Source organism: Harmonia axyridis, chromosome X, assembly GCF_914767665.1.
Source record: "Harmonia axyridis chromosome X, icHarAxyr1.1, whole genome shotgun sequence".
NCBI classification, from domain to species: Eukaryota; Metazoa; Arthropoda; class Insecta; order Coleoptera; family Coccinellidae; genus Harmonia; species Harmonia axyridis.
Window position 1 is genome coordinate 6,944,321 of NC_059508.1, and position 125,195 is coordinate 7,069,515.

Genomic DNA, 125,195 nt, shown 5'->3' on the forward strand with positions numbered 1-125,195 from the left:
TAAACCTGAATTTATGTCGAGATGTGACAATAGATGAACCATGGCTTCATCATTTCAGTTCAGCGTTCATTAAATAGCGTAATTGAATCGTTTAAAGGATAAAGTCGTTAAAAAACGGCCCCATTCGAAGAAAAAAAGGTGTTGTTTCATCGAGATAATGCGCCTTGTCACAAATCAATGAAAACAATGGCAACATTGCATGAATTAGTCTTCGAATTGCTTCTGGATCCTTCGTATTCACCAGATCTGCCCCCCAGCGAATTTTCCTATTCTTAGACCTCGAAAGAATGCTCGCTGAAAAGAAATTTGGCGACAATAAAGAAGTAATGGCCGAAACTGAGGCCTATTTTGAAGTGAAATACAAATCGTACTACAAAAATGGTATCGAAAAGTTGGAAGATTGCTATAATCGCTGTATAGGCAACTATGTTGAATAATAAATTCGAATTTTGCCCAAAAAATGTGTTTCACTATGGTATACCAGGGACTTTTCAATTGACCTGTTAATTTATGCCACGCAGCATAGATTAATCTTTTAATAATTATTTTTTTCCAGATTCCACAAATCAGTTATGCTTCAACAAGCACTGAATTGTCAGATAAAACCAGATTCGAGTACTTCAGCAGAGTTGTGCCTCCAGACAATTTCCAGGCACAAGCTATGGTTGAAATTGTAAAGGAACTTGGCTGGAAGTACGTGTCCACAGTAGCAGTGGAAGGAGACTATGGTGAACGTGTAAGTATATCTTTGACTTATCCTTTGCGATGAAATATTTCAAATTCCACAAGACTATACAGCTGTATCATAACATGAACAAACACTAATTCTGAAAGATATAGAAATTTTTTTCATTAGTTTTCAAGGTCATATTCACAAATATGACGACGCATAAGGGATTAATCAATATGTTTCATCCATTCAGCATTTTTTTAATAATTTTCTTGGTCAAGGTCACTTTCACACTAAAGGCAACGCATGAAGGGATAATCAATATGCTGTATTCATTCAGCATTTTTTTTTATCAATTTTCAAGGTCAAGTTCATTATCACAACTATGGCGACCCATAAAGGAATAATCAATATGCTATATCCATTCACCCTTTTTTTAATTAATTTTCAAGGTCAAGTTCATTATCACAAATATGGCGACGCATGAAGGAATAATCAATATGCTGTTTACATTCCACATTTTTTCTTATCAATTTTCAAGGTCAAGTTCATTATCAAAAGTATATCGACGCATAAAGGGAAAATCAATATGCTCTCTCCACTCAACATTTTCTTGATTAATTTTCAAGGTCAGGTCAAGTTCATTAACAAGTATAGCGATGCATAAAGGTATAATCAATATGCTTTATCCATTCGGCATTTTTTGAATTAATTTTCAAGGTCAAGTTCATTATCACCAGTATGGTGACGCATAAAGGGATAATCAATATGCTTCACCATTTCGCATTTTTTTAATAGTTTTCTTGGTCAAGGTCACTTTCACACTGAAGGCGACGCATGAAGGGATAATCAATATGCTGTATTCATTCAGCATTTTTTTTGACAATTTTCAAGGTCAAGTTCATTATCACAACTATGGCGACCCATGAAGGAATAATCAATATGCTATATCCATTCACCTTTTTTTGATTGATTTTCAAGGTCAAGTTCAATATCACAAGTATGGTGACGCATGAAAGGAAAATCAATATGCTGTATCCATTCAGCATTTTTTTAATTAATTTTCAAGGTCAAGTTCATTATCTCAAGTATGTCGACGTATAAAGGGATAATCAATTTGCTGTATCCATTCAACATTTTGATAATAAATTTTCAAGGTCAAGTTCATTATCACAAATATGGCGACGCATGAAGGAATAATCAATATGCTATATCCATTCACCTTTTTGTTAATTAATTTTCAAGGTCAAGTTCATTATCACAAATATGGCGACGCATGAAGGAATAATCAATATGCTGTATACATTCCGCATTTTTTTCATCAATTTTCAAGGTCAAGTTCATTATCACAACTATGGCGACCCATAAAGGAATAATCAATACGCTATATCCATTCACCCTTTTTTCAATTAATTTTCAAGGTCAAGTTCATTATCACAAATATGGCGACGCATGAAGGAATAATCAATATACTGTTTACATTCCGCATTTTTTCTTATCAATTTTCAAGGTCAAGTTCATTATCACAAGTATATAGACGCATAAAGGGAAAATCAATATGCTCTCTCCATTCAACATTTTCTTGCTTAATTTTCAAGGTCAGGTCAAGTTCATTGACAAGTATAGCGACGCATAAAGGTTTAATTAATATGCTTTATCCATTCAGCATATTTTGAATTAATTTTCAAGGTCAAGTTCATTATCACCAGTATATGGACGCATAAAGGGATAATCAATATGCTATATCCATTCAGCATTTTTTCGAATAACTTTCACGGTCAAGTTCATTACCACAAGTATGTCGAAACATAAATGGATAATCAATATGCTGTATTCATTCAACATTTTTTTATTAATTTTCAAGGTCAAGTTCATCATAACAAGTATTGCGACGCATAAAGGTGAAATCAATATGCTGTATCTATTCAGCATTTTTTTAATTAATTTTCAAGGTCAAGTTCATTATCACCAGTATGGTGACGCATAAAGGAATAATGAATATGCTGTATCCATTTCGCATTTTTTTAATAGTTTTCTTGGTCAAGGTCACTTTCACACTGAAGGCGACGCATGAAAGGATAATCAATATGCTGTATTCATTCAGCATTTTTTTTATCAATTTTCAAGGTCAAGTTCATTATCACAACTATGGCGACCCATAAAGGAATAATCAATATGCTATATCCATTCACCTTTTCTTGATTAATTTTCAAGGTCAAGTTCATTATCACAAGTATGATGACGCATGAAAGGAAAATCAATATGCTGTATCCATTCAGCATTTTTTTTATTAATTTTCAAGGTCAAGTTCATTATCTCAAGTATGTCGACGTATAAAGGGATAATCAATTTGCTGTATCCATTCAACATTTTGTTAATTAATTTTCAAGGTCAAGTTCATTATCACAAATATGGCGACGCATGAAGGAATAATCAATATGCTATATCCATTCACCTTTTTTTAATTAATTTTCAAGGTCAAGTTCATTATCACAAGTATGGCGACGCATGAAAGGAAAATCAATATGCTGTATTCATTCAGCATTTTTTTTATTAATTTTCAAGGTCAAGTTCATTATCACAATTTTGGCGACGTATGAAGGGATAATCAATATTATGTATCCATTCAACATTTTGTTAATTAATTTTCAAGGTCAAGTTCATTATCACAAATATGGCGACGCATGAAGGAATAATCAATATGCTGTATACATTCCGCATTTTTTTTATCAATTTTCAAGGTCAAGTTCATTATCACAACTATGGCGACCCATGAAGGAATAATCAATATGCTATATCCATTCACCTTTTTTTTCATTAATGTTCAAGGTCAAGTTCATTATCACAAGTATGGTGACGCATGAAAGGAAAATCAATATGCTGTATCCATTCAGCATTTTTTTAATTAATTCTCAAGGTCAAGTTCATTATCTCAAATATGTCGACGTATAAAGGGATAATCAATATGCTGTATCCATTCAACATTTTGTTAATTAATTTTCAAGGTCAAGTTCATTATCACAAATATGGCGACGCATGAAGGAATAATCAATATGCTATATCCATTCACCTTTTTTTTAATCAATTTTCAAGGTCAAGTTCATTATCACAAGTATGGCGACGCATGAAAGGAAAATCAATATGCTGTATTAATTCAGCATTTTTTTATTAATTTTCAAGGTCAAGTACATTATCACAATTTTGGTGACGTATGAAGGGATAATCAATATGCTGTATCCATTCAACATTTTGTTAATTAATTTTCAAGGTCAAGTTTATTATCACAAATATGGCGACGCATGAAGGAATAATCAATATGCTGTATACATTCCGCATTTTTTTTTTTTTTTTTTTTTTTTTTTTTATCAATTTTCAAGGTCATTCGCGTTACAGCTGTGCTAGAGAGTACACGTGTGCATCAACGAGTTCAATTATCTCTCCAACACTCATCTGTTTCAACGTATGTAAACAAATTATTTTTATTCATAAAATTAGGTGAAAAATTATTTCACTGAAATTGTTAAAATACAATAAAGTTGTCCCCCGGACAACTAAAAAATAAAATATGAGCCAATCTCAGCCTACAGCAGGAACGAAAAAAATGGACCATTCTTGGCAAACAGTCAAAAAACGAAAACGTTCATGCATCTCACCAGAGATTATCGAAAATCCGTCAACCAGTACGCAAAATAGATTTCAGTATCTCAACAATGATTCAAATGATATGAATACAGCCGAAACATCTGAAGGAATCTCCAAACCACCACCAATTTTTATACATGGTGTCACAAATTATTATGAAATGAATAAAATACTATCTAGTGCCATAGCCAACGAACAGTACTATTCAAAAACTCTGTCTAACAACATCGTTAAGATAAATGTAAACGTGCCGGAAACATACAGAAGTTTAGTTCGATTTTTAAAAGAGCAAGATATTATATATCACACATACCAAGTCAAGCAGGACAGAGCTTATAGAATTGTTATCCGACATTTACATTCCACCGTACCCACTGATGAAATCAAACAGGAAATTGAAAAAACAGGCCACAAAGTTAGAAATATTATGAATATTAGAGACAGAATATCGAAACTACCGCTTCCCTTATTCTATGTAGATCTAGAGCCCAAAGACAATAACAAAGATATTTACAAATTACAATACATATCAAACATGAAAATAACTATAGAACCACCAAGGAAAAAAAGAGAGATTATACAGTGTACCCGATGCCAAGAATATGGACATTCAAAAAGCTACTGCAATAGGCCATTTATGTGTGTCAAATGTGGCAACCAACATGACTCTAAGACATGTGCAAAACCGAGAACAACTCCAGCTAAATGTGCATTATGTGAAGGTGATCATCCAGCGAATTATAAAGGATGCCAAGTATACAAACTTCTATCTAAACCGAAGAACCAAAATCCCAAGACAACACAACAGTTGAGGAAAGAAACAAATCAAGAATGTAATCACACATACGATCAGCAAACCTACATTCCATATACACAAACGGCAACAGGAAGAACATATTCTCAAGTACTGCAAAAACAAAAAGAACAGCCTATTATGCAGAGCACCGAATCGGAATCCATGAAATCAATGATGGAAAGCTTTCTATCAGACCTCAAATACATGATTTCTCAGATGATGAATCAAAATCAGACCATACTCAATCTTTTAACAACTCTTGTGAACTTAAAAAATGGCTAAGTTAATTAGAATAGCTTCCTGGAACGCAAATGGCCTTCCAAATCATAAATATGAATTACTTACATTCATAAACACATACAATATAGACATAATGTTGATATCAGAAACTCACTTCACCGAAAAGACCGTTTTTCAATTACCTAAGTTTAAAACATACTCAACGGAACACCCTGATGGTCGAGCACATGGAGGCTCAGCAATACTTATTCGGGAAAGTATCAAGCACCATACCCTCAATAACTACGTAACTAAGGAGATACAGGCATCAAACATTAGAGTATTTACAGAAACGTGGAGCTTCGACATATCTGCCATATATTCACCACCTCGACATAACATATCAGAGATTCAATATAAGACATTTTTCCAAAACTTTGAAAACCGGTTTTTAGTTGGAGGAGATTGGAATGCAAAACATTTTCACTGGGGATCAAGACTGATTAATCCAAAAGGACGCAACCTAATAAAAATTATTATGGACAAAAACTATGAAGTAATTTCATCAGGCACACCAACTTACTGGCCAACTGACCCAAACAAAATTCCTGATATATTAGATTTCTTTGTTTCAAATGGTATCAGCAATAATTATATCAATGTAGAACCAACTTCAGACCTATCATCGGATCATTCACCCATCTTGTTAACGATCAGTACATCAGCAAAATTTAAGGACAATAAGCCTACACTCGTAACGGGCAAAACAAATTGGGAAATGTTCAAGTCAATATTAACTAGAGACATCACACTAGATATCAACCTACAACAACCAGAACATTTGGAAGCTGCTTCAAATTATGTAACAGAAATGATCCAGAAAGCGGCCTGGGAAAGTACACCGCCTACGACAAGAAAAAATACTTTCGAAGCAGAAATACCTGCAGAAATCAGAGAATTATTGAAAGAGAAAAGGAGAGCGAGAAAGAGATGGCAAAGATCCCGTAATCCCATCGACAAAACTATATGCAATCAGTACTCTAGAAAACTTCATAAAATACTCCAGGAACATTTTAACTCAAAATTTGAAAATCATCTCCAGCAGATTGATGATAACAACGATTATAACATCTGGAAGGCTACAAAGAAGCTTAAGAGACCCACAATAAGAAAACCGCCTATCAAAACACTGAACGGTGATTGGGCAAAGTCAGATGAGGAAAAAGCGAACACTTTTGCTGCACATCTTCATCAAGTTTTCTCCCCAGATCATCCACAATCGAGCAATATTGAAGAAGAAATAGAAGCATTTTTGGATGTTGCCTGCCAAATGTCTCTTCCCATCAAACCATTTATCTCTAGAGAAGTATGGCAAGAAATAAAAAAACTGAAAAACAAAAAAGCACCAGGATACGATCTTATTACTGCAGAAATTTTGAAAAAACTGCCGAAAGAAGTAATATCTCTCCTTACAAAAATTTTCAACAGAATGATGAGCCTATCATATTTTCCCACTATATGGAAATATGCTGAAATAATTATGATACATAAAGTGAATAAACCCGAAAATGATGTGAAATCTTATAGACCCATAAGTCTGTTACCTGTAATTGGAAAACTATTCGAAAAACTAATACTGAAACGACTGAAAAGTGACATAAACTTGCATGACATAATACCAGACCACCAACTACGATTCAGACAAAACCATTCAACAACACATCAAATTCATCGCATAGTTAACACCATTTCCACTAGTATCGAAGAAAACAAATTCTGCTCAGCTGTATTTTTAGACTCGTCTCAGGCATTCGATAAGGTGTGGCATAAAGGTCTCCTATATAAACTGAAGAAGCTACTTCCACAACCATACTTCGTTATGTTTAAATCCTATTTAACTAATAGACATTTTGCGGTCAAATACGAAGGAGCGATATCACCTACACTTCAAATCAGATCAGGAGTTCCTCAAGGAAGCATACTTGGACCAGTCCTATACCTCATTTACACATCTGACTTACCAACACATCCCAACAGCACGATAGCTACCTATGCAGATGATGTAGCAGTACTGTCAACTCACGAGAATGCTGAAACAGCTTCGGAATATCTTCAGCTACTCCTGAATCAACTAGAAGGTTGGTATCGAAAATGGCGTCTCAAAATAAATGAAACTAAATCAGTACATGTTACATTTACTAACAAAAGAAGCCTATGTCCTCCGGTCAAAATAAACAACAAACAAATTCCAATCAGTACTGAGGCGAAATATCTTGGCATACATCTAGACCAACGTCTGAACTGGAGGAAACATATTCAAGCAAAGAAACAACAGATCAATCTGAAAATCCGCAGCATGTACTGGCTCATAGGTAGGAAGTCAAAATTATCCCTTAAGAATAAATTACTAATATATAAGGCAATAATCAAACCAATTTGGACCTACGGCATTCAATTTTGGGGATGCGCAAAACCATCAAACAAAAACATCATTCAAAGAACTCAATCAAAAATACTTCGCACTTTAACAGACGCACCTTGGTACGTCTCCAATCTCACCATCCACAATGATCTGGGAATACCATTCATCGAAGAAGAAATCAGAAAGCGTTTCAACAAATATCAGCAGAACCTACAGGGCCACGAAAACAACCTAATAAATCAGCTAGTTGAAAGTCCATTCAATATCAGAAGATTGAAGAGAACCTGGCCAGTTGACTTGAATTGAAGAATAATGAAGGAGTATTAATATTTAATATCCTCTACATGTCTATAACATTCATCATGTTTGCTTAATACTTCACAGAAGTAGATTGTAAACCTCAATAAAAAGTGAAAAAAAAAAAAAAAAAAAAAAAAATTTCAAGGTCAAGTTCATTATCACAAGTATATCGACGCATAAAGGGAAAATCAATATGCTCTATCCATTCAATATTTTCTTGATTCATTTTCAAGGTCAGGTCAAGTTCATTAACAAGTATAAGGACGCATAAAGGTATAATCAATATGCTGTATCCATTCTGCATTTTTTTAATTGATTTTCATGGTCAAGTTTATTATCACAAGTATGGCGACGCATAATGGATTAATCAATATGCTATATCCATTCAGCATTTTTTCGAGTAATTTTCACGGTCAAGTTCATTACCACAAGTATGTCGATGCATAAATGGATAATCAATATGGTGTATTCATTCAACATTTTTTCATTAATTTTCAAGGTCAAGTTCATTATCTCAAGTATGTCGACGTATAAAGGGATAATCAATATGCTGTATTCATTCAGCATTTTTTTCATTAATTTTCAGGGTCAAGTTCATTATCACAAATATGGCGACGCATGAAGGAATGATCAATTTGCTGTATACATTCCGCATTTTTTTTATCAATTTTCAAGGTCAAGTTCATTATCACAAGTATATCGACGCATAAAGGGAAAATCAATATGCTCTATCCATTCAACATTTTCTTGATTAATTTTCAAGGTCAGGTCAAGTTCATTACCACAAGTATGTCGACGCATAAATGGATAATCAATATGCTGTATTCATTCAACATTTTTTTTATTAATTTTCAACGTCAAGTTCATTATAACAAGTATGGCGACGCATAAAGGTAAAATCAATATGATGTATCTATTGAGTTTTTTTTAATTAATTTTCACGTTAAGTTCATTATCCCAAGTATGGCGACGCATAAAGGGATAATTAATATGCTGTAATAATTTAGCATTTTTTTTATTAATTTTCAAGGTCAAGTTCATTATCACAACTATGGCGACGCATAAAGGGATAATCAATATGCTGTATCCATTCCGCATTTTTTTTATTAATTTTCAAGGTCAAGTTCATTATCACAAGTATGGCGACGCATAAAGGTAAAATCAATATGCTGTATCTATTCATTATTTTTTTAATTTATTTTCAAGGTCAAGTTCATTATCACCAGTATGTTGACGCATAAAGGGATAATCAATATGCTGTATCCATTTCGCATTTTTTTGATAATTTTCTTGGTCAAAGTCACTTTCACACTAAAGGCGACGCATGAAGGGATAATCAATATGCTGTATTCATTCAGCATTTTTTTTTATCAATTTTCAAGGTCAAGTTCATCATCACAACTATGGCGACCCATAAAGGAATAATCAATATGCTATATCCATTCACCCTTTTTTTAATTAATTTTCAAGGTCAAGTTCATTATCACAAGTATGGCGACGCATGAAAGGAAAATCAATATGTTGTATCCATTCAGCATTTTTTTGATTAATTTTCAAGGTCAAGTTCATTATCTCAAGTATGTCGACGTATAAAGGGATAATCAATATGCTGTATTCATTCAGCATTTTTTTTTATTAATTTTCAGGGTCAAGTTCATTATCACAAGTTTGGCGACGTATGAAGGGATAATTAATATGCTGTATACATTCCGCATTTTTTTTATCAATTTTCAAGGTCAAGTTCATTATCACAAGTATATCGACGCATGAAGGGATAATCAATATGTTGTATCCATTCAACATTTTCTTGATTAATTTTCAAGGTCAGGTCAAGTTCATTAACAAGTATAGCGACGCATAAAGGTATAATCAATATGCTGTATCCATTCAGCATTTTTTTAATTAATTTTCAAGGTCAAGTTCATTATCACAAGTATGGCGACGCATAAAAGGATAATCAATATGCTGTATCCATTCCACATTTTTTTATTGATTTTCAAGGTCAAGTTCATTATCACAAGTATGGCGACGCATAAAAGAATAATCAATATGCAATATCCATTCAGCACTTTTTTCATTGATTGTCAAGGTCAAATTCACGGTTACACTTATGGCGACGCATGAAGGGATAATCAATATGTTGTATCCTTTCAGCGTTTCTTCAATTAGTTTTTAAGGTCAAGTTCAACAAGTCTTTCCAATTAGTTCACTCTTCAATTTAATTTTTGAGGAGCTGAATGTGAGGAAAATTTGTTTTCAGTTTTCAAGGTCACTTATTGTAATTCTTTCAATAATCTAATTGGTCAATTTTTCACTTTTTCGTCCTTGTACTGGGACCAATGACAAATCAATAATTATTTTTCCATTCGCTAATTTAATCTCATGTATTTCTGAATTAATTGCCTATGATATAATAATTCAACCCCATTTATCGTTGAATGCAGGATGTGGTATTCTGAACCCGACAAGTACTTGGAGCTGCTAGTTTTAATTATATCCTATATTTTTGATTTATGGGAAAGGAAGAAGATAATCAGCAAATGGCATTAGAGTTTGAACCTAAGGCTACCCCCTAAAGTAGGAAATAGATTATATTTCCATTTCTGACACCGAGTGTTGGAAAGTGAAGACTTAATTTGATATCAAGTAATAAACTGCATCAATGCAACGTAATAAATCCATTTCTCAAGAAAAGTTCAACAACCTCGTGTGTAGTATGCAAAGAAGATGTCAAGCTATTATTGATCCCCATGGATGCCATACATTGTATTGATATTCTTGAAATGTTTGGATTCTCTGAGAATAAAATATGGTTATTTAACTCGATTTTTCTCAACCACCCTGTATACGCGCAGACCTACAGGATGAAATTAATTTTATTTCCTGCAACTTGAAATCATATTAATAAGAATCTTCATCACAAAAATCTCATTTAAATTATATTTTTTTGCAATTTAAGTCAATATCCCTGACTCATGTGGAGCAGTTTATTAGGAAATGCAGTAAATCCATTCATTCCATCGGATCAAATTTCATTCCATTCAGTTTTGCTGTGATGAAGTCACGATTTACATTGAAGTTGGAATGAATTGCCCCAAGGTTAACTTGGTGGCTTTGTGTGTTTTTCGAGGACGTCAATAAATGAAGAGCTGGATTATTCTTTGTGAGAGACGGCCTAATCTGCTATGAATTTAATAAGATGCATAAAGGAAACTTTGTGAAGAAGCTTCAAGTGTAACCGAAGGAACCAGGTCAAGTCAGTTACGTTGATACTCCATTTCGATTCAAATGTGAAGGATCACGGTCTTGTTTTATTGGATTTTTCCACTTCTGTAAATGTAAATATAATTGCATATATTTTCATGGTTTCCTGGAACAAATGATTGCAGTATGAGTATATCTAATATGTTTTCAGATGAAATATATCCCATTATACTAATGATAGAAATGATATTTTTTCTTATTTTTCCTTTCGTTCCATCATTTTGATAGCTTGATATGAGTTGTGATCGAACAACTAGAGCGAAATTCAAAAAAGGTTGGAATTCTATTCACATCTTCACTGGGTTGTAGTCAACTAGTCTTCAAGCTCGTCATTTGGATGTCTTTCGAAAATCTACTTGGACTTTCCCGTTAGAACATCTGTGAAAGACTCTGGGGACATGTAGGTTTCCTACGAACGACGTCATATATATTTAAGGTCTTAACAGTTTATTTTATTTCCCTTGTATCTTTTTATATGGCGTTTGGCTGCTTAGACCCTTGCTGTCTCTTGCTAATTGGTGTATGACTTCTTAGTTTAGTGTGACGTCATTCTGGTGATATCAGAATCTTGTATTCTTTGTGCTGCTAGGTCTCCTTTCAATTTTTTCCCAAAATAATTATATCTCTCTAAGAATTCTCATCTTCTTTCAGTATCTCCTTGAGAGGACCACACATATTCAATCCTTGAGTATATGTTTCATTGAAAGTATCTCATTACATTTTTGGCATCTTGGTTTGTTCTACGTTTCTTATGGTCTAAGTCTCATATACTCTTGATCTCTTCAATTTTAAATTGCTTCTATTCCACTTTATCTGTCATTCTTGTACTTGTTGTTTTTGAGAAAATTTTCCAAATCATTGTGGTCTATCAGGATTTATCTTGTACCCTTGTGGTCACCTGCTCTGCAGCTTGATCAAAAACCTCATTCTCCGGAATCATCACATTCTTATGAAGTTTCTAGGGTGATTCTGATGTCTTCTCTTCGTGTCGTCGTTCTCGTGCATCTTATATCCTTTACTGACATCGCCTTCGATATTTCCATTCAGTTTAATATCCTTTTGAGGGTAACTAGGCGGATAAACATTACTCGTGGATGAAATGATGAAATTTAACTGAAAGTTAGAAAATTCTTCTGTAGTTTTCAATTAGATATCCATAAACCTCTTGTTGTCATAAGCAATACAGACATACAGTTGTTACTGTTATTTTGACTAAAATCGTAAACCTTTCTGACTGTCATTTCGGGAACACTCCCAGCGTAGTTTTAAGCAAATAACGTTTTGCAAGCTTCAGTTGTGTTTCCAGGATGTACCTGATGGATGCTGTGATGAGCAACCTATTTCACACTGGACTGAACCCACTTTCAGTGAAAGTTGATATCCACTAGTACAAATTAGATTATTATTATTATTATTTGAACTGGGGTCGTTTTGCTTCGGTGAGCCTTCCGGGAACTGCGACCATGCAGATCTTTTGTTCACTACCCTACTCATTCATAGAAACCCAGGGAGGTCGTCAACAACGTTAATAAAATTGACAACCTCCCTAGGGGCCTTGGCCATTACCTCTCTGGTATCCAGGACCGGCTTGCCCATGTGAATGGTTCTTAGGCCAGCCAGCTCTGGACACTTGCATATCAAGTGTTCAGAAGTTTCTACTTCCGATCCACAGAGCCTGCAAATCTCGTCTGCTGACTTACCCATACGGTACAAATGATGTTTGTACCGACAGTGCCCCGTCAGCAGTCCCACCATCACCCGAAGCTCCGCTCGTGACAGCTTCAGGAGTTTTCTGGTGTAAGTAGGTGAAATCTTCACGAATTTCTTTGCCTGAGCAAGTCTAGGAGTGTTAGTCCAGTGGATTGTCCTACTGTTCAACTCCCATAGCTGGACCGCAGCCTTGTATAGTACAAATTAGATTCGAGATGGAATCGCGTTAGATGGAATAGATACAAGCTACGGTATAGCGAAATGCATCACGTGGTAATTTTCGATTAAGTTTGGATCAGCTGCAAAAAATTAAATCGAAAATATCCTTGAAATCTGTTGTTGGTGGAAACTCAATCATTCAAACAAATATGTTGTAACGATATTTTATTATTTCATGAAGAAAAGGGTCACTTTTCATGGTGAGCCTATATTTACCCGCCGAATGTAGTGAGGTGGGTAATTGATGGCGAGTCATCAAAAGTAACTACTCCGAATAAAATATGCTATTTTTTTCAAGTTTTTTGAAATTCATAAAAATAAATGCAACTTTGAATAAGATTTATATTAACGCTCGTTATAATTGGTTGATCAATGAAAAGTTAACCTAGTTGCGGTTGTCATACCATTCTAGGAAAAGTAGAACTTTTAGATGCACTTTTCCGTCGAAATATTACGCTGTTATTGTACGTTTGAAAAGAAAACATGTTCATTTAGTTTATGATAGGCTTACCGAAGAGTTCCTGATACAGAATGAAATGGAAGTATTTCCATTTATGAATATATCCAAAGATAATTAAATGAAACCCGAAAATTATTTTTGGCCATTTTTTTAAACGTAATCTGAATATGTGAATTCACTATGACGCTTCTTACTGAAAGATGATCAACTGTTATTACATTAGTTATTTTTTCCAGGGTATTGCTTCCTTCTTATCACATTCATCAGAAGCCAATATCTGCATAGCTGTTACCGAAAAAATCCAAAGAAACTCTAGTCCAAAAGACTTCGACAGAATCATCGAGAAACTATTACAGAAACAAGCCAGAGCTGTTATACTCTTCGTTGATGAAGACAACACTCGGTATGTTGAAATTTTTGACTTCATAACTTTTTGTTCAGTTCATAATTCGTTATTTCTCACTATATCAAAGAAAAAAATTCAAACATTTTATTCTGGGTTTGACAAAATGATCATGAAGCTGTAAATAAATCTATATGAACAATGTTATAAAATGCGGAAACTTTTCAACTACTCCGACTAGTTGATCATGATGAAAGCTGAGATCTGATTCTGTGCTTTATGATAAACGGCAGTTTTCATATCAAAGTTTTCTTGTTCGCCAAATTCAGAGATGTTAATAAATCCAAAAGTGAGATAAAGTTTGTAAACTTAAGTTAACGTAGCTTTATTCTGAGAGAAGAGAACAGCAGGTGTTGCACAGTGTTATCGTAAGAGGAGAAAGGATAGATTATCTTTGCTGATGTTGGCGGCAAGTAAGGTCTTGAATGTTTGAAAGCTATCGAAGAAAGTTGTAGAACCTTCCATGAACTTTTGATATTACAAATATCAGGTGATATCCTCAACTACTTCGATTGTGTAATCTACCAATTGCTTCAAGGAAAATAAAGAGATTCATTCAAAACGATTATGAAAACTAGATTATCTTCATCTTCATAATAAATATAATTCCATTCAATCAACAATTTCACAATCTTTTCAAGTAATCATTCAATTTAGGGATCATCCATGTAATTAAATTACCTCCCTCCATTCTTATCAGATTGCCATGGAATTAACATTCACAAGAGCATAATAGCACTAGTATGATCAAATTGTCAACATGGTTAATCCCCTCTAAATGAATTCCTTGACAGATACAATCTTTGGTGGTGAGGCTGCATAGAAGCAGGCATTTGAGCTCAAATAATGGTGTTTCGGTCGAATCTGATGTTCATTTCATGAATGAAGTAGATGGCTTAATTGAAAAATTAGGAAAGATTAATTTGAAAATTACCTTCGAGAAGCTAATCTTCCAGCAAAAGGAGATGATTCTTTGACAGGTTTAGATTAAGAATAATTTGAGAGTTGGGGAATCTACATATTTATAGTCTTACTATGTGGACTTCTTCTTTTGCCTACCACTAGATGTTCTATTCAAATTGACATAGCACTCAGTTTTTGAATTATTTTTCAGAATCAAAAAAATCTACAAATTATAGATAATGCCAAGCACATTGCTGGAGGCAAACATCCGCTGTATTCGTTATTGCATCATATACTCAATTAAAATTCAAAATATAATGATTAAACTCTAATGGGAAAAGTTTCAATGTGAAAGTTATTCCATTGATGAATCACACATAATGTGTCCTGTTAATAAATCTGTCATGAATGATTTTTAGCGTAAATATCATACTCAAGCCCTTTTCCGATTTAATTAAAAAAAACAATATTTACTTTTCCCCAATTCCAACCATATCCAATTTATGAATATAAAATGAGAATTATTATCTCTTCAACCGGGAGTGATTATGTTATCCTATTTTCCATTTATTGTTTGGCCTCATGGGACACCAAAATATATAGAAATAGTTTATCGCTTTTAACACTTCTGGAATGCAAGCAAGCTGGGCAAATATCATTTGGTAGTAGTAGGTATATTTCAACCTTCAACATCAATTCAGTTTTTCATCATTTCAAATGAAAATGATTAGAAAACTGTTTGAATTGATTTTGTTGCTCAGGTTTGGGGATGGGATTGTGTTCAGTACAGAGTCGCTCGACAACGTGTGCGCCATCATTAAAAACCTTGGAAGCCTATCCAACATTCTTGAAAGAATTTAAATTCAATTGAATCATCCTCGAGAGCCTGAACCATTCAATCTATCAATATCTGGTGTGTTGACTATAAAAAATGAAGATCCAGCTACTGAACCTTGGGGAACTCCAGAAATAACTTCAGCAGCATAAGACATTAGACCATTAAAGGTTATTAGCAGATTAATATGAGTTGAATGAGATCTTATCGTCGAGGCACTGGCTAATACTTATAAGCGTCTATGATGTCAACGATTACTGATGCATGAACAGTCAATGTGCTAATATTTCACCTGAATGCATAATATATGTAGAAAATTGTACGTTTGACTATATAGAATTTTTGCGAAAATTTTCGAGAATAATGGTAGATTGCTTATAATTCTGACATCAGAAAATTTTTGGACTAAGTTTTCACAAAGCAATAAATAGAAAATTTAGTGGAATTCAAAACCACATACCTATTGATGAGATGGACATTATAGCTCATATTAAAAGGTCTACGGTATTGAATCATCCCCACATCATTTAATCCAGCAGCATTACTCAATATGAAAAATAAAATAATTATTATAATGACATTACCGAAATGTGACGAAAAATATCAACTTGAATTAGGATCAGACATCGAAGGCAAGCTTACAACATTCAAAGTGAAACTTTTGAGACTCCTTATAACCAATTGGTGGTCATATATATCAGAAACATCAGCAGTTCCTACCTTCTGCTGACACAATCGAGAACACTGGATCTTTTTTCTATACGCCTCTAACTTTCACAAAATTGATGACTAACTAAACCCTAATTCATACTTCACCTCCAGTTACTCCTGAAATAATGATCGGCAATAAAATGATTCCCGGAAATGACTAGGGGATTCCCTCTGAAATATGCCTCATTCTAATCCAGAAACAATCTTTTTTCCTTTCCATCATCCATTATGGCAGGACAGAAAAACGACCAGTTATTATGTTGGAAGAATAAGATTGGAACGATATATCACAGGGTAACATCTCCGGCTCATGTTGAAAGAATGTCAGGTATTATATTTCGAGCCATTAGTTAATCGGGTTGTCCCATTTGTGTTTTCTGCAAATCGACCTCACGAGACCAGCGGGTAAGTTATATTGTTGAAGAGCCATTTGGATTGATCTTCAGGGTCGGTTTGGGTTTTCAGAGAGAATTGAAACGTTTGTACATATACTGCTTTTCAAATGATAGGGATCTCTGAATTTTTTGAACATATAAATAGTATTCTGAAATGTGTGTATGTAACTGACTGAGTACATAAAAACACATTGGCAGTTTTCTAACTTTTGAAGAGCAGTATACAGGGTGATTCACCGGGATGGCCTATTAGACGTTTATGGAGAACTAATCATAACTTTGAGCTGAAAATTTGCATATCGGGGTTTGAGAATATGATCTTTCTCCCTGAAATATTTTCAGATCTCTACAACTTCCGGTATTACCGGAAACAGACTTCTACTTCCTTATTTCAAATAGCACACCCAGTATATTATTGCATCATTAGATAGCTTTTTAGATGGCAATTTCAGCAATATGCCATACCTTGGGTAGAAATTCAAAGGTTAATGAGTTATTGGGATTCTTATGAAATAAAAGGTGGCGATGAGGATTCACATTTTTTTGAATATTCCAGCAGAAAAAGCTGTTTTCGAGAAAAAAATTTTTTTTTTCGATTCCGCAAATACGTAGTATTATAAGACTGTTTTCGGCTTGGACCAAAAATGTACAGGGTGTTTATAACAGGATCATGAACTTGGACAACTCAAATTCATCAAAACTCAAGATTTTCAAATTAGAACCTATATTTTTTATTATTTCAGTCGATACTTCGTCCAAAAATAGTGGGGGTTACTTAAGCAAACCCTATACCTAAAATGAATACTTTAAGAGTTATCGAGGAAGAACTTTAAATGAGGAAAAACCGTTATTTATAACTATGTGGAGTAGTCTGCGATATCCGAACAACACAGAAAGAAACTAAAATACTATGTTTTCATAACTAAATTTGACATATCAAGAATTATAATGAATTATTCGTAATTGAAAATTGTATTGGTTTATGGATTTCTCAACAATCCCAACGAAAAATTAATTAAAATTCATAAAATGTAAAATTTAGTTATCCAAACATCGAATTTTAGTTTCTTTCTGTGTTTTCTGGAAGTAACAGACAGTTATTAACACAGTTACAAATAGCAGTTTTTCCTCATTAGCAGTTTTTCCTCATTTGAAGTTCTTCCCCGATAACTCTTGAAGTATTAATTTTAGGTATAGGGTTTGCTCAAGTAACAACCACTATTTTTGTACGTAGAATCGACTGAAATAATAAAAAATATAGGTTCTAATTTGAAAATCTTGAGTTTTGATGAATTTGAGTTGTCCAAGTTCATGATCCTCTTATAAGCACCCTGTACATTTTTGCTCCAAGCCGAAAACAGTCTTATAATACTACGTATTTGCGGAATCGAAAAAGAAAAAATTGTTTTCGAAAAAAGGTTTTTCTGCTGAAATATTAAAAAAATGTGAATCCTCAGCGCCACCCTTTTTTTCATAAGAATCCCAATAACTCATGAACCGTTGAATTGTTACCCAAGGTCTGGCATATTGCTGAAATTGCCATCAAAAAAGCTATCTTATGATGCAATAATATACTGGGTGTGCCATTTGAAATAAGGAAGTAGTAGTCTGTTTCCGGTATAACCGGAAGTTGTAGAGATCTGAAAATATGCCCCCAATATGGAAATTTTCAGCTCAAAATTATGATTAGTTTTCCATAAACGTCTAAAAGGCCATCCCGGTGAATCACCCTGTATATGCAAGGCATATTCAGAGAAGAGACTTAGATGTCTTCGGTCAGGGGCGGCAAATTATGGGAGAGAATGAGAATTTTGACTTTTGCAATAACTTCTTATCGAGCCCACCAGCATTCGAGTCTGAGAGTCATTAGCTACTGATGAGATCAATTTCGAGGATTCTTCTCTTCAATTGCAATACTAAACTGATCTGGAAATGTTTCTCACCAATCAATTTACGTATTCAGCGCTTCTCAGGGGTCCCACATAGCCCTAATCTGGGGCATCTCGCTTCCTTGAAGGTATCAACGATACTCTACATAAATGAAATGGTTAGAATGAAAAGTTTCTCCTTTGTATCAGCTTTGAGTTCAATACCCGAGCCCCATGAAACTAGTAGGCATTAGCTACAAATGGGGTCAACGTAATGATGAGCATTCTATAAGACATAAAGTGCATAAATGCATACATGCAGTGGGTTTCGCTATAATTGCTGTTTTTTATCGGTCAGTTTTTGTGATTTATTGCCTTTGAAATCAACCCCTAGCCTAAAAGCTTTTGGGTCTGAGAGTCATCAGCTACTAATGGAATCAATTTCGAGAATTTTACATTGAAATTGCGTTGCTCAAGCGATCTGAGTATTTTGCTCGCCAATCAGTTTACGTATCCAGCGCTTCTCAGGAGTTCCACATAGCCCTCATCTTGGGCATTTCGTTTCCTTAAAGGTATCAACAATACTCTTCATGAATTACATAGGTAGAATGGAATTTTTCTTTATTTAATTAGCTTTGAATTCAATCCTCATGCCCATAAATCTAAAAGACATTAGCTACAAATGGGTTCAATGTAATCATGAACATTCGATAAGAGATAAAGTGCACAGACACATGCCACATGCATGCAGTAGGTTTTGCTATAATTGCTGTTCTCAATAATTTTTATAGTTCAGTTCTTGTTTTTGATGGGCTTTAAAATCGGCCCTGAGCCTAAAAGCTTTTGAATTTTAGACCCATTAGCTACTAATGGAACCAATTTCGAGGATTCTTCTCTTCAATGGCGTTGCTCAGCTGATCTGAGTATTTTTCTCGCCAATCAGTCCCACATAGCCCTAATCTGGAGCATCTCGCTTCCTTAAAGGTATCAACGATACATAACATAAATTCAATCGTTAGAATGAAGAGTTTCTTTTTTTTATTGAATTTGAAGTGAATCCCCTAGCCTATGAGCCTAAAAGACAAAAGCTATAAATGGGGTCAACGTAATGATAAACATTTGATAGGAGATAATATCCAGTGCGGCGCAGGAATCCCACATAGCCCTAATCTAGGAGTTAAGTTGTATATTGTTGACCCCAATCCTCAAAACCTTCAAGAGTAATAGTGATTTGCAGGGGGACATCAAAATGATATAGGTATGTAACTCTTCCAACATCTTGTATAAGTACAAAAACGAATGCAGAGATTTTTCGTTGTGTTGCTTCACTGATCTGCCAAATTTTCTGACTAATAGGTTTACATATCCATCACGGCTCGGGAGTCCTAGGTGCACGGGTCAATGGAATGGTATACATATACAGGGTGGCCATTTGAAAACGAAACAGACGAGATTACAGACGAAATAAAGTTTTTCGATAGAAATGCTCGGACAGGTCGATTTCTGTTTCGAGGGGGACAACTTAAGATGTAGGTTACGGACGCATAGCGCTTCAACCCTTGCTACTACAACCCTCACCCCCAAATTTTGAATAGGGAAGATGGGGTGAGTGATACCTCATTTGAAAGGTATTTTTATATACTGATTTCAGCACAGTAATTGTTTTTTCATTTTATGCATTAGTTCTCGAAATATTCTTAACTAAGTATTTGAAAATGAAGTGGTGTTTTCATGGCACTTGTAGTGTTTTGTGAAAAATCGACATTTTGAGCTTCAAAACAACCATGACTGTGGCTTCCTTCCTAACTAACTAACGCATGAATATTTCGAGAACTAATGCATAAAATGAAAAAACAATTACTGCGCTGAAATCAGTATAAAAATACCTTTAAATTGAGGTATCACTCACCCCATCTTCCCTATTCAAAAATTGGGGGTGGGGGTTGTAGCAGCAAGGGTTGAAGCGCTATGCGTCCGTAACCTACATCTTAAGTTGTCCCCCTCGAAACAGAAATCGACCTGTCCGAGCATTTCTATCGAAAAACTTAATTTCGTCTGTAATCTCGTCTGTTTCGTTTTCAAATGGCCACCCTGTATAACAAAAGTTTGCTAGAACACAGTTCAATTTCAGTAATTTCCACAAACGCATGCAGCGATTTTTCGTTATAATTGTGTAGCTCAATCAATCTATCTATATCTATCTAGCGCTGCTCAGGATTGCCACATAGCCCTAATCTAGGACGTATTTCCCCAACGATTCTCAACATATTTTTTTTTATTTAATCTTTGGAAGCACCGAGCCCTAAGCCTTCAAGTGCAAGAGTCCATTAGCTACAAATGGAATTAATTGCAGGGGTCAACGAAATTATATACACATGTGATAAAAGTGTTCGCCCATTCACAGTTCCATCACGTACAAGTGCACAAATGCATGCAGCGATTTTTTGTTTTAATTGCGTCGTTCAACCGATCAGCCAATTTTTCTTGTAAATCAGTTTACAGATCCAGGTCTGCCTCGCTTTGCTTCAGTTGACGTCCCCACCGGAATTGTTGATCAAGGGATGAAATGGCCCATCATTACCCTCATAATTGATTTTTCCGATGGTGTTCCAAATGGAATGCAACATTTTCACGTGGAACGAAAGGTAGCAATTCGGTTCGATTTCGGTCCTATACATCGCCAGAATACGTCATAAATCAATAGGATCGTTTTAAGGGTTCTCTACATTGAGGATTTCGCGCCCTACAGAAATTTCGCGATGATGTGAATGCAAGGCAGCGTGATTATCTCCTGAGCGATTTCAAACAGAAGGGCGATAAGAAATTTATTTTTTGATGGCACGGTTTGGCCCCCTTTTTGATGGATTATGTTCGTTACTTTTCTTTTCATAATGGAATAATAGGCCTACCCTTGAAGCTTTTTCAACTTTGCTGTGATAATCAATTCGAACCGGGACTATATTATTGTAGAGAAAAATTCGAGTTTTTTTCATCGAATGGTCAATTTCTCCTTATTGAAATATTTTACAATTCCAAGTGCTCTCATTATATGTATGATTTCATTCAGAAGAATATTGAAAAAGAATACCGAATATTTCCGAGATATCAGTCACTCTTTCCCTACCCGAGAGATGGAGTCCTGGACTACGTAATCTCGGTGAATCGGTACTGCTCGAGATAAAGACCTAACCGTGCTGGGACAAAGTCAGCATGCTTTGCTATGGAGATGGATGGAGTATTTTACATTATTTTCTCATTGATCTCGTGATGAATCACAGCAATTCCTCTAGAGAGGGTTCTCCTTCGAAACTCGATGAAAGTGCCTCGCCTACTATATTTTCTTCGAAAGTTAGGGAACTCTGAATTTTTTGAAAATAAATAATGAATAATAAATAAATAATAAATTTATTCGTTCGAAAACTACAAGTAAACTTAAACAACATCCGTATATAATGTTTTGAATTGTATGTATATATAACTTGGTACACAAAAACATATAGGGAGTTTTTGTGGTTATATTTGTAGGATTTCATATATGCCTACTTATGCGTTTCGTCCCTGGTACACACACCGGACTCATCAATGTGACTTTGGTATATTTGTGTGTGCCGTGTCCCAGACGCTTGGGAAATTTATTATTATCGGGAGCCGCCGGGACTCGAACCCGGCACCTTGTCGCATTTCGGTGAGTGAATCTACACTCTTAACCTCTAGGCCACCGCCACATATTCTTACTTTACTATGCCTCTTAAAACAATTATGTCAAAAGAGTACATAAATATCAATATTTTCTGAAGTTTCTTTCTTCTGAAGAGCAGTATAGAATAAGAAAAAAATTATAATAAAATGGCACTAATGCGTCAATTGCGACTTTGGAGAACACATATAATATATTGAGATTTTTTTAATGAATTTTCATTTATTGATTCTTCGGAACAATATTCTTCAGGAAACGAAAAATTATAAAGAAATAATAACTGCAAGCCAAATCATGAAAGGATGTTTTCCATTCCAAATTTTCAGGTCGATTCGAGCCTTTTATTCGATTTGATATTTTTTTTAGAAATGAATGCTTTGACTTCTTGTCATTCATTCGAAAAATTCTTTACACAAATCCGATTGAAACTCCTAATTCTTGAAACAGAAAAAAAATTGATACGATAATCTCATCATCGACTCAATCACTAGCGGATCAATATTGAAAATAGACCACAGAGGACTAAGATTCACGATAAGCTGGTGACAAAGGAACCTCTAGATCAAAGTGAACTAATATAGGACAAATAATACCGGCTTATTATAATACTCGTATAAATCAGTTACATCTGCCAATTATTCGATGATTATCAAGGAAAACTAACCGCACCTAACCTAATTGAATTCACTTCCTCTCCCTATTTGACTATTACCAAGGGAACCATTAGGATTTCTCAGGCGATTATACTTACACGAATGTGATTGCGCAGCTTGGTTTATGCAAAATACTACATGGCTATATGGCAACATCAATTCACATTGTGATTGATACCATAACTGGCCGAGCCAAGCGAGATTAGTATTGTTTATTGTTATGTAGTCCAGACCTAAGAGTTGTCCTACCAGTTTCGATTTATTAGCTCGCGATTGTGTCAGCCTCAACATGTATGGCTGTATTGATTTCGAATTTTTCCCTTTCAGTAGATAAAATAAAAACCTATACTCATAATGAAGCAGTAGAAACTGGTGTATCTACATATCATGAAATAAGTAAAAATAAGGAGAGCAATTAGGTGAAGCTATCGAGTGTAAAATCTATCCGATTTCGGGGTCACTTCTTTTTCTGATGTATACTAACTGACGAAGAAACTGCAACACCCAGGAGGAGCTGTTCAAATTTTAAATTATTTTTGGTAGAACATAGATAGTATAGCAAAGAATAAATTATTGAAATTTGAAGGAAAAAACGAAGGGTTTACAATTTTTTTTAATACATTTGTTAATAATGTGTTTGTCTACCGCGATTATCTTTACCATAGTGAAGGATAGTAAGCCAGTGTAGTGCTTTCTTCGATTTTGTTGATGTTGAGCGCCATCTAGTTCTACTCACGTTCAACTCGAATTTTACTGTCAAAAATTGGTCCGTAAAGTGGAGCCCTCTGAAAAAATTGGTGTTATTTTGAAGAACTGAAATATTTGAAATAGAGTGGTCAGAAGATTTCTATATTTTGATATTTTTTCTGCTCTGTAATAAGCATTTACGCCAGTGGCGTGTATTTGTGATAACATAATAATAACATAAAAATTGTTGGCAATGTCATGCGACCCCTTTTCAACCACGCCACTGAATGAATTATCGTATTATTTCTGCGCCATCTATAGCTCATGATTCAGTGCCATCTATTATCGAGTTACTTCTCCAAATCCAACTACAGTAGCGACCTCTGGTGACTATTTCCTTGCCGTCAAACGGCGGTTGGCTTACTGTCCTTTCCTTATACTATGTCTTTACCTTCCCCAACACGTCTCGGCATTGATGCAATAAGATGGTCTATTTCTTATCGAGGTATACTATCCCAAGCTTCCTGTACTTCATGTCTCAGAGCCGCCAAAGCCGTAGAAGCTAGGTTAAATTTCCAAGCCTTCTACCCATGATGTTCCAAAATGCTCTATGAGCGAAAGATCGCGGGATATAGGCTGCCATGGCAAAAGATTCACATGGATCGCCTCGAAAAAGTTTACATGAGGTCGGGCATTATCTTGTTGAAATATTGCATTCTCGAGTCGGTTTACGTAAGAGAGAACATATTTCTCACCGACGTCGTCTAACCCTTCTTCAGTCATCATATGCACCCAAGGAGAATCGAGATTCATCAGAAAAGACCACCTGATGTCATTCCACATTTCAATGTTGACGTCTTTGGATTTCCTCGAACAGCTGGTTCATTGAAAAATTTAAAAAACTTGCAAAAGCGACTACAATATTCAAGTAACAAAAATTGTTCACATGAAAAAACCTTCACGATTTTTTTCTCCAAATTCAATCATTTATTCCTTTGCTATACTATCTATGTTTTACCAAAAAAAAATTTAAATTTAAACAGCTCCTTCTGAGTGTTCTTTGTCAGTTAGTATATTTCCGTTTATTTCTTATGAAGGATATCCTCTTCAAATTATTAAGTTTATGTGTGTTCCGTTGAGATAAGACTGATTGGTGGTCGATATTCCGAATATTTCTTATTATGAGTAGAAGGATTGTTCAAAGTGGATTACTCCTTAAATAATTTTGTAGTTTTAGAAACTGACAAACAAACGGGGTTGAGTGTGAACACAGCCTTTGCTAGGTTTTTCTTATATTTTTTCAGCATTGTCAAAGTACATTCAATGAAAAATAAAGTCGATTTATCATTACTTTTATATGTATATAGCTATATGCGGTCCCCAAAGGCGCAATTGGAGGATAACTGAATGAGCAATCGAAAGCTCCCGGCTTCAAAGCAGTTCATTTCTCATTCTTCATCAGTTCTTGTAGGCAAGGTAAAGGTGTTTTCTCATTTCTTATTCCTTGTTCCAGAAAACTCCTTCGAGCTACAATTCGAGCAAACAAAGCTGGCTATTTCCTATGGATAGGAAGCGATTCCTGGGGCGCGAAAGTTCATCCCGTGAGAGATCAAGAATGGGCAGCCGAAGGAGCAATTACGATTCTCCCACATCGCAATGCAATAAAAGGTAAATATCAGCATGATTTATGAATAATGCAAATCCAGGGAAACGCTTCTTGATAAGTGGGTACAGCCACCTTCCGAATAGCCCAGATATTCAGCTCGTCAGATTTGACTGAAAAGGGGACGTCAGTCGGAAACATTGGTCCATATCATGCAGTCTATCCTCTCTGCAAATCGGATATGTGGGCTCAAAGAATGATAGGGCTGCGATCGTGAACGTGTGTAGATCAAAGGGCGGGCATAGATGAAGGGACCATTTTCATACACGTCTTTTCGGTTATGAGAAAAAATGGATTGATCTGCCTAATAATTCTGAGCTTGTTACAATAAGCCGAAAGTTGTTCGTGGCATATACGGGCGATGTAACTGATCCAATTAGATTTTCTTCAGAAACGATCTCCTTTATGCCAGTTCTCGGTAGTTTTTTGAGCCCTTTTTCCCCGTACTGTGCTTTGAGTCATTTCGCCACCATGTCTGTGTTTTTTTGATATTGAGCAGGTCACATGTTGGTTCAAACTATCTTGCTGTAAAGTTTAATAGCAAGTTGCCAGAATATTGGAGATTGCTTCCTTTGGAGCTAAGCTCACTGAATTTTTGAAATCTCATGCGTTGTCTAGCTACGATAAATTTTATGAATTGAATTTCAACTCTCCCTAATTGGTTAGTATAGTTAAATGTGAATTTTTATGTGTTGTTGATGAATTTGACATGTATATGTACAATGGACTAGTTTCCAATTTTTTGTTAAGGATTAAGTCTGAAAATTTAAGTAAAATGAAACAAAAATGTGGAAGAATCATTGAAATATCTCTAGAAATGAAAATGTTATGGGACTTTGAAGTTGCGTTTGGAAGAATAATTTCATAGTCTAGTGTGTGACGTCACGCCACTTACTCGAGGCGACTGGTATTCGCAGAGTGCTTACGAATTCATTGGTGTATAATCACTTGTGCCGTTCGTATCGTGTTTTGTTCATTACACGATGGCTGAAATAAAAAAAAATCCTACAAATATTGTGTTGTGCCTATGTGTGCAAGCACGACAATTATAAACGCCAATAATTTTTTTTTTCATGTACCAAATGGCATGAATCAAAGGAAGAAGTGGTGCAAATTAATGAGGCGTGACTTAATTGGACCTAAAGCTACTTCATACGTGTGTGAAGATCATTTCGATATAAGTACCTATCAGTACTAGCTGTCTATTTCTGATAATAAAAATACTGAGGTGTAAGTTGGTTTGAAATAAGTTATTGAGTAAAAATAACTTTGTCCTTTCACGAAGCCTTCTTCCATTATGGTGACATAAAAACAAAACTCGAGTTAAAACTACACTGTAGAACTACAAACGGCGCGAGAGCCTTGGCGCGGCTTAGTATTTAAACGTAATTTATGGTGTAGCGATCACAGGGAAGTGGCGTGACGTCACAGACGAGTCGGAGACCAAAGACCTTCCGCGCTAAAATACGTAAATTTGAATAATCTATTTCTCAGTCATTTATTGATGGATTTTCAAAATTTTTTCACTGATTTATCAGTTTTGCTCTATATTTTAATTCTATCGTGTCAAATATAGTATTATCGACATCACTAAACTAGTCCATTATGTATTTCTAAACAACAATGAACTTGAACTTGAACTACAAATAATTGTGTCCAAAACTCTATATATGATATTATATTAATTGTACTTAGTGTATATTGTATTTGACCATATTGACTGTACATAAGAAATTATTATTATTTTTTTTTACAATTCAATTATATTCAATTGTAATTTTATGACGTGTCAAGACTCTTGTATTGAGTGATTGATGAATAGATTATCTATCTATCTATGTTCTTAGAATTATGTCTCAGGAGTTGTTCGAATGAAACAAAATTCATTTCTATGTTCAATGTTTTGAATACCAATAAAATTGGAAATTAATAATTTTAGGATAATATTTTATAACCTCGTTCAACTTATTTCAAGTTCTTTAATTCGGAGAAAACATTTTGGACAGATATGCATGTCAAATGATAGGAAAATTAACTATTTAGAATCCATTGAAACTTATAACTTAGAGAACAGAAATAGTTTCAAAATTACGAATGAACAAATAGAACTTTGTTATTCCAAATATTCAACGCGTTCAAATAATACCTGGAATTTATGATTTGTTTATCTATTTCACAGAATAGTAAGGAAGGAGTATATGGCTTCACTCAGTTATCTCAGTCAAATTTGCCAAGGAAGTCTTTCTTTCAGTTAGCCTACTGTGGTCTCAACTTCAAGTTGATGACAAGTCATTAGTTTGTGAACTCAGTGAGTTTTTTCACTATAAGACACTGCCAAATGTATGGTTACAAAATGTAATCCTCAAATTATTAATTTCTTGGGTAGTTGAAATGTAGAATGTATAAAAGTTGATTTATTCATGACAACTATCAATAAAATATAAGCAATATAATATATATCGTCGGCTAAGAGTGAAAATCTGCTATGTCCATAATGAACAATTTTACAGGGCTGTCTGTTCGAAATGTAACCACGTTCTACCTTCCTTTTCCGCGTACTAACGTACTTCGATTTTCGCCTCTGTTCAGAATGTGTCAAGATTTTTGCAATGTTCAGAATATTTTAGACATTTTTTGCTGTACTCATTTTGATATAAAAAGGGCTGTTTTAGAGTCGCAATTTCTTTAAGAAGCTATCTGTATATATACTATTTAGTATTGTTTATTGTTATTTTGTATTTTTCCCCATTCTGTAATTGGCTTAGGCTGTAGATGGGTGTAGTAATTAAATAAATAAATAAATAAATAAATAACATTTCCAAACTCCATCTCAACAATGAAATATTCAAGCAGATTTTCGAAAAACCTAATATTTCAGTGATAGCTATCGGACGCGAATCACGGAAATATTGGAAATTTTTTGTCAATATTTTCCTTGTATTCTCTATGGTCTTTGTGACGCTATCGACGCGAAATTTCTGCCAGTTTTTATCAAAGACTATACGTCCAGTAACATTTCCCTATTGTTACTTCAAAGAGAACGTAGATTGAATCGAATTGAATGATCACATGTCAGGGTTGCTGTGAAGTGTATCAGCTCTCCCACACACATAAACAGTATGAACGACAATTTCTTCTGATGCACCAACAATGTTGTCACCCATACTTCACTGAGCACCAATATTGCAAACGATGTTCGGCATTCTCCAATCTACCAACTTCATATAGATGGATGTTGGTCCTTTGAGGAACTCTTGTTAACAATGATGAGGTTACCATTTTGTATTCCACAGTTGAGGAATTCCAATAGCGTAGCTGTTCCAATTAAGAGAATTTCAGTCGACAAAAAAGCTCTACATTTTTGTTTTGAAATGTGTAGTATCCAAATATCGAAAAAATATCGCTGTATCGAGACCATTCTAGCAGTAGGATATATGCAGGGCCGTTGCCAGGAGCGGCATACCGGACATTTCGCCGGGGTGCCAAATTTTAGGGACGCAGAGTCAGTTAACAAAACAAGACTTTTTGCACCTTTGAGAACTAGGTTTTCTCTTTACTATAGTCTTATAAATAGAGTGTCGTACTTTGAAACAATGCAGGACTATAAATTTGACAAGGTGATTTTAAATTGAAAAATACACTGCGCAAATGAATTAACGCACATTATGGAAATCTCAAATTCATTCTACAACTGAAGGTGTTCTCAATGATAATTATTTTTATCAGAATTATGCATGCATATGTTATCCACTTTCAACGTTTTTCTTCAATGCATATGTTTTCTCCCAGCAGGAATAAAAAAAATGAGAGTATCAGATTTTGAATGTATTGGCTCCATTCTGAAATCAGTTGTTCTCGATCAATTCTAGTGATCAACACCTTCAGTTGTAGAATAAATTTGAGATTTCCATAATGTGCGTTAATTCTTTTGCGCAGTGTACGATTTTATATGAAATTGAAAAGATGTCTGAGGGGAATCACATAGGCTCCTTCGGGGAAAATTCGTATAGATTAGGCAAATTAGTGAAATACTATTTTTCCGGTGCGCTAAAATGTCTGACGGCGGCCCTGGATATGTAAAAATGTATGCATTTTCATCCCAAAACTGATGCTTCTTCTACATTCTGTAGTCTCAGAAGCAAAAAGATCAAGAATCATCCTGACCTGGTTTGGGTTCATCAAGTTTTTACAGTCAGGGTTTGAGAGCATAGATCCTCCTCCAGAATGTTTAGGAGAAAAAAACGAAACTGCGATTTTGCTGAAACATTTCAATTTGTCGCCAGTTTTGTTCATATTTTCCCATGAGATTTTGAAAAGAGGGACAAGAGGACGGGAAAACAATATTGGGAATTTCGCTATAGAAAAGACAAATGCATTCATACATATTCATCCAGTCCTGCAAGTTGAAAATTGAGTAGACATCTGCAGTTGAATATTTAAGTGAACGTGTCCGTTCGGTTATTTATAGTATATTCACCCCCTCAGAGAGTTGAGGCTCATGTCTACCGTAATATCACCTTATATCCATTCAAATCTCCGGATATTTCGATTTTGCCTGTTATTTATTATACGGAAGATGAATGTCCTTGTCTAAATCACTTTTACTATCTTCCAGTTTATCTTCGAACGAGGGCGTAGATCTTTTTTTTCTCGGGGGGTAATCGAAAAAATGTTTTATGATGACATTGTTTACTTATGTCTATAATGTGAGAAAAAGAAGTTTGATAAGGTTTGAAACAAATTACTCTAAATAATTTTTTTAAAGGGTGGTTTTTTAAAGCTATAGAACTTTAAATTGCAATAACACAACGATGGATTATTCGATTGACATGAATTTCATTTATCCACAAGATAATCTTGTGGCATTACATTTTAAATATGATTTCTGGCATATGACCGCCACGGCTGGCTCGGATGTAGTCCAATCTGGACGTCCAATTTTCGATGACTTTTTCCAACATTTGTGGCCGTATATCGACAATAACACGGCGAATGTTGTCTTCCAAATGGTCAAGGGTTTGTGGCTTATCCTCATAGACCAATGGTTTTACATAGCCCCACAGAAAGTAGTCTAGCGGTGTTATCTCACAAGATCTTGGAGGCCAATTCACAGGTCCAAAACGTGAAATTAGGCGGTCACCAAACGTGTCTTTCAATAAATCGATTGTGGCACGAGCTGTGTGACGTATTGCGCCGTCTTGTTGGAACCACAGCTCCTGGACATCATGGTTGTTCAATTCAGGAATGAAAAAGTTAGTAATCATGCCTCTGTACCGATCACCATTGACTGTAACGTTCTGGCCATCATCGTTTTTGAAGAAGTACGGACCAATGATTCCACCAGCCCATAAAGCGCACCAAACAGTCAGTTTTTCTGGATGTTACGGTGTTTCGACATACACTTGAGGATTAGTTTCACTGCAAATGCGGCAGTTTTGTTTGTTGACGTAGCCATTCAACCAGAAGTGCGCTTCATCGCTAAACAAATTAAAATGGACGTAGTGCGCGATAAGTATTCCGCACAGAACCATTATTTTAGAAATAAAATTGCACTATTTGCGAGCGTTGTTCAGGCGTGAGTCTATTCATGATGAATTGCCAAACCAAACTGAGAATAAATCACTTGACAACTGTTGACTCGGTCGCCATTTTGAACAGTAATGCCATTTTAAAGTTATATACCTCGAAAAAAAACACCCTTTATTACCAATTCGACTGTTCTTATCTTTTACTGGGTGTTAGTGAATTGGAGTTACAAAGGAAAATGTGAGATTTCTTGGATATTTTCGCGAATAAAATTGCCCATAACAATGAGCCCGCTAATGCTTTGTTTTTTCCTTGTAGTCCTACTTTTTTGTGATGTTTCTCCGGTTTATCGAATCTTTATTAATCTTCGCTACAGAGTTGGTATATAAGTACCAAAACTTATAATTTATTCATTTATCACAGCTACCTAACTGGACCTTTAATAATAATTTTCCTGAGAATTACTATGGAGAGCTGTTTGAATTTTTTTCTCGAAATCGATTGCAGATACGACAAAACTTTAACTACCTGTACTGAACCAGAGTGTCTTTTCAAATCTTTCTAAACTACCAGTGGTTCACAAAAAAATTATTTTAAAGGAAAGAAGCGGGATCCCTTCCAGAAAAAATTCACCCTGTAGATTTGTATTCAAAATTAGGATATCACATGATGAAAACTTTAAATTGGAATATATATATGCCAATTCAAGTTAAATATCTTGTGAAGGGAAAGTGCCATTAGAGAAAAACTTGAACTTTAACACCTGTATCTCAAAAACAAAGCGTTTGCGGACCATGTTATAAGACTTTTTTTCTTGAATTGATCCTAGAAATCTGTCGTTTTCAATTGTACCTCCAATTTAGGAACACCCTGTAGATATAGTCAATTCAAAATGATGTATTCACAAATAAATTGCTACTTGAATGAAACACAATAAATTGTACAACACAGCGCAGACAAACAATTTTTCGACGCGATTTACTCAGTTCAGTTCTCTGATAACTACAGTATTGAAATTTTGTGACGAGAATGATACAAAAAACCAAAAACAACGGGCACCCCCCCTCTCCATTTCTACGCCCTTATCTTCGAAGTTATTCCTTTTCTTGTGAATAATCACTCAATGTTTTCACCACAGCTGAGAACTATGATAGCATCGGTTAGAATTTTATTAGTTTTGAAACCTGGAAACTAAACATTGTGGGGCTCCTCAGGGGTCTATTATTTAGTTATTTATAAGGATGGAACAAATATCCCAATTTTCCTAGAGGACATTATCTTATGTGTCATTCCAATGACTTTTATAGTTTATAGCCGAAGAAAAACGTGCTAATAAATGTATTTAACGACATATATTAGCTTCCGCAATGAAATTTTAGATTCATAAAAATACATGTGGCCACAAAAAGACGGAAATATTTCTACAAAGAACGCTACATTACGACAACAATAACGCTGTTTTGTGAGGCACCGATAAAGGAATTATTTCAACGGTAACAGTTCAGCTGTACTTTATGAATCATTATATTTTGATGAGACTCAGGAATATACATGCGTTTATCTGGAAAAAAATCTTTCGCAGCATTAGTTTCACTTCGAAATTCCATATACAGGGTCCTGCAACAGTGCCTGTTTTTCTATAGCTGCCAAACCAGACGTTTTAGAAATTTAGTTGAAAAGCATTCCCTTTGTACTTTTAATTCTGCATCTCTGGGAATTATTTTCTGATATACAGGTGTTCCCAAATAAAATTATTCAACAAATGATTGATTTCTTAAATGGAACATCCCTCATATTTTTGCACTTTTTCAATGCTCTTCAAAACCTCTATCATGATGCAAAATATTAGGGATATTTTTTCAACGGTACGGATCTTATTCAGAAAAAATTGCAAAATTTCGATGAAACAGTAGTTCGGTAAAAGCCCTTTACCGATTTCCAGAAGCGATATAAATGTGAATTTGATTAGAATTTCTTTTAACTGAAGAATTTGCCTAGTCATCGTTCGTAAATAATCAACCTCTTTTATACAGGGTGTGCGTTATCAATGTCCAGATATGAAGAATTCCAAATTGTTTTTTCTCGATTTTTTCAAATGTAACACCCTGTATTGTTTTCCATGATGATGTACACAGTTTAAAACCTTACGTTTTTCCAGAAGTAACCTTAGGAGTTTTTTCACTCCTCTGTCCAGCAGACACGAAAAATTACATATCAACCAAAAATTTCAGGAATAATGAACATAATAACTAACGGATATTTTAAATGAGTCACACAATGAAACCAAACCGAATGAACAATTTTTGAAAAACTTCAAAACCCTTCCAAAATCATAATCCTTGAAGTTCAACATGAAAATGATAATATTTCTCCGAATTCCGAATGAGTAACACATACATAGGTATTATTGGTAATTTGTGTATTCTAACGATTTCACACTTTTATCGGCATCCAAAAAAATTATTATTCATTAACTTTTTTCTTTGTCATTTTCAACGCCCGTTTGTTTTTATATCCAATATTTGAATAAAATTTTCCGTTCTGATTTCATTTTCCGTGCCTGCTGTATGCAGGAGTGAAAATAGCCCTTTGGTTACTTCTGAAAAAATGTAAGGTTTGAAAATGTGTTCATCATCATGAAAAAAAATACAGGGTGTTACATTTGAAAAACTCGAGAAAAAACAATTTGAAATTCTTCATATTTGGACATTGATAACGGACACCCTATATAAAAGAGGTTGATCATTTAGGAACGATGACTAGGCAAATTCTTTAATTAAAAGAAATTCGGATCAAATTCATGTTTCTATCGCTTATGAAAATCGGTAGAAGGCTTTTGCCGAACTACTGTTTCGAAATTTTGCAGTTTTTTCTGAATAAGATCCTTACCATTGGAAAAATATCCCTAATATTTTGCATCATGATAGAGGTATTGAAGAGCATTGAAAATATGCAAAAATATAAGAGGTGTTCCATTTAAAAAATTACTCATTTGTTGAATAATTTTATTTGGTAGCACCCTGTATATCAGAAAATAATTTCCAGAGATGCAGAATCGAAAGTACAAAGGGGGTGCTTTTCAACTAAATTTCTAAAACTTCTGGTTTGGCAGCTATGGAAGCCTAAAACACTATTGCAGGACCCTGTATTCTATTAGTAATGGAACAATATTGATTGCAAAAGTTGTCACGATTGTTGACATTGCTAAAAATTCAGAATGAAAAATATTATGCTCGTTTCGTGGAATTACACAGGCACAATACACAATTCTATTAATGCAATTGAAGATGAAATATTCAACTGACAGATTCAATCAAATCATTGAATTAATTTTAGTTCGGCTAATTTCAATTTAACGCATTCTCTATACTGTTTCGATCAATTGATACTTGACAATTTTCCACGAAACAGTTTTATTGGCTCTTTTGAAACTCTGATAAATTGTTTTCCACGAAAACCAATCGAGTTTTCATTCCACACAAAGATTCATTTATTTCCGAATCGGTTTCTTCATTGTATTCGCTAGTACATTTTTTACTTGAATCAAAATGAACAAAATGCCAGCACGACAAAATATGAGCATTCATGGAATAACTGATTGTTTCCTTTTCAATGAACATGGTTGCTATGTTATGCAGTGACGGCTCGTCAGACAGAGACTGGCTTCATCAGTCTGAAATTAAACTGCCCCTCATGAGTTAGGGATATTGACTTAAATTCCAAAAAAATTAAGTTTGAATGAGATTTTTGTGATGAAAATTCATATTAATATGATTTCAAGTTGCAGGAAATAAAATTAATTTTAGCCTGTAGGTCTGCAGCATATACAGGGTGGTTAAGACAAATCGAGTAGAATAAGGAAATTTTATTCTCAGAGAATTCAAGCATTTTAAGACTATCAATACAATGTATGGCCTCCACGGGCATCAATAACAGCTTGACATCTTCTTTGCATACTACACACGACGTTGTAGAACATTTCTTGAGGAATTTGGTTCCATAAACGGGGCAGAAGCTTTCTCAGATCATTTAAGGATTCTAGGGTAGGTTGATGATTTATCTAATCTTCTTTGGACCATATCCCAAGCATGTTCTATGCAATTCAAATCAGGTGAGTGCGGAGGTATCGGTAAATGTGGAATACCAAGCTCCTTGCGCGCATTCTCAACTATGGCTGCACGGTCTAGCGTTATCATCTAGAAATTGAAAAGTTTCACCAATAGCAGCGTGAAAATTTGGCACAACATTGTCAATGACATGCTCCCTATAGTGTAAGGCGGCCATATTCCCAGGACAAATGTGTAGATCTGTGCGCCCGTTGAAACATTTACCGGCCAATACCAAAACACTACCCCCTCGGAATGGATGGACTTCTTGGACATAGCGACGGTTACGGGGTATGCGTGGAATTGTCCCTTATTCTTCGAGAATCTGAAAATCGTCCATATCTGGATTCATCAGTGAAAAGGACACTACGCCAATTATATGTTGCCTTGCCCATTCCAGTCTTTGACGCTTATGGTCACGTGTTAATGGTACACCTCTTAATGGACGTTTAGAACCTAGATTCACCTCTCTCAATCGTCGTCTGATGGTTTCGATGGAAACTTGGTCCCCATCTGCATTTTGAAGAGTATTCCGTAGCATTCTACACATAGATGTAGGGTTTTTTCTAGCCGATACGGTGATGAAACGATCCTGAGAAGGTGTTGTTTTTCGTCGCTCACCAAGCCTTGGTCTTTCCAACACGAAACCTGTCTTCCTGAACCTATTCCAAAGTCGAGATATCAAACTTTGGCTGACTTGAAGCCTTTCCGCTACAATAACCTAAGTTAGGCCACCCTGTAGCATTCCGATTGCCCTATCAGCCTCAGCATTCGTTTATTTACGTCTTGGCATTTTCAGAAAACTCGTTTCAATTCGAAGCCGTTGATAAACTGACTCCATTTCAAAATAAGAACATTCATGAAGCATATGCAAAGAACCAAACTTCAGAAAAAAAGGCGACCAGATTGACGAAATGTCTCATACTGATTTTTATTGGATCGATTCGAGTTGTTATTTAGTTTTAAATGATTTTACAGCGATTTTCTCGAAGATTACATACTTTTCAAAACGATTGAATACGATATCCCTAACTCTTGTGGAGCAGTATATTTTCTCTATAATATTAGGTGTAGTAAAAATAAATCCATTATTTTTTCAACACATGACTTCAGTTAACTATATCTCACGTTGTATAAGCCCGATCAGGTTATACTAGATGACATTAGAAAAATGAGATGTCGTACTAAAAACATTTCTGACAGATTTTTGATTAGTTGGCTCAATTTGGTTTGAGCGCGCGTCAAAAATGGACACTAGCAAAGAGAAAATACGCTACTTTATACAGTTTTTCTTGGAAGAAGGCAAAAATGCAAGCCAGACGGCTGAAAATGTGAATAGTATTTATGGTCCTGATACTGGAACAGCCTTAAAACATTAATTAGAGGAGGAAAATCGCCTTGTAACTGATGCATTGGTTCTAATGCCAACATTCGTCACTATAGCAGTAGCGTAACATATTTTTTTTTTCAAAAATGAAATGATCAATTCATGCTCAAAAATGTGATTTATTCATAAAAATTCTTTCGTGTTTCAAAAGGAGCAATGGTTTTCTCAGTTTAATGATTTAGCTATTGCGAAGTTATGAAAAGATCCTGATAAAGCATTCAACAATCAAATCATGATTCTCCACGCCTATGACTCGCACGCACAATCGGCCAGCTTAATTGTGATTGGTGACACTAAACTTCCATCTTTCTTGAATTCGGGATCGAGCACAAATGTTTACTTTTCCGTTCTTCTATCTATATTCTAACAGCCAATCACGCGCAATTTTGTTTTTGTCAATTAGGTTCCGGTAATTTCGACGTGAAAAGTACACCACTCACTGGAAGACCAATTGTCGATGAAATTATGGCCATTGTCGAGTCCCATCGTTATCTAAGAACTGTTTCTATTACCAAAAAGCTAAAGATTGCACGAAAAAATCCGATGTATGGGTACCATACGAGTTAACGAAACAAACCTCATTGACCGAATTTCTAACAAAATCTATCAATTCTTGAAGCGGTTTGTGTATCACTTACGACAACGTCAAGCGAAAACGGTAGTGGACGAAACGCGGTGAGCCGGCGGAAGCAGTGGCCAAGCTGAGATTGACGGCCAGGAACGTTTTGTTGGATGTCTGAGGGGACTGGCTGAGCTCTTATTACTATGAGTAGTTCTGAGCCCTCCCATCAGACGTATAACTAAACTGTCAACAACTGGACCGTCTGCAGGAAGCAAATGACCAGAAGCGACAAGCTTTGGCAGTTGGAGAGGCCACTCACATCGAAAGTGACTCGCCAGGAGCTCCAGGAGCTCGGTTGGGAGGTTCTTATGTATTCACTTCATATCTGGCACCAAGAGATTACCTTCTGTTCCTGTCCATGGCGAACAATTTTGATGGAGGAAAATTCGCTTGAACAGAGGCTTGTGAAAATCTACTGACCAAATTTTGTTTTGTTTTGTTGTATGTGTGACTGGAATGGTTGGGAACTTATTACTATGAGCAGTTCTAAGCCCTCCCATCATACGTATAACTAAACTGTCAACAACTGGACCGTCTGCAGGAAGCAAATGCCCAGAAGCGACAAGCTTTGGCAGTTGGACGGGCCACTCACATCGAAAGTGACTCGCCAGGAGCTCCAGGAGCTTCGTTGGAAGGTTCTTATGTATCCACCTCATATCTAGCACCAATAGACTACCTTCTGTTCCTGTCCATGGCGAACAATTTCGATGGAGGAAAATTTGCTTGAAGAGAGGCTTGTGAAAATCTACTTTCCCAAATTTTTATGTTTTTTTGTTTGTGTGTCGGGAGAGCCTGAGAACTTATTACTATAAGCAGTTCCAAGCCTTCCCATCAGACTAACAACTAAACTGTCAACAACTGGACCCCCTGAAGGAAGCAAATGCCAAGAAGCGGTCAGCTTTGGCCAGTTTGAGAGGCCTATCACATCGAAAGTGACTCGCGAGAAGCTCCAGGAGCTTGGTTGAGAGGTTCTTATGTATCCACCTCAAATCTGGCACCAAGAGATTACCTTCTGTTCCTGTCCATGGCGAACAATTTCGATGGAGGAAAATTTGCTTGAAGAGAGGCTTGTGAAAATCTACTTTCCCAAATTTTTATGTTTTGTTGTTTGTGTGTTGGGAGAGCCTGAGAACTTATTACTATAAGCAGTTCCAAGCCTTCCCATCAGACTTTCAACTAAACTGTCAACAACTGGACCGCCTGAAGGAAGCAAATGCCAAGAAGCGGTCAGCTTTGGCCAGTTTGAGAGGCCACTTACATCGAAAGTGACTCGCGAGAAGCTCCAGGAGCTTGGTTGAGAGGTTCTTATGTATCCACCTCAAATCTGGCACCAAGAGATCACCTTCTATTCCTGTCCATGGCGAACAATTTTGATGGAGGGAAATTCGCTTGGACAGAGGCTTCTGAAAATCGACTGTCCCAAAATTTTTCCAATAGGACGAGGGATCCTATGAGAGACGCATAATATATTATATTAATTTTAGTTCTTATTAGAAGCCAATTCTTTATATACCATCGTTGGTCGTATTTTAGAGCCTCACTTTCAATTCCCCATCAAGTCTACTTTTACTATTAATTAGGTGGTAATAATATTTTTTCAAGTGAATCCTTACCGACCTGCCCAATATAGAAAAGAAACTCCTATGCATATCACATTTCATCTTAGCAAAAATCAAGTTGCTTCCTGTTGAGATGTTGATAAATTTTCAATTCATCTCTTAAATATAAATTTTCATTTCTGAATATCCGAAATATAGTATTTCACTATAAATTATGATGAATTTTCACGTTAGTCAATGTACGTTTTGTATATTTATAGTCAATATACAGGGTCCTGCAATAGCGCGTTAGGCTTCCATAGCCGCCAAACTAGACGTTTCAGGAATTTAGTTTAGTTGAAAAGCATTCCCTTTGTACTTTCAATTCTGCGTCTCTGGAAATTATTTTCTGATATACAGGGTGTTCTCAAATAAAGTTATTCAACAAATGAATGATTTTTTGAATGGAACACCCGTATATTTTTGCATATTTTTAATGCTCTTCAATTTTGCAATTTTCTCTGGATAAGATCTGCACTGTTGAAAAAATATCCCTAATATTTTGCATCATGATAGAGGTATTGAAGAGCATTAAAAATATGCAAAAATATAAGGGGTGTTCCATTTAATAAATCGCTCATTTGTTGAATAATTTTATTTGGTAACACCCTGTATATCAGAAAATAATTTCCAAAGATGCAGAATCGAAAGTACAAAGGGGATGCTTTACAACTAAATTTCTAAGACGTCTGGTTTGGCAGCTATGGAAGCCTAACACACTATTGCAGGACCCTATATACTATATTTACTGAAATTTAAAATATGTTATTGGTTACAGAATTTGACGACTACTTCCTATCTTTGAGACCCAGAGTGGATTCAGATGTTTTCTGCAACAGCACATCCGAATATAATCTTCAACATAAGCATAATTCCAGCCTTCTCATCAACTGCAGAAATTCTTGGTTCAGGGAGTTTTGGAGTCAACATAATAACTGTAGTTTCGGCAATTCCGGACCTAGAAAATGTACTGGACACGAGAGCCTAGGCGACTATGAACAAGAAGGCTTGGTTCCTTTTGTTGGTGAGTACCTGCATTACGATTTAAAAAAATGTCAGCTTGATCTCAAGCCGTGATATATTTCTCTCTCGTTCAGTCCCTCATTTTCTCCATCGACTTTGGGTTTTTGATAGTTAATCTAGATAGTTAGTGAGGTTGGAAACACCTGTTGGTCCTGTGCCGTTCTGTGAGCTTGGACAAGACCAATATAAAGCAGCGGTCCAACAATGGGAGTGGGACAATAGAAAACCCTCTGGAGAAAGACTCCAGGTCTTGCTCAGGCAAATAAATTTGTAGTGCTTTCACCAACCTATACCAGGAAGCTTCTGAAGCTACCACAAGCTGAACTTCGAGTAATGGTGGGACAGTTGACAGGTTACCGTCGGTGCAAAGTCCTTTTTACCGTATGGGTAAGCCAGCAGATGAGATCTGCAGGCTCTGTGGAAAATAAAGTAAAAACAGCCGAACACATAGTGTGCAAATATCCAGGGTTGACTGGCCTTAAAATCACTCACATGGGAAAGTCAGTTGTGGATACTCATGAAGTTATAGCCAAGGCTCCTAAGGATGTGGTCGGTTTCATTAACCGTATCGACTGCCTCCCTGGGTTTGGATGAATAGATGGGGTTTAGAACAAAAGATCCCGGAAGGCTAACAGAGCCGCAACGATCCTGTTATTCAGTGAATAATAATAATGATAATAAGGTTGGCATTCATCACTTGATTTTGATTGTTCAAGTAATAAATTGCGCCTGTATTGTGCCAGTATTGACTAAGGCCTAGCAAACGAAGTTCTAGTTCGCATATTAAGTGAGTGTTCTTTATATAACACTAGGTACCTAAAGTTGAAATCCTTTTCTGACGTTTTCTGTCCAGCTTCAATAGGATCTGATACAATATTGATGCTTTCAGAAAATATATGGATCAATAGTCTGAATCTCTACCTTGGCTCTTAGTTGGACATGTCCTTATAACTATATGCTTTTCGAAACTCGGGTTGTTGAAGTATACTCCGCATTCTATCAATACCAAAGAAAAAAAGTTGGACTAAGCCTATTCTAAGCAGGAGCTAGAATCAAATCCAAGTTTATTCGATATTTAGTTTCTTGCTGGATCTGCAGTAACAGAAACAAAAATAACTCAGTTAGAGTATATCCCCCGATGAAGACTTTTCAATTTCAGCCCCCATTTCATAGGCGAAATTGGAAAATGTAAATCCCGAAATGGTGTGATTAACCTCTCTCAGCGTGAAGCTGCAATTCCTACGGCTCGTACTGGCAAAACGGCCGAATTTATAGAGGAAGGAAAAACACACGGAAGAGAATGCTCCTGCGCACTCTCAGAGATCATACACGTCTAAAATATAGGCTGGTGACGAAATAGGTGTTACTTTTATATTCTGTCTTTCTCAATTCTACAAGAACCTTTCGATAGAATCGAGTAATTCATACAAATTAATCCTATTTTATTCAATTCAATGAATATAAAGAACGAGGTGATGTTGATAAACTACAATCATAGTTCGTCATATCCAGTACCTAAATATTTCAAAAATTCCTATCGGCTTTGCATTTATCGCAGAAATTGAACTCCATATCGAAAAAGAGAATTTTTTCGCTCGAAAAGAGCTGAATTCACGAGAGTATCTACTCAACTAACAATGCTCAGGTTATTGTACGATTGCCAACTTCCAAGTTACACAAAGAACATACGTATCGCGTTGCAAAATGGTACGCCAAGGAAGATCGTGGCCAGAAATGTAACAGGTTTTATATCTCCGAAAAATGGATTCGAATGGAGCATTGAATGAGAAAAAATATATGAATATTCGTGTACGCCAACAAAACCAACCTGATGTGGTTTTGTTTTTTCTGTCCATCATTCGAATGGAAACGAGGGCGCCAAATTTCAAGGGCGGCATTTCAAGCTCGGTCAACAAATATCACATGTGTAGAAATGGAAAGTACCGAATGAGATTTGATTCGGTCAGCAACAACAGGAAAAATACCGACAAATAATAATCAAAAACCATCAAAGGTGCCGCATTAATAATAATGATAATAATAATAATAATAGTTTATTAAACATAAACATTGATCGCATTATAATCATAAATAACCAGATGTTGCGTTATCCCCTCATAGTGTTGTTTACAAGTTGACGCTAAAAAACCCACGCATTCATCACTTTGTCGGCGTTCGATTTGCTAATAAACATTCCCGAATTTATTGCCATTTGGGGCGGCTTCTGGATTATTTTTGTTTTCAATTCTTCAATAATCAGAATGTTGATTGCACAGAATGGAAAGCAAAATATACGAAAAACGATTTCATTTCACCATTCAAAGCTTCTTCTTCTTAAGAAATATAAGGAGTTTTATTATTTTGTAAAGCATTTCATTGTATTTTGATATTTTTCATTTTTTATATCAAATTAACTAGTGCTGGGCGTGGGCGCATTCGAATTCAAAATGATGGTTCATCCGATTGTTTTGCTCGATAACCTTGAAGAAAAGGAAACAAAATGTTAAAGCTTTTTATGAAGTCGGAACTGAGCAGAAGAACCTGAACTGCAGGGTTTCTAGAGGGACGGCAAATAACGGAGGGCGGCATTATCAACTTTTCTCAAGAAAACTAGAATACTGAAAAAATGAATTAAATAATTTTTTTTTTAATTTCAACGAATATCACAAACGATTTTTTTCGTCAAATTCACTAATCTCAAAAGTTTTTCCATCAAAAATGTCCGCAACATATATTCGAATCAAACATAATGGTTCATTTAATCATATTGAAGAAAAAAATGAATATTCGAGTGTTTTATGAAGTCGCTCAGCAGAAGAATCTGAAACCTGAATTCAATTCATATATTTCATCATTTATTCATAAGAATTCAGTTTTAGCATTCTGTAAAACTTCTGTTAGGGCGACAAATTTTGTCTCTGCCTAGGGCGGCAGTTTGGCTAGCGACGGCCCTGTCAGAGGTCATGACCTAATTGAATCGCAGAGCTGTTTTCCAACTAAACATTTCTATTGAAATACGTGACAGAATAGTGTTTCGATATTACCGAAACACAAATACAAAATTAATTTTTTGAGCACTGCTTTCCTTCATTATAGTGTTTGTTTTGCATTCCAGCCATACAATACTAGGAATGATATTATCCCCCGATTTTAGCCTATTATACGAGTAGGAGAGAAAACTCCCCTCGACGTCGGCTTTCTCACTCTCCGCTAAGAGGAACATTCATTCAATACCAGATAGAGCTCGGTCGTGTCCGATCCTTGGGATCCCTCAGGTCTTCGTCGAGCTTCTGGTCCTCTTCTTCGCGATGCCGCTGATCCTTGAAGCTGTCTGTCGCCTCCTAGGAAGTTTTCTGATATTTTGGACCTCCATTTGACGCATGTTGTTTTTATTTGGTATTGCTACGTCGATGAGTATTGCTGTCTTCTTATGTTTATCAACTAGTAATATATCTGGTCTGTTGTGAGGGACTATTTCAACAGTCAAAACTGTACTATCCCAGTAGAGTTTATAGAGTTCGTTTTCCAGAATGGACTCCGGTCGATTCTTGTAGTGTGGCACTTTTACCAAATGAATTAGTTCTAATCTGATTGCCAATTTTTGATGGACTATCTTTCCTACTGCATCCTGTCTCTCTTTATATTTATTTCCCGCAAACATTTGACAACCACCAGCGATATGTTGGGTTGTCTCATTCATTGGACACCCATATCGACATCGATCGTCAGTAATATATAGTTCGATCCTTTATGATAATTTCTCTAATTCTGTGGTTATTCCGCTCATTCTTCCACATCTTGTAGAACAAAATCGTGCGAGAATATATCAGAAACGCACAGTTTTCATGGTTATATTTTATTATTCTATGTTGGCACTCCGAACTTTCCGCCACGGCTTTATCTGTCAAATTCATCAATCTGCCTTAAAGAAATCAGTTCTGCCAACCAACATTTTTCAATGCAGAAATCACTAAATTATATTCATGGCAATATTTCATTAATTTCAATGAAAATGCAATGAATTAGAGAAAATAATGTATAATACTCGCACAGAAGGCTCATTCTACCACTCGTTCATTCCAAAACTCGCCACTTCGTGGCTCGTTTTTGAATTTTGAACTCGTGAAAGAATATCAATGCCTTCTGCACTTGTATTATAAATAACTATTCTCGTTGAGATCACTCGATCTCGACGTTTCAATGTCGACATGATCTTGGTTCACTTCGTTGAAATGTCGACCATGTAGCGGCTTCTCTAGTTCTCTCTCTCCATCTTTACAGTTTTTCTTGGATCGTCTGGTGGTTGTATGACAATTGCTGCTTTTACAGTTGTAGAGATGTGGATTCGTCTTCTTCACACAATGTTTGGTTGACCTCTGACGTGCTTGATTTGTCTTTGAAGAATTTTCGTAGGCATTCTATTTATCCGTGAGAAAGTTCCATGATGTCTGGCAGACCTCTGCCTCCTTTATTCCTAGGCAGTATCGTCCTCTCAATGCTACTTTTTGGATGGTGCTTGTGTACTTTTATCATCAGAGTTCTCATTTTGCATTGTATGTTTTCTAAATCTGTTTTACTCCATGGAATTACATTGAAAGAGTATGTTAGGATTGAACATGTATATGTATTGATGATTCTCGTCATGTTCTTGCTGTTGAGGTTTGTTTCATTCCGAGGTATTTGTAAAAATCGTCCAATTTCATTGCTTCTATTTGCTGTCCATTTGCAAATGTAATTTTCATTGCTTTTATAACTGGAACTACTCAGATCACATAAACTGTTCAAGTCAGTAGAAGATATCTATTGATATCATAATTCCATTTTTCACAATTCAAATAGGCCAGGTCTCCAGAAACGTCTAATAAGCACATCTTGGGACAATGCGTATAAATCTCCAAGCTTTTTAAAGCCAGTGCTTCTTTCATTTCCCTTTATACGGAGCTATATATTCTATACCATTCCTTGATTTTGTAAGGTGTCATCCCCGGTTTCATTTCTATAGGGATTAAAGCTACTGTTGTATTACATTCTGGTTTTTATTTTGCAATTTCAAAATATTCAATGTCACGTAGGGTTTCGAAAATGCCCATCTCGAACAAATCTTGAGCATTTCCTTCTGAGAAAAATAAATCGAAAGTAAATAGCTTCCACGTAATAATATGTTGCATAGAACTTGCAAGAAGATCTATCGCGAGATTCTAGTAACTTTCCTGTCAACAGCCATAATTGGCTGTCCGGCTTACAAAAGCAAATTTAAACTCACCTTGATGTATGACGCAAAGAAGATACACGTTTCAACATAGGATTTACGTTAAACCACGGATTTATGCAACAGGCTGTTAGTAGACTTCCAGATGGCTGATCATTTGAACTTATAGAAAGCGTTTCCTGCGAATCGCCTTAGTCAGACCAAATCCCCTACTCAAAGAGGAGATATGGGAGGGCCAATGATTAGTGTCAGTTCATATCCCATAGTCAATACAGGAATTATTGTAACAGAGTCGAGTGTTGTTTGATGTGCAAACAAATATTTCCACGGCAAGTCCGTCAATATTGAAACGGCAATTGTAAAGAACTCAGTAGACCTGCTTGTGTTAATAGATTTTGTTCATTTGGATTCATGAAAAAATATTGCTTTGTTGCCATACAAGAGAATTCGATTAGTTGACGGGAATAGAATTCTATCAGGCTTATGTACTGAAGATGAACAATATAATGAGGAAATTTGACATTTGTCCTCAACACCCATTTTTGGAATCAGCTCAGCTAGAGTAATCGGAAAAATGAGACAAAATAGGGGTGTTCCATTCAAAATAAAATTTCGGTGACGTCATTTCTCGAAAGTGATTCACCATATATTAGATTATTATTTTGAAATACGGTAAATTAAAATCAAAAATTGACGAATTTCAGAATTATTTCCTAAAATGATCTGTTCAGCTAAAAATGAATTTGTTCCATACTTTACGGACACAGTGTATGTACAGTAACCAAGATAATGAATTTATTCCATTTGGCTTGTCCACACTGTATAATCTTTCAAAGGCAGAGAATCAAAGAAGCTTGCTCGAAACTTATAAGAATAGAATTGTACATCTGAGAAATGAGTGAAAAAAAAAAAATATGAAGGTAGATTCTTTAGCCTAATTTTTCTGAATTCAATTGAAATTTCGTACCGCTGGCTATGAAATTTTGAATATGTAATTCTTAATAATTGATGGCAAATTAAATTCCAACATTCTTTAGCTTAAGAACCATAAATAAAACCTACTACAAACAATGATAATATCAATTACTCTAAACCTCAATAACTATGCACTTGGCATTCCGGAAAATCGATGAAACTACAATGATAAATCTAACAAAGATCCTTTTCGGGAATCTGCTCTAAACAACTGAATGAGATTCTATGCGTATTCACTTCATCAACTCGGAATCAACAAAAGCACTTCTCATATCCATAACAACATACAGGGTTATTAATGCTAGGTGCTTCCTCCATTCAATGATCTTGCATATTAACAATATCTGGATAGAATAAGAGGGAAGTCTGAAATCTTGTGTTTATTCATGCCCTTTGTAATAGCGTAACTCGAACGTCATCTACTCCTTGTTCAGATATTAATGATCCTCTACATCAAACATAAGATATGTATGAGGAAATTTTAATTATTAGTGCTTGATGCTGTTGACTTCAATTAATAACAATTTTCTCTGAAGAGCTCATGAGGTGGTATATGCTACCAACTATTGACTTGAAGATCCAGTTTTCCGGGAGAAAATTGATTTCATATTGATGAAAATATATAAATGGGATGCTTAATTGTCTATGATTTCTGAAGTTTGAAGCCTTCAATGGTTTGTTGGATACAGATGAATGAAAACAGATTTAATTATGGTATAAGATAGTAAATATTCTCCACTTATCTTTGGCGAGATTTTAATAATCATCGCAATTTTGGATTGGAAATTTACATAAATATACAGGGTGGCCATTTGAAAACGAAACAGACGAGATTACAGACGAAATAAAGTTTTTCGATAGAAATGTTCGGACAGGTCGATTTCTGTTTCGAGGGGGACAACTTAAGATGTAGGTTACGGACGCAAAGCGCTTCAACCCTTGCTGCTACAACCCCCACCCCCAATTTTTGAATAGGGAAGATGGGGTGAGTGATACCTCATTTGAAAGGGGTTTTTATACTGATTTCAGCACAGTAATTGTTTTTTCATTTTATGCATTAGTTCTCGAAATATTCTTAACTAAGTATTTGAAAATGAAGTGGTGTTTTCATGGCACTTGTAGTGTTTTGTGAAAAATCGACATTTTGAGCTTCAAAACAACCATGACTGTGGCTTCCTTCCTAACTAACTAACGCATGAATATTTCGAGAACTAATGCATAAAATGAAAAAACAATTACTGTGCTGAAATCAGTATAAAAATACCTTTAAATTGAGGTATCACTCACCCCATCTTCCCTATTCAAAAATTGGGGGTGGGGGTTGTAGCAGCAAGGGTTGAAGCGCTATGCGTCCGTAACCTACATCTTAAGTTGTCCCCCTCGAAACAGAAATCGACCTGTCCGAGCATTTCTATCGAAAAACTTTATTTCGTCTGTAATCTCGTCTGTTTCGTTTTCAAATGGCCACCCTGTATATCCTTCAAAGAAACTCAAGTCAGGGAAGATGAATTCTTCCAAATTCGAAATTGAAACTTCAGGAAATTGGGTATATTTCAAGGCTAGTTCTTAGATTTTCATCAAATTTTCAAAGAGTCAAATATGCTCTTGATGCAGATTTGAAGCATCAGAGCTGTTCTCTCCATTAGTCGTTGTAGTTTATAGTGTGTATAGTTTCGGGGTCGAATAAACTCCAGTATCTGGGATTAATTCACCAGGTGATCCGGAATTTCTTTCTCTTCCCTATAGAATCTACTCGTGCCGTTTTCTGCTAGACTCATACTCATGAGGTGTTTCCTGTGGTGACAATATCCTTTGAAATTTTCAACTAGCAATAATTGTATAGCAAACAAATGCTATGGTATATGACTATCGATTGTTTATATATTTGAGAAAGATATTCAAGCGAATTGAAAAGTCCCCGGTCTTCCATAGTAAAACTCCTTTTTTTTAGCAAAATTCGATTTAATTATTCAACAAAGTTGCCTTCGAGAGCGATACAGCGATCTTCCAACTTTCCGATACCAGTTTTGCAGTACGATTGGTCTTTAGCTTCGAAATAGGCCTCAGTTTCGACGATTACTTCTTCATTGGCGCTAAATTTCCTTCCAGCGAGCATTCTTTTGAGGTCTGAGAACAGAAAAAATTATCTGGGAGCCAGATCTGGCGAATACGGTGAATACAGAAAAAATTCGAAGCCTAATGCCATGCAATTTTGCCATTGTTTTCATTGATTTGTGACACGACGCATTGTCTTGATGAAACAGCACCTTTTTTTCTTCAAATGGGGCCGTTTTTAACGATTTCATCCTTCAAACGATCCAATAACGCTATATAATAATCGCTGTTGATGATCTGACCCTTTAAGAGTTAATCAATCAATATTATACCTTGCGCATCCCAGAATAATGATGCCATAACCTTGCCAGCTGACTGTTATGTTTTTCTCGCTTTGTATTCGGTTCATCGTGTGCAGTCCACTCAGCTGAGTGTCGATTGGACTCAGGAGTGGAATGATGGAGCCATGTTTCATCCATTGTTACACATAGTAGCAAAAATTCAGGTTTATTGCACTTAAACAGCTTCAAACACTGCTCTGCATCAATAACACGTTGTTGCTTTCGATCGATTGTGAACTCGCGCGGCACCCATTTTGCACACAGCTTTCTCATGTAAAAATATTCGTGAATGATATGATGTACACGCTCAGATGATATCTTCAGAATGTCTGCTATCTCGATCAACTTCACTTTACGGTCGTTCAAAATTATTTTGTGAACTTTTTTGATTTTTTCGTCGGTGACAGACTCTTTTGGGCGTCCACTGCGTTCGCCGCAACCAATGATGGTTGATTTTCCTGGTGCAGACCCCGGAAACTCTTCATCGAGCCAAGATTTTGCTTCAACTGTATTTTTCCCTTCAAAACGCAATATTTTATCAGTACATGAAATTCTTTTTTTTTTCATCTTTTTTCAAATAACAAAAGCAGTTACACTCACAACGCAAGATCTCACAAACTAATGGTCGGAGTGCTGTCAAATTTTGACACGTATCGTTTGAAGGTAGATTCTAACTAAAAATCATATGGATTCAATACTAACACCACTATCTGTGCATCAGACCAGGGACTTTTCAATTAGCGTTATACAGAACAAATAACAACATTCAAACTGTAACTTATTATTAAACCCTCTAAGTTATGTATTCTTATTTTAGTTAGAAACGCTTTCGGCCTTTGAAAAAAAGTATTGTTGGAGAGATTGAATCTTATTTCTGCAATTTGAGAATCTCCATTTACAGTGTAGAAATTTAAACATTCTCATGAAAAGCTCCGTAGAAAAGTAAATGTATTTTTTAGTAATATCCAAGAACTTGTTCGCTCCTCGTTCGTAAGGATTCACAATCGCTGGTTGGCCCAGAACAGAATCCTGTTTAAATGTTCTCGCTTGATTAATTGTACCCGATTCTTCCTATTCTGTCCCAACAAAAATGAAAATAGATCCAGAAAATGAAAATAGGACGATTGTTAATTCCGCAAAAGAACGATCTCTAGGCGACATCCAATTCATTTTCCTTGATTCTCATTGAATCAACTACTTCGTGTTGCAATTTCTCAACTGGTTTTTTGTTACAGTTGACGCTGTTTACGCAGCTGCCCATGCTGTGCACCAAATCATAGTCGACCAGTGTGGAGAGCCTTTTCATCTTTGTGATAAATTGAAGCCTGCCCCCACTGGACGTCAACTCCTCAATTATTTAAGAGATGTTTCCTTTGTCGGTGAGTTAAACGATAAATACAAAATCTATCCTTTTCACAACGAGTATATTATAACTTATTTTTCAAAACTTTTACTAGTAATGAAACTAGTGCTTCAATATCTAGATAAGAAATCGTACAGTTTTTAAAACAACAAATAAAACTGGTGTTCCTCAAGGGACAACGTTGGGTCCAATATTGTTTATAGTATACCGCAATGATAAGAAAAAAATATGAAAAATTGTGAATTTGAACACTTTGAATGACTGGGAGGTTTTCTAGCTCAAAATTTAATTCATTAAATCTGTTTGTATGGTCCCAGCAGTAGATAATTAATTGAAGAACATAAATGAAATAGAAATGATACTAACGACATCAAATTTGGATAAATATTCGAAAATCATGCTGGACAAGAGTTTCGAATTACAAGCTCATTCTGTTACAAGAAAATCCATATTGTACGAGGGTTACTATTTATGTGTTGAGAATACAAAAAATAAACAAGCGATTTTGATGCAAAATATTTTTACTTCTTTTCAAGATTATCGCCTTCAAGAACTATACACTTTTGTATGCGATTGAACCATCATTAGGAATATTTTTTCCAGTCAGAACATGGTAGTTCTAAAACATGCGTTTTGAAGGCCTCAACCGCATCTTCAGGCGATGAAAATCGTTGTCCACGAAGTTCATTTTTAATTTCTGGAAAGAGGAAGAAGTCATTCGGTGTCAAGTTCAGGCTGTAAGGTGGATGACCCTTCAATTTGATTTTTTGTGTGTCCAAATAGTCATTCGTTGCATTTGATGTGTGTGAGCTTGTATTGCCATAATGCGTCGTTTTGGGTTTGTTTCTCTAAATTTACCGAAAACTTCAGGCAAACAAATATTTTCATACCACTCTGAATTGAAGTCCTTTTGATTTTCAAGAGTTTCAATTGCCAAAGGACTAGTTTTCGTGAAGAAAGACGCCACCTTCTGCTACCGAACACACAAATGTTCGTGCAAAATTTTATGTATGCTAGTCATAGTTATGCTTGCACATCTCTCAATTTCCTGATATCTCACATGACGATCTTCTCCAGTTAGTTTTCGCGCAGCTTCAATAGTTTTCGGCACAACAACTGATTTTGGACAACCTTCTCTAACTTCGTTCGTGAGCGAACTACGTCCACGTTTGAATTCATTGTACTAGCGATATACAGTGGCTTTAAATAGTACTTCATCGCCAAAAGTTGAATTTAGTTGATAGTTAGACCACGTTGAAAGTCATAATTTTCATAGCTCGAAAATCTTCACTAGTTGAATCCTCATTTTGGCAGATATGAAATTTTCAATAAACTCTTAACAACAAAAACTGTTTTCGTACGTCTAAATGTTATGGGTATTTATAACACAAAAAATGTCAAATTTTACAATGTCAATATCAGATTTCACCTGGCAATATCAATGTCGCCAATTCTCAATTCATATTTCATAAATAGTAGCCCTCAGAGATTGAACAATAATTAGATCATTTTTTTTATATATTTCTCATATTCGTTCGAGCAAACAATGTTATCAGTTTGAAAATATGTAAAGACGGATATCCACTTATATATTCTCGAATTGGCGTTTTCACATTATTTATTCCTCCAAACGAGCGCTCGAAAAGATATTCGTGGCTGTATAGTTTCCATCAAGAGGCGCTTTATGGGAAAAGCTGTTCCATATCAAAAACTGAGGAAACGTGTGAAGATATTATCATCGGGACCTCTAGGGAAATTCACCATAAAATAAAGTCAAAAAAGATCAAATCGTCTTGAAGGTAATTTATCTCGAAAGAAAGAAATAAATTGGGTATACTTATAACGGAAATAAATTGCGTGTACTCAACCGGAAAGAAAATTCAATCATAAAATTCAAAACACGCCACGATCACGAAAGAGAGAAGATGAAATTGTTCAAAGTTTCGTATCCAAATTTCTTCGTAACTATAAAAATACATTGAAATATAAATACCAAAATATCAAGTATTATTCGAATTTTATTATCAAATCAGGATAGGTTATGTGTATAACCATACCTCCAGAATTTTACATTAACTGGCATTGAATCCAACTTTCAGGAATATTTGGATGTGTCAGTAAGTATCCTATGGCGCAAAATATGTTTTCTAGAGCCAAATTTCAAATCTTATTCGACGTATGATATTTCTACTGCTTTAATCAAGGCTCTCCCAGATGTAAACGATGAGATGATAGGGAGATGAAAATCTGCTCCGCTATTGCATCTAGATCACTTTCATGTAGGAATTTCAATTTCCACAAAAAAAAAAACGCTTCCGTACTTATTTTTGCAATATTAAAAGTGTCATGAAAGCTGTTGCACCGGTTATCTTGGTGATCAAATAATCTTAATCATTTCGATAAATTAACTCAATTTTTGATATTACAGAGGCAGTAGGAATCAAGATTATTTCCAGTGAATACCTTTCAATTGTTTTTTTATTAGTCAAATTTCAGGGATCAAATTTCTGTATCCAGATAAGCTTCAAATAATGCACATTCTTGGGGTCAAAAAATGAGTGAATAAAATTAAATTAATCAATCAAATCAAATTTTTAGGACGCCAAAGAACCGAAGTAAAATTCAACAAAGATGGAGATGCCTTTGGTCACTATAGTATATATCAATACCAAAAAAATGAAGATGGCAGATATGATTATAAGCCAGTTGGTTCATGGAAAGAGAAGTGAGTAAAATTAATCGATATTTAATACAGTAATTTTGGAAAATTTTCAATTTTAATTCCGATGATGCTGAAATATTCAATTCATATCCTCTTCTTATGAAAAAAAAATTCATTCATCATCTGATTTCTTTGATTTTATTCAATCGAAATTTTAGAGAAAAACCCAGAAACACAAAGAATACTTCTCTGTAACTAGTTTTTCAATTGAAAATTTTTTAAAACAAGCAGAAAATTCTTTTCTTACTCAATATTGAAATATTGTTATGAGCAATCAAGAGTTCATCATCCTCCTTAGGTACAGTGTGACAGTTACTTTATTTATTCATTACAGATTATTTTTGAATTTGAATGCAATGTTATGGAAGAACTCTAAGGAGATACCGAGAGTGATTTGTAGTGAGGATTGTCCTTCTGGAAGTATTCGCAATTTTCAGGTGAGTCACATTTCTATTTTCTCATATCAAAAAAATGGTCATTTCCTCTCAGTAAATTTCTAATGAGAATGAAGTTGGAAAATGAATACTATAGCAGGGCATTCAGTGAGTTTCTTCCTCTTCCCCTCTGAATTTATATTAATTAGTCATCATAATTGTTCAGTGGCTAACACTCAAATTTTGACACGAAAATAACAGGCCATAGTAAAACACATTTTTTGGCAAAATTCGAATTTATTATTCAATATAGTTGCCTTCGAGGGCGATACAGCAATCTTCCAACTTTTGGATACCATTTTTGTAGTACGATTTTTCTTTCGCTTCAAAATAAGCCTCAGTTTCGGCGATTACTTCTTCATTGGCGCTAAATTTTGTTCCAGCGAGCATTCTTTTGGGGTCTGAGAATAGGAAAAAGTCGCCAGATCTGGCGAAAACGGTGGATGAAGACGCAATTCTGGCCCTTTTGGAGGTAATCAATTGTTATACCTTGCGCATCCCAGAATACTGATGCCATAATCTTGCCATCTGACTGTTGTGTTTTTCCTCGCTTTGGATTCGGTTCATCGTGTGCAGTCCACTCAGCTGACTGTCGATTGGACTCCGGAGTGAATTGATGGAACCATATTGCACTTGAACAGCTTCAAAAACTGCTCAGAATCATTAACATGTTTTGCTGTTGATAGATTGTGAGCTCACGCGGCACCCATTTTGCACACTACTTTCTCATGTACAAATATTCTTGAATGATACAAGTTCAGATGATATTTTCACAATGTTTGCTATCTCGATCAACTTCACTTTAGGGTCATTCAAAATTTAACTTTTTTGACAGCCTCTTTTCGGCGTCCACTGCGTTCGCCGTCTTTGGTGCTCATTTCACCACGTTTAATCTTAGCATACCAATCAATAATGGTTGATTTTCCTGGTGCAGACCCCGGAAACTCTTCAACTTTATTTTTTCCCTTCAAAAAGCAATATTTTATCAGCACACGAAATTCTTTTTTTTTTTCATCTTTTCAAATAACAAAAGTAGCTACACTCACAATACAATATCTCCCAAACTAATGGTAGGACTGCTGTCCTACGTATCGTTGGTACTAACTAAAAATCATATGCATTTAATACTAGTACCGCCATCTGTGCATCTGACCGGAGACTTTTCAAGTGGCCTAATATATCAATGTGTCATAATGAGAGAAATCATTTTGTGGTGCCGGCCAACTTTCAAACGGAAAACCTATAAGTGCAAAATTTTAGGGTAGATTCAGATTTTGAACACAGCAGTTGAGTTCTTTAATGGAAGAATATCGAAAAAAATACACAATACCTCAGTGATAACAGATCCAGCTGAGCTGATATTTTGCGAGTAACAAAAGAATTACAATTCAAAGCAGTAAAATGTAATGTTGAGGGCGTCACTGGAACAATAAAAAATTCAAACAAAACATCGAAAACAAATTTCCAATAATTCTGAATAGGTTGAAATTTATGTGAAATTTCTAGGGGATTCAAAAGCACACTATCACAAGAACGTCTCATCTAGATAAACTAACCGACAACAAAAACATCGTGATAAATCATGTATCATATGGAGAAGGTTGTTCCTAAATTGGAGGTACAAATAAAAATGACAGATTCCTCGAATAATTTTAGGATACTGGGAGTGGACTTCTATTTTTTTTTCTCTTAGCAACTTCCTTTCACAAGATATTATAACTTAAATTTTGCATATAGATTTTAATTCAGAGACATCGTCATGCTAATGTTGCATACATATCTCGTCCCTTGAGATTAGAAGTAGTCTAAGTCCAAAATCACAAGAAATATTTTTCTATTCACGACAACAATTATATTCACTACAACTCATTATATTCCCATTTCTGGGATTCCCGAGGGTATTTCCCTACGTCATTGAGATATAATACTTCTCGACCGAAATTCGCCTCGTTTTATGAGCAGAATACAATTTTGGCAAAATGGAAATTTTGGACTTGAACTAGTTCTCGTCTCAAGGGACGATCTACGAGTTGATATATTTTGTGGAACAGTGTCCGCTCATTTCCTCCAAAAGTTTTGGGTGGACCACTGGTAGTTTAGAAAAATGTTATGAAAATCTTCAGTACTAGAATTTTTGGTTTCTTGTAGTTTTGCCGTATCTGCTATTGATTTCGAAAAAAAATTCAAACATCTAGTTATTCTCAGGAAATTCCAAATTATTATAAATATCCAGTTAGTAAGCTGAATATTTTCTCGAAAAATAAGTTGAGACTTATTTCTGCTATAAGGCTTATACACCCATGATTCGCATTTTCCAAGATGGGTTACTTCATTTTTAAATTCAATATCTAGTTTTAAAAGAATTCACAGTTTCCTCAAGCATACTTCTAATTGATATTTTAAGCAGCCTGTTACAATAACCAGTTTAGGTGCTGATCCGAAAAATTATCAGATTACTTCAAATATTATCTCGAAAGGAATAAAAACAAGACCTTATTTGAAAAAAGTTACATAACACATGAATTCTTCCGTTTGCTACTCCTTTGAAAGTGAGACTGAATTATATATTTTTTAATGGCACTAACGATACTTCTCTAAAACTTGTTAAAAATATAGATTTCGAAGTGTAAAGGAAAAAACTCATTAATCTGAGTACTGCCCTGAAAATATTGAAATTACATTACACCCTGTATAAGTAATGATCCTTTGTGTCGTAGTAGTCCATTGTCAGTGGTAAAAGTCTCTTTTTCAACGTTCGAAGCCTAGAATTATTACGACTGAATTAAATCTGCTTATGATTACAACATTTTTCCGCTTCTTCTAAAATTTCAACAATATCCTCAGACCTTTCTCAACTTCACCGGTCAAAAACAGTGGATTACTCTCATTTCCAACATCAGGGACGTTTTTCAAGCTGTCCAAACTTTTCCGGCTTCCACTTTTCTGTTCTGCACGATTCAGAGAATCCCTTATCAAAAATGCTGGGTAATTCCACTGTGAATCTCTGGACGATACGAATTGGAATTATTCAAAAGTCTCGTAGTCAGGGAAACGACAAAAATTCCAGTTTCCATAAAAAATGCACGATGCAGGATATCAACATTCAGTGTCATTTTCCCCATATATACATTACAAACAATTACGCGCGAAATCAACTTTACTCCCTCCATCTAAAAGAGAATAATCTGATTTATATTTGAGAGCTGATCGAATTAGATGAAAATTCAATCGGGAAATGTGCCGCTTTAACGGGATGAATCTTCCGGAAAAAGCGAAGTGAAAATGTCAAAATTAGCATGCCCGTTATTGCTAATTATGATTTATAACGGGTGTTTTTTTTCGAGGTATATAACTTTAAGTTGGCATTACTGTTCAAGATGGCAACCGATTTAACAGCTGTCAAGTGATTTATTCTTAGTTTGATTTGGCAATTCATCATGAATAGACTCACGCTTGAACAACGATTGCAAATAGTGCAATTTTATTTCGAAAATAATGGTTCTGTGCGGAATACGTATCGCGCACTACGTCCATTTTATCGTCGACAAAATCGTCCATCAGAGCAGTTAATTCGATTAACCATGGAACGTTTTCGCACCACGTTTACTCTTATTGATAACTCGCATCCCCAGAGAGTACGGTGCGTACAGAAGAAGCTATTGCTGCTGTAGAGTGTAGCATTGAGGAAGACCCGAATGAGTCTATCCGCCATCGAGCACAGGAATTGGATCTGTGTCCATCCACTTTATGGAAGATTTCGCGGAAGGATCTTGGTTTGCGTGCTTACAAAATCCAACTCGTGCAAGAATTGAAGTTAAACGATCATCAAGTAAGGCGTAGATTCGTCGAATGGGCCCAAAATGAGATTGCCGTTGTTCCCGATTTTCATTGGCAAATTTTGTTTAGCAATGAAGCACACTTTTGGTTGAATGGCTACGTCAACACACAGAACAGCCGCATTTGGAGTGAAGCTAATCCTCAAGTGTATGTCCAAACACCGTTACATCCAGAAAAACTGACTGTTTGGTGCGCTTCATGGGCTGGTGGAATCATTGGTCCGTACTTCTTCAAAAACGATGATGGTATAGAGCCATGATTACTCACTTTTTCATTCCTGAATTGAACAACCATGATGTCCAGGAGCTGTGGTTCGAGCAAGACGGCGCAACATGTCACACAACTCGTGCCACAATCGATTTATTGAAAGACACGTTTGGTAACCGCCTAATTTCACGTTTTGGACCTGTGAATTGGCCTCTAAGATCTTGTGATTTAACACAGCTAGACTACTTTCTGTGGGGCTATGTAAATTCATTGGTCTATGCGGATAAGCCAGAAACCCTTGACCATTTGGAAGACAACATTCACCGTGTTATTGCCGATATACGGCCACAAATGTTGAAAAAAGTCATCGAAAATTGAACGTCCAGATTGGACTACATCCCAGCCAGCCGTGGCGGTCATATGCCAGAAATCATATTTAAAATGTAATGCCACAAGATTATCTAGCGGATAAATAAAATTCATGTCAATCGTATAATCCATCGTTGATTTATTGCAATTTAAAGTTCTATAGCTCTAAAAAAAACACAAAAAAATGACTACAATATTTGAGTAACATAAATTGTTCACACATCTCCTTCTGGGTGTAGCGCTTCCTTTGTCAGTTAACTTTATGTACCTTGTTGTAAAGATGCTGATTCTTAGGGTAATTTTTGTTTGTTTTAGGATCAATGCTGCTGGGTTTGTGTGACATGCAGAGAAAATTCATACGTCTACAACGACACCTGCAAGGCTTGCAAGCCAGGCTGGGCTCCTAATGCAAATATCGATGGTTGTGATAAGCTCGAAGCTCAAGTTATAGATTGGTTGAGTCCATGGGCCATGGTACCTCTAATTTTCAGCTCTTTTGGTATATTATGTACCCTTTTCGCTACTATCGTATTCATGCTTTACAACAGAACACCCGTGATTATGGCATCAGGAAGAGAGCTCTGCTATGTTCTGCTAAGTGGTATTCTATGTTGCTACTTAATGTCATTCGTTATTTTAGCTGAACCTACCGTGGAAACTTGTGCTATAATGAGAGTGGGCTTAGGGCTATGCTTAAGCATTTGTTACAGTGCTATCTTCACCAAGACCAATAGAATCTCCCGCATCTTCAATAGGGGTGTTAAGAGTATCAACAGACCTTTGTACACTTCACCAGTATCACAGGTTACTATTGCTATAGGTAAGGCTTTCACTATTAGGATAAACAGATATTAACATTGCGAATAGTGAACATTAGACCATATAGGCATCGATATAAAATTATGTCAGGCCGGAAAGGGTAGTTATTCAGATATTGTGATATACACTGTGTCCGTAAAGTATGGAAAAAATTCATTTTTGGCTCAACAGACCATTTTAAGAAATAATCCTGAAACACGCCGATTTTTTTATTTCAATTTACCGTATTTTGAAATAATAATGTAATATACAGGGTGAAATACTTTCGAGTTTTTTTTAAAATACTTCCATCTCTCTTTCTCCATGCGGAAATATCCGAACTATGAATGATGTATCGAAAGATACAGTTAGAGAGGAAGGTCACCTGAAGGAACACTTTTGGTCAATTATTTTCGATGATAATTGCAATAATAAATAAATAAGGCATCATAGTGTAACTTTTGCAGTATTTTTCCCTACTTTACGATTTCTGGCGATTTACTAATACCGTAAATAGTATTAAAGAAATTCGTTTCGAAAATTTAGCAATATGTTTCTACGAAACTTTTTGGGTTGGCCCAAAATTCAGTTAACCTTCTCCATTCACGTATCCGATCTGGTTTTTTCAATGAATTCAATTCTAAAAATTATTTTATAGTACAAAATGTACTTTCTCTACTAAATATATGATGCAAATAATCAATTCGCATTGCCTTCCTCTCTTTGGAATATCATGATGGCAAAAACGTGGAAATAACAAAAAGAAATGATTTGTACTTCAAAAACGTGGAAGAGAACGGTAGAAATAGTAACTTATTCAAATTTTCTTTGTGATGCAAATTCAAAATATGCCGTCATTCAGAAATTGTCTGATGTCCGAAGTCCTGGGCAAATATACAGGGTGTTTCCTAAACATGCGGCAAAAATTCAGGGGGTTGTTCCTTGGATTTTTCTAAGAATATTTTGTCCTTTGATGATTTTTGAAAAACCTATTTGTTTCGAAGATATAGGGGAAACAAAATTTCAGATAATAACATTTTATTATGAAAAATTACATGAAAATTCAACTCAACCTACAAAAACTGTTGAAAATGACCACCTCTAGCCAGCATACAAGCATCCAATCTTCTCCTCATTGACTGCCGAACCCTTTCAAAAACACCAGGATCATTTCTTATTAAGTTACACCCAGCAATGATCCGATTTCGCAAGTCTTCCACATTTTCTACTGGAGTGGTATAAACTAATGATTTTATCAATTTTTAGTCAAAAAACTGGCCGTTTTTAGTAATTGGAATGTTGTTAATCAAATTTAGAAATAAATTTTACCTACTTAGTAAACACAGTGCGGTACGCATTTTTATTTAAACTATTATTAATTTTAAAAATATGAAAAATGTTGTTCGCCCTGTATCTTCGAAACAAAGAGGTTTTTCAAAAATCATCCAAGGACAAAACATGCTTAAAATAGTCCAAGGAACAACCCCCTGAATTTTTGCCGCATGTTTAGGAAACACCCTGTATAGAAGTTAATAATTTCTTGTTAATTTACAATTAGAACCAATTCAATTCCATATCTAGCAAAATTGTATTTGATATACAAAGAAACATCATCAATAAAACGTTCCTGCTTTTTCCTGCTTTTTACTGCAATTTTCTTTTAATTTCCTTTGTCCTCGTCTATATCAAAGGGACAGCAATGTTCGCATCAGGAATGTGACATGAATAATGAATGCACCTGTTAAGGGGAAAATGGAACATAACAGAACTTTAATTGATATCATGTCCTCTATAGTGTAGCCTGAATTTCTTCAATTTTTCCGTACTCGGGTTAATTAAAATGAAGTCCATCTTGTTGTTTTCTAAATTTATGTATGGCGAGTCCTTCTCAGCTCTTTTCGAAGATCCGCCCTCTCTCGTGGGAATGCAGTGTTTCATACCGGTATCACTGTTGGAATCGTCAGTTTGGCATCCAGTGATCCCTGCCAATCTCCATAGCGCAGCATTGTGACTTAGTCGTAGAACATTCCGGTTTATATAGCAAGCAGTTCCGATCTTCCGGTAGATGCGTAGCCCATGACGCCATCTCTAGGATAAGCAAAGAGTCAATACAATGTCATCCAGACATCATCAATTCAGTAAGGTTTTTTCAACGTACCATTTTCGAAAATCGTTGAAAGCCAAGAAGATCACTTGAATCTACCCTAATTGGCCCTCTGGTAGTCCCGACCTTAATCCGCTCGACTATCGACTGTGGACGGACCTTGAAGAGGATGCCTGTAGCAAGCCTCACACCAATTTGGAGGCTCTGAAGTCCAGCATTCGGCGAGCTGTAGCCAATTTCCCAATGGAAAGGGTGCGTGCTGCTATCGATGAGTGGCCGGAGCGGTTACGGAAGTGTGTGCGGGCAAGGGGGGGACATTTTGAATAATTTTGACGTAATCTGGAGTAGAATTTTGTGCTCTTTTCAATGGTTCCTGTAGATTTTTCGTAAAATAAATATTCGATGAGTTATGCACACTTTTACTTGTATCAGAACTTATGGCTAGACTAGGTACTTTGTCGTTCTTCCATGAAAAGGATCAGGACATCACTTGCCAGTAAAAGTTTTTTTTGACTAAAAAATAGCTAATCTACAGATAGTTTATTCTGACGGATCAAAAACTTGGAACCCCTTGATGCTCCATCTGATTCCATATTCTTCTTCTTCTTAATGTGCCTTCTCCGTCAATGAAGGTTGGATATCACCATGGCATATTCCTCTCTGCTTCCGGTGGTTCTTATGAGTTGTTCGAAATTTAGACCAGTCCACTGTCGTATTTTTCTCAACCATGACAGTTTCTTTCTTCATAATGAGTTGAGCGTATCGGTATTTGTCGCTTCTCAAGATGTGGCCCAAATAAGATTTTCACGGATCTTTATAAGCTTGAATAGCTCGCGTTCAGTCCCCAACCTGCGCAATACTTCTTCATTTGTTGTGTGTGAAGTCCATGATATCTTAAGGACTTTACTATATGTCCACATCTCGAAAGCTTCTAATTTATTGATGGTATTCGCTTTGAGCATCCATGTTTCGGCTTTATACAATAGTGTTGACCGAACGTATCATTTCGATAGTCTCAAACGCAGACCGATTCGCGAGTCCGAGAGAAGCTTCCGCACAAAGCAGTTTCTGGCTTGTTCTATTCTTGATCTAACTTCCATGTCTGGATCCAGTTTGCAATCTACCCAGCACCCTAGTTACCGAAACCTATCTACCTGCTTTGAACCGGTCGCGGGACAATTGGGATCTTTTAATGACCATAACTTTGGCCTTTTTTGTATTCATTTTCACAGTGTCAAGGAGCAGTTGTAGACCCACATCCGAGTCAGCAATCAAGACAGTATCGTCAGCATATCTGATAGTATTGATATTCACGCTGTTAACCTTGATTCCCCCAGAGACGATCGCCAGAGCTTCGCTGAATATAAGATCCGAGTACAGGTTGCACAGCAATGGTGATGAAACACAGCCCCATCTAACTCCTCTGCGAATCTTTGTCGGGTTTGAGGTCGAGCCCTTTATTCTAATCCTAGCACTTTGACTCCAATATATATTCTGTATCAAAGCAATGTCCCTTGAGTCCAGTCCCACACCAAGAAGAATGTCCACCAACACATCATGTCTCACTTTATCAAATGCTTTCTCGAAATCGATAAAGCAAATGAAAATGTCTCGTTGTTGATCGTAGTATTTTTGTGCTAACACCTTTAAGCCTAACAAAGCCTCTCTCGTGCCCATTCCGCTCCTAAAGCCAAACTGATCGTCTCCCAAGTTCGATTCGCATTTTCTAGAGATGTGATTATGGATTATTTTAAGTAGGACCTTCAATACATTGAACTTATTAAGCGAAAATCTTCATAGTTCTTGGGATTTGTCTTCTTTGGTAATGGTATGATAACTGATTCCAACCATTCTCTAGGCATTTTTCCGTTTCATAGATACGGTTAAAGAGAGCAACAAACAAGTCGATGTTGTCTTCGCTGATCAGTTTTAAGATCTCTGGGTATATTTCGTCTTGCCCTGGACTCTTGTTTGTCTTCAGTTGTTTGATCGCATATTCGAATTCAGATTTATCCATATTCCCTATCACAAAAATATGCTCTACGAAGTCGACGGTTGATGAGATATCCTGGAGTTTGTAACACTAGAACACTCAATGAATTAAATATATTTTGGGGAACTTGCTACACCTAAAATGCGGGCTGTAATTTGTCAAAGGTCCGTAATTTTAGAATTGTGATTTTTTTTTTGGTTTTAAATTTATGGGTTTGATGGGGTTGATTCCGAATGAATTCTTTTGTCCATCAGACTGACGGAATGTACTGAAACTTTGAAATTATCAGGGTAGTTAATGAGATGATCAACGCTCACTCTCCATCTGTATAAGCTGATTTTTTTATGAAACAACACGAAACCAAAGTTGTTCAAGATGGTCTGAAATGCATTTTGCGTGTAAAAATGGTTAAATAGGAGGCCAAAAATTGTTTTCATTCTTCACAATGCTTCTACTACCTTCAGTAGACTCGGAAACAAGACCCTTGTTTCAGAAATGGAGAAATCGACCTCTCCTCGTTAAATCTAAGAGTTTTTGTTTTTTGTAGGTATCGTTGCGGTCCAACTGATTGGAACAATAGTTTGGCTGATAATAGAGAGGCCAGACGTGAGCGAAATTCACCCACACCCACTAACAGCTGTGTTGACCTGTCGCGTATCCACATTCTCTCTAATAATGTCATTGGTTTATAACATGATTCTGATATTGTTGTGCACTGTCTATGCCTTCAAGACAAGAAAAATACCGGAAAACTTTAATGAAGCTAAATACATTGGATTCACTATGTACTCAACATGCATTGTCTGGCTGGCTTTCGTACCTATTTACTTCGGCACAAATAATGATTATAAGGTGAGAATTAAATCGAGTAGACTAAAAATGGAACGAAAAATTTTTTATTTGATAGAGTTTTTAGGTGTAAAACTTTGCTTCCGCCGTTTTGCAAATCACATGTGTAGAAATTCAAAGTACCAAATGAGATTTAATTCAGTCAGCAACAACAGGAAGGAATACCGACAAATTTAAATAACATCAAAAACCATAAAAGATGCGCATTATACATTATACTCAAAAATATCCAGATGTGGCGTGATCCCCTCATAGTGCTGTTTATGAGTTATTGACGCTAAAAAAAACATGCACTCATAAGGCTTGTCGGCGTTCCCTTCACGTTGCCGAATTTTATAGCCACTTGGAGTTCTGGGTTATTTTCTTTTCAATTCCCTAATCACAATGTTGATTCCTCAGAATGGAATGCAAAATATAAGAAAACGATTCCGTTTCATCACTTCCAACTGATACTTCTCAAGACATATAAGAAGTTTCACTATTTCATACGATATTGCATTATTCTATAATATTCTTCATTGGAGGGCGACATTATTTACATTTACTGGAGGAACGAATTAATTTTTTTTTTATTTAAACGAATTTCACTGTTGATTTTTTTCATCAGATTTACTAATCTTGAACATCCTTGCATCGTGAATAAATATTCATCATATCAAAGAAAAAAAACGAAGGATCTGAAACCTGAACACAATTGTCACAATTCATATATTTAATCATTTATTCATTAGAATTCAGTTGAGCACGTTTATTGTTTATAACATTCCACTTATCCTAAATCATCTATTGGATTAAAATTTGAATCAATGAAAAATGAGACGGTAAAAACGCTTGAACAGGCTGGACCTCGATTATCCAATATTAATTTTTAGCATTCTGCAGAGTAAGCTTCTGTTAGGGCAGCAAAAAGAGTATCTGCCTAGGGCTGCAGTTTAGCTAGCGACGGCCCTGAATAGATGGTTGTAGCATGTAGCGGTAAGTGGTGGTCGAAACCAATAGATCGTAGATATCATACAATAAACTCAGGTATTTGTAAACGAAACTTCATCGAAATATTAGTCCGTTTGTGTTTGCATCGTAAACTTATTCTCGTCATTAGCGGCATGTTTTCATTTTCTGCTTCAATATGAAGAAATCTGCTGCTGAGGCTCATCGAATGCTCTCAAATACATATAATGAGGCCGATATTAGTGAAAGAACGTGCCGAGAGTGGTATCAACGCTTCGAGAACGGTGATTTTGACCAGCGACGGAAGAGAGAAGTTTTTCGAAGATGCAGATTTGGTTACTTGATCAAGATTCATGTCAAACGCAACAAGAATTGACAGGATCATTGGGAGTGACGTAACAAGCAATTTCCAAACGCCTGAAAGTCATGGGAATGATTAAGAAACAAGGAAATTGTGTGCCGTACGTGTTAAAGCCGGGAGATGTTGAACGGCGTTTCTTTGCTTGTGAACAGCTGCTTGCAAGGCAAAGACGAAAGTGATTCCTGCATCGTATTGTGACTGGAGACAAAAAATGGGTTCTTCACTATTATTCCCAACCGCATAAAATCATGGGGATATCCTCGCCATCTTCCACGTCGACGGCCAATCCGAATATTCACGGTACCAAGGTCATGCTCAGTATTTGGTGGGATCAGCTAGGCGTAGTGTATTAATAGTTGTTGAAACCGAATAAAACAATCACATACAATTGTTATCGAAACCAATTAATGCGTTTGAGCTAAGAATTGAAAGACAAACGGCTGCAATACAACAAAAGACATGATGATTTTACAGCATGACAATATTCGACCCCATGTTGCGAAAGTGGTCAAGACATACTTGGGAACGTTGAAATGGGAAGTCCTACCCCACCCGCAGTATTCTCCAGACGTTATCCCCTCGGACTTTCTCTTGTTCCGATCAGTGGCACACGGCCTGCCTGACCGGCACTTATGAAGAAGTGAAAAATTGGATCGATTCGTGAAAAGATGGAAGAAAGTAGTGGCCAGCGATGGACAATACTTTGAATCATAAACGTGTCACCAGTTTTTTTTCAATAAAGCTTCGACTTTCGAAAAAACGGCGAAAGCAAAGTTGTACTCCTATGTAGTTACGAGACCCTCTTAGTAATTTTTGGTCCTATAGAACATGAACGCAACACCTTATTGCAGTATTTCGTGAATATCTCAACTTAATAACTTGCTTTTTTCAGGTCCAGATCGTAAGTATGTGTATGTGCTTGAATATAAGTGCATCGGTAGCCCTGGGATGTCTGTTCACCCCAAAGGTATATCTCGTTCTATTCCAACCATATAAAAATGTGAGGCAACCTGCAGGAAATGGCAACCAAGTAAGTCTGCATATTTTGGGCGTCAGGATAGTTGATGTTTTTGTTAATTTGATGAAATGGACTGTTGATCCGATTTTAGGGACAAGGAGGACAAGGAGGACAGGCATACGTTATGCGTTTTGCAGCACCAAGGTCACATACGATGCATTCTATGACCGAGAACTCGAGATCTTCTCCCAAACATTCCAGAAATTCGAATGGGGAGGACATTCCCCTGCCCAGCCCGAGTGTAGAGGAGAGTTCGCTGAGTTAAGCATCAATCTTTTTCTTTTCTCACTTCGCTTAGCAGAAAAAAAATTTGTATACAAGTTATCCTTGTTTCGTTATTGGTTATCTGGATGTTTAACATTAAGTGAGTACAAAAGAGGAATCTCCAGATAGAAAAATTACTAATTCAATAGCTTGTAGGATTTTACTTCAGCACTTTGAGAGCTTCCTGTAGAAGTTTTCTTTCTTCAGTTTTCAGCTGTGAATCTTCTTGAACTAGATTCTTTTCAAATGTCGACAAAACGATGTTGATTTGACTCGAATTCAAGGATAACTAACAGTTTCATATGATTTGGCTTTTACCCGTGCTATTTGCTATTTTAATTACTTATATATATATATTCAATATTCATTTTTTTATATTCGTTCAAAGGTTTCGCCTATTTCTATATCAACTATATTTGTCGCCTCCAGGATAAATATGCGATGCATGAGTTAAATTAAACAAATATTCCACTGCTTTCCAAGGAAATTCATTAGATGAGGAGAATGAGTAGCAACTTTATATTTCTGTAGTTTCCATATTAGAGAGATTTTTTCCGTTCCTGCTTGAACCGGTAAATATTATTTTATAATTTTTGATTAATTAATTTATAATTTATTTATAATTTTAATTTTCATTCTTTTCGGCACAGCATATTCAACAGGAGTTTTGATTTCAGGTGACTTTGCTGGTGAAAAAATACCCATGTCAACAATATCAAGTTCGCCATTGACTGATATAGGCACCTAACTATAATCATGACATGATCCGTAACATCATTATATGGACTGATATAAAACCTTACCTTCGTCTAAAAAAAAATACTATAAGGCTGATTAGATATCTACAATCGTGATCATGGATTATGGCATGATTAATTCTATATCTATAAATATTTATATAATATCTATATATATTTATATAATATCTATATATATATATATATATAGATATATCAACTTAGTATAGTTATATTATCAATTATATTTTCAATGATTTATACAACAATCATATTTGATTGTTCTATTTATATATAAATTCAACACAGGGCCACCGCCAGACATTTTGACATTTATTATTTTACTAAATTTCCGGTTTGCCGATCCTGACGGCGGCCCTTATTCAACAAAACTGACCTCTAACTGATCATGTAATGATACATTTTGTATAAAATTTTTCAATAACTGATCTTATATTACCTAACTGGTCTTAACATGATTTGAATAACATCAATAAAAATGTTACAAGAAATCATACAAGGGCGTAGAAATGGGGGGGTAATTACTATTTTCGCTTTCTCAGCCTCTTATTTGCCATCTGTTATTTTTGCATCCGTCATCGGTATGCACTTACCCGTTGTTTTCGGTTTTTTGTATTATTCTCGTCAAGAAATATCAATAGTGTAGTTATCAAAGAAATGAACTGAGTAATTCGCAATGTGTTGTACCATTTCGTGTTTCATTCAAATTGCAATTTATTTACAGATATGAGTAAACATTGTCGTCAAAAATTTTTTTCGATTAAATCCCCCCCCCTCAAGAAAAAGAAAGATCTACGCCCTTGAACTGATACGCCAACTGATCTTGGCAAGATGGATTTTATACGGAATTTTATAAAGACTTGAAAGATAACTGATATTGATATGATTCATATAACATTAATATAGAATCCACAAGAACTGATCTGTTAACTGATGGCATGATAGAGGATTTTTACGGAATTTTACAGTTACTACTCCCGTATGAGACTGATCAAGACATGATTTATATGACATCAATATAAACTCCACAAGAATTGATCTTCTAACTGATGGTATGATAGATTCAATAATTAGGTACCTGATTTACATTATATCAATATAAATCCTAGGTGAAATGCGGACAAAATAACATACTGTTTAGTTTTTCAAATATATTTTTTAGTAGGTATAAACAAATAAATGGTCTACTTCACTATATATTCAATTCAAGCACTATGCATTAAATTCAATATATAGGGGAGTAATCCATTTATTTGTTTATACCTATCATCAATATCTCGATTTCAATTCACTGGGAGGAATATTAACATTTTCGCCCTCCAGAAGATATTTTGGAGCAAACTTTGTGATTCTTCAGTTGTATTATCTTTTTCTGATTCTTCTATTACTGATTCTTTTTTGAATCAAAATGGTTCATGATTATTTTGAATTCGTCTGTGTTTATATGTTCATTGAAATTTATCTCATATCTGTTTATATTTTCTATTTCTTGTTCATCAGAATCTTAAAAATAATCCTCTTCATTCTTTTTACCCAGAACCTACATCAGGAATTTCTAAATATGTTGAATTCAGAGAATCGTTTTTAACTAGGTTATTCTTTTCTGCATGATCTCTATTGAAACTCATATTATTTTGTCCTAAATCAAATTGTGTGATATTTAAATCTTCATTTTTTACTAATTTGAAATTTTTCATGCAATCCAAACCAATTGAAGAATCATACTTAAAATTTTCATTGTCTACTACAAAAGTATCCATAATTCTTTCTATATTATAAAATTTCTTCCATCACCAATAATAGTTTTCAAATTAAACATTTGAATATTACTTGTAAATTTTTTCGGCTGTTTCTTTAATAATTGTGCATTAATCAACTAAACATTAAAACCTGAATCATAAATTCCAGAAACTTCTAAAATGTCATTCAATAGTAACTTTACCTTAATTAATGGTAATTGGTACATCTTGTTTTTTTGGATTAATCTTTTAGTTAAATTTCCAATTCAGTATTATTAACAGTCCTCAAAATTCCTCTCTGATTTCTCTCTTTGTACCAGCAATTATTTTCAGGGTGATAACGTTTCCCTTTTTTTTCTTTAAGACAGATTCGGCATGGTTTCTTTTCATAACTTTGTTTGGGTTTTTCGTCAGAATTTATATTCCTTTTTTTATCATTCCTATTATTCTCTGCAACCAGATGTTCTAATTTCCCAATCTCACTGTGAAAATCTTTGGTTCCCCGTAAAGTTTCCCTATCAATATTGTACACAATATAATTAGGCAGGCCATATATGCTATGAAGTCTGTGAGTGTCCCAGTATCAATTGATTTTCTCCCTTCCAATAATAATTTATTCTTTTTTTGCATGCATAGTCCAACAATTAACCTGATATTTAAAGGCTAAAGCACACCTAGTCGGTGACCATCCTCTGATCGTGAACGTATCACAAAAATTTCCATACTGAATCTATCGAATATTTAATCATCATGCAACTGTACCAATCTGACCCGGAATATTGCAAAAATTCTGTTGAAATTTCAATTTTCTTTTTGTCCTCATTAATTTAAAAACGGTCACATTGAAATCTTCAATCCATTGGTTTACATTCAAATTTCTGCCAGTAAATTTTCAAAACATAAAATCATTTGCAATCTGTCCTAAGTCGTGTGGTTCTTATTGTCAATTAATTTCTCTAAAAGTTTTTTCAAACTTTGCAATGAGTCAGTGCCGGTAGAAGTAGTTTTATCGATAATTGGTTCGTCCCTAATAAATATCATCGAATTGTAAATTTTTTTATTTTCGACATATCTTCTGTTAAATTTATCCATATTTTTCTTCTTTGATATCTCTTAGTTACACAAATGTGTTTTGGTCGGTTGATTTTTTTTTGTTCACTCGGTTTCTAAATTGCTTCTGGAGAGTGTCATGACAATATTCGTTGTATTTTGAATGTATTCTTGTTATTGCGATTATGACGTAATAATATGTATAAGTTTTAAGATTAATATTGTTTTTGTTTCGAAATTGTGCTTCAATATTATAAAAAGTGTGTATCGGACAAAATGAGATACTATGTCATTTGTCTATAATATTGAAGCACAATTTCGAAACAAAAACAATATTCATCTTAAAACTTATACATATTATTACGTCATATGTCGTTTTGTCCGAATTTCCCCTACAAGTACCTACTGATGTGGTAAATAATAGCATGATATATTTTCAGTTATAGTTTATCCAAAGTCACTTGGATACAAAGGTTACAAGGTTTGACCAAGTTTTCAGAAATTCCTGTGGGCCAGTGAATTCATTGCCTGGCAATACTTTCAAATAAGCGCCGGTATTCAGCAGCTCGAAGTATCCACTTCAAAAAGACGATTTTTTATGGACTAGGTTAAGTGACTTTGGATATAGTATACCTAATATTTCTATATATAACTGGTCAAGACATAATATAACATGAATGTACATTCCATAATGTAAAATGCATAAAACCTATCTGCCAACGGTTGATGGTTCATATTCTATGTGTGAAATTCTACTATTACTGATGATCCTATAACTAACTGATTATACAATGACATGGTATAAGTGACATCAAAATGAATTCAACGAAAGCTGATATAGAAATGATGCATTTTATATAAATATAGAATTTACAGAGACTGATTCATTCATTCATCATGATCATGAACTATGTATTTATACCAGTGTCGAAACTGCCTGAGAAATAATCGCCTAGGTAGGTGGAACATGTATTGGTCTTTATGTATTACTCTATACATAAAGATGAGGCAGGTGCCAAGGGCGGTCCTAGCCTTAAATTTTGACGGGGTCACAGTTATGTGATTCAAGGTTTTTGATGGGACCATTTCTTACCTTGTCTGCTTGAAAAAAAGCATATTAAGTGTTCGGTGGTCCCATTTGGGGGGATCATGACCCCCTTGACCCCCCCTCTGAGACCGCACTTGGCATGTGCAAATTACCTTTTAACTTTGGATCAATGTTATAGAATTGCATGTTATTGATGTTGAATTTATTAAGTGTTATAATATTTTGAATTTCTATTCTAAGATTCCCTATATGTTCGAAGAAATTCGAAAACCCCTTCCCATTAATTCCCATACTCATGGGTAATTTATCATTGATAATCAATAAAAAAATCAAAATATATAAAAAAAAATTAAATGTGATTGTACATAGTTATATCAGTTTTATCACTTGATAGATCAAATATTTATGTATACATATAGCAGACATGAAAGATTATTAGAGAAAGAAATCATAGATTTTAATATATAACTGAAAGAAATTTCAAGATTAAAAAAACAGAGTTTTAAAGAGTGTTGTTATATCGACTTTGTCTTTTACAATAGAGAGATAGGAATAACACTTGCATTGAAAACATACAGAGTGTATAGTTATCTAATGTGAGTGTCAATCTTATCAATTTTACATTTCATATTATATTATATTATATTATACATTAAGTAAGTGAAAACGAATCACTACAGGTATGAACATACCGACGCGGGACGGGAACGGGAGCGATGCGTTAGTTGGGGCAGCGGACAGATCGCACACTTACGTGAAAAAAAAGAGACACGGTTATTAGTATGAATCTGAAATTATAAATGAATGTGACAGTTTTTCGGTAGGAGAAGTTTTACTGCTCAAAACCGTTGATTTCGTTCCCGCAAAAGTTTCCTATAAAAGTTTCAAAAGCTCCCGCTCCCGCAGTCCAGCGTCGGTCTGTTCATACCTTTAGTCTTTAGTCAGGTGACTTTTGATAATGGCCTCCATTATTCTAAAGCATCTATATATTCATAGATATAGGATGTAGTTATTTGATTCTCTATGTTATTTATGATCTTATAGCGCCAATGTTTTGCTGAAAAACTTTTTAAATCTTCAATGACGCCCCCGAAAGGGATTAAACAATATTTAAAGAAAGATCGGCAATGTTGAAGTATTTAGAAGATTTTTCAGGCTGTTTGGCAGCTTATTATCACATTTTGAAATTACTGGATAACGACAGTAATTGAAGCAGAATTCTAACAATCTAACAGTACTTTTAACATTTGGTGTTCAGTAGAGTTTGAATTATAATAATATCTAATAATATGTTAATTGTTTTAAAATAGTAATTTATGAACTAAGGACGAAAAACTGTCTATTATAATCGAGTCTCCCAATTGGTTGGTAGAAGACGAGACAGTTTTTCGCCGAAGTGCAGTAGAGTTTGAATTATAATAATATCTAATAAATGAGATGTATTTGTGTTGTTGTGAATTTCATTGTTGTGTTAAAATAGTGATTCACGCACTAAGGACGAAAAATCGAGTCTGCCAATTGGGTGCAGCTATTTGACGAGACCGTATTTCGCCGAAGTGTAGTAGAGTTTGAATTATAATAATATCTAATAATATGTTAAATGTTCTGTGAATTTCATATTTGTGTTAAAATAGTGATTTATGAACTAAGGACGAAAAACTGTCTATTATAATCGAGTCTCCCAATTGGTTGGTAGAAGACGAGACAGTTTTTTGCCGAAGTCCATATTACATTTTTTCGTCGACTTCGACCTACTTCTTATGGAAGCAGGTACTCACTATAGTTTGATGATCTCGAATACGTACATTTTACCTTGTGTAAAAAATAATGTACATCGGGGTCATCACAAAGAAATTCGTTCATTTCATTTTGACTAAATACTATAGATTTTTTTCTACGCTTTGTTTTTTCAAAAATGCAAAAGTTCCGGAAATTTTGATAGTTGATACGTCGTCGTAGTTGCCAATTCTCGCAGCTTCGGAGGAGTGTTCCTGATATCTATATCACTACCCATTCCTGCACCAAATGTAACACAATAACCCACTGCAATTTGGTTCGTCAATTGCTGTTCTCAAAGAGATTATATACGAAATTCGCCAGATTTTACTTTTGAATGAGAATGTATTCTAGATAGTAGATTAATATTCATAATTATCAAGAAAGGATATCTATATGGATATCAATAACAATCCTCCGAAGCTGCAGGAATTAGCTTGTTTTCACAAATAGTTTATTCCTCAGTCGAAAATTACCACGTAAAATATCACTTTTTCAACATTTTTTCGGCTGTTTCTTCAATAATTTTGAATTTTGAATCATAAATTCCAGAAACTTCTAAAATGTCATTCAATAGTAACTTTACCTTAATTAATTTTGGTACATCTAGTTTTTTTGGATTAATCTCTTTTAGTTAAATTTCCAAATCAGTATTATAAACAGTCTTCAAAATTCCTCTCTGATTTCTCTCTTTGTACCAGCAATTATTTTCAGGGTGATAACGTTTCCCTTTTTTTTCGTTAAGACAGATTCGGCATGGTTTCTTTCCATAATATTGTTTGGGTTTTTCGTCAGAAGTTATATTACTTTTTTTAACATTCCTACTATTTCCCAATCTCACTGTGAAAATCTTCTGTTCTCCGTGAAGTTTCCCTATCAATATTGTCCACAATATAATTAGGCAGGCCAAATGCTATGAAGTCTATAAGTATCCCAGTATCAATTGATTTTCTCACTTCCAACAATAATTTCTTGTTTTTTATGCATACTCCAGCAATTAACCTGATATTTAAAGGTTAAAGCACACCTATTCAGTGACCATCCTCTGATCGTGAACGTATCACAAAAATTTCTCTCCCATATATTCCATTCTGAATCTATCGAATAATGTAATCATCATGCAACTGTACCAATATTCATTCCATTGGTTTTCATTCAAATTTCTGCCAGTAAATTTTCATAACATAAAATCATTTGCAATCTGTCCTAAGTTGTGAGTAAAATATCACTTTTCATAGAGGTCGACGAAAAAAAAATTTATGTAATGTTGTATTATTGTCATAATATATCATACTATTTGTGTTTCCCAATGATCTATGTTATGCAGGCCCGGTCTGGCTTCACTGGAGGCCCTCGGCTAAATGCTGATTTGAGCATATTTAGATTAATTTATTATTGTATCTTTTCTTTTATTTCCACGAGGTTATCAGAATTGAGAGAACAATGTTAAATGAGCAGTATTTCTTGAGAGTGGTTATAACTAATATAGCACGCAAGCTCAATGAGAAACCAGACCAACTACAAACATGACAATGAAAATAGCATATTATTCAACGAGCGGTAATGTAGGTCATAACTCACGCAAATGAAGTGAGTTATGACCATTACCGCAAGTTGAGTACAATACTTTATCTACGACTATAACAATAGATACTTAGAAACAAATACAGACTTAGAATATAGATAGAAGGAACGCAAGATAATCATTTATGCTTTTTTCCGAACACAAGAAAGATGGAAACTTAGTGTCGCCAATCACAATCGAACTAGCTTCGGCGAACTCGAATCCAGTATAGAGATAGAACTTCATTGAAAAAAATCTTAATAGTTAGCTTTCACAATGCTTTACAATTTTAGATTTTAATTAGTCATTCTGTTTATTGATAAAATTAAGTGTAAATTTTGACCAACCAGTATAAATTTTTACCGTTGTAGTTTCTGTGATTGACGTTTAAGAAATTACGTAATTTTAAATTGATTCCATTATTCATGTTGAGTGTGCTTCTGGAGTGGAAAGTCAGTTTTTCGATAAGTTCTTCACTACTCCTGGTCACGACATTAACTATCTCATCTTTGTCCAAGTCTGAAAACAAATATTTTTTTTGTATTCGTCGAAACTAGGCCAGAAATTGGCTCTTGACCTGAACTAGACCTAAGACCATTCTTGATTATTTTTAGCCTAGAAAATTTTTCAAAAATTTGTTCAATTCAGATCTGTTCGGCTGAGGGTTTCAGAGCCCCTGGGCCCTTGGCGAACCCCGACCGGCCGACCTGACCAGACCAGACCGGGCCTGATGTTATGTGACTTTTCCCCACAATGCTTAATCTACCAAAGGCTGTTAAACGTAGACTGTTTAAAATCTATAAAATACTGTAGGCCTTACAGGCGCAATTATTGAAGAAAGTAAGTCTTATTAACCTTTATCGAGGTCATGTTTCAACCATGGTGAAAATATACATGGTATAGTATATCCAAAGTCACTTGAACTAGTCCATAGAAACGCTAGGCCACATGTGCCTTTGAATTGGATTTGAAAGTATTGTAGAGCGATAAATTCACTGGCCCCAAAGGAATTTCTGGAAACTTGGACAACCCTTGTATAATCAAAATATTCTGGCTTCCTCCAAGTGACTTTGTTTATACTATACATGCATGTTATTTACACGATGATTCAACATAATGTTTTGTCCACAAGTACATTAAGTAGCTACATTTGTACCATTTTGGGCTTTACTGCACCATTAATTGAGATAAACAACGGTTGATAAGTCTGAAATTTAAGTATATGTCTTTTAACTCAATTTGAAATGTGGAAATATTAGATGTTATATTAATCGTTAAGTACACTTGAAAACAATGAATTTCATTATTATATACTTGTATTTAGTTCTGCTTCTTCAGCAATTATTTCTACAATTCAATTTCAAAATGTTACTGAATTGTGCAGAATGCAAATCATATCTTTATCTATTAAAAATTACACTCTTGAAAACGATGTAATGTGATAACTATTTTTTCTGCTAACTGTATGAATAAATGTATTTACTGTTGAGTTTTTTACTACAATCTGACTTCTCCCAATAAAAAAACAGTTTTGTGGATAATCAGTGTAAACACAATCAATATATTAGTGGAATCGGAATGTCGTTCTAGAATGCAACAAAACTGTTAAGCATATCCTGAAATATAACTTTCCTGCGTTTCTCATGATAAGTCATAAGGTATAAAGGCTCAAAGTGGAAATTTAGTCAGTCCGATATATTAGGCCAATTGAAATGTCACCGGTCTGATGCACAGACGGCGTCCGACCATTAGTTCTTGAGATATTGCGTTGTGACTGTGGCTTCTTTTGTTATTTGAAAAAAGATGGAAAAAAAAAATGTGTGTACTTTTTGAAGGGAAAAATACAGTTGAAGCAAATCTTGGCTTGATGAAGAGTTCCCAGGGTCTGTACCAGGAAAATCAATCATCATTGATTGGTATGTTAAGTTTAAACATGGTTAAATGAGCACAGAAGACGGCGAACGCAGTGGACGCCCAAAAGAGGCTGTCACCTACGGAAAAATTAAAAAAGTTCACAAAATAATTTTGAATGACCGTAAACTGGAGTTGATCGAGACAGCAGACATTGTGAAGATATCATCTGAACGTGTACATCATATCATTCATGAATATTTGTACATGAAAAAGCTGTGTGCAAAATGGGTGCCGCGTGAGCTCACAATCGATCAAAAGCAACAAAGTGTTAATGATTCTGAGCAGTGTTTGAAGCTGTTCAAATGTAATTAACTTGAATTCTTGCATCGATATGTGACAATGGATTTAACATGGCTCCATCAATTCACTCCGGAGTCCAATAGACAGTCAGCTGAATGGACTTCACACGATTAACTGAATCCAAAGCAAGGAAAAACACAACAGTCAGCTGGCAAGGTTATAGCCTATATAATATTCATTGATTACCTCCAAAAGGGCCAGAACATCAACATCGATTATTATATAGCGTTATTGGATCGTTTGAAGGATGAAATCGTTGAAAAACATTTGGAGGGAAAAAGGTGCTGTCTCATCAAGACAATGCGCCGTGTCACAAATCAATGAAAACATTAGCAACATTATATGAATTGGGCTTCGAATTGCTTCTGCATCAACCGTATTCGCCAGATCTGGCCCCCAGTGACTTTTTCCTGTTCTCAGACCTCAAAAGAATGCTCGCTGGAAAAAAATTCAGCGCCAATGAAGAAGTAATCGCCGAAACTGAGACCTGTTTTGAAGCGAAAGACAAATCGTACTACAAAAATGGTATCGCAAAGTTGGAAGATCGCTATAACCGCTGTATCGCCCTCGAACGCAACTATGTTGAATAATAAAATCGAATTTTGCCGAAAAAAAATTTGTTTTACTATAGTATACCGGGGACTCTTCAATTGGCCTGTTATATCAAAGAATAAATAAATACAAACGTATATAGCCCATTCAGGAGTTATTAACATCGAAGTAAGCCTTGAACGTCTAGTCGCGGCTTCATTTCTTTTTACAAAAATATCACTAAAAATTGTTTTGATCCATCATAGAGAAATTCTTTGTATATGGTTCATATTATTTTCATAATTTTTGTACCCGAAAGGTTTCAAATTTTCGAAATTAGGAAGAGACGCATACAGTCATTATTTCATAAATTGGAATTCAGGATCTGTAATGTAAAAATATAGTGGAATGCCATCACATTTCAAGGAAATCCAATAAAAAGATATCAATTCATTTCAGAATCGCCCATGAAAGATCCCATTGAAGATCGATGCATATTCCTTTTCACCGAAGGCTCTTCAATAATTTTTGCATTCTTGAAGGACACTGGATACCAACCTGATTGTAAAATTCTAATTATATACCTAACTCTTATGGATCATTTTAACTGTGATAGCTGAACTGGTGAAGAAAATAGAAAAAAATGGTTGATAAACTTGAATAGTGTAGCTAAGTGAATGGAAGAGCCATTCATAATAAGACAGAAATAAAATTTAAAGGATCCATTAAATATATGAGGAATTGTAACTTTGCAATTTTACTTATTGTAACTTTCAAAATTGGAACCAATTTATCAGCAGACGTGTAAATTACTATTCTAAAATCACTATATTGCAACTGCTCATGACACGAATGATTGATTGTCAGAACAATAATAAAAGGAGCGAAAATCGCCTTGTAACTGATGCATTTGTTTTGATTCTAACTTTTGTCACTCCATGTTTGACGTGACACTATAGCAGTAGCGTAACATAATTTGATTCATTTCGAAATTATCAATTGAAGCTCAAAAATTGTTTACAATGTGATTTATTTATGAAAATTCTTTCATGCATCGAAAAGGTCAATGTTTTTTTCACTTTGATGATGAACTATTGTGAAGTTATGAAAAAAAATTCCGGATGGAACATTCAACAATCAAATTAGGATTCTACACGCTTATGGATTCGAGTAAGCCGAAGCTAGCTCGATTGTGATTGGCAAGACTAAACTTTCATCTCTCTTGATTGAACTTGTACGAAAAATATTGATTCTATTTGTACACTCGAGTTTTCTGTCCTTTATTGAAATGCTTTTATACTATTTATTACTATCAAATTCCATAGAGTAGTCTGCCCATAACAACTTTGATTCACTCACTGAAAGCATTCTTGCATTAAATTATTTTTAATTTGTGAATTTCAAAATTTTATTGCATTCTGTTGTTATTTTTAAGTGGTCAAGAGCTGAAGAAATTCTTGAATTTACTCTTCTAAATGAAGTTTTCCATCAAATACTCAGTAAAAATTCTATAAGAGAATTAGAATTTTGGATTACTAATTGAAGAACAAAAAACAGATATAACAAAACTTGATTTCAAAATAGAATATGAACTATAGATGTAATGACAAGACTTAGTTAACTTAACTTGACTTAATTTTTGAAATTCATCTGCGAACACATTATTTCAATATCTGCAGAGAAGGTATTAATTTAAAAACCCAATTATGAAATAATTCTCCATTCATAGATAAATAAAATCCTTATAATCCATCAATCCAGCATTCAAAATACCTTTACACTTGAATATACTTTGCAAACTTTTTGTTTTTTCTCTAGAGTCCACTGTTGAATAAAACTGCCATTTTCAAAATGTGGATCTTCGGAAAATCGTTATCGGATTCGTAATCTAGGACCTCAAAATCTCCTTTGAACACCAAAATATGCTCAAATTTGAACAGTCGAATTTTTTCATGAAACAAAGACTATAACCTTGGAAAAATTTCGCGAAAAAAATCTTTTTGTCTTGGATCTTTCTGAAAACTGGATATCATGAAGAATTTCCCAAACTGAATCCGCAATTGCAATCAGTTCTTCCCTACAAGATCACAAAACTGAGATATTACTAGTTTTCTAAGAATAATTCGAGTGTGTTGTCTTGTGTCATTTGCACCAATAAACCTTAATCCACATCGTCAAATAATAACTTGTCCTCTAAATGCTTGGATAATTTTTTCTGCTGAAAATCGTTATCATATTCGGAATCTAGGACCTCGCAACATCCTATAAACATTAAAATATGCTCAAATTTGAACAACCGATTTTTTTCATGAAACAAAGACTATAACCTTGGAAAAATTTTGCGGAAAAAAGTTTTTTGTGTTGGATCTTTCTGAAAACTTGATATCATGAAGAATTTCCCGAACTGAATCCCCAATTGCAATCAGTTCTGTCCTACAAGATCCCAAAACAGATATATTACGAGTTTTCCAAGAATAATTCGGGGGTGTAGTCTCGAGTCATTTGCACCAATAAAGCTCAATCCACATCGTCAAGCCGGAATAATAAATTGTCCTCTAAATGCTTGGATAATTTTTTCTGCTGGAAATCGTTATCATATTCGGAATCTAGGACCTCGCAACATCATATAAACATTAAAATATGCTCAAATTTGAACAGCCGATTTTTTTCATGAAACAAAGACTATAACCTTGGAAAAATTTTGCGAAAAAAAGTTTTTTGTGTTGGATCTTTCTGAAAACTTGATATCATGGAGAATTTCCCTAACTGAATCCCCAATTGCAATCAGTTCTTTCCTACAAGATCCCAAAACAGAGATATTACGAGTTTTCCAAGAATAATTCGAGGGTGTTGTCTGGAGTCATTTACACCAATAAATCTTAATCCACATCGTCAAGCCTATATCTGGGCTTCAGTAGTGCCATCTAGGAAGAGTAACTCAAACTCGGTTTAGGTGAGAAGGTACCCATCACAGGATTCTATACGGGTGGGGCCGCACCAATTGTAAGTTCAGTGAAATGCGGTTAGATAGCTTGTAGCTTTAGCGGAAACTTACGCTTCACGGTATCCTAACGGATATAACAGTCGATACGTCAGTTACAATTTGAAGATTGAATATACCGTGGTTATGTGTAACAGATTTGTCATTTCTCATTAGCGGGTGGAGTCGCTTTTCTCTCTAGAAAATAGCAACAAGTGTCATAATTTTTCTAAAAAAGTTGTATTAATAAAATATGGGTTGTGCCATAAGTACAACAGGGGACAAAGAAGCCACTGAAAGGTCCAAAAAAATCGACAGAGATCTTAGGGCAGATGGAGAAAGGGCTGCTAGTGAAGTTAAACTTTTACTATTAGGTGAGATGAGAAATCTGTAGACATGTCATTAAACTCTGTAATCAAACCATAATTTTTTAAGGTGCTGGAGAGTCTGGAAAAAGTACGATCGTTAAACAAATGAAAATTATCCATGAAACAGGCTACTCCATTGAAGAATGTAAACTTTACAAGCCTGTTGTCTACAGTAATACTATTCAAAGTCTTATGGCTATAATACGAGCAATGGGTCAGTTGAGAATTGACTTTGGAGATCCAAGTAAAGCTGTAAGCATAAAAAACTGTCAAAATTTACTTAGCTAGCTTATTTCCATTAATTGGTCTCTAAAACTAGATTTAGCATTCCAGTGTGTATGCTCATTAACTGATTGCAATGTCATTTCTGTAGTGAGTCATAACTGTTTATTTATTTTGTTTGTATATATTTAGGATATAGCCAGGCAGTTTTTTACATTTGCAAGTGCAGCAGAGGAGGGAGAACTCACCCCAGAGCTAGTAGCATTAATGAAAAAATTATGGCAGGACTCTGGAGTTCAATTGTGCTTCTCACGTTCAAGGGAATATCAGTTGAATGATTCGGCCGCTTATTATCTCAATGCCTTAGACAGAATATCTCAACCTACATACATACCATCTCAGCAGGATGTTTTACGTACAAGAGTTAAAACTACAGGAATTGTTGAAACACATTTCTCTTTCAAAAACTTGCATTTCAAGTGAGTATATAATTTTCATTTGAGCATTTCCCAAATGTCAGAAACTATAATGGAGTGACTGCTATGAGAAAATTAGAAATTTTGAAAAATTATTAAAGGAGTTTAACAGGTGTACTTCATTTTTAGAATGTTTGATGTTGGTGGTCAACGCTCTGAGAGAAAAAAATGGATCCATTGTTTCGAAGGTGTAACAGCTATAATTTTTTGTGTTGCTCTGTCTGGTGAGTTTTTTTATTTTCACTTCCACTGAATGCTAAGTTTCCAATTTTTGAGAATTAAATATGACTCAGTTAATGCTGCACATCTTATGATGAATCAACTGAATATTTTTTCTTTGAAATAAAACCTGGCTTTCAGATTTTTTTTAACATTCCTTTCAATGCAATCTACTAAATATGAATATTTCAATTTATAGGTTATGATCTGGTACTAGCTGAAGATGAAGAAATGAACCGAATGGTAGAATCAATGAAGCTTTTCGATTCAATTTGCAACAGCAAGTGGTTTGTTAGCACTTCTATAATCTTATTCTTGAATAAGAAGGATCTTTTCAAGGAAAAAATTGCCCGTAGTCCTCTAACTATTTGTTTTCCGGAATATACAGGCTCAAACACTTTTGAAGAGGCTTCAGCTTACATAAGGATGAAATTTGAAAACTTGAATAGAAGAAAGGATCAAAAGGAAATATACACCCACTTAACATGTGCCACTGATACTTCTAACATTCAATTTGTATTTGATGCTGTCACTGACGTAATCATCAAGAACAATCTCAAAGATTGTGGCCTTCTTGTATAAATACGTAACAAAGTGTCATTCTATCCTAAGCATTTATTTTAAGATGTATATTTTTACCAATCTAACATTCAACATGACTTAGGGAATCCATAAAAACTTAATATTCCATGAGAAATTGGATCTTCTCTACAGAATCAATAATAAATTCTAAGACTGAATTTGCATTGACACAATTGATATTTACGCTTTTTACAACATTTGTTTTCAGGAAACTCCTATTTCATCACGAATATCGCCAAATAGTTTTGAAAAAAATCGATTATCATGCTAATACCTATTAAGTAATTAACTTAATTTCGAAGAGATATTCCTTTGGTTTGACAAAAGAGGAGATGTGAGGTTTACTAAAGAAACGATAAAATTTCATTTATTCAGAATACTTGACCGTTCATTTGATTGGTGTGTGATTTTCGTTCCAATACTTTTGTAATTAATGTGCACAACTTTGTACTTTTCCACTTGTTGTAAATCATCATTTTTTATATTTTAAATTTTATTTCTACTTGGTTGATTCATATCTGGATGGGGCATTACTAAAATTGTGTTGCTTGAATGAAATTTTTGTTTGAAAACTTTCTTGTGGTTAAGGCTCTTTTCAATTTTTTCTTTTTTGTGAAGAGATCATGTATTTTGAATTGGTTTTTTTGATCTATTCAATATTTGAAAGATCAAAATATCAAATGTCACTATATATGTCTGATATAATTTCATTATTTAATTTTCTATAAGTTATTTTAAACCTGTTAACTCCAATATGTCTGATTATGCAGTATTTATAATTTTTGCAAAACTATTCATATCACGAGTATTAATTCGACAATCCATCAATTTCATTACGTTAATTTTTTCAGTAAAAAAATGATATGTGTGATTAATTAGCCTTGGCCAATAATTACAAATCAAATAGAGCTGAAAATGATTGCTTATCGAATGTCACTCGAAATATCATAGCTCTAAAATTCTCGGTTATTTGGGATTTGATGGAATATCGAGATTTTGAAGTTTAGGATTTCCATATATTTCTGATGACATAACTTGACTAGTTCAGGAATAAGTTTTTGTCCTCAGAAATGTACTTTTTGGTCTAACCGTATATATATCTCAATCAAATTCTGAAGCGAGAACATCAATCATCCAACAATATTGTTAGTCGCCAAAAAACATGATTAAGTGACTGATTTTTATATACTTAAAAAAAATACATTCACCACTAGAGAATAAACTTAATATTGAATATGTATTTTTAGATATATGTGTATTTTTCATCAAATCAATAATTTTATCTCGAAAATCTATGTAATTCAGTGTGATAAATTATCTGTGTTAAAATCGTTATACATCTCTTTACAATAGTATTCTGCAAAACTTACTTAATAAAAGTGAATAAATAGAAATAGCATTGGCAGATTATTTCGAGATATTGCGACAATTTTCTATTGAAGTGATGAAAGAATGAAAATACGTTTGTAGTATTTGATTACTGAAAAAGATCCACGGTATTTTATATTTTTTACTTAAACATATTTCTGAAGAATCTACATTTGTCTGATTCTCGAATAGTTGAAATAATTATCTTCTGGAAAAAGTCTTGAATCAGAAAAATTGTTTTGTACTTTGAAAGGTTGTGATTCTTGGAGCTCAAGTTGTTATATTTATTATACCGTTTTGGATATCTTCAACTAGGAAATCAGACCCTCTCCATCTTTAAATGATCAAAATTTTAATTGATAATGGTAAAGTTCCAGTGTATATTTTTGTATAATATTTTTGAAATAAATGTAATCAATAAATGACTTTTTCGTATTACCGTTTTTTGCATTAGAATTTTTGTAATATTGATTATCTTCGTATACACTCATAAAATTAGAACTGTTTAATTTTTCTTATCGAGAACGAATTCAATTATTTCTATATTTATTTCCTTATTCAGAATGTTACAGAATTTATTGGACAGAATATTACCCATAGCCGAGGAAAATATCGTTGAAATTATGCTTTTTCTTATAAGATTGTCCCGTTTTTATTTTTGGCTTTTGTATAGTTAGTTTTTTCCTTAATATTGGAATATATATCACCTAAATTTTTTGGTTCCACTATTGTCAATTATTGCCCTTTTACACAAAATTTCCATAATACAATTAAAACATTCTGGGCAAAAACCGACTTCACCATGAAAAAAAGTCTGGAGTTTTGTTTATTATTGAAATATGTCTTTTTGATCGATTATGTTTTCACTCAATGAAAATCCTTTTTTAAAATTAAGAGAACCTCTTACAATAAGTCCTAAATTTTTGCGTACTTATTCAAATTTGTATTCATATAATATCATTTTTTCACGAAAATTTCGCATGAATCTTAGCCAATCCAAAGTTGTAGATCTTTTTTTTTGGGTGTGGTAATCGAAAAAAATTGTCTTTCAATAACTTTTACTCATATCTGTGATGTTAGAAGAAGGGGTTTTAATAACGAACCAAATTACTAAAAATATTTTTTTGTAACATAAATGGAGTTACGAATGAAAATGAGAGATTCCTTGGATAATTTTAAGAATTAAAACTCCAATGAACATGAGCCCGCATACAAATTACTATACAGAGCTATTTGATTTTTTTTCTTGAAATCGATAGCAGATACGAGAAAACTACAATAAATCAAAAGGTGTAGTAGATACGAGTACTAGACAAGAATTTCTTTCCACGTTTTTGTTAAGTACCAGTGTGCTTCACCAAAAAATAGTTATCGAAATACAGATGTTAAAGATCAATTCTTTTCTCTTTAGCACCTTCCCTTCACAAGATATTTCATTTAAATATTTTAAATTTGGTATATTCCATTTTCAAGTTTGCATCATGTGATATGCTAATTTTGAATGCAAATCTACAGGGGCTAGTTTTTTTTTGGTGAACCACCCGAGTATCTCGAAAACGAAGCGTTTCCGGCCTATGTACCTATATGACATTTTATTTTTAAAATTATTCAAGTAATCTCTCATTTTTCTTCGTACCTCCAATTTAGGAACACTCTGTATAAGGTAAGAACAATCGAATCGGTATCTAATTAAAAAAAATGCTAATATTTCGAGTAATTTTTGGTTCAAACTTCGTTATCAAACCTTTCTTTCTCACATTACAGATATGAGTAAACGTTGTCGTCAAACATTTTTTTTCGATTACCCCCCTCAAGAAAAAAAAAATTTACGCGACTATGCCCTTGTGTGAGTGTAGTTACTTTTGTTATTTGAAAAAAGATGGAAAAAAAGATTTCGTGTGCTGATAAAATATTGCTTTCTGAAGGGAAAAATACAGTTGAAGCAAAATCTTGGCTTGATGAAGAGTTTCCGGGGTCTGCACCAGGAAAATCAAACATCATTGATTGGTATGCTAAGTTTAAACGTGGTGAAATGAGCACCAAAGACGGCGAACGCAGTGGACTCCCAAAAGAGGCTGTCACCTATGAAAAAATCAAAAAAGTATAATTTTGAATGACCGTAAAGTGAAGTTGATCGAGATAGCAGACATTGTGAAGATATCGTCTGAACGTGTACATCATATCATTCACGAATATTTGTACATGTGAAAGTTGTGTTCAAAATGGGTCCCGCGCGAGCTCACAATCGATCAAAAGTAACAACGTGTTAATGATTCTGAGCAGTGTTTGAAGCTGTTAAAGTGCAATAAACCTTAATTTTTGCGTCGATATGTGACAAAATGGATAAAATATGGCTCCATCATTTCACTCCGGAATCCAATCGACAGTCAACTGACTGGACTGCACTCGATGAACCGAATCCAAAACGAGGAAAAACACAATATTCAGCAGGCAAGGTTATGGCATCAGTATTCTGGGATGCGCAAGGTATAATATTCATTGATTACTTCCAAAAGGCCAGACCATCAACAGCGATTATTATATTGCCTTATTGGATCGTTTAAAGGATGATGTTGTTAAAAAACGGCCCCATTTGAAAAAAAAGGTGCTGTTTCATCAAGACAATGTGGCTTCGAATTGCTTCTGCATCCACCGTATTCGCCAGATCTGGCCCCCAGCGACTTTTTCCTGTTCTCAGACCTCAAAAGAATGCTCGCTGGAAAGAAATTTAGCGCCAATGAAAAAATATTCGCCGAAACTGAGACTTATTTTGAAGAGAAAGACAAACCGTACTACAAAAATGGTATCCAAAAGTTGGAAGATCGCTATAATCGCTGTATCGCCCTCGAAGGCAACTATGTTGAATAATAAACTCGAATTCTGCCAAAAAATGTGTTAAACTATGGTAGACCGGGGACTTTTCAATTGGCCTGTTATTGTTATAGGTATAACGATTATTTCATTGAAATGAGCTATTACACGTCACCAAATATGATATAATGTGAAAAATATTAACAAAACATATGGAGGATGTTAATAATAATAATAATAATCATAATCCCTTTATTTCTTAAAGCAAATTTACAATTCTGCGGTAAGAGTGACGTCATAAATTCAATTCACATAATGAAATTACAATGAAACATACTTCTAAAGATGAAAATAAACCTCAAAATTCTCAAATATTTGTGTAGTCTGCACACTTCATAAAACTTTTGAATGTTATCTATATGGTTCGGAGATTATCAGGAAATCAGCTAGCTCTTTTTTTATATGGTGAAATAGACCATAAAATTGTTTCATTCAATCAAATCATTCTTCCTTAGAAAACACGAAATTTCATCTGCAGATCGAAACAGAAGAATTGAAAGATTTTGAGTAAATATTTATTTGTTTGCTTAGTCACAAAATACCATACAAGTCTCCATGAAGGAATTATATTGATATTTGATAACATTTCGTTTCGAACGTTCTATTTTATTGGATCGATCTGATCCCCTATATGATTCTCTGATTGCAAATAGGTAGCTAATTAAGTAATTCATAGGTGGAACATTGCTAGTTAGGAACTTTGTGGATTGAACAAAGATTCATTTTCTAATCATTGCTAATTAACTAACAAAATGCTTAACAAGGTGGGTACATATATCCAATAGAACAATAGAAATAATTACCTCACAGTCATATACATATATATATTTATTGGTATAACTTATAGGTCAGTGCTTTATACATCAATATATATACAGGGTGTCCCGGGAAGAATGCGACAAACGAATACCATGAATTAAAGTCATCATGGAGGACCCGTATCAAGAGGTTTCAATCGCCTGAGTGCCTTTGATTGGGATATACAGGGTGATGTTCATCTTATAAGTGAAATTTCACTGTTGAATAACTGTTTAACTAATCGACCGAATAATTTCAAATTTTGAAGTTTTGTCACCCTTTCCTATCGCCTTCCTTCAATATTTCTGAATTCGAGTAAATCAGTTCCGGACTAGGAAAATTTCAGACTTTTCCTATTTTCGTGAATATTGGATCACCCTCTAATAATTTCCTTGAATTTTCTATGATTCTGGTGTAGCGCAATGGAAAATTTCGCAAGCTTCAAATTTCCACTTCATATCTATTAAAAAAACTCAGTCGAAACTGTTGTGATATGGAAATATTATTGGGTATTTTTTCCATAAATGGAAAAAAAATTCAAAGACTGTACAGTGAACAAGCGGTCAAAATAGTCTCAGTTTCTCCATTATCGACTGAAAAGGGTTTTCATGAAGTGGTAATTTAAATTTTAACAAAGAAAAAACGACCAGAGCCATATCAGGAGAATATCATGGTCAGAAAAAAAGGTGAAATTTGTTTATGGTGTGATAACAACTGTATAATCCATGAGTTCCTTTTTAACAACTTTGGTGTTTTTCGACGAATCACATACCTACTAACCTATCCTAATTAGTGTTTTAATACAAGGAATATAAATGCGAAATTTGCAGATCCTTTTTTCCATATTCTTAGCCATTATGAATATCATGAAAACAGATTTGAGATGAACTGATAAAAAACAGCGCTTTGAACAAACTTAATTACAAATGACACTCAAATTCCAATTCTCAAATGAAGGAACGTGTTGTATTATTGTATGAATTATTTATATTGAGTTCCCGATGAACTCAGGGTTGAAGTAACTTTCAATAGAATTTAGCTAAGTCAGGAGCTTTTGCGCACTTGCTCAATTTCGTATTACTTAAGCTAAAAACCGTTTTTACAAATTTACAATTTAGGAGTGAATTAACCTGCAGAGTGACATGCTATGAACATTGAACAATTAGAATAACGTGATTTTTTCAATAGGTAGGAACATTTTCGTTTATCACTTTTTTAAAAATTTTCGTTACGAAACAAAAAAGTAGCTACTTATTACCAGAATAAAAATAATGAGATGATAAAAATACTGATAATGCCTAATATAATTGGAACTTTTTCAGATTGGAATTAGAGTTAATGCAGAAGCAGATACTAAAATGCTCGAATCCATTAAATCTCAATTTGAATTTTTTTTTGAGTGGCGTCGAACTTGAAAGATAAACGATTAGAACATTTAGTACACATAGGAAACCTAGCATTCATGTTGATTGCCTATTTTCTATGGGGCTTCTTCAATCAAATTCTACAGTTATTGAGGGGGTGGTTACCACCCCTCTCTGGTCAGGGCGAAGTGGGAAAGATATAAAAGACTGATTCCGATAGTATGTTCTCATATTTGAAGCATCCTCAAACAGACAAAGTTGTAATCTGGGATAAAAATGAATCGTTTAGTGTTCATGTTGATTGTCTTCAGTATTTTCGGCATGTGTGTTTCTCAAATCAATTACTCGACAGGGTGGGGGAAGCGCTCATCAACTTCTCGAGATATGGATGACTGCAAAACATCAATGGTTGATTCTATAATGGTCCTCTATAGAATGATTCAGGTAAATTTAGTTTAAAAAAATGTAGACAAATTCTAATTTTCCTTGTCTTTCCAGAATGAAGCTCAGAAATTAATCGACTGTGAGAAGGCTAGAAATTAAAATTTTGCTTGGCGCTTTCCTTCAACACAACCATCATTTGAATTTATTCCATGGGATTTAATTATTCTATGTTATTGATTATTTGTTTTGTCCAATTTTCAGTTCAAATAACATGACTATCTGAATATATTGCTTCCATGATTTTCTTGGATATTTTGCATGAAATTTATTTATGATCTCAGTGGCGTAGTTAGCAGACAACAAGTAGGTCCCATGCATAGGGAACTCTCAAGTATCATAATTTCTACTTGATCAAACCAGTTCAAACAGGGACTCATTTGTTAATTTGCAACCTTTCCCTAAATTACTTTGCTACGCCACTGTTTAGCCTGATTGAACCTGGTGCGTCATTTTTTCTTGGTCAATCAAAAAAAATGTATATAAATAATTTATTTCAGTTTCCAAATATAAAACTGTAGCCATTAATTTTTTTCAAATGAAAAGAAATTGCAATTAATGTGAAATATTTACCTATTTGTATACCGAATCATTCAATAATTGATTTCTATTCTTTCAATTTTCAATTATCTCCATACATAAAACTGTAAAAGTTTCAACTGGAAGAATGATAAATGGAGGTCATATAGGCTTTATTGAAATTTGGCTATTTTTATTTTTGAATTCTATCAATACATAGAATGTTTGAAAAATTAGTTTCACCAGGAAATTATTGAAATGAAATAAACAACTAATTCTGCAACAATTTATAATTTTATTGGTCCTTTCAGTATATATTTCCGTATAGTTTACCTATATTGTATATCTGATTTCAATAAATAGTGTGCCGATTATAAAACACATGGATCTCAATTGATATTTTGATTACAATATTACTCCACACTATGGTTTGTTAAATTTTCTCAATACTCGAAATCATCTAGACATGTGATGAAAAAATATGAAATTATCAATAGATATAAAAAATTTACGAATATCTAGCAGTAGGAAACGAACTTTATTATGAACTAAAATGAGATTATGCTATATTGATGATGTGTTCATTTTATACGTAAGTATTTGCTGAATCAATAATATTCACTATTCACCAATGAATAATCATTATATTCTCCAAATGAACAATTGAGGTGTGAAAATGGGTTCAGATAGTGATGATGAGATTTCTTCTGATCTTACCAAAATTCAAGATGCTGAAAATATTGGTTCGTTGAACTCATAACGCAAATATCGAAAAAACTTAGATGAATTAACGCATATGATTGTTTCACTCGAAGGAAAATTCCTGAAGATTTATAATCTTACGTGTTGTTGATTGAAAAATCACTGTATCTAGTTTCATAATACATAATGCACGCATTGGCGTAACTAGAGTTGACTCATGGGAGGTTATCCCTCCATGAGAAAAAGCACAATCTATCAATTGCTTATGAGCTTTTTTCAAATTTTACTTACATTTTCTTATTTCTTCTAATCAATGGCGGGGTTATATCCCCAAATAACCCACTCTCGTTACGCCCATGATAATGCAGTTCACTAAATGTACTATATTGCTTTGGCAATTGGCCATTGGCCTGAATCCTTCAGCATATAGATAAATATAAAAATAAGCATAATAGACCCTTATGCATATCTTATTTCTTTCATAAAATGTAGTAATTTTATGTTTGGACGTTTTCCGCAATTCGTAGGAATTTGTCACCCCTCATACTTATATTGAACTTAACATCTTCATTCATAGAATACTACGTTCTACGGGGTGTAACATGAGTGACTGGCCATAGCCTAGTGGTAAATGCAGGTCATCCAGACCTTTCAGAAAAGTAGCTTGTAGTGTATCCTAAGACTGTTAGTTTCGGAGATACAGGATGATTCATGCAAATTGGCCTGAATTTATGATCTCCATAACTTGAGAATCAGTAGTCCTATTTTATTCAAATTTTTTGGGTTTATTTACTTCATGCAACCCTTCGAAATGATTAGTGTAATTTCAATATATCCAGGGCAGTACTCAGATTATTGAGTATTTTGCTTTAGACTTCGAAATCTACATTTTTCACACGTTTCAGAGAAATATCGTTATCGGCATTAAAAATTATTTAATTCAATCTAATGAATTCAATTTTACTTATTATGTCACACTTTTTTCAAAGGAGTAGCAAACGGAAGAATTCATGTGTTCTGTAACTTTTTCGAAATACGGTCCTGTTTTTATTCTTTTTGTGATAATATTTCTTGTAATTTGATAATTTTTCGGATTTTATAGCTTTCTCTTCGACTCTCTCCCATTGTAAACCCTCAGCACTCACTGATTGTTGTAACAGGCTGCGTAAAATATCAATTAAAAGTATGCTTGATGAAACTGTGAATTCTTTTGAAACTAGACATTAAATTAGAAAATGACGTAACCCATCTTGAGTGTATTTGCTTAATAGTAAGAATAAGTCTTGACAATTAGTTTTTGAGGAAATTCATAGCTATTTATTTCATTTCATAACACAGTATTGAATGAGAACTGAATGACCTGCATTCACCACTAGGCTATGGCCAGTCACTCATGTTACACCCTGTATATCAGCACCAAATCATGGGAGAAGAACGTTCTGTTTTCAAATTTCTCAATTGGGGTTAAAATAATCCAAGCTTGCAGTCGCCAACACTTATGATACAGTAGAAGGTATATGCGATATAAACATTTATTCTATAGAAAAAATATTGGATTATATTATATTAGTTGATGATTGTAGGATATTTAGCGTTGAAAGTATTTATGTATTTTTTTGTAATTGTTCATAACATAATATGAAGAAATATGTTAGTTGTATGATATTCTTTTGTATTGTTACAAGTGTGAGTTAATATGAATTATTTCCTTTAATTGGTTTTGAAACTTGTTGGAAAATTAAGACGTAGATTTTCTATGGAATGGATTCAGAATAAAATTACGAAATGTATTGCATTTGTGCTTGTATATGTTATGTCAAATATCCCAGAAAATCGTATTTTAGTCATTATAGTCAAATTGAAAATTGTTCAAAATAATTAATCAATCATACAGAAAATAATTGTAGGTATAAACTTCGAATGACGCGTTGAGTTATCGGGAAGCATCAAGCACCAAGTACCAAGTATCAATTCATTTTTTAGCCTTCTCACAGTCGATCAACTTCTCCGCTTCCTTCTGGAAAGACGAAAACAAAACTTAGCATTTTTGATTCTTGTTTCGATTCAAATTTACCTGAATCATTTCATACACAACCATCATGGAATCAATCATTGGAGTTTTGCAGTGATCCATGTCTTGAGAATTTGAATAGCGCTTTGGCCATGGCTGATGTGTCCATGCATTTGGTTGTATCCACGAATTTGGCATTGGCTTTTGCCTTGGTATTAATTTTTCCTCTGGTATTAGCCAGTACGGCGTGAAATTCAGTTGAGAAACACATATGCCAAATATACTGAAGGCAACTATTACGAACACAAAACGATTCATCTTTTTGGATCACGTATTACAACTTTGTCCGTACGATGATGCTTCTATTCAAAGACTTTTTGCGGAATCTGTCTTATATATCTTTTCCACTTCAGTTCAGCTATAGAGGGATTGTAATCACCACCCCCTCAATAACTGTGTTTGATTGAAGAAGCCCTTAGAAAATAGACAATCAATATCAATGCTAGGTTTCCTATCCCTACGGAATATTCTGATTTACGCCATTTGAAAATAAATATATAATTGATAAGCAAGATCATTCGACAATTACTGGTATTTTGTTTCCATATGTACTCCAGCTAAATGAGAATCGTATTTCAATTCATTATTCACATTCTAACATTACAAAATAAATATCAACTCACGTCAAGGGAATCAAATTTGATTTTGATAATCATTGAGAAAATGTTGGGTTCACTATCTCTCTTTCAATTTAAATTCATTCGCAAGTTTCTAATAGAAATATTGAAAGAGCCCATTTGAATTCCAATATCGATATCAGTTGGTATCCAAATAATTTTCACGAATTTATTGATTGATACCGCGTTTATTTTGATTTCCAATTTCTAACGGAAACTTTTAGTGGAGACCAAAGAACAGAGGTACAGAGGTATATGTGACCTCGAATGAAGTCCAAAGCTCCTGACTTGAAGGTAATCTTGCATGTAATCTGCAATAAAAGAGATTTTTTTCTTTCATTCGAGATACGAGGATAAAATGCATTATACAGTAAAAAAACAATGGAATAAGCTTTTATTAATAATATATCCATGATATCATGATTGATCTCAATCTATAAACGTAAATTTTGATTCAATAAATCACAATTTTCTATATAAAAGAACTATGCATTACCTTGTAAAGCGAGGTAGTTAATGCTATATGAAAATAAGAAATAAATACGTGCACTAAATACAATACATAACAAGAAATTCTTAAAAATTATAGGTTCATCGCCCAAAAATCATTACTCCAAGAGGGAAATTGTTTCTTGAATTTTTCGTCTTCCTCTTCTTGGTTGTTTGTTATTACAGGAACTTCATCTCTGCCAAATTTCCCCAAATATGCCTAGAACAGGTCAAGTTTTTGAATTTATTCGGTCTTGACTTGATGAAGATTTCCGTGGAATGAAATAACAAAAACCCAAATTCACAATAAAATGGAGCAGTTGTTCCAGCGTACTGTGCCTACATCAGGTTCATAAATGCCTACTGCCACAGTGCAGATGAAAATGATTGAAAATTTATGAAAATTTAGGTTTCTGATTATTATACGGAATGGAATATTTCGATATTTTACGGAATGAAATAAACAAATTGAGGATATCTCAATCTTACCGTGACTAATTTTTCGCTTTTCAGTTTTTCTTGGTCACTAGCATTTTTCCCGATCCATAAGTAAACTTTGGTGCCAAGGTCCAAAATCATAACATCATCAGGATTGAGATCTTTTTGTTCGAAATCGAAAATTTGATCTACATCGAATTGCATGCTGTTATGCTTGATCGAGGCGTGAAAGAGTCTTGCTTCCCAACCTTCTGCTTCTTCACTGCTAGCTTCACGTACAACTCTACTCCTAAATGGTCTTGGGCCCTCCCATGATTTGAAGTATTGAGTGAAAGCTGTAGGTTCAGCCTCTTCCACAATCCTCTGAACATGTGTCCAAGAAGGATAATTTTTGGATTTCAAGTACTTTTCCGCGATTTTCATAGCATTGGTTTTTTCGACGGTGTTGCACTTTTTACCTATCCAGATGAAGATATTGGAATCTATAGTATCCAAAATGAAGCAGTCATTGGTGTCTAATGATGATTTCAGTAAAGGTTTTTCTCCCACTGCTTCGATTTCTAGTTCGCCAGAAGCATCTGACACCTTGTATAGGGATGTTGTTCGTTCTTGGTTGGCTTCAAATTGTTGATCGTCACCTCCATTTGATTCTGAAGGTACCTCCGATGGCGAACCAGAACCAAGAATCTCGAAAAACTCTTCTCTCTCCCTATCAGAACTGGATTCATCTGTGAAAGTTTTTTTACCAATTAAACAGTGCGATATGATACTTTCTCTGTGAAGTGAATATTGATTTATATACTTCTGACAAAGAAACTGCAACACCCAGAAGGAGCTGTTTAAATTTAAAATTTTTTTTGGTAAAACATATATAGTATAGCTAGGAGTAAATGATTGAATTCGGAGAAAAAAAGAAGGGTTCACTATTTTTTTTTCGATAAATTTGTTAATAATGTGCTTATCGTTGGGTGCATATGATGGCCCCAAGAAGGGTAAGACGACGTCGGGGAGAAAGACGTGAACTACAGTTTGATGTTGAGCATAATGTAGACCGGACAGTAGGCGTTATGGTATGGGATGCTATTGCACATGCAAGAAGGTCACCTTTAGTCTTTGTTCGAGGTAACATGACAACGAAGCGTTACCTTCAAGAAATAGTGGAGCCATATGTTCTCCCTTACCTTAACCACCTCGAAAATCCAATATTTCAACGAGATAATGCCCGACCTCATGTTGTCAGAGTTAGTTAAATCTTTTTCGAAGCGACCCATGTGAATCTTCTGCCATGGCCGCCCAGATCCCCCGATCTTTCGCCCATAGAGCATGTTTGGGACATGCTTGGAAATTTACCCCAGCCCCCACGGACTTTGGCGGTTCTGAGACATGAATTACAGGTAGCTTGGGTTAGTGTCCCTCAAGAAGAAATAGACCATCTTATTGCATCAATGTCGAGACAGGTTGGTGAGTGTATAGATGATCGCGGTGGACAAACACATTATTAATAAATTCATTAAAAAAAAATTGTAAACTCTCCGTTTTTTTTCTCCAAATTTCAATCATTTACTGTTTGCTATTCTATCTATGTTTTATCGAAAAAAAAAGAATTTAAATTTAAATAGCTCGTTCTGGGTGTTGCATTTTTTTTGTCAGTTAGTATATTTAGGACATCTATTTCAACTAAGTCGATTGTTCATACCTTGCAAAATCTATCTTACCGATTATTTCCACTTTAGAGTGTCCTGCATGATCGTCATCTCGTATTTGTTGAGCAGCAGTTACAGCCTTCAACCGTTCAATTCTTCGGCTTTTAGTGCCTTCATAAACATAAATGTTTTTGCCAGCATCCAGAATGAAACAATCACCATTATTCATCGAAGAAATGCTAGGATCCACCTGTTTCACTCTCACATTTCTTGAGCCCTTCACATGGTATAATTTCTTTTCGAAGGAATCTGGATCAACGTGATGGAAACCTGATTTAACACCGCCTGGTAGATAACGAACGCCATTCTTGAAATAGGAAATGAAGAGTTGTGATTCATGCTCTTGGACTTCACGGTATTGAATTGGCACACCACCTAGTGACTCGTCCAGTAGGACTGTTAGAACTGCAGCAGCTCCAGCTTCATCCTAAATAAAATGGTAGATTTAAACTTGGCGTGAGAGTGAGTTTTTGCTTGATGGAAATTTCAATGGATTAGTTTTCATTTTTTTGTTAAGGATTAATTCTAAAAATTTAAGTAAAATGAAACAAAAATGTGGAAGAATCATTGAAATATCTCTAGAAATGAAAAAGTTATGGGACTTTGAAGTTGCGCTCGGAAGAATAATTTCATAGTCTAGTGTGTGACGTCACGCCACTTACACGAGGCGACTGGTATTCGCAGAGTGCTTACGAAGTCATTGGTGTACAATCAATTGTGCAGTTCGTGTCGTGTTTTGTTCATTACACGATGGCCGAAATGAAAAAAATCCTACAAATATTGTATTGTGCCTATGTGTGCAAGCACGACAATTAAAAACCCCAATAAATTGTTTTTTCATGTACCAAATGACATGAATCAAAGGAAGAAGTGGTGCAAATTAATGAGGCGTGACTTAATTGGACCTAAAACTACTTCATATGTGTGTGAAGATCATTTTGATGTGAGTAACTATCAGTACTAGCTGTCTATTTCTGATAATAAAAATACTAAGGTGTGAGTTGGTTTGAAATAAATTATTGAGTAAAAATAACTTTGTCCTTTCACGAAGCCTTTTTCCATTATGGTGACATAAAAACAAAACTCGAGTTAAAACTACACTGTACAACTACAAACGGCAAGAGAGCCTTGGCGCGGCTAAGTATTTAAACGTAATTTATGGTAAAGCGATCACAGGCAAGTGAAGTGACGTCACAGACGAGTCGGTGACCAAAGACGTTCCGCGCTAAAATACGTAAATTTAAATAATCTATTTCTAAGTCATTTATTGATGGATTTTCAAAAATTTTTCACTGATTTATCAGTTTTGCTCTATATTTTAATTCTATAGTGTCAAATATAGTATTATCAACATCACTAAACTAGTCCATTGAAAGGAGGAGTCAATTGTGTTTGGAGCACCATAGAATTAATTTAAAGAGTCCGTCTCCACTTAATTGAAACTTTTTTTTTTTTGGATCATCAAAACTTTAAAGTATTGAAAGAGTAGAATAAAACATACCTGAGATGTTTTTGATCCTATCCAGTAGTGTAAATTCCATTCCTTTGCATCATTCTCAAAAATTTTAGTCTAGAAATAAGAAAAAAACAGTTTGAGTATAAGCAGTTATTATGAGGCGAAGCATATCATAGTATGCTTACAGATAAGATGATATAGGAGTCTCCTTCATAGAATTTTCCATATTGATCCTTTGGGTATGGAACTGGGTTGAAATCCTGTGGGAATAAATAAAACGCATTGCAATAATGAATAAATAATAATATAAACCTCCTATTTGACTTACCTCAATTCTCCATATTTCTATACCATGGTTCTGACCAGCATTTTCGAATTCTGGAGGAATTTCACTCATTTTGGGTTTTGTGTTATTTTTATCGAAATCACGAGCAACTCCCTTAACTCCTATTGAATTTTCCTTTGCTGACAATCCAGTTTGACGAAAAGATTATTAATAGGAAAGCTGTGATCAAATTTACTCAATCAGAATTCAGTTGAATGCAAATGTTTGTATATTATGTGGGTAATTCCATGATACATAATCAGGTGAAAAAGGTGAGAGCGATATCATTGCTTATCTAAGATTATGAGTCAATTCGATGAATACACCATTTACGATGAAATAAAATTAAAAGAGAGAAAAATCCTCCTATGCAATTGATTGCAGAATAGCTACTTTGGCTTGAAACTTCAATTGTGTTCATAGAAATGGTATAAAAATATATTTTATAATATAACTGATTTATTGAGATAGTGATCAACTAAAAAAACCTTAATTTTTTCCCAAATCTTGTTATTACAGAACGTATGTGAAATTTGTTGTTGATAGTTCAGATATCTGAAATTAACTGTGGTCAACAGCAATACTTATAGTTATCATTTGATATAAAACCAGCTATTTCTTTTTTGGCAACTGGACAATGCTGTGACGCAACTCCATCGATTTTCAAGAAATTGTCTGCCCTATATTACGATTTCAGATCTTTATTCCCCACATACAGCCAAAAAACTCTCGATTTCATAGAACAGGAAAGACATGAAACATCTTATTGAGTATGATGACAATAGCATGTAAAAAAAATATACCTACAAGATTACTTTCAAATGGAAAAATTTGTAATTATTCATTCGAATATAAAAACCAATCAGTTCCATTTGACTGAATGTTCGATAGGCAAAGGATCACTCTACTGTTCATATTCCTTGAGGTGTAATTATTTTTATATCATATTATTGACACTTACTCATAGAAGCATGTCGAACAAAAAACTAACAATTTCAAATCGAATAACAAAATACACTTCTGTAGATACGAAAAAAAAAAACACTCAAATTGTATTATAGTTAATGAATAGATGTTTTTGAAGAAAATGATGTTATTCGGAAACAGGGCCACTTACAATCTGAATCTCTTTGAATGTATTGAAATTAACTTTGCATATACCGGCACTTCTTCATATATTCCACACGTTCATGAAGGTTATTCAGCTTAAACTGTTGGATTAACGTTTGATTTCACTGTTCTATAAGAGATTATACACTTGCATAACTGAAAAACGGATGTAGCTGATATTGTTTCAATCTGAACCACAAAAAATATTCACACAACAATTTGACACAGTCAAACTCGGCATTCTGCTATAACATTTTATTGTCTTGAATGGATTTCTCGAGGTCAGTTCTGTATTCAAGCAGGTTTAGTCACGGTTCAGGTCCGTACAGTTCATTTTTATAGCGTAACGATAGTTTGATCATCATTTCGATTGGATCATTAATCGGAAAAGGAATCAAGAGCTTAATTATTACATTGGGAACAGAGGAAAGATTTTTCTTTGAAAACTACTTTCATATTGTTCCTTCTCTGTACAGTAACCTCAATTTTCGGAAATAAGAATAAAAAGGAGAACCTTGATATACAGGATGTCCGGCGTTGAAGTTTATATATTTCGAAATGCCATTAGAGAGTTCGAAATATGGAAATATTCGTTTCAATACTATGTACCGGGTTTTTCACCATAATTTGACCCCCCCTTCAACTTTGTTACTAAAAGGCGTACAAAAAAATGTTTTCTACAAAAGTTTCACAAAATCGACTAGTCTTTTTTAAAATGATTTCACAAAACGAAATATATACAGAGTGGGCAATATATTGATTGCAACTTAATTTTTTCAAACGGAACACCCTGTATATTTTTCTATATTGGACTAGCTCTTTTTCCCCTGACTTCGAATATATAACATATGTTTGGTCTAACTCTTTTATTGTGAGAACCACAGAGTTTCAAATTTTAACAACCACCTGGTAAGCTAGGTAATCAGTTTTCAAGTGGAAGGGTGCGATAACTCAAAATTCCCTTTTTTGAGTTGGCAACGATACGTTTTTCACTATAAATTGGAATTGGATGATTTGGATGCAACTCCATATATTCTCTCCTTGTAGCTTTCTTATTTTTATTGTTCTTCACATAAATATTTCAAATTTTTCCGCTTTTGTGTAGTGAATATTCGATGAATATGAATATGACAAACGAATGTTACATATTTTTGCTTACGAGATAACTAAAAAAAAGGCATTTTGTATTATCACAGCCTTCCACTTGAAAACTGATTACTTAGCTTGCCAAGTGGTTCTTAAAATTTGAAACTCTGTGGTACTCAGAATAAGAGAGATAGGCCAAACATATGATACCTATATATTCGAAATCAGGGGAAAAAGAGCTAGTCAAATATAGAACAATATACAGGGTGTTCCATTTGAAAAAATGAAGTTGCAATCAATATGTGTCCCACTCTGTATATATTTCGTTTTGTGAAATCATTTTAAAAAAGACTAGTCGATTTTGTGAAACTTATGTGGAAAACATTTTTTTGTACCTCTTTCAGTTACAAAGTTGAAGGTGGGGTCAAATTATGGTGAAAAACCCGGTACATGTTTTTCTAGCTTACCTTGGCTGTGCTTCCTTTTCAAGTGAGTAGATACAGTATGCCCAAACAAGTCTTATTTCCCTCTAAAAGAATTTTTTTACCTATTATATCTCATTTTTCTGTTTCTGGAATGCCGAATATTAAAGAAGACAGCAATAGAAGTTCAAGATGTTGAAATATGAATTTCATTTTCTCTTAACGCAGATGCATTGAGAAAAATATCAAATTAAGCAGATATATTCTTTGTATAAAAAAGATTGAGTTCTAGGGTGCTGTTTTTTTAAATTTTTCCTCTATTCTTTTTCTCCTAGACAAAAAGTATTCGCTTTTTCATGAAAAGTCACTGATTCATTGCAAACTGCCAAAAATATACACAAAATTGACTTTGATTTTAAAATCAATATTATTTATTGGTTATTTTATACCAAGTTTGAAATAGAATATAGTAGAACATGAATATACCTATAGGAAAATATTTATAATAGATACAGCAGAGGCAGGTTAAAATAAATGAAAGATGGAAATTAATTAAGATTGCAGAACAAGAAGATGAAAACAGAAAAAAAATAAAAGATAACTTAAAAGAGATAAATACAGAAGTAACAAATGTAATAGAGAAATCAATTGATTCAAAAAACCTTGTTTCAATAAGGACTGAAACGAAAGCAGGGCGTTATTTGATTATAACTACATACATACCAACACTGAAAATCTTCCACCTTATACATACCAACCTTTTGTAATTCAGATATAGGTATCGAAAGCTATATCCTATGAAAAAGGAAAAGGAATCTTCTGGTTACGGGGTATTGTCCAAACATTGTCTGTTTGGTGTATAATTAATGTTATTGTGCCTGAAGTAGAGATCAGAAGTTCAGAACCTCCTAATTCATACAAGCTCTATGATTCTGAGAAGTGTCTGCAGAGCCCACATAGGGTCGGTAAAGGAAATATCAAACATAAACATTAACCCATACCCAAATATCAGGAGATTGGTGGTTGACAATGTAAGTGCAAACTTAATAAGACTACTGCTTAGGGATTCACGGCTTGGCTTGAAATTCAAGCTATTTGCCTCAAGCTCAAGTCCAAGTAGCATGAGCTTGACTTGAAATCAACTCAAGTTCAAGGCAATTAGAAGTTGTCAAGTATTTATTCATTAAGTACTTGACTCAACATTGAAAAACTACTACTTGACTTGAGCTTGCGTTGATTTCAAGTCAAGCTCAAGCTACTTGAGCCGTGAGTCCCTACTAATGCTGATCTAACTCCTGGTCTTCAGGAGAATTTTGTGCTCAGAACAACATAAGAACATACACTTATACAATTTTCTCACAATTTATTAAAAAACTTCTAAATAAATGGAAGGGAAATTAAAATCAGTCTTTCTAACTCTAACTATTCATTCAACCAACTGGACTGAAGAGCTGCAGCAGCTGTTATCCTCAGTTGAGGATCGGGCTCTATCATAGACTCCACGAAGGACGCAAATGGGATGGCATCTATCCTCTTCCAGTCGTATTTATCAACAAGAACATCTTCTATCTTCCAAATCTTGAGGTAATGGTCTTCAACGTGTCTTAGTCTGCCGTTATCGAAGTATCGTATTGCGTTGCGGCCTTTTGATGTTATGTAAGGAGGTATTCCATCAAGGACTTCCCAGATTAAGGTGAGATGATCAGCAGTTGCTGAACAACGTTGATATCTCTTGGGATTGAAGAGGTACTCTCCTGTAGCTAGTTCAAAAGCGACGCATCCTAAAGACCACATGTCTGCTGGGAAGCTATAGCCAGCATCCAGTATCACTTCTAAGGCTCGGTATTGTTTCGTTTGTATTTCGTTCGCAAAATGGTGGTCCTGTAGAAAAGAATTTTTTTGTCACCAAATCATTAGATAAATACAGATTAAATGCAGATAAATATGAAACTGAAGATTAAGGATGTCTTGAAAAGAGTATTTGATATTGCATGATAATTGAAATGATCTTCAGAACATTCAACTTTGTGAGACTTACATCCCAGCAAGCATTGCCAAGATCAGCTATTTTCACTTCGATATTAGGGTCTATCCAGATGGCACCTTTGATTGTGCCTTCCTTAGATCTTCTTATGGGACCACCGTTTCCTAAATTATAATCTTCTGGGAATGACCTATTTCTTGTCCATTCAAAAGTTTCATCGTTCACCTCTTCTTCTTGTGGACTACACATATCAGTCCAGCTATCAGCTGCAACTATATCGAAAGAAATTAAAACACAGGCAAAGAAAAACGAATTGCAGATAATAAGAAATTTGATTTGTGAACATTAAATCACTAATAAAATCTTGCATTCCATAGCAAAATTGTTTTTGAGATGCGAACTTCTCTTGGACAACCTGTGGTTTTTTGTGCGTATTCTGAAGATAAATCGATGATTTTTCTTGTTTGTGCAGTTTGTGATATAATTAGAGAATTTCAAAATTATATTTCTTCAAAGAATTGTCCATACCGATAGAATATCCAAAACTTTGGATGAGTCCATTACTTTCACACATATTTGTAGCAAACTGGAAATATTCCGTTGTAAAATCAGAAAGATACACATCGGCTGATAATTTGGTTCCAATTTTAAAAGGTACAGTACCACTGCAATGTTTAAATTCTTAATATACTAAATGGATGCTTTAAACTTTATTTCTGTCATATGATATGGCTCTTCCATTCACTTAGCTACACTATTTAGAGATATCAACCAGTTTTTTTCTGTTTTCTTTCCTAGTTTAGCTAGTTAAAATGATCCATGAGTTTTATATGATTAGAATCATGAGAAAGTATTGTGACACCCATTCTTCTCCAAGGTGGAATGAATACATGAATAAGCGTATAACTAGAAAAATATTGACCTTTTTGTATTTTCAATTATGATTCAATCCTTAGATAGTTTCTTCTTGGTGAGAAATTGAATATCCAGAGATTATAGTGAACACTTACCATATGATTTTGGCATCAGAACACCCAGGTCATAAAATTTCTTTGTAGTGCTAACCATTTTCTTAACATAAGAATCCTTAACTTTGATCAGAATATTTTCTGGCTTTATATCGGTATGGATTATGTTACATTCGTCGTGAAGGTAGACAAGCCCTTCTAGTACCTTGAAAAAATTATATATTTTTCTTCAAGTTACAATTTTACTCCATACTCTTATGGTGGTTTTGATAACGCTAAATTCGTGATTATGTACGTTACATGTCTGTCTTTTCGAGTCTTCTACAAGAAGTTCATACAATAAAATAATGTAAGTAGTAACAAATTTACCTGCTTGACTATAGTTTTGATACCAGGTATGTGAATCCCTTGGTAGTCGCTCTGAATAATTAGATGCAATAGGCTTGGCCCCATTATTTCGAAGGCGATGGCAGTATGATTGCCGTTTATACTACGACAGTTGAAAAAATCTAACATTTGTACAATATTTCTACTACCAGGATGATCAGGATTCTTATCCCTTGTACATTGTAGCAATTTTATTTCATCCTGTGCCACTGCTGTAAATACAGTTGCTGATTTGCATACCTTGACAGCCACATATTCTTTGTTCCTAAAAAAAATTGTCTCATTACCTACACAAATAAAATCAATGTTTTAATATCTATCTCGACACTCCTAGGTCTCTGTGAGACCCCAGAAGCTTAAAGCTTGCAGGAAATAGGCGATCAGTTTGTGTTCTATGTAGGTTTTCTTTACTGTGTCCCATACCCCCAAAAAAATTTTATACCGATTTCGAAATTTTCACTCGCAAAATGCATTTCAGACCATCAGACCTGGTTTCGTGTCCATCTGTCAGTCTGTGTGTCCGCAAACCCATGTAACATCCAAACATCCTTAACTTCTACAATTCTTATCCGATTTTAATTAAATTTGGAATGGTGTCGTAAAAAATCATCTTTTTCAAATGAAGTATGTGCGTTTGGCATGCGCTAATGTGACTTTCCCTTTATTTTGATATCTCGCGTTCTACTCTCCGATCTTGACGAAAATTGGTATGGGTTTAGAAAATTCCAACTCTTTCTTTGCTCATGCGCAAACGTGAAATTCCAGGAATCTCGATATTTCAATGGAATTGGGAGTTTATTTGAGTATTAGGGTTGTGACATTAAATATTTCATAGGAATTCTAGCTTTTTTGATTGGACCGTGTGTGTTGCGATGTGTAAATTGAATCTTTTCGGCAGATAATATACAAAGGCGTACAACTTTGCTTTCATCGTTTTTTTCTCAGAAATTCGAAGCTTTATTGTAAAAAACTGGTGAAACATTTATGATTCGAAGTATTGTCCATCGTTGGCTACTACTTCTTTCCATCTTTCGGGCAGCGTACGAATCCTGCGCTGAAAAAACTGGCCATCTTTTGGAGCAATCCACGAATCGATCCAATTTTTTTACTTCTTCATAAGACCTGAAGAGCTGGTCAGCCAGGCCGTATGCCATTCATCGAAACAAGTGAAAGTCCGAGGGATCAACGTCTGAAGAATACGGCGGGTGGGGTAGGACTTCCCATTTCAACGTTTCCAAGTATGTCTTGATCACTTTCGCAACATGGGGTCCAGCATTATCATGCTGTAAAATCACTTTATCATGTCTCTAGTTGTATTGCGGCCGTTTGTTTTTCGATACTCGGCTCAAAAGCATAAATTGCGTGATTGTTTTAGTCGAATTCAACAACTCATAATACACTACGCCGAGCTGGTCCACCAAATACTGATCATAGCCTTGAAACCATGAATATTTAGTTTAGCCGTCGACGTGGAAGAATGGCCGGTATATCCCCATGATTTTCTGCGCTTGGGATCATTGTCATGAACCTATTTTTCGCCTCCAGTCACAATGCGATGCAGAGATCTCTTCCGTCATTGCCTTGCTAGTTGCTGCTCACAAGCAAACAAACGCCGTTCAACATCTCTCTGCTTCAATTTGTACGGCACTCAATTTCCTTGTTTCTAAATCATTTCCATAACTTTCAGGCAATTTGAAATAGCTTGTTCCATTACTCCCAATGATCCTGCCAATTCATTTTGCTTTTGACACGAGTCTTGATCAAGTAATGCCTGCAATTCTGCATCATCAAAAACCTTCTTTCTTCTACCGCCATACTGGTCTTCGACGTCAAAATCACCGTCTTTGTAGAGTTGAAACCACGTTCTTTCATTAATAGTGGCCTCATTCGATGAGCCTCAGCCGCAGATTTCTTCATATTAAAGCAGAAGATTAAAATCTCCAGCAAATGACGAGAATTTGGCACGTAAGCTGACATGTTTAATCGAGAATAACATTATGATGCAGACACAAATCGACTGAAATTTCGATGGCGTTATGTTTACAAATACCTTAGCTTATTGTATGACGTCTAGGATCTATTTATTTTGACTACAAATTAACGCTACAGCCATCTGTTGCAAAACGGCAAAAGCAAAGTTGTACACCAATAATATTAGAAGATCAATTATAACGGGCAGCATAGTGCCACACCAAAGGGCAAATAATTTTGGTTGATAAGTTCAATTTGGGAATTCGCCTTTTTCTGAAGTTTTTTTTTCAATGACGTCAAATCGGACAGATTTCGATACATGTGCACCTATATTTGGTGTTCGTGTCGATCTAGATGTGCATGGAGTGAAATCATAAAGCCATAAAATAGTTCCATTCACGTGAATTATCCGTAAAGCCATATGTTCTATTCTCAATATCTATATCGATTTTCAAGGAAGTATGGGCGGTCATTTTCTTTGGAAGTCTGATTGTTGCTACCTTCTGGGTAAAATCAATTTAGGAAAAAGAATGGGTTCTACTCACACTATATTCTCGCATAGCCACACTGTGGAGAAATGGCCATACCCAAGTTTTCGTACTACGTGATATTTATCTCCTAGGATTGTTTTGTAACTTATAGGCATATACCCTCCAGGGCAGTACTCCGCAGGATCCTCCTGCTGGGGGTAGGACTTATTTTCGCAATCCGCTATTTCTTTAATCTCTCCTACATCGTATTCTTCTATCTCTTTCGGAGAACACCTGAAAATATCGCATTATCACCAGAATTTCCCTTATATCGTTAGGAATTACACTGATATTAGTCTACAACACGAGGCCGATCGAAAGGTAGGTTGTTTCCTAGTGGTTGGAGCTTGATTATTTTCGATTTGGTTACAATTTGTTTCGGTTTCTTCTTCTACAATGGGAGCGTAGTAATTCGCGTACCACCTGTGATATGACCAACTGGTCCACAACGTCAATAAGGGATGAGAAGTTGCCCAATTGCCTTGTTCACTGAGTGCATTTTTGTTTATCAGAAAATCTTTTTTAATTTTAAAGATTGTTAGGAATAAGAAAATGACTAACGCGTTTCATCAATTTCCTATCTATGTCCTTTTTTCCAAATACATTTTTTTGAACGAAAAGCTTAAGTTAAAATATCCTGGTCTGTCCTAATCTGTCTATTATAATCAGAATAGAACAAAGCAATCTCTTGAATTAGTCAATTAAACTGTAATGTGAGATGGCATGAAATCAGAGATAGTTTCAACTATACAGGGTGATTCACCGCGATGGCCTATTGGACGTTCATGGAAAACTAATCATGATTTTGAGATGAAAATCTGCTCATTGGGGTTTGAGACAATGATATTTCTCCCTAAAATATTTTCTACAACTTCTGATTATACCGGAAACAGACTACTCCTTCCTTATTTCAAATAGCACATCCAGTATATATAATTGCATCATAAGATTTTTTTATGATAATTTCGGCAATATGCCATACATGGGTGAAAACTCAACGGTTTATGAGTTTATGAAAAAAAATGGTGGCGATGAGGACATTTTTTTTTAATATTTCGGCAGAAAAAGCTTTTTTCGAAAAAATTGTTTTCTTTCTCGATTCTGCAAATACGTACTATTTTAAGGCTATTTGTGGTTTGAATCAAAAATGTACAGGGTGTTCATCAAAAGACCATGAAGTTTGGCAACTCAAATTCATCAAAACTCAAGATTTTCAAATTAAAACTTATAATTGTTAATATTTCAGTCAATTCTACGTATAAAAAATAATAATTCAAGAGTTATCGAGGAAGAACTTCAAATGAGGAAAAACCGCAAATTCTAACTGTCTATGACTTCCGGAGAACACAGAAAGTAACTAAAATTCGATGTTTCGATAACTTAATTTAACACTTCATAAATTGTAATTAAATGTTCGTAGGAATTGTTCATCAGACATCCAAGAATCAATAAAATTTTCAATTACGAATAATTGCTTACAATTCATGAAATGTCCAATTTAGTTATCGAAACATCGAATTTTCGTTACTTTCTGTGTTTTCCGGAAGTCACAAAATGCTCCACACAGTTAGAATTTGCGGTTTTTCCTCCTTTAAAGTTCTTCCTCGATAACGCTTAAAGTATTCATTTAAATATAGGGTATGTTTGAGTCACCCTACTTTCTTCATACGTAGAATTGACTAAAATAATAAAAAAGATAGGTTATAATTTGAAACCTTTGAGTTTTAATGAATTTGTGTTGTTCAACTTCATGATATTTTGATAAACACCCTGTACATTTTTGGTCCAAACCGCGAACAATCTTATAGTAGTACGTATTTGCAGAATCGAAAATGAAAAAGTTTTTTCGAAAAAACTTTTTCTGCAGCAATATACAAAAAAATGAGAGTCCTCGTCGCCACAATTTTCATCATATGAATCCCATTAACTCGTGATCCGCTGAAATTGACATAAAAAACTCATTAACTCATAAAATCTCATTATGCAATAATATACTGGGTGTGCCATTTGAAATAAGGAAGTACTAGTCCATAACCGGAAGTTGTAGAGATATGAAAATATTTTAGGGAGAAATCATTGCCTTAAACCCCAACATGCTAATTTTCAGCACAAAATTATGATTAGTTTTCCATAAACGTTTAATAGGCTATCGCGGTGAATCACCCTGTATTTTGGAATAATTTTCTTGATATAGGTCATTATACATCGGCACTAAACCATGGTAGGACTGTATTCAAATTTGGCTATTCTGGTTGAAATGGAACCTTTTATTGAAATTTACAATTTTTTTAGAATGAGTACTCGCTCTTTCTGTCATGAATTCTACAACTCACAAAAACTCAACTCATTGTGACTAAACATTTCTTCAAGTCATAATTCATAAATTAGTGCGTTCTCCGGAAGATATTGTGTAATTCGGAGAATAATAAAAAAATTGATTATTTATTTTTTTTATAATTCCTAGTACATTCCGTTTGAGGGTTATTCTGTACACGGAGACCCGATAGACGGACAGAAATGGAACCTTGAAATCTTCGTGGGTGAATTGAACCCAATCACTCAATACTAAAACAATAACATTCTGCTGCTCCCCTAGAACAAGTGCGGAAAAATGTGTTGTCTATGAAAGAAAAAATGAGGAAAACGCTGACGCGAAGCTTTTGAGGTCCCGCTAATCCATACGCCAATTTCACACTTGAGGGCCACTGTATATGTTCTCTACAAGGGATCGCTCAAAAGCTACTGACTTCACGCAAATATTTCACTCAATTTTTTTCGATTTTCTTCTTGAATTATCTATGCTTCTGGTTGAGCTATCCACATGAAATTTCTCATAACGCACAAATGGTTATTCTAGAGAGGGTGAGTCTTTGACTTCCTCGTATATTTTAACCGAAGATTCAAAAGAAACCCTTTTTTTCTTTATAATGTTTTCCAATTCGATTTTTTTCTGACTCAGGAAATTTTGGAGTAGACCACAATTTGATGGAATTTTATGTTCGGAAAACATTCATCACATCATTAAAAAAACTATATTCCTAAAATCATTTCCATCGATTCCATTCCATTTGAGAGATAATACTAAAAATTACATTTTTTATGGATTTTCAACAGCCTGTATATTTTCAACCGAGCTAAATCTTAAAAATGGTGAAGGAAAAAAGTGTTTCCTTCGACCTCAGGAATATTCAGTTGAAATATATGTAAAGGGTGTTTTTTTAGAGCTATAGAACTTTGAATTGCAATAAAACAACGATGGATTATTCGATTGACGTTAATTTTCTTTATCCGCAAGATAATCTTGTGGCATTACATTTTAAATATGATTTCTGGCATATGACCGCCACGGCTGGCTCGGATGTAGTCCAATCTGGACGTCCAATTTTCGATGACTTTTTCCAACATTTGTGGCCGTATATCGGCAATAACACGGCGAATGTTGTCTTCCAAATGGTCAAGAGTTTGTGGCTTATCAGCACAGACCAATGACTTTACATAGCCCCAGGAAATAGTCTAGCGGTGTTATCTCAAAAGATGTTGGAGGCCAATTCACAGGTTCAAAACGTGGAATTAGGCGATCACCAAACGTGTCTTTCAATAAATGGATTGTGGCACGAGCTGTGTGACATGTTGCGCCGTTTGTTGGAACCACAGCTCCTGGACATCATGGTTGTTCAATTCAGGAATGAAAAAGTTAGTAATCAGGGCTCTTTACCGATCACCATTGACTGTAACGTTCTGGCCATCATCGTTTTTGAAGAAGTACGGATCAATGATCTCAACAGCCCTTAAAGCGCACCAAACAGTCAGTTTTTTGGATGTTACGGTGTTTCGACAGACACTTGAGGATTAGCTTCACTCCAAATGCGGCAGTTTTGTTTGTTGACGTAGCCATTCAACCAGAAGTGCGCTTCATCGCTAATGGACGTAGTGCGCGATACTTATATTCCGCACAGAACCATTATTTTCTAAATAAAATTGCACTATTTGCAAGCGTTGTTCAGGAGTGAGTCTATTCATGATGAATTGCTAAACCAAACTGAGAATAAATTACTTGACAGCTGTTAAATCGGTCGCCATCTTGAACAGAAATGCGAACTTAAAGTTATATACCTCGAAAAAAAAACACCCAAACAAGTCAAAGACTCACCCAGTATATACGCGCTTTCAATCTCAACTTGATTGAATCTGTAATCGCAGAAATATTTAGTATTCTTCTTGGATTTTCTATTTTTCTGATGAAGTGATGAGCTTGAAATTTTGCACGGAACTTTGAATTGTGATTTCATTTCAACACCTGTCTCTCTGTCAGACTGTCGGTTTCGTGGTCACGGAAATTTTGGATAAACAACAGTAAACAATTGCTGTCTTTACGGGACCCTTAGTCGAATCATGCACATTATCGAACTCATCCACGATATTCGAGATCCCAACCTACCCAGAAAACTTCAAATTTCTAGGTCCATTCGAGAGTTATCTTGTATACGGTGGTCGGATGGACGAACAGAATCGAACCTTATTGTTTCCAGCTCGAAATTCGAAATGATGAAGCTCAAAAAGATTCCATCACAGAACGTTGTTGAAAGTGACAAACAAAGCAAATTGTAGATGAAGGCTTCAATATTTCTTGAGCAAAATAATTTTCTAATGTTCCTGTTGCAGTAAAAAATATGCCACTTCTAACATAATACAATTTTATACTAGTGAAATATAAGGATGTTTCAATATTACGCAATTTATTCAAATTCAATATCATCATGAACAAATGCTATTAAATCAAATTTCCCATTTACGAATTATCTAATCTGAGGTCAGTATTCTTTGATTGGAAATTTAGTTCGAGAAGGAGAACCTCATTTGTTTATATTTAGAAATCTCAGACTATCTTTAGCCTGTGAAAGCCAGAATAACTCTTCATGGACAATGTAAACAAAAATAAATGAACTCAGTGAAACTGCATATCGAAGTGCATGTTTACTCAACAAATCATCCCTGACTTACGTGGACCAGTTTAAAAAGTAGATGCTTACAACTATCCCTGCAAAACTGAACACATAATACAAAACCGGATCAAATTGTGCATATTCAACTCGTCTGCTATAGTCGTGAATAGTCTGATTGGCGTAACAATAATAATCGTAATATATTTGATTTTTTTCCATACTGCAACGATGCAGATTTGTACGCGAATTCCGAAACAACCAATCAGTACATTCTCAGCGCAAAACATAACTAAATTGTAAAAGTTATATTTATTATAGTATTTATTTTTAGTTGTAAAATTTGGCAATGCCTGCTTCACCTATCAGAAACTGTATCTAGTCGGCAATGCATTGATTGAGGTGGAAATTTGACCATAGAAGTTGAGGAAAAATCATATAATCAGGTTTCAGTATACTTTGAGTGGGGGATACAATTGGAGGAAATTTAGATGGTAGTGTTGAAGGTGCTTGAGGATTATCTCAAACCATGAAAACAAAACCAACAAATTAAAAAAAATTAAGACAATACTGACATGAAGGCAGCTCTGACGTGAAGTTAGAAGATATTGAGTACTAGTTCATTCATTGGAGACCACATAATCATTGTAATGTCATTGTTGTCGGTTATTTTATCTAGACGGGGAGTGCTAATGGTATGAACCTTCTGAAATTCATAATTACACATCCAAGTTATTTGGCAAGCTACTTATATTTCAACTTAATTCTATATCTGTTGTTACTTAAATTTGGGCTTTTTTTGATATTCTGCTCGAAAATTCCATGAGTTTGGTTACGCTATCAACATGAAATTTTGTAAGGAGATATGTTATTTTATATAATGAACACAGAAGATCTTAACATTTTCAACTCGATCGAATTTTCTATATAGAAAATATTGATGAGGTATGTCTACTTCAGTATTTCAAATGCCTCATTATATCATTAGTAGGTATTGAAAAATTCATAATTTCGAAATTATATGTGCTGCTCTCTGCACCAAAAATATTGTTTTCAGTATTATCAATAATAAGAGAGTTTATTCAGAACATAAATACATAAATAAACTATATAATACTGTATAGTTAAGTTTAAAATATTAACTGTGCACAGCACTATATCATAGCAATACATGTTATAATTTCATAATAATAAGAGAGGTTTATTCCACGTGTCTTTCTCGTGTTCTGCCAAAGTTTAACTTCTCTTTTCTCATCAGTGTTTTCGAGAGACCGTCCTTTCTTACCACATGCAAGAATTCAAATACGATTCAATTTTTAATTTTATGAAAATCGTATTTTCAGCTTTTGATAAGACTTTTTGTATGATATTTTTTGGTGAAAACTGATAAAAAAGGTCTTGTTGTTCGGAAAGTTATAATATGCATATATTCATCCTTCAAAGATCCACTCTTCGAAATGAATAATAGTGAAAACCTCATATAAATCGATAGTCTCTAGCGTAAAACATAGTTTATCTACTTATTTTTGAACTGACCACTGTACCGTTTCAGACCCCTCTCAATGTGATTTTAAATTTGGAGAAATTATTTTTTTCAATTTGGTTTCCTTTTTTTTACTTTGAAAATGTTTGTGTCATATTTCTGAGCTATGAGAAAAAATGAGGTATAGAAATTGATTTTTGTAATTCGACTCAAGAAGCTTCGATAGTTTCTTAAAGGACAATTTTTTTTATCAAATTTCGGATACTGAACACTCCAAAACATAAATAGTGAAACTTTATTCTTTCCTGAACGATTCCAAAGATTTATTAGGGAAGTTAATGAACCAAAATGTTAAAAAAGATATCAGTAATTCTTTTTACTGATCATAAAGATGAAAACATGATTGAGGTGGAGATTTGTCATCGGTTTTCCGACAGTTAAGGGTGGAGATACATATCGAGATTTTGAGGTTAAGGGAAACAACTCGACGTCGAACAAGAAGATTTTTGAAGAGACTCAACACAAAGGGAGATACTGGTTTGTAAATATCTACTCAATGTGTTGTAACTGAATGTCTTGTTATGAGCAGAATCTTAAGAATTAATCAAGATTATTTGGTATTGAATATAAAGACAGCCTTTGGGTTGTGAGAATTAATTAGAAATAAGGCGGACGAAAACTAAAACATTGCTTATGTTGAAGTCATTGATGATAATAAGGGTTGGATAAACATTTTTCACTGGATATTAATATGAAGTAGATCTATCGAAGGAAACAATTCGAGGTTGTGTGAGAAAATTTTGGAGTGACTTAACAGTTAACACTAAGGGTCTTTGGAGTTGTAAGAGTTTACTCACAAGAATGTGTACGAAGACATTTACATGACTTGTTATGAGCATGATCTTGTATTTTCGTTAGAACAAGATGATTTTGGGTCGAATACGAAGATTTTCTTACGAGTAAATCCAAAGGCAGCCTTTGGGTTGTGAGAATTCACACAAAATAAGGTGGACAAAGACATATACATCTCTTGTGTTGGAGATCTTTTAAGGGGGATAATTCGAGGTTGGGTGAGTAGATTTTAGAGTGACTTAACACGAAGGGTCTTTGGAGTTGTAAGAGTTTACTTACAAGAATGTGTACGAAGACTTTTCCATTTCTCGTGTTGAAGGCATCGTTGATCGTATGGGGGAAATGGGTGATAAAAAAGTTGATTTGCTAAATGGGAATAACGTTTCTGGCTCGGAGTCCTCTTTGTGCGATTTGGGTGAGTCGTGGTGCAGGGTACTTCTCCAAATAGCGGCCTCCTCGTCACCAATTCTGGAGCTGCCACCACTGTCGGACCTCGCCGAAGAGAGTCCGTAGGTACTACGAGAGCTTTGCAGATTTGGTAATTCTGGAGCCAGTATGGTGAATTCTTCTCGATGAGGGCTCCGAGCTTTGCATCACTCATAATGAGCTGGGCGGGATTTGCTCTTTTCAAACGACATAAGTCTGAGATCCTTCATGAACTCTGTCTCAACACTGACACCTGGAATAATTGAACTGGCCCACTTGGGGAATACAGTCGGGTTTGGAAAGACTGGGCTCTTCCTGTTTCTGTGGATAGACGTGACGCGCAGGCGCGACCCGATATAAGGAGATCGATATATTATTCCTTCTGTTGTTCTTGTATCTTCGCTGTGTGCTCTGGCGCCTGTTGATTCTGATTCCTGACAGATATTATGAGGAATCTCTGTGTGTATGATTGAATACCAATCGTTCTTTTTCTTTTTAATTGAATTTGGAGTATTAAGATTGGCTTCAGATTAAGACAATCATAACGCATTGCACCCATATCAATGAAATCGGTTATGTTAGAATGAGTATCTACTTATCAAGTTTTAAGGATTTTAATAGCATAAGCCTGACTGGACATCATTATTTTGAATACCTAAGTTCTATAATAATCACTGCGATACGATACCTATATGAGTTAAATGCACCCAAATTCTGAAGAGAAATTTTAGAAAATTTCAATTGGGTTCGTATCCTGATTGACTCACTAAAACAATCGGCGTCTAAACATAATTTTTAATTCTCTGAAAATTCAGCTTCATATAGTTATGATAATAACAGAGAATATTGAGATTTTTGACATTTTTCGGCGATATTATTGATTTTGGTCCATTCCCGAAGTAGAGAAAACATTATTTTTCCCCTGCAGAGTTAATTTTCGAATCGATGAATTCGTTTTTAACTGAAATACTGAAGATTCCTTCTCAGTATATTTTCACAAACGAAAACTAGAATCTCGTTCAGTATTAAATTATGATGAGAGTAGAAATTGTATTTGGAAATTTCGGAGCAGTTCACTTCAAGCTACCGAGGATAGATAGCGCCTCGAGCGTTTTTATGATAAAATATATATAGAGTCTTCGAAAACACATTTAAATATTTCTTTAAAATTTTTATACACATGTGAGGAAAAAATAGAACAAATTTTTGGATACACTTTCAATGATAGAATTTGATTAATGATAGATATTAAAGGTCTTAGTTATTCTCAGTTGCCCCGTGCTCACTGGTTCCAGGGGTTATCCTTTCGCCCAAATCACTGCGATTTCCAAATTTTGTAGTGTGAATTTCCGAAATAGAGAAAGCATTCTTCTTTCCCTACAAAGTTAATTTTCGAATCAATGAATTTGTTTTCAACTGAAATACTGAAGATTCCTTCTCAATTCGTTTTCACAAATGAAAACCAGAATCTAACTTTGTATTAAGTGCTGATGCGAGTAGAAAACTGTCTTTGGAAATTTCGGAGCAGTTCATTTCAAACTATCAAGGATAGATGGTAGCAGTTCTTTTACAAAAATATATATAGTCATTGTTTAAGGAGAAGATAGTTGGTTACTCGCCCTGCAAAGGGCATTGGATGTGCGTATGTGGCGGTACCTATTAGAATTATGTGGCAAACTCAGAATTTTTGGGGTCCATCCTAATGCGCCCTCTAGGCGGCTATTTCTATAATCATTTGTCGGTAAAGAGGTTTCTACATTGGGTACAAAACTTGACGTGAAGAGTAAATAATCGGAGCCAAGTAAAGTAGAAACACTTCGATGTTTATGACCCAGGTTTCGAGCTTGGGATTTTATTGCTTTGGTCGTAACGGGGTTTGTTTTTGTTATCGGATTTCGCTCATTCTTACATACAGTTAGAAGGCTTCAAAAAGACGGATTTTCAAGAATTTTTTTCGCGCAGACTATTCAATTTATTAATTTGAAAATTGGTGTACATATTATAATAACCTTATAATATATTAACATATTTTTTATTTGTCAAAATAATCTTCGCGAATGTTGCTATCGCCGATCTCCTAGAGCTCCGCAAAAAAAACCAATTTTGCGGTGATCACGATATCTCTGGACCGGATTATCTGAAATGAAAATCGTGAAGGGAATGTATGATCTGATTTGCGTTTGAAAAGAAATACTGTGATTGCAGAAAAATAAGTATAAGACTATTTTTTAGTTTTTCGAAAAGAGAATTTTAAATTTAATTAATTGATTATGTAAAATTGTTATCAGTGAATAGTTTCATGTCAAGGTTATCTACCTCAAATAGGTAACTAAAATATTGGAATACTGCCAAAAGAAAAAGAAAATTTGATTTAAAAAAACTATTCTCTTTTTTGTGAAAATCTCATTTGTTTTGTGATAGGACGTGAATGTTTAATTTATGAATATACATATAAGACTTTTTCAGCTGAATATTTGATTCAAATTATATCGAATTTTGGTTTGCAAAGAGATTTTTCATGAAAAATAAAATTATAAAATTCCATATAAGTTTCCCCTCTCAGATCGGCGTTAAGCATTGAATAATATTGCTCAGGGCCCCCGCAAGGGACATCAACGCCCGCGTGCGGAACATATTTTGGCGCCCCTCGAAGGGGGAGGTGGAGAAAAGTACTACTGTATAATCGGAAATTTTTTTTTTGAAGTTTTGTCGAGAATTTAGTATAGAATGGTTGAAAATCTATCAGCAACCTTCATTGTCTTAAGAACTTTATGGTGTTATTTGTAACATAATACATTTCAAATGTGTTTCAAAACTTAAGCTGTATTCTTCTATAAATTATTCATAAAGGCATAAACATTTAATTAGGATCAATCCAGAAATTGAATGGATGTTTTTCTAGATTTGGCTGCTGCAAATTCTTTTATATTATCAATCAATCAATTTTATCGAGTATCTCTTGCTCTATATCTAAGATTGCTAATCCAGAAAATCTTTCTTGAGATATGGTAGACTTCAAATAGTTTTTAAAAATTTTTAATTCAGTGAATGATCTCTCACCAGAAGCAACAGACACAGGACACAGGTAAAGTGAGAAGGATTCTTGAGGCAATACTAAGATTCGGTAGAGAAGAAGTTAGATTATTTTCAAAAATATATTGTAGAATTTCAAGAGGATTTTCGCTTCAGATAATGAAAACAATCCTAGGGCTCTTATATCGTTGAATAAATCATTTTCTTTCATTTCAGTCTCTTTTTTTCATGTCATCAGTTATGCTTTTGTTGAAGAGCATGACAGCATTTCAATAGATATTTGTCATTTAATTTAAGAATATCACAAATAAAACAAAAAACGTTAACGTTATATCTACTATTTAAGGAACTTAGTGTTTGATCCATTATTTTCCAAAAGAAATTTATTTTAAAAGCGATTTTTGGATCTTCCGTCTGTTCATAATCGAACAATTTTGGTTTATACTTTCGTCTTACAGTATATAATGGAGAAAAATCTTGAGCTATCTCAAGAACAGCCGCTAGTTTTCCAGCTCCCGCAAGTTTTTCCTCGAGAACATTATCATCCCTACAATTTTTGAAATGATCAACTAAATTGTTCAAATGGTTTTGGCACACTTTAATGTCAATCGCTACACTTTGCATCATGTTGCTTACAATATTAATCTGGAATGAAACGTCATAAGAAATTATGATACTTCAAATAAATTTAAAAGAATGAATATTTAATAAAAGAGAACTTGCTTTATGTCTAGTTTTTATGTTGAAAGTATCATCTTCTGTTATTTCTAAAAGGCTATCACATATTTGAATAAAATGAAACTTTAACATCGATTCGTAACTGAGGCATGGGCGCCCGCAGAAATTTTTCTCAGGGGGGGCAAAATGAAAATTATTGAAAAACGACCAGGCGTCCATGATTATCGTAGGCGACATCAGTATTCCGTTTCTTTCTATTTCTGTATTTATATTTATCACCAGCGTCTACTCTCAATTTCAAAAGATCATTAAAAGTGGTACAGGGTGGACAAAATACAATAGTTTCGTGTGTGCTCATTAAATAACGCATAACATTCTTTATTAGTTAAATTAACAATATTATTAAAACTTTTCACGAAATTTATCCGGCAAAAAAGTGACTATACTTTTTTCCCGGATATATGTATAATCTTTACACTCACTTTTTTCCCGGGAAAAAAAGTAATTTCGAGAAAGTTATATTTTGTTACCTGTCAACAGAGATAGAATGTCTAATTTTTTTCCCGTGCCAATTTTTTTTTTTATTTCAGTCTGAAGGTAGGGCGACGAAGCTTTTAAAACAATATTATGACCAAAAATACGATTCGAACAATAGCTCTACCCTCAGAGTAAGAAGTAAACAGTTTACTTCTTACTCTGAGGCTCTACCCTTTTTCATGCAGCTAGCCGGCATGCGGCAAGGGTAATAAAAATGTATTGCGGCCAAGAGAATTTCTTCCGATGCCTGCTCGACGACAGAAAGATGAATAAAGATTGAACAAGAAACGCACTAGAGACATCTGTTGTTCACCATACCCAAAAATTATTACTCGTCTGAATTTTCAACATTGCACATAGGCAACCCATCATGTTGGGCCTCTTCCGGAGTGGCGCCCTCTAACGATATTGCCCAATTTCCTCCAATGATATTTGAACCGAAGTAACTAACTATCTTCTCCTTAAACAATGATATAGTCTTCGAAATCACAAGTGAATATTTCTTTGAAATTTTCATATACATCATATGAGGAAAAATAGAATAAATTTTTGGATATTCTTTCAATTATAGAATTTGGTTAATAATTACATATTAAAGGTCTTAGTTATTCTCAGTTGCCCCGTGCGCACTTGTTCCAGGTTCCAGGGGTTATCCTTTCGCCCAAATCACTGCAATTTCCAATTTTTGTTGAGTGAATTGTTTTTGAATTTGACACACTGATAAAGAATTCGAGGTCAAATTCAATTCTGTCCGGCCGACGTATACACGATAACGTTCGGCGATATTATAGATTTCGGTTCATGTCCGAAATAGAGAAAGCAATCTTTTTCCCAACAAAGTTAATTATAGAATCGATAATTTTGTTTTCGACTTAAATATTGAAGATTCCTTCTCAGTTCGTTCTCACAAATGAAAACCAGAATCTCATTTTGTATTAAGTTCTGATGAGAGTAGAAAACTGTATTTGTAAATTACGCAGCAGTTCACTTCAAGTTACCAGGGATAGATAGTGCTGCGAGCGTACTTTCATGATAAAATATATATGGAGTCTACGAAACCACAATTAGTCAGTTCATTATTTGAAAACTTATAGAGGTCATACTACCTATACTGTGGAAAATACTATTCGTTCATTGATTATAGTTTCAAACATACACATTACATTCTTTTTGAGCCTTCGTTCAATGAAAACGATAAAGTGCGATTTAACGAACAAAAAAATAAACAAACAAAGGAACTAATGTCGAATCCATCCTCAATTTAGAATCTATACGGCGAGACTTATACTTACATTATACAGGGTGTTTCCTAAACATGCGGCAAAAATTCAGGGGGTTGTTCCTTGGACTATTCTAAGAATATTTTGTCCTTTGATGATTTTTGAAAAACCTATTTGTTTCGAAGATATAGGGGAAACAAAATTTCAGATAATAACATTTTATTATGAAAAATTACATGAAAATTCAACTCAACCTACAAAAACTGTTGAAAATGACCACCTCTAGCCAGCATACAAGCATCCAATCTTCTCCTCATTGACTGCCGAACCCTTTCAAAAACAAATAATAATAATAATACATCACAAAACGAATTCAAATGAAAACCGTGTTTAATCTGTATTCCTTTACCATCTGCACTTATCAATTTTCAGTCAAAAAACTGGCCGTTTTTAGTAATTGGAATGTTGTTAAACAAATTTAAAAATAAATTGTACCTACTTAGTAAACACAGTGCGGTACGCATTTTTATTTAAACTATTATTAATTTTAAAAATATGAAAAATGTTGTTCGCCCTGTATCTTCGAAACAAAGAGGTTTTTCAAAAATCATCCAAGGACAAAACATGCTTAAAATAGTCCAAGGAACAACCCCCTGAATTTTTGCCGCATGTTTAGGAAACACCCTGTATATATAGAACGAAAAAACTTAGAAATGAAAAAAATCAAGTTCGGTTCAGATCTCTATTTGATACATATAGCAAAATCCGACTAGGTGTTCCGTAAATGTGACCGTTTGGTATTTCCTTTCCTGATTACTTCTTTTCTGATTACTTTTCCTGATTACTTCAAGACTGTAGATGTAAAATGCAAAATTTCATGTTGATTGTATCAACAGAACCAAAGTGCCAATCTTTCTTCTAACTCAAGACCGATGCTGTTGAGATTTTAAGTGTATTTTCAGATTTTGCGTATAAACCTACTTTGACCAACAATTTCAAGCCCCGTGTAGAATTTCGCATGAGGAAGTTCGAGAAATACCTTGCTTCCTTTATTTTTTCTCCTTTATTCGAATATCCTATAAAATTCAAGACATTTTGATATAAAGGGTGTCCTTTTTTTGGGTTGAATCTTATTCATCAATATTTCCTAGGCCAGATCTGGTAAATATTTTCAGTTGATGTATGAAGTAAGTAGCTGTTCCAGAGGATAACCGTACCAAATATCATGAAAATAACGGGTGTTTTTTTTCGAGGTATATAACTTTAAGTTGGCATTACTGTTCGAAATGGCAACCGATTCAACAGCTGTCAAGTGATGTATTCTCAGTTTGGTTTGGCAATTCATCATGAATAGACTCACGTCTGAACAACGTTTGCAATAGTGCAATTTTATTTCGAAAATAATGGTTCTGTGCGGAATACGTATCGCGCACTACGTCCATTTTATCGTCGACAACATCGTCCATCAGAGCAGTTAATTCGATTAACCATGGAACGTTTTCGCACCACGTTTACTCTTATTGATAACTCGCATCCCCATAGACGCCGTACGGTGGGTACAGAAGAGGCTATTGCTGCTAGAGCGTAGCATTGAGCAAGTAATTTTGTTTAGCGATGAAGGGCACTTTTGGTTGAATTGCTACGTCAACAAACAAAACTGCCGCATATGGAGTGAAACTAATCCTCAAGTGTATTTCGAAACACCGTTACATCCAGAAAAACTGACTGTTTGGTGCGTTTTATGGGCTGGTGGAATCATTGGTCCGTACTTCTTCAAAAACGATGATAGCCAGAACGTTACAGTCAATGGTGATCGGTATTGTGCCATGATTACGAACTTTTTCATTCCTGAATTGAACAACCATTATGTCCAGGAGCTGTGGTTCCAACAAGACGACGCAACATGTCACACAGCTCGTGCCACAATCGATTTATTGAAAGACAAGTTTGGTGACCGTCTAATTTCACGTTTTGGACCTATGAATTGTCCTCCAAGATCTTGTGATTTAACACCGCTAGACTACTTTCTGTGGAGCTATGTGAAGTCATTGGTCTATTAGGATAAGCCACAAACCCTTGACCATCTGGAAGACAACATTCGCCTTGTTATTGCCGATATACGGCCACAAATGTTGGAAAAAGTCATCGAAAATTGGACGTCCAGATTGGACTACATCATATGCTAAAAATCATATTTAAAATGTAATGCCACAAGATTACCTTGCGGATAAATAAAATTCATGTCAATCGAATAATCCATCGTTGTTTTATTGCAATTTGAAGTTCTTTAGCTCTAAAAAACACCCTTTTTAATCTTTATATAGGGTGGTTTGAAAGTTATGAGTAATTGAATAAATTGACAAAATCAATAAGACACTCTTTATCTCGATCATAAGAAGAGATAGACCCTTCAAATATAGGTTATTCTGACTCGCCTCAGTGTCCTCTATGTACCCTTAGCATGAATCACCCTGTATACCGTTCTGTGATAGATAGATAGATAGATAGATAGATAATATAGATAGATAGATAGATAGATAGATAGATAATATATTTATCCTGAATGACATTACATTAATGTATAGGACACGTCAATACTTAATACAATGCAATACTAAATTAACTGATTTCAGTTGAAAAATATTCATCCAGGTTATAGAAACAATTAAGAAACATAATTTTGGTAACTTCCTTCTTGAATTTCGATGGATTCAAGGACTTGATCCGGTTTGGTAGATGGTTGAACAGCTTGATCCCCACATATGTTGGAGACGATTCAAATCTGGATGTCTTATGGGTCGGAATACAGATGGTGAAATTGTGCCGTGTGTTGTATTCATGGAAACCAGAAGTTGTATCCAGCTCCGGCAACTTACTGTGAACAAACAGCAGACAGTTCAAAATATAAATGCAAGGCAATGGAAGGATTCTATGCTGGATGAAGATCGGCCTGCATGATTCTCGTGGTCTTAGGTTGAATATAAGTCGAATACACCTTTTTTGAGTTATGAAAATTCTGCTACTCGATGCTGAATTACCCCAAAGGACAACATTATACTTCAAATGGGCAAAAACCAGGGCGTAATAGACGGCAAGCAAACCCTCCAGAGGTAGCGAGTTCTTGAGGCGACTTAGAGCAAAAAAGGACCCATTCAATTTTTTGCTAAGATTATCAATATGGTAGTGCCATCTCAAACTGCTGTCAACGTGCACACCCAGAAATTTAACGCTATCAGTTGACTTAAGTTTACTGTCTTTGCATTGGATAACAAAAGGCACTTGAGGAATAGATTCTCTTAATTGGAAATGAATTATCTCTGTTTTGTTTAAATTCAACATGAGTGAGTTTCGATAGCACCAATCGGAAAATTGCTGGATAAGTCTGTTGCATTTATTTTCAAGCTCTTCCCTTGTTCTCCCTGAGACCCCCATCGACGTGTCATCAGCGAAAAGAGTGATAGAGTCGGCCTTAATAAAATCAGAAACATCGTTAACGAATAACAAAAAGATTAAAGGTCCCAATACAGATCCTTGAGGTACTCCCATAGATAGAGGATAACTTTCCGACCTGCAACTCTTATTCTCAACAAAGATACTGCGGTCAGACAGAAAACTAGAGATCCACCTCAGAAAAACTCCTCTAAATCCCATACTGTACATTTTATCCTCAATGAAGGAGAACTGCAAACAGTCGAATGCTCGCGAGAGATCAAAAAATATACCGGCAACATAGAGTCCACCATCCAAGCTGGTATATATGAACTCCAAAAATTGACAGACAGTAGTTTGCGTAGATTTACCCCTGCGGAAGTCATGCTGGGAGCCTGATATTATGGAGAACCTTTCCAAGTAATTCGCCATTTTGCCGTAGACAATTTTTTCCATGACTTTAGAGATGACGCTGAGCAGAGAAATAGGGCGATAATTTGCCATGCATGAGGGCTCGCCCTTCTTGAATACCGGAATTACCTTGGCCATCTTCAATAAGGAGGGAAATTTTCCTGATGTCACCGATAAATTGATCAAATAGGATAAATGTTCCGAAATGAGTGGTGCAATTTCTTTCATAATTATCACAGAGAGGAAGTCTGGACCTGAACTGGCGTTGTTCTTTAAACCATTTATAACTTCAAGAACTTCTCCGGGTAAGACAGGATAGAAAAAAAGTATTCTCACATAAGCCTTGAGTCGTACAGGAATTAGATGTTATATCTCCATAATGTTGCCGTAGGCTTTGAGCACATATAGATGTAAAATATTTACCAAATGCCTCCGCGACACCTACAGGATCAGAGAGAATGCGACCATTAGCATTCAAAACAATATCATCCGAAGGTTTCCTCTTCCGGTCAGTCTCTCTATCTACAAGCTTCCAGATTGTTTTGGTTTTGTTGTCGGATGCAGACAATATTCCATCATAAAATGACAACTTACTTGTCTTGAGTAATAGATTGTACTTTTTCTTTGCAGATCTGTAGGTATTATTCATCTCCATGGATTTCAGGTTCACTCTTAACCAGTGCAAACTTCTCAGATCCTTAGAAGCCTTTGTGATCTGAGGAGTGATCCAACTCTGACGACGACCGGATGAAGGACGTGCCCGTCTGATGGGACAAGATTCGTCAATCACAGATGTTAGGATCCTAAAAAAAACACTGGAACTGGAATCCACATCCAAGGAATGATATACGATGTCAAAGTCAGCGTCATACATCAACAATCGGAGACCTTCAAGATTTCCCTCCGACACCACACGAGAGCTTCTTATGGCATAGTCATTCGATCTGCTAACACAGTTTTGGCCGTAACTCAACAAAATGCACCTATGGTCTCCAATATCCGTTTCAATCACAAGCGTTGTGAGTAAATCTGAATCAGCAGTTGTGAAGATGTAATCCACCTTAGTTGATGAAGTTATGCCGTTGCAGTTGGTAAAAACTCTGGTAGGTTCCAAGGACGAGCAGTGCAAATTAAAACACATCAATAAATCCTCAAGATACAGTTTTCGAGTATCTCGCTCAGCTAAATAATGAATATTGAGGTCTCCGCATACAAATATAGCGGTAGACATATGTGCATATTTATGCAACACATGGAAGAGAATATTTAGGAACAAGTTGAAGTCACCAGTAGGAGGTCTGTATATACTGAGGATACAAATCTTAGAATTGTCAGTTTTAAGGTATATTCCACAAATCTCACAATGCATCTCAGTAGAAATCTTGCTGATATCATGAATGGGAAGAAAGTTGCAGTTGTTCTTCAGATAGATAGCTGCACCTCCATGTCGTCGGGAAGGACGGCAATAGGATGCCGCAATACGATAGCCGGGAAGAACCATATACTCCAAATGAGTTTCGTTACACCAGTGCTCAGAGATGCTAAGAACATGAGCTCTCCAAGGACGCAGTGATGTCCCCATTTTTGTTGTAATGATTTCATGTCGCTTGATACGTTCTCTTTAGATTGGCAGCAGATGATGTAGTAGGCTTTATATCATGACTTGTCTAAGGATTGGATGTTACACACATTTAGAAATGAGTTTTCTCGCTAGTTGGGTTCGGGGATAAGCTGAACGTATCAGAGAAAGGGCAATAATTGAAGCGCCACTGTATTAGATCGCATGAATACGTCCTGGCTAGGGTAATAGTATTTACAGGATTGAAAACATGTTCGACGAGCTGTTCATTGATTTACCCTCTAATACTTATGAAAACGTACGTTATCTTATTCTCTTCTTCGAACTACTTCTTCGGATGAGCAATTCATCACATGTAGGGCGGAAAAGGCCATCTCAATAAAATCGAATTTGTGAAAGGAGTTCAGAGTATTCTTACGTTCTTCGAAATAATACATTTTTGTTCCTGGAAAACCATCGGATGCCTTCATCGTTCTATCGAGAAAAATAATTTATAGATACCATTGGAAAGGAGAACAAAACTTCGAACAGCCATATGTACTGAACCCCTGATCGAATTTTGGCCATCAACAAACATAATTCAAGATGCCTATCTACCCCGGAAATTTCGATGTTTTTGCTCAGATTTGTCATCATTCTGCCGAATCATAGCTTTTGGACCATTTTCGACTAAAAATTCGAAAATTACAAACATTGTTCAGGGAACAATCGCTAAAAAATCAGAAGGTATCCATAATTCTTTTTACTGATCGTTAAGATGAAAACACGATCGAGGTGGAGATTTGTCATCGGTTTGCAGACAGGTAAAGGTGGAGGTACATATGAAGATTTTGAGGTTAAGGGAAACAACTCAACGTTGAACAAGAATATTTTTGAAGGGACTCAACACAAAGGGAGATATTGGTTTGTAAATATCTACTAAATGTGTTGTGTCCGAAAGCATTTTTATGTCTTGTTATGCCCTAAATCTTGTATTTTGGTAATCATATAGTATAGGGTGCAGAATTGAACAAGATGATTTGTGGTTGGATAAAAATATTTTATTGTGCGTAGAGTAAATACAAAGACTGCTGTTGGGTTTTGAGAAAACACTAGGAATAAGGTGGACGAAGACTTATACATTGCCTATGTTGATGGCAGTGAAACTCTGTCTTCTGGTTTTCAGGAGTTTAGGCTGGATATTCATATAAAGTAGATCTATTAAAGGAGACAATTCAAGGATAGATGAGAAAATTTTGGAGTGACTTAACACTAAGGGTCTTTCGAGTTGTGAGAGTTTTCTCACAAGAATGTGTACGAAGACATCTAGATGACTCATTATGAGCAGAATCTTGTATTTTGGTCACAATAAGATGATTTTGGGTCGAATAAGAAGATTTTATTTTGAGTAAATACATAATACTTATGACACCTACCTTATCTTATTCTCTTCTTCGAACTGCTTCTTCGGATAAGCAATTCATCACCTGTAGGGCGGAAAAGGTCATCTCAATAAAATCGAATTTGTGAAAAGAGTTCAGAGTGTTCACACGTTCTTCGAAATAATACATTTTTGTTCCTGGAAAACCATCGGATGTGTTCATCGTTCTATGGAGAAAAACGAATAATATATAGATACAATTGGTAAGGAGAACAAAACTTCTAACAGCCATATGTACTGAACCCCTAATCACATTTTAGCTATCAACAAACATAATTCAAGATGCTTACCTACCCCGGAAATTTTGATGTTTCAGCTCAGATTCGTCATCATTGAGACGAATAATAACTTTTGGACCATTGTCGGCTCAGAATTCGAAAATTACAAACATTGTTCAGGGAAAAAGCTCCCAAA

At 34.8% G+C, this 125,195-nt stretch overlaps 4 protein-coding genes across 7 annotated transcripts; 2 read left to right on the forward strand and 2 right to left on the reverse strand.

Moving 5' to 3' along the window:
* Nucleotides 1-560: 560 nt before the first annotated feature.
* Nucleotides 561-67,075, forward strand: LOC123686089 (metabotropic glutamate receptor 7-like). The gene is made up of 12 exons (XM_045626068.1): nucleotides 561-736; nucleotides 13,939-14,105; nucleotides 25,368-25,522; nucleotides 39,535-39,780; nucleotides 49,595-49,738; nucleotides 52,321-52,447; nucleotides 52,779-52,881; nucleotides 57,607-58,111; nucleotides 62,734-63,038; nucleotides 65,237-65,374; nucleotides 65,454-65,726; nucleotides 66,304-67,075. The coding sequence occupies exons 1-11, from the start codon at nucleotides 662-664 to the stop codon at nucleotides 65,625-65,627; spliced, it is 2,139 nt and encodes a 712-aa protein (XP_045482024.1). The 5' UTR covers nucleotides 561-661; the 3' UTR covers nucleotides 65,628-65,726; nucleotides 66,304-67,075.
* A 12,330-nt stretch (nucleotides 67,076-79,405) lies between these two features.
* Nucleotides 79,406-82,956, forward strand: LOC123685909 (G protein alpha i subunit). Its single transcript, XM_045625777.1, has 5 exons — nucleotides 79,406-79,660; nucleotides 79,722-79,906; nucleotides 80,069-80,355; nucleotides 80,482-80,576; nucleotides 80,771-82,956. The coding sequence occupies exons 1-5, from the start codon at nucleotides 79,540-79,542 to the stop codon at nucleotides 81,151-81,153; spliced, it is 1,071 nt and encodes a 356-aa protein (XP_045481733.1). The 5' UTR covers nucleotides 79,406-79,539; the 3' UTR covers nucleotides 81,154-82,956.
* Nucleotides 82,957-92,281: 9,325 nt separating this feature from the next.
* LOC123685979 (gelsolin-like) lies at nucleotides 92,282-97,896 on the reverse strand. 2 transcript variants are annotated; one of them, XM_045625873.1, is made up of 7 exons: nucleotides 97,433-97,896; nucleotides 96,319-96,495; nucleotides 96,176-96,250; nucleotides 96,036-96,104; nucleotides 94,547-94,961; nucleotides 92,883-93,559; nucleotides 92,282-92,613 (listed from the first exon to the last, which is right to left on the reverse strand). In XM_045625873.1, exons 2-7 carry the CDS (start codon nucleotides 96,385-96,387, stop codon nucleotides 92,488-92,490), a joined length of 1,431 nt encoding a protein of 476 aa, XP_045481829.1. In that variant the 5' UTR covers nucleotides 96,388-96,495; nucleotides 97,433-97,896; the 3' UTR covers nucleotides 92,282-92,487. The 2 variants fall into 2 exon arrangements, with proteins under 2 accessions (XP_045481829.1, XP_045481830.1); XM_045625874.1 differs by having other exon boundaries at nucleotides 97,277-97,453.
* A 2,385-nt stretch (nucleotides 97,897-100,281) lies between these two features.
* Nucleotides 100,282-112,778, reverse strand: LOC123686073 (SRSF protein kinase 1-like). 3 transcript variants are annotated; one of them, XM_045626041.1, is made up of 7 exons: nucleotides 109,775-110,013; nucleotides 105,059-105,211; nucleotides 104,789-105,007; nucleotides 102,255-102,537; nucleotides 101,928-102,090; nucleotides 100,972-101,189; nucleotides 100,282-100,814 (listed from the first exon to the last, which is right to left on the reverse strand). In XM_045626041.1, exons 1-7 carry the CDS (start codon nucleotides 109,933-109,935, stop codon nucleotides 100,356-100,358), a joined length of 1,656 nt encoding a protein of 551 aa, XP_045481997.1. In that variant the 5' UTR covers nucleotides 109,936-110,013; the 3' UTR covers nucleotides 100,282-100,355. The 3 variants fall into 3 exon arrangements, with proteins under 3 accessions (XP_045481997.1, XP_045481996.1, XP_045481998.1); XM_045626040.1 differs by having other exon boundaries at nucleotides 105,059-105,262; XM_045626042.1 differs by lacking the exons at nucleotides 105,059-105,211; nucleotides 109,775-110,013 and adding an exon at nucleotides 112,328-112,778.
* Between the last annotated feature and the right edge of the window lie 12,417 nt (nucleotides 112,779-125,195).

Coding starts and splice junctions, on each gene's coding strand:
- LOC123685909 (XM_045625777.1), top strand. CDS start 79,540: ATGGGTTGTGCCATAAGTACAACAGGGGACAAAGAAGCCACTGAAAGG. Junction 79,907..80,068: donor TTGGAGATCCAAGTAAAGCT/GTAAGCATAAAA, acceptor GTATATATTTAG/GATATAGCCAGGCAGTTTTT. Junction 80,577..80,770: donor TTTTTGTGTTGCTCTGTCTG/GTGAGTTTTTTT, acceptor TTCAATTTATAG/GTTATGATCTGGTACTAGCT.
- LOC123686089 (XM_045626068.1), top strand. CDS start 662: ATGGTTGAAATTGTAAAGGAACTTGGCTGGAAGTACGTGTCCACAGTA. Junction 14,106..25,367: donor GTTGATGAAGACAACACTCG/GTATGTTGAAAT, acceptor TCCTTGTTCCAG/AAAACTCCTTCGAGCTACAA. Junction 65,375..65,453: donor CTGCAGGAAATGGCAACCAA/GTAAGTCTGCAT, acceptor ATCCGATTTTAG/GGACAAGGAGGACAAGGAGG.
- LOC123686073 (XM_045626040.1), bottom strand. CDS start 109,935: ATGGAAAAAAATCAAATATATTACGATTATTATTGTTACGCCAATCAG. Junction 105,263..109,774: donor TACTTTTTAAACTGGTCCAC/GTAAGTCAGGGA, acceptor AAATGCACTCAG/TGAACAAGGCAATTGGGCAA. Junction 102,091..102,254: donor TCAAAACTATAGTCAAGCAG/GTAAATTTGTTA, acceptor AATTTTTTCAAG/GTACTAGAAGGGCTTGTCTA.
- LOC123685979 (XM_045625873.1), bottom strand. CDS start 96,387: ATGAGTGAAATTCCTCCAGAATTCGAAAATGCTGGTCAGAACCATGGT. Junction 94,962..96,035: donor TAGGATCAAAAACATCTCAG/GTATGTTTTATT, acceptor CATTTTATTTAG/GATGAAGCTGGAGCTGCTGC. Junction 92,614..92,882: donor AAAGCGAAAAATTAGTCACG/GTAAGATTGAGA, acceptor GACCTGTTCTAG/GCATATTTGGGGAAATTTGG.